General features: G+C 35.0%; 25 protein-coding genes, 2 long non-coding RNA genes and 1 pseudogene across 57 annotated transcripts; 13 read left to right on the forward strand and 15 right to left on the reverse strand.

The window, feature by feature from the left end:
- Window positions 1-1,493: 1,493 nt before the first annotated feature.
- On the forward strand, window positions 1,494-5,056 carry LOC104700092 (serine carboxypeptidase-like 46). The gene is made up of 10 exons (XM_010415547.3): window positions 1,494-1,942; window positions 2,035-2,136; window positions 2,212-2,307; window positions 2,866-2,958; window positions 3,038-3,117; window positions 3,213-3,500; window positions 3,587-3,711; window positions 4,154-4,246; window positions 4,338-4,455; window positions 4,606-5,056. Exons 1-10 carry the CDS (start codon window positions 1,690-1,692, stop codon window positions 4,753-4,755), a joined length of 1,398 nt encoding a protein of 465 aa, XP_010413849.1. The 5' UTR covers window positions 1,494-1,689; the 3' UTR covers window positions 4,756-5,056.
- A 507-nt stretch (window positions 5,057-5,563) lies between these two features.
- LOC109125563 (protein CYSTEINE-RICH TRANSMEMBRANE MODULE 7) lies at window positions 5,564-6,308 on the reverse strand. The gene is made up of 3 exons (XM_019227410.2): window positions 6,264-6,308; window positions 5,946-6,132; window positions 5,564-5,727 (listed from the first exon to the last, which is right to left on the reverse strand). Exons 1-3 carry the CDS (start codon window positions 6,304-6,306, stop codon window positions 5,667-5,669), a joined length of 291 nt encoding a protein of 96 aa, XP_019082955.1. The 5' UTR covers window positions 6,307-6,308; the 3' UTR covers window positions 5,564-5,666.
- Window positions 6,309-21,552: 15,244 nt separating this feature from the next.
- On the reverse strand, window positions 21,553-23,609 carry LOC104700093 (protein CURLY FLAG LEAF 1). The gene is made up of 2 exons (XM_010415548.3): window positions 22,771-23,609; window positions 21,553-22,054 (listed from the first exon to the last, which is right to left on the reverse strand). The coding sequence occupies exons 1-2, from the start codon at window positions 22,978-22,980 to the stop codon at window positions 21,707-21,709; spliced, it is 558 nt and encodes a 185-aa protein (XP_010413850.1). The 5' UTR covers window positions 22,981-23,609; the 3' UTR covers window positions 21,553-21,706.
- A 6,475-nt stretch (window positions 23,610-30,084) lies between these two features.
- On the reverse strand, window positions 30,085-31,057 carry LOC109126358 (uncharacterized). The gene is made up of 2 exons (XM_087458258.1): window positions 30,175-31,057; window positions 30,085-30,101 (listed from the first exon to the last, which is right to left on the reverse strand). The coding sequence occupies exons 1-2, from the start codon at window positions 31,055-31,057 to the stop codon at window positions 30,085-30,087; spliced, it is 900 nt and encodes a 299-aa protein (XP_087314384.1).
- Window positions 31,058-31,149: 92 nt separating this feature from the next.
- On the reverse strand, window positions 31,150-34,240 carry LOC104767743 (uncharacterized). The gene is made up of 3 exons (XM_087458259.1): window positions 33,139-34,240; window positions 31,216-33,054; window positions 31,150-31,166 (listed from the first exon to the last, which is right to left on the reverse strand). Exons 1-3 carry the CDS (start codon window positions 34,238-34,240, stop codon window positions 31,150-31,152), a joined length of 2,958 nt encoding a protein of 985 aa, XP_087314385.1.
- Window positions 34,241-36,038: 1,798 nt separating this feature from the next.
- Window positions 36,039-36,683, forward strand: LOC147940772 (F-box protein At2g35280-like). The gene has a single exon (XM_087458261.1). The coding sequence runs from the start codon at window positions 36,039-36,041 to the stop codon at window positions 36,681-36,683; it is 645 nt and encodes a 214-aa protein (XP_087314387.1).
- A 3,128-nt stretch (window positions 36,684-39,811) lies between these two features.
- On the forward strand, window positions 39,812-40,391 carry LOC147940773 (uncharacterized). The gene is made up of 3 exons (XR_015561618.1): window positions 39,812-39,938; window positions 40,051-40,155; window positions 40,252-40,391. It is a non-coding gene; the product is annotated as an uncharacterized LOC147940773 (long non-coding RNA).
- Window positions 40,392-43,653: 3,262 nt separating this feature from the next.
- On the forward strand, window positions 43,654-46,127 carry LOC104700094 (zinc finger protein CONSTANS-LIKE 14). Of its 2 annotated transcripts, none has more exons than XM_010415550.3 (4): window positions 43,654-44,901; window positions 45,056-45,205; window positions 45,462-45,706; window positions 45,810-46,127. In XM_010415550.3, the coding sequence occupies exons 1-4, from the start codon at window positions 44,137-44,139 to the stop codon at window positions 45,901-45,903; spliced, it is 1,254 nt and encodes a 417-aa protein (XP_010413852.1). In that variant the 5' UTR covers window positions 43,654-44,136; the 3' UTR covers window positions 45,904-46,127. The 2 variants fall into 2 exon arrangements, with proteins under 2 accessions (XP_010413852.1, XP_010413851.1); XM_010415549.3 differs by having other exon boundaries at window positions 43,819-44,901; window positions 45,459-45,706.
- Window positions 46,128-46,224: 97 nt separating this feature from the next.
- Window positions 46,225-50,986, reverse strand: LOC104700095 (uncharacterized protein At2g33490). 2 transcript variants are annotated; one of them, XM_010415551.2, is made up of 11 exons: window positions 50,640-50,986; window positions 50,124-50,196; window positions 49,742-49,816; window positions 49,498-49,559; window positions 49,326-49,394; window positions 49,116-49,144; window positions 48,605-48,812; window positions 48,276-48,515; window positions 47,839-47,892; window positions 46,712-47,650; window positions 46,225-46,542 (listed from the first exon to the last, which is right to left on the reverse strand). In XM_010415551.2, exons 1-11 carry the CDS (start codon window positions 50,748-50,750, stop codon window positions 46,531-46,533), a joined length of 1,872 nt encoding a protein of 623 aa, XP_010413853.2. In that variant the 5' UTR covers window positions 50,751-50,986; the 3' UTR covers window positions 46,225-46,530. The 2 variants fall into 2 exon arrangements, with proteins under 2 accessions (XP_010413853.2, XP_010413854.2); XM_010415552.2 differs by having other exon boundaries at window positions 49,742-49,833; window positions 50,640-50,950.
- Window positions 50,987-52,097: 1,111 nt separating this feature from the next.
- LOC104700096 (NAC domain-containing protein 41) lies at window positions 52,098-53,542 on the reverse strand. Of its 3 annotated transcripts, none has more exons than XM_087458163.1 (3): window positions 53,134-53,542; window positions 52,783-53,036; window positions 52,098-52,642 (listed from the first exon to the last, which is right to left on the reverse strand). In XM_087458163.1, exons 1-3 carry the CDS (start codon window positions 53,318-53,320, stop codon window positions 52,616-52,618), a joined length of 468 nt encoding a protein of 155 aa, XP_087314289.1. In that variant the 5' UTR covers window positions 53,321-53,542; the 3' UTR covers window positions 52,098-52,615. The 3 variants fall into 3 exon arrangements, with proteins under 3 accessions (XP_087314289.1, XP_010413857.1, XP_010413856.1); XM_010415555.3 differs by having other exon boundaries at window positions 52,098-52,665; window positions 53,134-53,509; XM_010415554.3 differs by having other exon boundaries at window positions 52,098-52,671; window positions 53,134-53,509.
- A 5,024-nt stretch (window positions 53,543-58,566) lies between these two features.
- Window positions 58,567-60,535, forward strand: LOC104700097 (glycolipid transfer protein 1). Of its 3 annotated transcripts, none has more exons than XM_010415556.2 (7): window positions 58,567-58,710; window positions 59,150-59,275; window positions 59,366-59,421; window positions 59,638-59,768; window positions 59,863-59,998; window positions 60,082-60,213; window positions 60,309-60,535. In XM_010415556.2, the coding sequence occupies exons 2-7, from the start codon at window positions 59,158-59,160 to the stop codon at window positions 60,342-60,344; spliced, it is 609 nt and encodes a 202-aa protein (XP_010413858.1). In that variant the 5' UTR covers window positions 58,567-58,710; window positions 59,150-59,157; the 3' UTR covers window positions 60,345-60,535. The 3 variants fall into 3 exon arrangements, with proteins under 3 accessions (XP_010413858.1, XP_087314290.1, XP_087314291.1); XM_087458164.1 differs by having other exon boundaries at window positions 58,634-58,788; XM_087458165.1 differs by having other exon boundaries at window positions 58,694-58,710; window positions 60,082-60,535.
- A 331-nt stretch (window positions 60,536-60,866) lies between these two features.
- On the forward strand, window positions 60,867-62,183 carry LOC104700099 (CRIB domain-containing protein RIC1). The gene is made up of 4 exons (XM_010415559.3): window positions 60,867-61,221; window positions 61,317-61,417; window positions 61,508-61,586; window positions 61,661-62,183. The coding sequence occupies exons 1-4, from the start codon at window positions 61,164-61,166 to the stop codon at window positions 62,095-62,097; spliced, it is 675 nt and encodes a 224-aa protein (XP_010413861.1). The 5' UTR covers window positions 60,867-61,163; the 3' UTR covers window positions 62,098-62,183.
- Window positions 62,152-63,211, reverse strand: LOC104700098 (large ribosomal subunit protein bL28c). Its single transcript, XM_010415558.3, has 2 exons — window positions 62,978-63,211; window positions 62,152-62,608 (listed from the first exon to the last, which is right to left on the reverse strand). Exons 1-2 carry the CDS (start codon window positions 63,174-63,176, stop codon window positions 62,376-62,378), a joined length of 432 nt encoding a protein of 143 aa, XP_010413860.2. The 5' UTR covers window positions 63,177-63,211; the 3' UTR covers window positions 62,152-62,375.
- A 176-nt stretch (window positions 63,212-63,387) lies between these two features.
- Window positions 63,388-71,495, reverse strand: LOC104700100 (uncharacterized). Of its 8 annotated transcripts, none has more exons than XR_015561854.1 (11): window positions 71,238-71,495; window positions 67,990-70,489; window positions 67,765-67,902; window positions 66,555-66,630; window positions 65,849-65,920; window positions 65,321-65,362; window positions 65,121-65,210; window positions 64,671-64,781; window positions 64,479-64,568; window positions 64,306-64,385; window positions 63,388-64,212 (listed from the first exon to the last, which is right to left on the reverse strand). XR_015561854.1 is itself a non-coding variant. In XM_010415562.3 (10 exons), the coding sequence occupies exons 2-10, from the start codon at window positions 70,486-70,488 to the stop codon at window positions 63,621-63,623; spliced, it is 3,714 nt and encodes a 1,237-aa protein (XP_010413864.2). In that variant the 5' UTR covers window position 70,489; window positions 71,238-71,492; the 3' UTR covers window positions 63,388-63,620. The 8 variants fall into 8 exon arrangements, 4 of the variants coding, with proteins under 4 accessions (XP_010413864.2, XP_019082959.2, XP_010413862.2 ...); XR_015561856.1 differs by having other exon boundaries at window positions 64,479-64,592; window positions 71,238-71,492; XR_015561853.1 differs by having other exon boundaries at window positions 65,849-65,950; window positions 71,238-71,492.
- A 98-nt stretch (window positions 71,496-71,593) lies between these two features.
- On the reverse strand, window positions 71,594-74,089 carry LOC104700102 (multiple organellar RNA editing factor 2, chloroplastic). Its single transcript, XM_010415564.3, has 4 exons — window positions 73,564-74,089; window positions 73,325-73,422; window positions 73,168-73,233; window positions 71,594-72,070 (listed from the first exon to the last, which is right to left on the reverse strand). The coding sequence occupies exons 1-4, from the start codon at window positions 73,920-73,922 to the stop codon at window positions 71,928-71,930; spliced, it is 666 nt and encodes a 221-aa protein (XP_010413866.1). The 5' UTR covers window positions 73,923-74,089; the 3' UTR covers window positions 71,594-71,927.
- Window positions 74,059-78,094, reverse strand: LOC104700103 (protein unc-13 homolog). Its single transcript, XM_010415566.3, has 6 exons — window positions 77,222-78,094; window positions 76,454-77,124; window positions 76,164-76,377; window positions 75,608-76,063; window positions 75,346-75,532; window positions 74,059-75,267 (listed from the first exon to the last, which is right to left on the reverse strand). The coding sequence occupies exons 1-6, from the start codon at window positions 77,846-77,848 to the stop codon at window positions 74,294-74,296; spliced, it is 3,129 nt and encodes a 1,042-aa protein (XP_010413868.2). The 5' UTR covers window positions 77,849-78,094; the 3' UTR covers window positions 74,059-74,293.
- A 903-nt stretch (window positions 78,095-78,997) lies between these two features.
- Window positions 78,998-80,970, reverse strand: LOC104700104 (heterogeneous nuclear ribonucleoprotein 1). The gene is made up of 2 exons (XM_010415567.3): window positions 80,474-80,970; window positions 78,998-80,306 (listed from the first exon to the last, which is right to left on the reverse strand). Exons 1-2 carry the CDS (start codon window positions 80,693-80,695, stop codon window positions 79,314-79,316), a joined length of 1,215 nt encoding a protein of 404 aa, XP_010413869.2. The 5' UTR covers window positions 80,696-80,970; the 3' UTR covers window positions 78,998-79,313.
- An 8,208-nt stretch (window positions 80,971-89,178) lies between these two features.
- On the forward strand, window positions 89,179-90,567 carry LOC104700106 (uncharacterized). The gene is made up of 3 exons (XM_010415570.3): window positions 89,179-89,405; window positions 89,529-89,626; window positions 89,783-90,567. Exons 1-3 carry the CDS (start codon window positions 89,322-89,324, stop codon window positions 90,411-90,413), a joined length of 813 nt encoding a protein of 270 aa, XP_010413872.2. The 5' UTR covers window positions 89,179-89,321; the 3' UTR covers window positions 90,414-90,567.
- A 40-nt stretch (window positions 90,568-90,607) lies between these two features.
- On the reverse strand, window positions 90,608-93,008 carry LOC104700105 (uncharacterized). Of its 2 annotated transcripts, XM_010415569.3 has the most exons (3): window positions 92,465-93,008; window positions 91,864-92,324; window positions 90,608-91,090 (listed from the first exon to the last, which is right to left on the reverse strand). In XM_010415569.3, the coding sequence occupies exons 2-3, from the start codon at window positions 92,115-92,117 to the stop codon at window positions 91,033-91,035; spliced, it is 312 nt and encodes a 103-aa protein (XP_010413871.1). In that variant the 5' UTR covers window positions 92,118-92,324; window positions 92,465-93,008; the 3' UTR covers window positions 90,608-91,032. The 2 variants fall into 2 exon arrangements, with proteins under 2 accessions (XP_010413871.1, XP_010413870.1); XM_010415568.3 differs by having other exon boundaries at window positions 91,864-92,929.
- A 1,083-nt stretch (window positions 93,009-94,091) lies between these two features.
- Window positions 94,092-96,605, forward strand: LOC104700107 (actin-related protein 2/3 complex subunit 2B). Of its 2 annotated transcripts, none has more exons than XM_010415571.3 (10): window positions 94,092-94,334; window positions 94,617-94,683; window positions 94,772-94,979; window positions 95,056-95,234; window positions 95,329-95,406; window positions 95,499-95,631; window positions 95,738-95,829; window positions 95,923-95,979; window positions 96,085-96,130; window positions 96,222-96,605. In XM_010415571.3, the coding sequence occupies exons 1-10, from the start codon at window positions 94,276-94,278 to the stop codon at window positions 96,440-96,442; spliced, it is 1,140 nt and encodes a 379-aa protein (XP_010413873.2). In that variant the 5' UTR covers window positions 94,092-94,275; the 3' UTR covers window positions 96,443-96,605. The 2 variants fall into 2 exon arrangements, with proteins under 2 accessions (XP_010413873.2, XP_010413874.2); XM_010415572.3 differs by having other exon boundaries at window positions 94,188-94,334; window positions 95,149-95,234.
- An 819-nt stretch (window positions 96,606-97,424) lies between these two features.
- LOC104700108 (putative peroxygenase 3) lies at window positions 97,425-98,979 on the forward strand. Of its 6 annotated transcripts, none has more exons than XM_087458167.1 (6): window positions 97,425-97,620; window positions 97,823-97,972; window positions 98,070-98,155; window positions 98,257-98,351; window positions 98,442-98,567; window positions 98,682-98,979. In XM_087458167.1, exons 1-6 carry the CDS (start codon window positions 97,518-97,520, stop codon window positions 98,839-98,841), a joined length of 720 nt encoding a protein of 239 aa, XP_087314293.1. In that variant the 5' UTR covers window positions 97,425-97,517; the 3' UTR covers window positions 98,842-98,979. The 6 variants fall into 6 exon arrangements, with proteins under 6 accessions (XP_087314293.1, XP_087314296.1, XP_087314298.1 ...); XM_087458170.1 differs by having other exon boundaries at window positions 97,432-97,620; window positions 97,795-97,972; window positions 98,051-98,155; XM_087458172.1 differs by having other exon boundaries at window positions 97,432-97,620; window positions 97,795-97,972; window positions 98,057-98,155.
- Window positions 98,980-99,021: 42 nt separating this feature from the next.
- On the forward strand, window positions 99,022-100,143 carry LOC109125384 (uncharacterized; annotated as a pseudogene).
- Window positions 100,144-100,688: 545 nt separating this feature from the next.
- On the forward strand, window positions 100,689-101,979 carry LOC147940774 (uncharacterized). The gene is made up of 2 exons (XR_015561857.1): window positions 100,689-101,458; window positions 101,551-101,979. It is a non-coding gene; the product is annotated as an uncharacterized LOC147940774 (long non-coding RNA).
- A 1,092-nt stretch (window positions 101,980-103,071) lies between these two features.
- LOC104700110 (uncharacterized) lies at window positions 103,072-104,706 on the reverse strand. Of its 5 annotated transcripts, none has more exons than XR_015561861.1 (3): window positions 104,400-104,706; window positions 103,979-104,083; window positions 103,072-103,527 (listed from the first exon to the last, which is right to left on the reverse strand). XR_015561861.1 is itself a non-coding variant. In XM_010415574.3 (3 exons), the coding sequence occupies exons 1-3, from the start codon at window positions 104,557-104,559 to the stop codon at window positions 103,445-103,447; spliced, it is 369 nt and encodes a 122-aa protein (XP_010413876.1). In that variant the 5' UTR covers window positions 104,560-104,706; the 3' UTR covers window positions 103,072-103,444. The 5 variants fall into 5 exon arrangements, 1 of the variants encoding a protein (XP_010413876.1); XR_753516.3 differs by having other exon boundaries at window positions 103,979-104,100; XR_015561860.1 differs by lacking the exon at window positions 104,400-104,706 and adding an exon at window positions 104,203-104,373 and having other exon boundaries at window positions 103,979-104,100.
- A 1,485-nt stretch (window positions 104,707-106,191) lies between these two features.
- On the forward strand, window positions 106,192-108,961 carry LOC104700111 (putative peroxygenase 3). Of its 2 annotated transcripts, XM_087460216.1 has the most exons (7): window positions 106,192-106,212; window positions 107,202-107,391; window positions 107,609-107,758; window positions 107,883-107,967; window positions 108,066-108,161; window positions 108,247-108,372; window positions 108,497-108,961. In XM_087460216.1, exons 2-7 carry the CDS (start codon window positions 107,289-107,291, stop codon window positions 108,654-108,656), a joined length of 720 nt encoding a protein of 239 aa, XP_087316342.1. In that variant the 5' UTR covers window positions 106,192-106,212; window positions 107,202-107,288; the 3' UTR covers window positions 108,657-108,961. The 2 variants fall into 2 exon arrangements, with proteins under 2 accessions (XP_087316342.1, XP_087316341.1); XM_087460215.1 differs by lacking the exon at window positions 106,192-106,212 and having other exon boundaries at window positions 107,044-107,391.
- A 140-nt stretch (window positions 108,962-109,101) lies between these two features.
- LOC104700112 (large ribosomal subunit protein uL14x/uL14z/uL14y) lies at window positions 109,102-110,274 on the forward strand. Its single transcript, XM_010415579.3, has 4 exons — window positions 109,102-109,245; window positions 109,509-109,793; window positions 109,893-109,934; window positions 110,034-110,274. The coding sequence occupies exons 1-4, from the start codon at window positions 109,233-109,235 to the stop codon at window positions 110,114-110,116; spliced, it is 423 nt and encodes a 140-aa protein (XP_010413881.1). The 5' UTR covers window positions 109,102-109,232; the 3' UTR covers window positions 110,117-110,274.
- A 107-nt stretch (window positions 110,275-110,381) lies between these two features.
- LOC104700113 (uncharacterized) lies at window positions 110,382-113,920 on the reverse strand. Its single transcript, XM_087458173.1, has 3 exons — window positions 113,325-113,920; window positions 110,966-112,693; window positions 110,382-110,856 (listed from the first exon to the last, which is right to left on the reverse strand). The coding sequence occupies exons 2-3, from the start codon at window positions 112,607-112,609 to the stop codon at window positions 110,680-110,682; spliced, it is 1,821 nt and encodes a 606-aa protein (XP_087314299.1). The 5' UTR covers window positions 112,610-112,693; window positions 113,325-113,920; the 3' UTR covers window positions 110,382-110,679.
- An 11,471-nt stretch (window positions 113,921-125,391) lies between these two features.
- Window positions 125,392-128,689, reverse strand: LOC104700114 (uncharacterized). Of its 6 annotated transcripts, none has more exons than XR_015560868.1 (5): window positions 127,179-128,689; window positions 126,348-127,088; window positions 125,993-126,255; window positions 125,788-125,916; window positions 125,392-125,710 (listed from the first exon to the last, which is right to left on the reverse strand). XR_015560868.1 is itself a non-coding variant. In XM_010415582.2 (5 exons), the coding sequence occupies exons 1-5, from the start codon at window positions 128,340-128,342 to the stop codon at window positions 125,603-125,605; spliced, it is 1,224 nt and encodes a 407-aa protein (XP_010413884.2). In that variant the 5' UTR covers window positions 128,343-128,689; the 3' UTR covers window positions 125,392-125,602. The 6 variants fall into 6 exon arrangements, 4 of the variants coding, with proteins under 4 accessions (XP_010413884.2, XP_019083491.2, XP_010413885.2 ...); XR_015560867.1 differs by having other exon boundaries at window positions 128,301-128,687; XM_010415582.2 differs by having other exon boundaries at window positions 125,993-126,196; window positions 128,301-128,689.
- Between the last annotated feature and the right edge of the window lie 2,791 nt (window positions 128,690-131,480).

A 131,480-nucleotide genomic window follows, 5' to 3' on the forward strand; every position in this document is an offset into this window, starting at 1 on the left:
GTTGCAAAAAATTAATGATGAAAACCTAGAAGTAAAATAGAAAAATGAAGGAGAAGGTGGGGATGGGCCAATGACACTCTTTTAGCCAACCTATAAAGGCAAAAGTTGTTCTCAGTTTCAGACCAAACTAAATTTGTGTGTTCTTTTTCTACATCTATTTCACCCTACAAAAAATTGTTACTGTAATAATTTCTTTTAGGAGGAAGAAAGATAATTACGTTTACTTAACTGTGAATGGAGCACGCCGCATATCCAGGTGCAAGACGGGGTGGGTTAATGGTTGGTTATTATCATTGTTTGTCGTCATTCACATATATGATGTTTTGTAGAGTGTATTTAAGAAACAAAACCTACTTGCCAAACATATCAATATGTCATTCTCTCTTATAAAGGTGTTTTCTTCAAAACCAAATCATTGTTTGGTTGGGATTCTTAATTGTTCGCATCCGCATCAATCAACTACTGACGATCCTAGATCAAGTTCGCAGAGAATAAAACCCAAAATCTCACGTTCACTTTATTATGCATGATGTAACCATTAAAACCTTCACTACAAAAAAAATAAGTCTATTATTGTTGTAATTATCTCAAGACCAATATTAATATGAAATCTAAGAAAATATTTAAGGTCAACTGAAAAAAATCTACACATTGTTCACACTTGGGAGAAATAGTTGTGTGGATTGGTCTTGCAATTGGGTGAAGCAAATTTTTACAACCACATCTATAATTTTCTTGGCTTATTTTTACTCGAGTGTCTTTTTCTATACCATGCCTAATTTTTAAAAAAAAAATAGAAACAGGACCACATTCATGTCCTTTTCTAACTTTATTAATATCTTAAAAATCGAAATGAATAAAATATATAATTTAGGAAAATGATAAAAGGATAATGAGATTTTGTTTTTTTTTTTTTTTTGGAGGGGGGGTTTGAGTGAAGTCCAGCCACGCCAAGCTCCTTTTGCTGATCACTCACTGACTTCAAACATGACCAACCGTTTCTTACTTTTCTTCATTGTTTATTCGTGTTTACTGTGCAAAAGTTTATACTAGTAAATATTATTCCTATGAAATAATAAGTTGAATAGAGTCTACCAAAAAAAGAAGAAGCTACCATCACACGAATCAGTCAATGATTCAAAAAGAGTCTTTAGTATCTATCTATAAAAGAAAACCAAACCTTAAACTATGAATGATAGGTAAAACTATTTTAATTGCCTTTTTTTTGCAAAATTAGTGGAAAAGCATAATTCATCAAACATGATCTAAACCTTATTGGTTGAATGATTACTCAAAAACACTGTTTAAATAATTTTTTCTTTTTGATATATTTGTAAGAAATAAGTAAACAATAACTAACTATATATCCAACATTTTTTTTTTTTTTTTTGACATCATAGATGCAACATTTAAAACAATAGATAGCTCTAACTTCAAGACTTTTCAACTCATTGGGATGCCATTATAAAAACAAAAACTTTTACCTGTGAATCACGCGGCTTACGGCTTTTTCAGAGAAGAAAACTAATGACAAAAAAAATAAATACTTCGATATTTACAAAACAAAAAATCAAAAGTGATTTTCTTGATATAAATGCCATATTGCAGAAAAATAAAACAAACCCTCAAAAGTCATATCTCTCTCTTCTCTTCCTTTCTCTATTGACTTGGTGAAGAAGAACTACTACGATGTCTCTCCTGCAATGTCTACCAGTGGCGACTGCGCTAATCCTGCTTCTTCAAACTCTCAGTTTAGTCAGCTCAACTGTTCTGTCCCGGGCCGATCGGATCACCCGTTTACCCGGTCAACCACGGGTCGGGTTTCAGCAGTACTCTGGTTATGTCACTGTTGACGAGAAGCAACAGAGAGCTCTGTTTTACTATTTGGCTGAAGCTGAAACCAAACCCATCTCTAAACCTCTCGTTCTCTGGCTCAATGGAGGTTGAAATATTAGCATGTTTTCATCTTCTTTATTACAACACACTTTGAAACTTCAAAGAATTGTAATCAAATAAAATTGTTGATTCTTACAGGACCTGGGTGTTCATCATTAGGTGTTGGTGCATTCTCTGAGAATGGACCTTTTAGACCAAAAGGATCAGTCTTGGTGAAGAACCAGCATAGCTGGAACCAAGGTAAGTCCTTGGATCATTAAAGTTTTAAATCTTTTTATTCAAACTGATTTTAGATTTTGATTCAAAATTGTGCAGAGGCTAATATGTTGTATCTGGAGACACCTGTTGGAGTTGGATTCTCTTATGCAACTGAGAGCTCCTCTTATGAGGGTGTCAATGATAAGATCACTGGTATTATTTTTAACCTTGAATTTAATTTTCTCTATTTCTTTCCTAGTTATGATTCAAAACCTGTAAATAAAATCTTGTCTCTCTCTCTCTCTCATAGATTAGTGATAGTGTACTGATTTTTATATAATAGGCTTTGTATAAGAAACCCAAATTTTGTGTCTTTTGTCCCCTTTTTCTACTTTTTACTAAAAAGATAGTACCAAAGTAATTGTTATTATGCTTCTAGTTTTTAGATTACATGTTTTGAATTTGAGTTGTTTTTTTTTCATTCTTTAATTTTGTGAGGGGTGATATTGGGGTGCATGCGATCTGTTTCTTGTTTGATCACTTTTAAAAAAATAATAATAATAAATAAAAATTATATGTTTCAGCTTTTATGTGTTGTTGTTCTTTCTCAGTCTGACAAAAAGAGAACAAAAAAAATTAGAACTTTTTGCAGAATTCAGATCACATCTGAGGATTATTCTCTTCTTTTTTTTGTTTCTTTTTGTTTGTCTTCACATATTAAACATTCTAATCTTTGTCTTTTGTGCACATTTTCGAACAAAAATTCTCTAGCAAAAGACAATCTTGTGTTCTTGCAAAAATGGTTCCTCAAGTTCCCTCAATACCTCAATAGAAGTCTCTTCATCACTGGGGAAAGCTACGCTGGTAAAGATTAGCTTCTCTCTTTGTAAAACCATAGTTTTCGTCGCCAAAAATGTATTTGATTAAATTGCAAAATTTTTAGGCCATTATGTTCCTCAGTTGGCTCAGCTTATGATTCAATACAACAAGAAGCACAATTTGTTTAACCTCAAAGGCATTGCTGTGAGTTAATTTCTTTCATATCCTCCTCTACTTTTTCTATATGTCAATGTAATCCGGTTATGTTCTGTTCTTTGATTCAAGACTTGGTTTTGAAGATTGGCAATCCGGTTATGGAGTTTTCGACGGATTTCAATTCACGAGCCGAGTATTTCTGGTCTCATGGTTTGATATCGGATCCAACTTACAAAATGTTCACATCTTATTGTAACTACTCACGATATGTGAGTGAGTACTATAGAGGAACAGTGTCAAGTATGTGCACTAAAGTGATGAGTCAAGTTAGCATCGAAACAAGTAGATTTGTTGACAAATATGATGTTACCCTTGACGTTTGCATTCCCTCTGTGCTATCTCAATCCAAAAGAGTTAACCCTCAACCTCAAGTGAGTTCAGAAACTTTTGTGTTAGTTTTCTAAAAACGTTTTGTGTTAGTTTAATTCTTGTGACTAATTTTCTTTGAATGATGTAGCAAATGGGAGAGGCGGTGGATGTTTGTGTAGAAGATGAGACGGTTAACTATCTGAACCGGAGAGATGTGCAAAAAGCTCTCCATGCTCGGCTTGTCGGAACTCGCAAGTGGTCTGTTTGCAGCAAGTAATATTTCTTTCATAAATTTAAACTGAAATTGTCCATATGTGTTTTTCAGTTTGCTTTTACGATTTTCGGTTCGGTTTTACAATATTTTGGTTCGATACACCGGGTTAGAACCTAAATATGCTTTTCATTTGGTTCGGTTTGGAAAATTTCAGTCCAATTTCGGTCCTATTTAGTTTGGATAATATATAAACAAAAAAAATATAAGTCAAAATAGTTAGTTATACTGCATAGAAAAATGTTATAGTTAAATCTAATTTTAATTTGTACTTGTATTAAACAATTTTTTACTGAATTTTTGGTTATTTCATTCCGGTTTAATTGCACTATATTTGGTTTATTCATTAGATAAACAATGTTACCATTTTTTTTGGAAGTACAGTTCGGTTGGTTAAAGTTCGGTTTGATATTTACAAAAGGGTTCTATCGTGATGATCGACAGTGTGCTGGATTACGAAGTACTTGACGTGGAAGTACCGACGATAAACATAGTAGGAAGGCTTGTTAAAGCTGGAGTTCCAGTTCTTGTGTACAGGTAAATCAATGTTTCTTCTAATGGAGTGGAGTTAATTGTCAAGTTTTATTATACTTGTCTTGATGTGTCTTTTATGTTGCAATAATAACAGCGGCGATCAAGACTCTGTGATTCCGTTAACCGGAAGTAGAACACTAGTGAAGCGACTGGCTGACGAGTTGGGACTGAGAACAACTGTGCCTTATCGAGTTTGGTTTGCAGGACAACAGGTTAGCATCATGACTATGTCTAAAAGGGTGTTTTCATTCATGTTGTTTTATAGGTCTTCGATGTTTCTTGAATCTACTATTGATAGGCTTCGGTTCCGATACGTTTTTTAACATCTAGGAGACGTACTTATTGAGGTTTTGGTGTTACAGGTTGGTGGGTGGACTCAGGTTTATGGGAATATATTGGCATTTGCTACAGTGAGAGGAGCGGCCCATGAGGTACCGTTCTCGCAGCCTGCTAGAGCGCTTGTGTTGTTTAAGGCATTCTTGGGTGGTCGTCCCCTCCCTGAAGAATTCTGATGTTTTTACCATTTATATGAGCTTGTAAGTAAAAACATTACATACCTTTTAGTGAACAATGTTGGATAAACTTCAAGACTTAAGGCCCAAGTTACCTTACAAAGGAGTGTTAAGGACAAAGAAGGGCTTAGGACAATTCTACTAGGATTAGGAGTTATCTAGTTCTAATAGAAGTAGGAATATGAAAGCACTATATATATCTTTGATTGAGTTGTGATCAAAGGTAAGAAAAGAGTGCATACATTGTTTAGTTTTGAGAGGAGATTTTCTAAGCAATAATATAAGAGAGTTATTCTTATAATACAAAGTCTTTTCTATCTTAACATGGTATCAGAGCCCAAGGTTCAAGTTCTGGTGGACCTAGAAAAGTGGATACGGACATGCTTCTTGTTAACTCGAGTAATGGGGGCCCAAGAAGGGGTTTATTATCGGTTCGAGATGGAGTTATCATCTCGAGGAGGCGTGTTAAAATCCCATTTGTGGTCTTTGGTTTGAAGAGGAGATTGTTAGAATACAATCCAAGTCCCACATCTGAAGTTTGATAAAACTATCATTAATATATAAAGAGTTAGAGTCAGGTTTTTAGTTAGAAGCCCAAGATAAGCCCAAATTTAACAAACAATGCCCCACCCCAAAATGGCTTATAGTTGATTCAAGGCGTGAAATGAAAATATTTGAAAATTTGTTTTGTTCTTATAGAAATGTGATGAATTATGTATTTGTTCTTCAATTTATAAGATATTTAAAAGAAAGAGTTAATGGTAATAAATAAATAAAGATCTAGTACAGTCGTCTCCTGCTACTTTTCGAAACCTAATGTTTTTGGTTTTATTAGAACTCCATGTTACATAAACAAAACACGAATTCTAATTTATTCGATACAACACGGACGTAACATTCTCATACAAGAATTAGTAACGACTTCTAAGGCAGCATTGTTCCAAGAACCAGCAACAACATAGCGCCGTCAGACTGCATCATCACCAAAGTAATAGAGATTAATGAAGAAAAAAAAGAGTTTACTTCCATTTTTACCTTGTTTTATCAAATTGAGTTGATTCATAAATTATTCATAGTTTTATTTTTTATTTTATATATTAAAAAAAACCTCTTTAATTTAACACATTCAAAAGGTATAAAAACCTAAGAGAAAGGTAATAAGACATAAGACATTCATAACTAGAATTTACCATCTTCTTAGAAAAGGGAAGCAACCATCATATTCTCCTTCTCCGTAGTATTCATCTGATCTATATGGACGCAGTGGCGGTGGATGCGGCTGACCGTAGCCGCCATAGTAGTCTTGGTACCTCGTTCTGGTTGGTGGATACGGTGGTGGCGGAGCCTCTATTATCGGTTGGTATAGTGGTGAAGGACCTGCCAAATTCATACAAATATATACACATGCATTGGATTAATTTATCTTTTCACCTAGTTGTAACATATATAGAGAGATAAATTTACAAAGAAGATAAAGTAAAATTTTATAAAAACGTTTGGAGAATTGCCTGGTGGTCGATTTGACTCATGAGAAACATGATAAGATGTCATTGTGAAGCTTTAGATTTTTTTTAGTCTTGTGATAGTCTTTACAGATTGAGGATGAAAATACGCATCTGGAGCTAAATTGGTTGAAGACTGATCAGACTAGCAAGCAGATGGAATGAGAGCAGAAAAAGCATCTTGGATCGGCTGATCCTCATTCGGATCAACCAGTCATGTACCTGAAGCAACTTTTCCTTTTTCGTTTTAAACCGACTTTTAGGGTTTTATTTTACTATTTAAGTACGAGGCTCGACCTCTAGAAATACAACTTTTATTCTACGCAGTTTTTGAATACTTGTAAGCTTGGGAGAAGATCTCTAATCCTTTGTATCTCTTTGGAGAAGATTTCTGAACCCTTTTACTTCTCTTTGCAATTCAATTATGATTTCTTCATCCTTGTTTTGCTGTTCTTTTACTTCTATGTCTGAGTAGTCTCTCTGTTGGGTTTCGGGTTTCAAAAAGGGTTTTATGATTCTCTAAATTTAGGTTGTTAGATTTAGGATTGATCTTTTGTGTTCTTCATCTATAGTTGTGATAAATGCTTAAACTAGATTAGCTACCTAGTTTATGATTGTAGGTTTAATTCATCTAGGCATCAAAAGTATTGTTGAATTGCTTGACAAGAACATAGGTGAGCAAGGTGATCCTTAGCCAACGAAAGTTGAAGTTAAGGCACCTTGTGAACAAAATCAAACTTGAACTTATTGCTTGTTAGGATTGCTAGATTCAAACGACGGTTTAGAATTTAATCAATTCCTTGCATAGATAACTAACACTGCGACAGTAGGTTAGTTTTACATTCGTGATTTGAGTTCAAGAACGGTATCTAATGCTTTTCCAATTTATCATCTAAATTCGAGATTGTAATCCCCTAACTGATTCCCTACGCCCAATATCCTTCCTTGATTGCAAAACTCTTATTTATTTTCTGCTTTTAATCGGTTACTTGAAACACAATCTTTCTTTTTGCCTTAGCTAAATTCAAATCTATACAATTTCATAGTGCATCGCTTGGTCTCTACGGATTCGATCCTGAAGTGTTACAACGATACCACTAGATCGTGGTGGAGTACACATTAGGTTATTAATTGACCTTTGATCAATTTGGTGCCGTTGCCGGGGACCAAAACGATTGCCTTTGAAATTTTAGATTCACGTTTAGTCTAAGGTTTATTTTATTTTAGTTTGCTAACTAGTTCTTGCGATCTTATTCCGGGAAAAACAAGGCTAATCCAAAAGAATTCGTGAATGTCATAAACCTTCGAAGCGGCAGGGAGCTTACAGAATAACAACAAAAATAAGGGATTGACCGATCCAATAACAAGAATGGCCAATCTAAAACACAGAATCAGGAAAGCAACCCTGACGAGGTTCCCAACCAGGCTTCTGATGATATTGAAATCCCTGGTTCAGCTACTGCTGGAGGAGAGCAACCCTGCAAACCCAAACAGCCTTATGTACCCAAACTACCTTTCCCTACGCGTCGCAAGTCCAAGATACAGGAGCGAGAATATGAGAAGCTGAAATCAGTGGTAGGAGAGCTTCATGTCAGACTCCCTTTCATCGAAGCAGTAAGGATGGTTTCATCTCTCAAGAAGTACATGAAGGAGATCCTCACTAATAAGCTCAGTTTGGAGAAAGGAGTAATGTATCGCACACAAGAATGCAGTTCAATGCTCCAAAATCGAATGCCGGAAAAATGTGGAGATCCAGAACCGTTTACTCTGCCCTGCACAATAGGAGATCTCAAGTTCAACAAGTGCCTCTGCAATTTAGGAGCGTGAGCCTGATGCCACTCAGCGTTGCAACGCGACTTGGTCTTTACACTTTCAAACCTACCCAAGTCACCCTAGTCCTTGCTGATCGCTCTACCCGACGTCCCGAAGGAGTATTGGAGAACTTACCGGTTCAGATTGGGAACTGCTACATACCCACAGACTTCATTGTTTTGAAACTCGATGAAGAATCCCAAGAACCCATTCTACTTGGAAGACCCTTTTTAGCCACGGCTGGTGCAATGATAAACGTCCGGGAAGGTAAAATTGATCTGCACATGGATGACTTGGTCTTGAGATTTAACCTGGAGAAAGTGGCCAAAAAACTCACAATCGATGGCCAAACCTTCTGGGTTGACACAATAGGGGAAATAGCTGACGAGATATATGAAGAAGTGTGTACAAGTGATCATCTGGCCGTGGCATTGACAAATAAGGAACCTAAGCTGGGATATCTGTCTGAGAAAACTGCGAAAATGGCAAGGACACTCGATGTTGCAGCAATTCTGGAACATGAAGTCCTATTCGTAAATTTGCAAACTGGATTAACTGATCCGGAAACTGGACTGACTGATTTGGCTCCTCCTGTGGAAATGACCGATAAAAGCGATGGAATGACCATTCCAAGCGATGGATCAACCGATCCCGATATCTGCTCTGAGACCAAGGCGAATCAGGAGGACTGGAGCGAACTCAAGGCTCCAAAGTTGGAATTAAAACCACTCCCTGAAGGACTAAGGTACGCTTATCTTGGACCTAACTCCACATATCCGGTAATCATCAATTCTAACCTAAATAATGTTGAAACCGCACTCTTGCTCTGCGAGTTAAGAAAATATAGGAAGGCTTTGGGCTATTCCTTAGATGACATTTCAGGTATATCACCAGAGTTATGCTCACATCGGATTCACCTTGAAGACCCTTCTAAGTCGTCCATTGAACACCAAAGGAGGCTAAATCCAAACCTCAAAGAAGTGGTGAAGAAAGAGATCCTTAAATTATTGGGAGCCGGAGTTATTTTCCCAATCTCTGACAGCACTTGGGTGAGCCCAATCCATTTAGTGCCAAAGAAAGGAGGGGTGATAGTAGTTGCAAATAAGAAGAACGAGTTGATCCCCACCAGGACGGTAACAGGGCATCGAATGTGCATCGACTACTGAAAGCTCAATGCAGCCACCAGGAAGGACCACTTTCCCCTTCCATTCATTGACCAAATGCTTGAGCGCTTAGCAAACCATCCCTATTACTGCTTCCTGGATGGTTACTCCGGTTTCTTTCAAATTCCGATTCACCCGGATGATCAGGAGAAAACTACTTTCACTTGCCCTTATGGCACATTCGCTTATCGACGGATGCCTTTTGGGTTGTGTAATGCCCCGACCACTTTCCAGCGCTGCATGATGTCAATATTTTCCGACCTGATAGATGATATTATGGAGGTATTTATGGATGATTTTTTGGTGTATGGCTCATCTTTCTCTTCGTGCTTGTCTAACTTATGTAGATTTCTTCGACGTTGCGTGGAAAAACACCTTGTTCTGAATTGGGAGAAATGCTATTTCATGGTCACCGATGGGATTGTCCTTGGTCATCGAATTTCTGAGAAGGGGATAGAGGTTGATAAGGCAAAGATTGAGGTGATGTCCAGTCTACAACCGCCTAAAACAGTGAAAGACATACGCAGCTTCCTTGGTCATGCTGGATTTTATCGACTATTCATAAAAGATTTCTTCAAAATAGCCAGACCACTCACCCAGCTGTTATGCAAGGACATCTCCTTTGAATTTACTGCAGACTGCTTAGAGGCTTTCCTCACAATCAAGCAAGCTCTGATATCGGCTCTAATAGTCCAGCCACCAGAATAGAATCTGCCTTTTGAAGTTATGTGTGACGCAAGTGATTTTGCTGTTGGAGCAGTTTTGGGACGCGCAAGGATGGTAAGTTGCATGTTGTTTACTATGCTAGAAGGACACTCGATAGGGCACAAACCAAGTATGCCACGACAGAAAAAGAACTTCTCGCCATAGTTTTTGCGTTTGAAAAATTCAGATCCTATCTGGTTGGCTCCAGGGTCATTGTACACACCGATCACGCTGCACTTCGCTACTTGTTAACAAAAAAAGATGCTAAACCGAGACTGTTACGGTGGATCCTGCTTTTGAAAGAATTCGACCTTGAGATAAGGGACAAGAAAGGAGTAGAGAACGGTGTGGCAGACCACCTTTCTAAGCTGAGAATCGATGAAGTTATCCCCATAGATGACCGCTTACCTGAGGAGAATGTGTATGTGGTCGCAGCTTTCATGGACTGTTATAAGGAGAAGGCTGATGCCAAGGTTCTTCAACAAATAGGTAACGATGCCCCATGGTATGCTGATATTGCAAACTACTTGTGTGCTGCCAAAGAACCCCCAAATTTCACTGGATATGCCAAGAAAAAGTTTTTACGAGATGTGCGACGCTACTTCTGGGATGAACCTTATCTTTACAAGCATTGTGCTGATGGCCTCTACAGAAGATGTGTTCCTGAATCAGAAGTCCAAGGCATCCTTTTTCACTGTCACGGTTCCAACTATGCAGGACACTTCACTACATTCAAAACCGCGACAAAAGTGCTCCAAGCCGGACTTTGGTGGCCCACTTTATTCCGAGATGCACACGATTTTGTCTTCCGATGCGACTCTTGCCAGCGACGAGGAAAAATATGTAAGCGGAATGAGATGCCACAAAACTTTATCTTGGAAATCGAGGTGTTTGACTGTTGGGGAATCGATTTCAAGGGGCCTTTCCCACCTTCTTATGGAAATCTCTACATACTTGTGGCAATAGATTATGTTTCCAAATGAGTTGAAGCTTTAGCAAGTCCTACCAATGATTCGAAAGTGGTCATCAAGATGTTCAAGCACATAATTTTCCCACGGTTTGGTGTTCCTAGAGTGGTTATAAGCGATTAGGGAACTCACTTTATCAACAAGCTTTTTGAAAACCTTTTCCGAAAACATAGCATGACACACAAGGTTGCCACACCTTATCACCCACAAACCAGTGGGCAGGTCGAGATTTCAAATCGGGAAATCAAAAGCATTCTAGAGAAGACGGTCAACCCAACAAGGAAGGACTGGTCCATGAAGCTCGACGATGCATTATGGGCGTATCGGACCGCTTATAAAACACCTATCGGCACTACTCATTTCTGGCTGGTTTATGGGAAATCATGCCACTTACCTGTTGAGTTCGAATACAATTCCTTATGGGCGACTAAGCAAATGAACTTCAATGTCAAGACGGCAGCAGAGAGACGCCTTATTCAGCTGAATGAGCTTGATGCAATTCGCATGGATACTTACGAGAATGCCAAAATATATAAAGAGTGGACCAAGGCCTTACACGACAAGAAGATTATTCCCAAAAACTTTGCTGCAAATGATTTGGTTCTTCTCTTCAACTCACGGCTGAAGATTTTTTCAGGGAAATTGTGTTCTCGCTTATCCGGTCCTTTTCAAATCAAGGAGGTCATGCCTTATGGTGTTGTTGTGCTTTGGGACCAAGGGGGACAAGAATTTACTGTTAATGGTCAACGCCGTAAGCCGTACCTTGCGGATTATGATCCGATGGAGGCTTCCCTCCCTCTGGAGGAACCCCAAGCTGCATAGGCAGCAAGTACAGTCAGGCTCGAGACTCTAAACAAGCGCTAATGGGAGGCAACCCACAGGGTTTGCATTTGCTTACCCTTCCTTTTGGTTTGATTTTTCCTTAGAAATTTGTTATTTTTGTTTACTTTACAGAAACACTCGAGAATCACGTTTGGTAGTGAGCTTTATTTTTCAGGAACAAGTTCGAAACGCAGAAGATGCGAATCCTTTTTACGGAATGTTCCGCAGCCATCAGGATCAGCCAGTCCAATTTTGGATTGGCCGATCCCCATTCAAGGTAAGTAAATCGAGAGAAGAGAGATGCAAGGAGAAGGGAAGGAAGAGAATTGGTATTCTGGTTTTTGGACTTAAATCGAACCGGTTTAAACCCGGTTTCGTGTCCAATTTCCCGATCATAAAACCTAATTTCTTTTTACCTCTTCCTTCTTTCTCTCTCGCCGTCCCCAACTCCGACCTGCTTTTTCTCTCGATTTCTCATTTGCTTTGATTACATTCTGGTTTTCACCACTCGGTTTTTTATCCTTTACCCAACCCATTCGAACAAGGTAAGTCTTTTCCTCTCCCGATATATGTTCGAGTTTCGGCGATTCCCAGGTTTAGACTTACAATTTGTGCTATTCTCTCTTCTTCTTCCCAATTGATGAGTGAATTAGTGGGATTAACTGTCCTAAATGCATATTTGGACTAGATTTAGGCTGTTGTGGCTTGAATTTAGCATAGGCTTGTAACATATGTTGATTAGTTGGGAATTTTCGATTACATTCCCTTTTCTCACATATCAAATATTTTCCTCTTTTGCAGAGAATACCTAAACGACGCCGATGTGGTAAGGAGACTGCCACTCCTTCCGAGGGGCCACCAACAAGGGTTTGGAATGATGAGGATGCTAAGTGGTTGAAGCTACTCACTCAATGCAAGATGGAGCCGACTCGTTTTGTTGATAGAGACCTTTTTGAGAAGATGGGTATGCTAGCAGACTTTGATGAGTTGGTAAAGAACATGGGGTTTGGTACTTTTGCTGAGAAGGCATGGGACTTGCATGAGCGGCTCGCACGGGAGTTTCTCGCCACTATACAAGTGGATTTGCAGAGGGATCTGACACGGTGGCTGAGCATTGTTCGATCAGTTTCTTCTTGCTCAAAAAGCACTATGTCATCTCCGTCTTCGATCTCTGCGACATCTTTGGTTTCCCTAGAAATAAACTATGCAAGATGGATTATGTCTCTCATGGAGCTAGACAATCTCGCATCCGCAACCCAGTCCTTCGGGTCACTGCAAAGTTCCTGAGTAACATCATCTATGCTAGGGCTGAGACTAACACATTGCAGCTACCTGAGTTGTGGATGTTTTTCCATGGTCTTTGCCGGTTCCTCCACGCTCCGGATTCACCTATTTACCAGCAAACTCATGATGTTAATTTTGGATTCCTGCTTTCTAAGGAGTTTGAGCAGGTGCGGAGGAACATGGCTCATGCTAAGAACAAGAGAGTTCTGATCGGCAGCTTGGTGACTCCTATCATTGAGTATTGTGGCATCATTTTGCCACCACATACTTCGGCTTCAACGCGGAAGTTGCTTGATCTCAAGTATATGTTTACCAGTGAGATTTTGGTGCGTCACAACTTCTGCTACCGCTTTCAGGACAAGGTTGGTCACCTTTGCTATATGCTGATCCCTAGGCCTTTTTGCACTTCACTTCGCAAAACTCAGAACATCGACTTTGATCCTCCTGCTGACGCCCTTTGCGATATCGACGACGTTCTTTTAGAAGGAGAACGTGAACCTGCAGCCACCAGATCCCGTAGCGGCACACTCCCTGTGGTTGCATCTACATCTTCACATCCGTCTCATTCCCTTCCACCATTTCCTCCTTTCGATGTGAACCAGTTTGTTGCTGCCACACCTAAGGAGCCGCCTCACTCTGAGTTTGAGAGTTGGGTATACGACACTCAGAGGAAGAACAACCTGTTGCTCACTTGACTGGCTACTTGGCTTCAGGTTCTTGCACCGTCCTGTTTTGCACCACCACCGGCTCCCACCGCTGCCAGTGACGACGAGGACGCAGCTACTGAGCCTCTCAGCTCTGACCATTTTGCGACCTCCTCGCCTTCTCGTCAGTTCTGACTAGTTGTTGTTTCTTTACGGTTTCTTCTTTTTCTTTTCTAAGTTCTTCTATTTTTCTTTTTTTTTTTATTGTCGGAGGTTTCTTTTCCTTAGCTTTGCTTTCACACCGGGACGGTGTGAAGTAAGTCCGGGGGAGGGATGTCTCCAAGTTACTAATGTTGTTTTCTTTTGGTTTTTCTTTTCCTTTTATCTAGTCCTAAAACAAAAAAAAAACAAAAAAAAAAAAAAGGGAAACTATGATCAATTTTAGGAATTTCTGCATTGATCTAACACTCTTATGATTACTTTTGTACCTCCAATTTGGAATGAAGCTTGGAATGAACATGAGCAGTCTCAACACGCCCCAAAAGACATTCGCCAAGGAGAACAATAAGTTGAACCAGAAGTTGTCTCTAGCTGTGACAAGACTTAACTGGATTTAACTTCTTACCTTGGAGCTTGGTATACATCAGACAAGACTCCTCCCTTAAGCCTCACGATACATGCATCTCCTCGCAAAGTATGCTTCCTCTCTCTCTTCCCTTCATTACTCAATAATAATAAAAAAGAATAAAAAGAGAAGAAGAAGAGGATAAAGGTAATAAAGAAGTGAACCGAGGGTTGTGCGTAAACTCGTGCATCCTTCGGAACTCATGGAAACCTGTCCGCAAGAAAAGAGCAAGGGATTGATAAAAAAAAATGATACCCTAGAAAATTAGGGATAAATCAATCCTTTGGAAGTGAGAAAAGGGAGCATATGAAGGAGGTCTTGGGCAATAAGAGGTTGAAGGAGTCAATAAAGTTCTATGATCGATACTTCCATGGTAAAACCGCACCTTTTTACTAATCTGATGTAGAGAGACAACAATGGGGAGACTGAAGGTTCTTTAAGGCTGTGGAGTTCAGAGTAGGGAGTGTTGATCCTAATCATGGACAGAGTACAAAAAGTAGTTCTTGATTTGATGTGATGAAGGGTGCAAAGCAGCGGTTCCCAAGAATATGTGAGTTTTCACTTTCAAACATTTTCTCTGATCCTGAGTTTTTGTCTGTTCTTGCTTAAGGACAAGCAAAGATTCAAGTCCGGGGGAATTGATGTGTCTGTATTTTATAGGATTTTAACCATAGTTTTTACACTTGTTTTGAGTCTTTTGTTAGGTCCTAGTGTGCTTTTAGAGTCTTTTTAGTCTTGTGAGAGTCTTTACAGGTTCTAGGTGACTTTGGAAGAATCTGAGCATTTTGGGATGAAAATATGCATCTGGAGCTAAATTGGTTGAAGACTGATCAAGATAGCAAGCAGATGGAGTGAGAGCAGAAAAAGCATTCTGGATCGGCTGATCCTCATTCGGATCGACCAGTCCCGTACCCGAAGCAACTTTTCCTTTTTCGTTTTAAACCGACTTTTAGGGTTTTATTTTACTATTTAAGCACGAGGCTCGACCTCTGGAAAGACAACTTTTATTCTACGCAGTTTTTGAGTACTTGTAAGCTTGGGAGAAGATTTCTAATCCTTTGTATCTCTTTGAAGAAGATTTCTGAACCCTTTTACTTCTCTTTGCAATTCAATTATGATTTTTTCATCCTTGTTTTGCTGTTCTTTTACTTCTATGTCTAAGTAGTCTCTCTGTTGGGTTTCGGGTTTCAAAAGGGGTTTTATGATTCTCTAAATATAGGTTGTTATATTTAGGATTGATCTTTTGTGTTCTTCATCTATAGTTGTGCTTAATGCTTAAACTAGATTAGCTACCTAGTTTATGATTGTAGGTATAATTCCTCTAGGCATCAAAAGTGTTGTTGAATTGCTTGAAAAGAACATAGGTGAGCAAGGTGATCCTTAGACAACGAAAGTTGAAGTTAAGGCATCTTGTGAACAAAATCAAACTTGAACTTATTGCTTGTTAGGATTGCTAGATTCAAACGACGGTTTAGAATTTAATCAATTCCTTGCATAGATAACTAACACTGCGACAGTAGATTAGTTTTACATTCGTGATTTGAGTTCAAGAACGGTATCTAATGCTTTTCCAATTTATCATCTAAATTCGAGATTGTAATCCCCTAACTGATTCCCTACGCCCAATATCCTTCCTTGATTGCAAAACTCTTATTTATTTTCTGTTTTTAATCGGTTACTTGAAACACAATCTTTCTTTTTTCCTTAGCTAAATTCAAATCTATACAATTTCATAGTGTATCGCTTGGTCTCTGTGGATTCGATCACAAAGTATTACAACGATACCACTAGATCGTGGTGGAGTACATATTAGGTTATTATTTGACCTTTGATCAATAGGTGATAGGTCTAACTCAGATTTTGATCAATTTGGTTTAAGAAATCTTGAAATAGAACTAGAACTTGCTTTGATAGAATCCAATTCAAAAGATGTTGGTTTATGTGAAGAAACTAGTATTATGTCCCGCATAGTAATTTCTTTTATATTGTTAACAATTCATAAACTAGTACATGGCCCGCATAAATTGCTACTGCCCATATATACAGGCCATACCAGTGATGGAAGGCAAAAAGTTCTCTATATAGTTCATCTTCTTAACAGTCATATTATAAAGTATGCAACTTAAAGTGGTCTATCAAGGCTACGCATGGTAGGACATTTGTTGTTTTTCACTTTGCGACTATTCCCAATTATGACACAAACTGTTTTAGAGCAGCAAAGTCATGTATTTGTTATTCAAACATCTCTGTCAACAGAATTACAATAACTTTGCTCCTTTATGAACCGCGGGTTTAGGCTGAGTGGAATCACTAGTTGCCTTGAACCAAAAATTGACATTGGCACAACCGGGGACATGTTTCACACGTCTAATCATTTTCTCTACGAACCCCTACTTTTTTAAAACTAATTAATGACGCATATTTGTTGTATGATAAACATGCACTATTTAAAAACTCACATTTGTAAGTAATGTAATTGGAGTAACATATATTTTTCTAATTTATTATTCTACAATCTAGTGAGATTTAAAAAAGAATTAATTTTTAATGAGATTCGGTTTTGAACAGTTCTATCTATCTACTATTGTATTTCAAAATAGTAATTTAAAATTCTCGAGTTTATTTAAATATTTTTGTGTATGGGTCTCGTACAGTTCAGTTACTATATCAACAAATAAGATGAATATAACAACACACGAGTAACACCTAAGATGAAAACATTTTCGAACGTACTACATTTTAACCCGCGGTATACTGCGGGACAATTTTTTAAAAAATAATAACATTTTTTTTTTTATATATTTAGTTTGTTTTGTTTAATTAAATAATAATTTTGTTTGGATTTTCAATTATTAGAACAATAATAAGGGAAATAAATACATAAATATGTAATTTATAAGCTATTGTCGGATTAAGTCACAATTTTACCAATGATTTAATTGTTTTACAAAATTTTAGTTAAATTACTCTGATTTAATATGTCTAATATTCTTATAATATTAGTGGTATTGACCAAATAATTAAAGAAAGATTTAACCCGTGTTTCAAAACCGAATTAATAATATTTTATATTTCTACTAATGTTATTTTAAACCGTCATGTTAATAACATGTCCCGCTATATAACAACAAACCGTCATATTAGTGGTTTAACCTGTGTTTCAAAACTGCATATTAGTGTTTTTGGTTGTGTGTTGTGTTTTTTTGTGAAGTTGATATTTATACATTGAAAATGCTTGACGAGGAAAGAGTTTATGATCCGTAGCAATAAAAGAGAGATTTTAGTGTTTTCCTATTTGAGTTGATAACATTATCGCATAATAATATTCAGTTTCTTAACACGGTATATTTTATATTAAATGTTTTTCTTGATGCTAAAGTTAAATATACCCGATTATTGAGTTTCTAAAGTTGGGTTCTCGTTTTTATGAACTTTATTAACGTTATAATAATTATTGTGATTGTAATCATTTGTTACTCAAACTCGGTTGTGTCATTTAAATTTAAGAGATCATACAGTCTCTAAAGATCTATTAAAATAGGTTTGTAGAGTTTTATGGGATTAAATATTTAATGCGTAGAGTTGTTTTTGGAAAAATTGAAATGTATAGATGTTGTCAAGCTATTTATGGCAATAAATGTATCAAATTAGGTCGATTTAAATAGTTCCATTAAATGAGTTTCCAGGAATTGTTATTTTAGGAAAATAGTTAGGGGTTAATGTTGTAAATAAAACAAATTAAATAAGCAAAACTTAAAGGGCATAACACAAAATGTACTTCAAAAATCAGATTCTCCTAATTATTATCTAGGATTTAACCCGCGGTACACCGCAGAATAATCTTTTATATATAATATAATTTAGTTTTTATAGTTTTTAGTTTGATATTAAAATTAATATTTTGATTTTGATTTTTTTATTTTTAAATTTGACCTGTAATATATGTGTAATTTAGTAATTTAAACTGTAGTACATGGATTTAATTTATTATATATGTGTAATATATGATTTCAAATTATTAGTGTTTTTAGATTTAATCTATGGTAAATGACTACATGTGTAATTTTTTAAACTCGTAGTACATTGCAAAATAATATTTTATTTATATATATAATAATTTAGTTACCTTTTAATTGTATGATTTAGATGTTTAGTGTTTTGTAGATTAAACATGTGGTACATATGTAATTGAATATATAAAAAGGATAAAAACAAATCTATTTACATCATCGTATATGGAACTAAAGCCAATACTTAGAATGGGCTAATGTCGATTATGATCAGTAAAAATTATTTAAGAATATATGTAGTTATAATTAATAAATAATAATTAATATGATTTTGATATTATGCTAATCAAAATAATTTGTGAAGAGAGAGAGAGAAATAGTAACAATCCAAAAGAAATATATATTAATTGTGATTTAGATTGGTTGATATATTTAGTTCCAATCTTTATTTTAATTCGGAATTTTCACTATGATATGACTGCTGAAAAAAAAAACTTAATTCTATTGATATAATAAGCAAAACTATATACAGTAAAACCTCTATAAATTAATAATGTTAGGAATAAGATATTTTATTAATTTATCTATAAATTAATAATTATTATTTTATAGTGTAAATTAATAATCATTAATTTATAGATATATTTTTAATTGTTTATTTTTTAAAAAATTATGAATTGGAACAACTATAGCAAAATAAGATTAAACTTTCGGATGTTATAAATTTTATGGTTTAGGAATTGAACTTGTAATATTTAGAAAGCACTATTTACAATAAATTACAAATATTATAGACAAATTGACTTATACACATGAGACACATAAATTCAAATCTATGAATAATAATATCAATTCTCCTATTTTAATAATCTGTCAAATTATCAAATTGTAAATGATGCATATCTAAAAATTAAAACTTTAAATTTAATTATTTGTATGACATGTTATAAAATATTTTAGAGATATCATTATAGGTTGAAAATACAACATTACAATTGTTCTATAGAATTGAGCTTTAGGAGAAACATACACTATTATATCAGTATATATATATATATATATATATATATATAAATTTACATAATTATTAATTTATGATATTATTGGGACCATATTTTATAAGGAGATTTTGAAAAAATTATTATCTTATTATCTTATCGAATATTGTTAATTTTTACACTGGCCCGACTTGGGACCAGTAAAATTTATTAATTTATAGTGTTTATTAATTTATAGAGTATTAATTTATAGAGGTTTTACTGTACATCATGATAGAACATGGATTCATCTTTTAAAGATGGGAGTGACTTACTTACAACGAATATTAAATAACATCAAAAGCAAAAGAAAAAAAAATAAAGAAAACACAAAACCGTTTTCATAGATTACTGTAATGTTTACTGAAAAAAAAAAAAAATACTACTGTAAGGTTTCTTTGCTGGTTGTAAGTATGTTTGGTGCATTCTCCTTTAGGTAGTGAAAGATTATTTATAGTGTTTAAATGCATTAGGTGTGATATGGAATTAAGACTAAATTTGTGAGCAAGCAAAAAATTATTTAAAATGTCATGAAGGATCTTTCAAAACGTGAAGGATTTAAGGTATATTTATGGAATATACCATTTATTAGTTTTTTATGTTAAATTTTAAATTTACTTTCCATTTAGTTTTATATATTGATTTTGTGTACCATAGAAATCGGAAATGAATATTGGATTAACATAATTATTATGATAGCATTAAACGATTAAATCTACATTTGAAGTATTAGGAATATTATTCGATTTTAATGGACTGTCGATTTTACATATTTTAGTTTTTATTATTTTAGAAAACTTTTTAGGGATTAACTTTGTAAAATTTAAGTTATGTACTCATTTAAAGAGAGATTTCAGCAATCAATGTTTTACTAAAACAAAGATTTATTCGGTCAATAATTACTTTACAAATAAGATATATAGAAAATTAAATATTTGTCTTGGTGGTGTCATTATGGATGTCTTTGGAAATATGAATTTAATAGGCTGATAATTATGCACTCGACTTTAGTACCATCGAGATTTGAACAGATTGTAGTAATCGAATGTGAAGGATTATGTACTTAAATGGCATAACAATAATAAAATCTAATTTAATATGTCTAATATTCTTATATTGGTTCCATTAATTGAGTTAAGTAGAACTGTTTATTTTAGGAAAATCTGTAGGGGTTAATTAAGTAGAAATATTATTTTAGGAAATTCTGTAGGGGTTAATGTTGTAAAGAAACTTCAAGGGCATAAACCAAAATGTACTTCAAAAATGTTAATATAGATAATAGTAAACAAGTAAGTACTCTCTCCGTTTCAAAATATAGGATGTTTTAACTAAAACATGCAGATTAAAAAGTCTTTACTTTTAACAAGTTCAACCAATCAGAAACAATACTGCATAATATAAAATATTAAACTAATCTAAAAGTTACATAGAAACTTGAAAACATCATATATTATGAAACAAAAAACTTCTCTAAAACATCTTATATTTTGAAACGGATGAAATATATAGTTATGAACAATTGTATAGAATTTATTTTATTTTATATGAAATAGAAATCCTAATTTTTTTTGGTATCAGCAAATATTAATCCTAATTAAGTCTAATCATTATATCTTATTTTAGTTTTATTTTCTTATCTCTTTTATCTATCCCAACATAATTAAATAAAAGAAAAAGGTTTCCAAGAAAATTTAGGGTTTGAATGGTAATTGCGGTCATGGCGGCCAAATCCGTATGCGGTCTAGACCACTCTATTTTTGGGGCGGACTATAGACCGCTGCGGACCAATTCTATTTGTATGCAAAAGTGGTTCGCAATTGGTCTGCATCGGTCTTGTCTCTGCTTTATTTGGACCGCACCACTGCGGACTATATTTGATAAATGATAAATAAAAAGCGATTTAGTCCGCAGATTGATTTGTCCGCCCCAACTGATACAACCATTCACACCCTTAGTTAGAATTTAAAGAAAGAATTCAAAAAAAAAAAAATAAATAAAATAAATAAACATGAAATTGTGGAGTCACATGTTGCATCATTATGATTAGTACCACTAGTCTTTTAAGGCGCGCGATTCCTCAGGGCTCATTTCATTGACCAACTTTAATGCAACAACAACTATATTATTCTTATTAAACATTGTATTCTCTTTCAACTTGAAAAGCATACACACAACTCGTTTATAACTTGCTACCATTCTTGGTTAAAATTCAGACTCACTTTTACTGCCTGAAACATTCTTGCCATTGAAACTCGTGTTAATGCCCCCCACTCACAAGAGAAACCACTAAGTTATAACAATATTATGAAGATTAAAGTAAAGAAAAGATGAAACCTAAACAAATTCTCATCTGAATAAACAAAAGAGATGAGATGTGTTTTACGAAGAAACAGAATGAGGTCGATCAAAGTGAAGTAGCTGTGCTGCACATTTGGGACAGTCCTCGACATGCTTAGGAACCATGAAGTACATGAAACAAGCTTTGCATCCAGCAACCACTAGCACATCCTCTTCTTCTTCATCATCATCTTCCTCATCTTTCTGATTCTCTCTTGATGATGGAGATGACTCTGATGAAGACTCTTCGCTGTCGTAATATGAACTATCTTCTTCTGAGCACACTGTTCCATATGATTCCCCACTGTCAGGATCTGCATTCATCACCTTCCTTGGATCCTCTTTCACTCTCATTCCGTTTTTCCAGTTTATGTAGTAAATCTCTCCTGTCTAAACACACACACACACAAAAACCCACCTCCTTTTGAATCATAAAGTAAGAAACTTCATTAACTCCTTTTGACATAAAAAAAAATTTCTTCTTCTTTTGTCTTACTATATTTGCAAATTGAAATGCACCCAGATTGTGGTTAAGACAAAAAGGAAAAAAGCTTTGGTCCTAGATCTATATATGAGCAAATGACTATGTACTTTATTATATGTATGTTTGTGGTTATTCATCATGACAAATCATTTGAACATGAAAAACAAAACCATTTGTTTGTTTGTTTTGTATCCTTTATGTGAAAAATCATATCTAGGAGATGAAAGATTGGCTGATAAAAAGCATCAAAAAAGCAAAAACGATCTCTGAACTTAGTTACAATATAGTCAAGCATTTAAAAAAAAACAAAAATCTGCTAAAGTTTACCATATAAAGCTAGTCTTTAACAACAAGCCTGAAACCATAAAAAGCCCTATGAGCAAAATATATATATACGGTCTGAGAAGCAATAAATGCATCGCAAGGAAACAAGAAAAGCTTTAAACTAAAATTAAAATCTTTCTCCCCCAATGTACATTTAATGCAATAAAAAAACATGAAAACGACACCAGTTCGAAGTTTCTGTAGTGATTACTTTAACCTAGATAACGAAAAAGGGAAAAAAAAAAAAAAAAAAGATTATAAAGACGAATCTCATTTGTTATTGTAATATGTTTATTACCTTAAGATCAAGACACTGTTCCCAGTGACAAGGAAGAGATAAGTGAGAATTGAGCTCCAATGTTCTATCTGAGATCGGAGTAGTGTGTCCGTTGCTGGACGATCTCCCAAACCCATCTCCGACGACCCTTCTTCTCCGATCATTAAGAGAACAATTCTGCATCGATTTCTCCAGAGACTCAGTTATCGTCTCCATGTTCGGTGCTTTCATCTCGCAGAGGAGAAGAAAGAGGAAACAAAAAAAGAGAGATTATTCTGTTTTGAGATAGATTTTAATAATAAAACCAAAAGGGAGAAAGGAAGAAAACAAAAAACAGAGTGAAAGGGTAAATCCGGGAATTTAGCATAGGGGTTGGTTAAAAGAAGACGCGCGATTAGGAGAAGCGCGTGGGGGTTATTTGGGTAAAAAAGAGAAAGTGGACCTTTAGCTGTCAGAGAGACCAAAGTGACCACAGAGGAGGAGATAGAGGCTCTCTCTCTCTATCAATCTATATCTCTCGCACTTTTGTCTCACGTCCGTGTTACCGTGTTCTTGTGAAACCCGTATGACACATTTACAGTTAGGTGTACACGCGAGAGTTCAGGCGCGTTTGGATTAAGCTTTGCGCATGTTGGTATCGGTTAGTACCCCCGGTTCAAAATATAATAAGAGGAGAGAATAAAAAGGTTCAAATATTGGGAAGAGGTTTGTTTAGACCTGATGATTTGTTTTAGAAACAAGTAAACAAATCTTGTAAATTTAACGTTGCTATCGAAAAGAATGCCGGAACTTTTTTTTTCTTTCATTTTGGTAAAAGAAAAAAAAAGTGTATATTCATCTAAATCTACAAATTCACTCACATAAGCTATTAAGCTTCATATATATATATATATACTAGATTTGAATTCGTGCTAGAGCATGGATTGAAATTCTTTTTAATTATATTATAATTTTAGAATAAAATATAATATATATGATTGTTTTTTAAAAAATTGGATAAAACATTATGCAAATAAAATTTAGTAAGTTTTAATTATGATGGTTTGAAAAAAACACCTATTTTGTAAGTTTTCTATAGTTAATTTTGTAATTTTATGTATGAGAAATGGTTATGTTTGTTGTTTGTTTTTATTTTAATTTTCGAACATGTTTGGTGAAAGTTTTTTAATATGACCGTGCTTAGGTAAGATTTTATTTTCAACTGCAAAATAAAATCTCGGAAATCAAGATTAAGTATGATAAATTGCAAAGATTTTATTTCTTTTTACGGCTAACAATATATTTTTTATGCCTAACAGTATATATTTGATAACAATATATGTAATACTAAAGATTTTATTTTGGAAATTGTATAAATCATTGGAATATTCTCTTTAAGAGGATTCTTTGGGATATTCTTAAGTGTATTTATATAGCCCATAGATTGACCAGTTAATCTATAACCTTTTTTGTAACCAACCTATATTTAATCTATGTAACGTATTTTGTAACCAACTTATAAAAATTATATAGTATACAAAAAAGTTGTGTACTTCCGTTTTATTATATAGGGGATACGTGTATATTACACATTATCACTTTCATCTCATACACATAGTCTCGTTTACATCCAATATACGAATGATCACAGTCTCATGCATCCCCTATATAATAAAACGGAAGTACACAACATTATTTTGTAAACTATATAATTTTAATAAGTTGGTTACAAATAGGTTATAGATTAAGTTTTATATTATTTGTATAGTTTGTAATTATTGTTTCCAAAAATCTTAAAGAGAATATTCTAAAGAATCATTTGATATCATCTAACTTACCATATTAATTTTCTTTATTAAATTATTCATCAAATAAAATCCTTTGATATCTAATTTAACATATTAATTTGTTAATTAATATTATACTTCATCTCTCATTTTTATATAAGAGTCTATTTTGTGAAACAAATAAAATCTCATATTATTTATTATAATTAAAAAATATTTTTATTTCCGGATATACCATAAGTTGAATTTTTAAAAACAAATATAAATGATTCAATCTATAAAATATTCAATTTTTATTAAAATTATTTTTTAAAAATAATATCTATTGAATTAAAATTTTTACTGAGTAACGGGTCAAAATTTGAATATTTAAATTCAATTTCATACTTTTTTGTTGAATTTTATACTTTTATATAACAGTATAAACTTTAAATAATTTATTTTGAAATATTTTTAAAATATTAAAACTTGATATTAAAGTTAGAAACTATAAACACTCTAAATTGGTTTGTTCTAGCAATGTCAATAATATGTCACTATAATATGAAAGAATTTTAAAAACCCAAGTATATTAAAACAAAAAGTATAACAATATATTAAATTACCCATAATATAATAACTCGCTTTTTAAAAACCAAATTCACAAAATTATGTCATATAATGACATTCAAGTCATGAGGTAGAATATACATTGTTGAAATAACTTCACGTACATAAACTAATACAACATATTAAAATTTTGTTTTAAAATAGAAAATATATAAATTTTTGTATAAAATAAAATAGCACAGATACTTATCTAGAATCATTAACAATATAAGACTTACAAAATAAGTGTCTTTTTCATGTCATCATATTTAGCATATGATTTTATTACAAAATATTTTATCCAAAAAAACTTTGAAAAATAATCACATAAATTGTATTTTATAAAAAATTACAATGTAAATAAAATAAATTTTAACATGTGCTTTAGCACGGGTCTTAACCTAGTAACACATTAACCTTCTTGCAAACGACTGTCATTTGGTACATGTTCATGTAATCCATTTATATTCATAATATTTTAAGAGTGAAATGGTTAAAAAAAATAAACTATCCTATAAATCTCTTTGTAAAAAATGTGAGTTCAAATCTAAAAAATAATTATGGAAAACAAAAAAAGCGAAGGCATGAGGTTTGGTGCATACATCAAAAGTCAATAGCAAACAGGATGGTATTTTCCGGGATAGAATGACTATACGACAACAAGTACCAAGCTCGAAAATGAAACGAATCTGGCCGTGAGATGACAATTTTAAATAGCCAAGCCTTTAATTAGGAGTGTCAATCGGGCTGGCCCGGTCAAAAATATTTTCGAGTCTATATTTCAAAGCCCGAATCTGGCCATAACAGGATTACATGGCTTTTCGAGCTTATCTTACCGATCAAAAATTCAAACTTATAAGTTTTAGAAAGTAGTGTTTGAAGGTGTACTATAAAACAAATCAATCAAAAATTTAATAATTCATCTATATTCACTACAACCAACTTAATTTAATAGAAAACGTTTAAAACTAAATAAAATTTCGATACTTTAACCAAATAAACCAATATATAATTCATATAAAACATCATAGATAAAAAAATTTAAAAGTATTAAGTATGGTAATTAAGTAAATATAAAAACTAGAATTAGAGTTTACAACTTTATTTACAATAAATTATTAATCAAATATTGCAATCAAACAAAAATGTTAACAAAAAAGTACAAATAGATTTGTTAAAGGACTTTAATCCTAATTGACATGCCTACCTTTAATAATGCAATATAATTTATGGGTGGAGCAAAATAATTGAAGAATTGAAAGTTTTTTATTGTATATTTTATTTTAGAGAAAGTCAACCAAAATATAAAGAAAGTAAAGGCAAAATGTCAACATTTTAGCTCATTAGACTAAAATATTTTTGCGTGGGCAAAGGCTCGCGACCCTTTTTTTATTTTTTAGCTCCAATTATTAAATTTTTGAAAAAACTTTCACCTCACAAATCTTTTAATTGATAAAGTCAAGAACAATCACGTCACAAATTAATAAATTAAAGTCCAAGACCATCACCATGTTCCGACTTTCATCCTTAGTTGTTCTATGTAACAAACAATACACAAAGGAATGAAAAAAAGAAGAAGAGAAAACTATTCAAGCCTAGCTAGTAGTACCATGTGATATTTACGATATATTATTAGGTACAAACATGAAACATCAGGCATGCTCTATCTATATCTAATATATGTATAGTGTGTGTTAATCAAGATATTAGGTGCATGTTATATTATTGAAGTGGTAAAATAAAATAAAAACCCTTACCATACGTACACACACAACAAACATATGCAAAGAAAGATAAACTACCTAACTAATTACATTTTTCTACTTGGTTGCAAAAATACAAAAAAAGAAGATAGAGAGAAGGAATTGTGATAAACCAATAGATATAGTGGCAATAACATTTCAACACTATACCAATATATTATATAGGGTATATAGGGTTATGTAAGGAATAAGATGTATTGTCTGGAGGAAAATGACGTTTCCGTAAGAAAGAAAGAAAAAAAAATAAAACAAAAAAAAAATAGTGAAAGAGAGAAGTGCAAAGGGGAATCTGTTGGAAGTGTAGAAAGAGAAAGCGACGACCACACCACACCACACCAATCCAGTGTTGTTCTTTTTCTTTCCATGTATACAAGAAGATTTTTGCATTTTTACATATTAACCAAATAATAATATTGCTAGTTAAAACTAAAAAGGGTTTTTGTTTTTTTGGAAGAGTTGTAAAATTGTAATATACAGAAAGAGAGACAATGGGGCCTAAAGAAGGGAATCTCTGAGGAGAGACAGAGATGTTTCAGATCGAAAGAGACGCCAAATTGTGTCTGTCACTCTTGTATATCTATGTGTGTGGGTCTCCTCCTTCTTTATCGAAACCAAAAAATAAAAACACCTCTTTCTTATATTCTTTATTACTCTTATCTTATTCTTATGTACATATATTAACTTTTCTCATTTGTGAAAAATAAACTTTTATGTAATCTTACATTTGATGGTAGAAATAATTATAATTAAGAAATTTTCAATTTTTGATATTTTGACTACAATTTTAATTTTTAAATACATTCAATTTAGTAATTTACATGTTGATATAAACTTTTAATTATATAACACACTTTAATATCTAATTAAATTACTATTATATTTTCCTTTCTATAGATGTTGGAAAAAGAAAGATTATGCGCATTACATATTTAGTTTACATATATATATTGGAAAAGAAGCCGATGAAGGGCTCTTATCTGAATTTTGATGATTGTTGTTGTGTGTGTCATATGTTCAATCAGAGCTCTACCATCTCCAAAACCTGAAAGAGAAAATTTATATTTTCGTTTTCTATCTTATGGGCTTGGGCCCCAAAAAACATTGGTTTGAAAGCCTTGGGCATGAATTTTTTGTTTTAATGATATATGAATTATACACATTGTAACAAGCACAGGTCGGTTAAACGGTTAACGATGACGACGCGTTTTGTATTATACTAGGTGCCGGCCCACGCGACGCGTGGGTTGTGGTGTAGTGTTATTTTTCCTGATTATGTAATATATAGTTTTGAGATAAGGGAATGATGGAGTGGAGTATGAAGTTTAAATTTAAGTAATATAATTTCATATGTAGATATATTTTATAAATGTGACTATACGTTTAGCTTACTACACTATTATATAATATTATAAATGTGACTCCTCTTGTGCATATTAAGTTTAGCATTATGTGGGATGAATGAATGTTGAATTTTAGGATTAGAGTTATATTTATGTTTAATGGGGTTTTAATGCTTTTTGAAGTGAGATTATTTTTATTTAATTACTATATTTGTCTTGTGTTATTAGAAAGGTATTTGAAGAGTTATCTTCGAATTTTTTATTGACATATTGTTTTTTTGTAATTTTAAGCCCAACATGTAGACACAATATTTTGAATACAAAATATTTCTTTTGATGTGTCTTTTAAATTTTTTTTCGTTATATTATTTTATGTACTTCAGTTTGATGGATTTCATAGTAATTAGTTCAGTCACCTTGATGGAAATATTTAATTTGTAAAACATTTTATTTTTATTAATCATCTGATTTTCTTTAAATATTAAATAAGTATGTTTTCGTTCCTACAAATAGGACAACATATATTCTGGTTTAACCATGAAGTTAAGCAATGGAAATGAAACTTGTGATTGCAAGGCAAAATATTGATATTCCTTTCGCCTCTTAGGTTGTCTAGGCATATTATGCAGTCCTCTGTCTCATCAGTGGATGCTTGTGTTTGTGTCCTTGCTAAGTCATCTACCACCACTTCGTAATCCATTCTTGTAAAGGCATTTGTATTGGAATCTTCAATCCGCAGGATGACTTCAAAGGGTGGTGCTATTGTTTCCTCTGATAGGAATACTCCATCGACGAAATTGAGTGTTTGGTTGGTGATTGTATTTGCGGCCTTGTCGTGAAATGTGAGAAAATACTTAAGCAAGTCTTTGAGTCGTGAATTGGACTGGTCGTGGACTTCACGTGTGAAAAAAGGGAATGAGTAGTTGATATTGAACTGGTTTTGTAGTGGTCTGTTGATTTTGAGGCGGAGATGATTGATGGTACTTTGTATTGGGCGAAAGTGGTTTGAAAATCTGATATTTGCCATAGGATTCATTGTGTGGTTTTGTTGTTTCGGTTCTTTCTTGGTCTAGTTCTTTATATATATAATGTTCTCGGAGAGTACTCTTTATATTTTGCATTAATGGGTTTTTATTCTGTATTTTGTCATTTAGTAATAAGTTTTTTTTGGCTGGGGTTTTTACGTTGTGGTCATGTAGAGATATTATTGTACTATTTGAATTTTAGTTAAATTTGTATTTTAATGCTGCATGGTTTATGGAGATAACGTACATTGTTTTGTGTTTCGTATTTTCCTGTGTGTGGGCCTCAATTAGGCCTTCGTTTATATTTTTGTATACGGCACTTTATGTGTTTTTCCTGTTTGTCTGAGTTTTTATGGTCAACAAAGCCGGGACTTGTGTGTTTGGTCATTAATCAATTTTCGGGCTCTGTTGAAATAAGGTTGATGTTTTTTTCCTCCTGGGCCTATCCCGTGACGTTTTAATAGAGTTTCAAACAATAGGTACAGTACAGAATAACTTGAGCAAATGTTAAAGTTTCAATTTTATTGTAATCTGGGGAATTTGGTTTCTTAGCAAAGTACACAGAAAGTAAACGTGGTTTCAGTCCTATTCTGGAGACTTTGCAATTCCATGCCTTGTTTGCAGTTGTGATTTTGTTTGGTGGCCTGAAATGGGGTTCCGTTTCTTTTTTTGTTTACCTGTTACCACCAAAACTTCTTGATTTTAAATCGTGATGAATAACATATAATAAAGAGTATGCTAAAGTGTTGTTTGTTTTGGGGTTTTTAAAAAATTTAAAGAGAGGGATACAGCCTATTTCTTATTACGTACTTTTGCCTTTTGGTAGTGGCCAGGTCTTGTTTCGCATATGTGGCTAAATGTCTTCATGTCCTGCAATTAAAAATATATAAGTTTTGTAGAGGATGATATTTGTTCTGTCGGTAATATTGAAAAGAAGGCTTACTGTTTGTCCATGGTAGACCGTTGAAAATTTCTTTGTAGACTACATTACTGACTGTTGGTTTGGCATGAAGAGGCTTCATGTTGATGACCTTTAGCCCTTGGGCAGAGGTTACTCGTGAGAAGGCGACATACAGTTGCCCATGGCTAAAGACTGGATTCGGAAGATACAAAGCTACCTTTTTGAGGCTTTGACCTTGACTCTTGTTAATTGTCATGGCGTAGCATAAACGTATCGGGAATTGTCTTCTCCTTAGGGTGAATGGATAAATTGTGTCGGTGGGTGACAATATTATCCTTGGAATTATGACAGTCTTCCCAACATGAGTTCCGGTGAGTAGTTCTGCTTCAATGACGCGTTCTCCTAGCCTAGTGACAACCATTCTTGTTCCATTGCAGAGGCCTTCTTTTTGGTTAAGGTTCCGCAGAAGCATTACTGGTGCACCAACCTTTAAAGATAAGACATGATTCGGAAGACCAGAGAACTTAAGTGAATTCAGATACTCTGGGGGGTATATCCCATTCTCGTCCTCCATGTTGCTATCACCAATCGCAACAGAATCTGAGCTATAGTACTCTTTCACTTCACCTGGAATTTGGTCTAGCAAAAATTGATTTACCTCGTCTACAGCGTCATTTTTGGGAGTGAGAATTGCTCTTTCAGTTAAGTATTCTTGTTTGGTGTATGATGTTTGGAGATCCTCATAGCATTCAGCGACGATCGCAGCGATCGGATGTTTCGTATTGCGGAGTAACAACCTTTCGTCCATTAATATTTCTTGGCTTGTGAGGATTTCATTTTCACTTGTCTTTACTTCTTCCGCCACCCCGTCTCCCACATCCAGCAACCATTTTGCGAATTGTTTCTCGTCTGGGTTCAGCCGCATATTCTGCTTTAACTCATATACATGACACGAACTCCAAAGATAGGACCGATTAATTGCAGCCATGATGCTGTCTTGTCTACTCCCTTGTGGTATTACTGGTAAAATCTGCCTGAAATCACCACCTAGAACAACTGTTTTCCCTCCGAAGGGTCTCTCACTTGACATCAGGTCCCGCAGGGTTCGATCTAGGGCCTCAAATGCATGACGATGTGTCATTGGGGCTTCATCCCAGATGATTAATTCAGTTTGGATGATGAGTTCTGCCACAAATGTTCCTTTGTTTATGTTACACATAGTGTCGTCTAGTGCATTGAGAGGAATTTTGAAGCGTGAGTGAGCAGTTCTCCCCCCCGGTAGAAGTAATGCTGCTATGCCAGATGACGCGACGGGTAGCACTATTTTTTTCTCAGACCGTAATCTTGAAATGATAGTTTTGTAGAGAAATGTTTTACCTGTTCCTCCCGGGCCGTAAACAAAGAATAATTTCCCTTTCTTCTCGATAACAGACTCTATCACTGCATCATACACTTCCCTCTGCTCTTTGTTCAGGGTGGCGAAGAGACTGTTATGGTCAGCTAGCTCTTTGGGAACATTATACCGTTTTTCCTCCTGTAGCAGGCTATTTGTCAAAGCTTTTAGTAACTCTTTATCTGGAGTTGGCATGTCAGAGTAATCAGCAAGTGATTTATCACTTTGCAAAAGCAGCTTCTCGATTTCCAAAAGAGTATATTGTTCTAGCTCTGCATCACCCACCTGATAGCTTGGGAAATCAAATTTTCTCCGCAAGGTGTGAAGGATATCATCTGATAAATCATGCCAACAACGTTTCCAAAGTTCTGATGGGGAGCCGACCTCACAATAGATTAAGAGTGTGACAAACAGTCTCCTCAGCTGAGCAGCGGTTGCCCAGTTAGAGGCTTCACCCATGGCATCGCGCCATTCTAAGTCTGAATCTAATAAACCCGCTGCATAGCATGCATCTCTGTATGTCTTGTGAATAAAACCATTGACTGTTCGGATGTCTTCAAAACATGTTGGGCCTCTAACATAGTTTAGCCGAATTCGAAGGTAGTAAAGATCTCCAGAGCTTGGGTGGATGTTGTAAATCCTGCCTATACTATCCCTTTGTTTTCGTTTCGTCCATATTTTCAGGGATGTATTCCACACATAATACTTTGGGAACTCGATGTATGTAAGTTCCCGTGCTTCGCTGTCTGTCTTGTTGGTTTCCATCCATTCTGTGAACATAGTGCTCTCAATCAATGGCCTATCCATAACACTTTCCATATCCCCTGTTTCACTGAACATAACACTCTGCTTTCCTTCCAAATGTAATCTTAGCCGTTGGACAGAAGGTTTTCTGTAGTGTATGTCGTTTCCAAATATTCTCCACATAGCTTCACAGGCTGATAAATAGCGGCATTCTAGATAGTTATGTATCTCATCATATTTTTTCGATACTGTAGTTCCCTCGTTGTTGCTTGTTTCGCCATTCCTCTCCAGGTAAATTGTTGCCTTATCCACCCCTTTAGTTATGTACTTGAAAAGATATTTCACTGCTTTTGATTTAGCACAGACTTCGACGTTGATATGTGCTTTATATTTCTTCAGAATTGCCATGTTGTGGGGAACGACGTAACGATTGTCAAGCAAGGTGCTACCCTTCATAACTGTCTTAGTTGCATCTTCTCGTCGTCTGTAAACAACATACCCTGAGTCATTCACTGATGTAGAGGCGGTGTAGGATCTTGGATATTTTTTGGTGCACACTCCATTCTCCATACATGGTGATGCTGGGCGGTCATTTCCACATGGGCCATGCATCATGTGTTGTTGGACCAAGCTATAGCCTTCAGGATCTTCCTCTTTGTCTGGTATTTCAGCTGAAATCATGTTGTCCACTTCATCCGGTGTTAAACTTTTATATTCTCCCCCAAGCCATAGGAGAATGTGAGCATGAGGCAATCCGCGTTTTTGGAACTCAATAGTGTAGACAACTGAAATTGAAGATGGAGTTTTTGTTAGTTTTGCCTTTCAAGTGGTAAGAAATGAAAGATGTTAATTGTTACTGGAATATATACCTGCTGTCGGAGGGCTGAGTAAGTGGCCTTTATCAATATCGCTTAACAATTGCCCCAGTTTAAGTTTGAAGATTCTGCATTCTGCATCTGGCCTATCATTTGGTGTGTTGTTTCCGGACAACTCTAGAAATTCTGTAATCTCATCCCAATTAGGATTACATGTCATGGTGATGAAGAGATCTGGATTACCATAGGTACTACAAATAGCCATGGCATCGTGATAATTTTCTGCCATATATCTTGGACCCCCTGTGAATGATGATGGGAGAATTACACGTTTACCTAGCTGTTTTGGATCTGTATCACCTTTGTCCACAGCATCACGTATGTTGTTGTAAATGTCAGCTCGTAATTTCTTCTGGTTGTTCCTTAGGAAGCTTAGGCGTTCTTGCTCAATTGCTGTATAAGCGTCGACTGCATACTGATGAAATAATCTCCCACTCTTGGTTAAAGTCATTCCTTCTGTAGGCCGTGTTTGGAACTGATATGCATAAAATTCCCGTAAACTAACAAATGACCTTTTAAGAAACTTCCCGTTGACATCCAAGTTTGGAATTTGATCATGATAACCAATCTCTCCATATAGAAACAACAACGGGTATTGCAAACTCATAAGTCGAGGATGCTTCTCATTGATTATCTGCAAACCATCTGAGTGTGGGTAAACAACAATATCTCGCTCGCATGTGGTAGCTGATAAATCACCGACAATGAGGCCGGCTATTTCTTCAGTAGTTGGTAACTCATATTGTCTGCCGTAGCGGCGTTGCCCAACCATTCGAATCGAAAATTCTGGGACACCACCATCATGTATGTCGCGAATTTTACGGAATGATTTAGCCAGGTGGTTATGTGTATCAACCATTTCAATCAGAGAAGCCATGATAAGGGGATCCAAGTCTTCAGAATTGGGTTTTCTGGTCATAGTATTTAATCGGTTTTGTACCTCATTGGCTGTGTCGAAAATATAAAGCTGCAAATAACGTGGGGGATCCCCTTCCTTTGGAAGCAATGATCCGATTTTGTGGTAGTTCCCGCCATGTATTCGAAATGAGAAAGGGCCAGAGGTATTTGAAATCGAAGTATCCACTTTCCCACCCATAGATGTGAAGGCCAACATTGAATTGTATACTCTTATGTTTCTTCTAAAGTGGTCTGAAGTTGATATCAAATGCTCAATCAAGGGGGGTGGGGCGGATATTGGGGGGAGCTTAACACGGCCACGCTGACAGCAAATGGTGTAGAACAAAGTTCCCGAATATCCATCTTTGACCGTACTTTCTCCACGCCATACTATTGCATGACATTTCGGACATTGGAGCAGTTCGAAAGGATTTTCGGCTGTTGCAGGGTAACAAACTGGGTCAGATTGAGGATATATTATATTTACATATATAGCGGATTGTAAAAAACAGTGCGGATGTGCAATTATTTACCAGCCTGATAATTTATCCTTGTTGGGAAAAACAGTTGGGCAAAATCAGATTAAACGAAGTTGTGAAATCGATTGAAAATCGTGAAACAATGTTGTGAGACTAAGTTGTGAAAACACGGGTGACTTCTGTAGAAGACAAACGAAGTGAAACCTCGTTTTCTAAAGGGGTAAAAGATATACTTTGCTTTGGATAGTAGGTGTTTTATGGGCCTTATTTTGAGTTTGGGCCTAAAGATTTTTAATTTACTCACAAGCTTGAAGAGAATGAGTAATTATAATTTTGGGCCATACATACCTTTTTTACTTTTACGTGATTTTGATGGAGGTTTCGTTTTGGTAGGGGTTCCTCCTGTTGCCTTGCCTGTACGGGTAATTTTTATTTGGCATTGTAATAGTCGTTATTTATTAGAAATAGTTTAAGGAAAACAAAGGTGTATGTGAACTTATAATAGGATACACAATTACTTGGTCTGGGTAACGGTTGAACGGGGCTTGCCGTGCTACTGGATGGTACATCTGCATGTTATTGTATTTAACTTTAGTAAGAAGTGGATCAGCAACAGGAGATTACACCATGTAAGAAACGCTAAACACTACAATGCAATATGTCAATACCTAGTGGGTTAATCTCGGAGACATTGCTGGTTGTACTATGAGATGATGGGAATAGGAGTTGACGGCGACTATTGAGACGTGGGTGCTGGTCTCCTATAGAGTCATCCAGGCGCTGTTTTTTCTGGGGGCTTGGAGTCTCCATCTTGATAATGTGGTAACTTATTACTTGGAATTGGAACTTTATTTATTTTTTTTTTTTAATCTCATATAGGAGTAGTAGTAACTTGGAGTTTTTTGAATTCCGTTTAAACGTTGGAGTAGTTAAAGCCATTTATTGGAGTTTGATTTCTAATAATATTATTAGAACGGGTTGTTTATTTTTTAAATTCAAGCATTGGTTTAGGCTGTGACCTATGGTGATATCTTAGCAGGGGTTTTTATTTTGGCAGGCGTTTTGTAACCCCTATTTATCGTAATTTAATGACCATAAAATACCAACAGCTATATGCCCACAATCATAATGAGAATACACACAATCTTTATTTGCACATAAAATATTTGGGGGGAAAAAAATACAATTACAAATATCCCTTCTTAAAAGCCTCAACGATCACCAAGAACACCCTATAAATATACACACATACATAAAAACATTAGGCAAAAAAAACCTTAAATATTACCAATATTATATTTGACGGCACGAAGAGGGAACCGAAGGTATTTCTTTCTTTCGTTGTTTTTTTTAAAATTTCTTTGTTATTGTTGTTGGATGGTTTACAAACGCCAATGAAATATATTGTAATTGTTTAGTTCTTAACTTTACGTAAATGTTGTTATATGGGTTAAATACCAAATTTTAAATGGTTTAAGTTTTTGTTTTTTTGCATTCATATAGATTTGATCTTGCAAAATGGCACAACCCAAAAGAATCCAACTACGGCTAGAAGATTTACCTATTGAGCTAATCAGTGAAATATTGGCAAAAGTAGGTGAGAGGTCACACCGCGATCTAGGCGCAGCAATTATGAGTGGCCCACTCCTTTACGGAGCGTCAAAATCACCAGAAGTCTTCCAAAAATTACACATACGGCCTATTTTGCGTTTACCACGCCGTGCCTATCAACTTTACCCAAACCTAATTGAAGTCTGCGCTAAACACGGTAATACAGAAGCATTGTATTTTCAAGGGCTGATTGAGTTTTTCCTTCAATCCAACCTAAAATCCGGGTTGGAAAAAATGAAGGAAGCAACACTGACATCAAACGGAGAAGCAACGTATGTGTATGCAATTATGTTGACAGTCAACGGTGAAGTTGAGGAAGCCGTCCAGCAGTTGAAAAAATTAGAGTGGCATAAAAAACCAAACCAGCTGCGCTTATATAGAAACCGTGTCATATGGAAGATAGATGGGATCGGTGTCCAACAATTAGGAAGAATGACTGCTGCAGCAAAAACAGTTCCAATAGGGAAATATTGCATGTGCGAAACAATGGAGGCAGCTTGCACCGAATGTGTTTTCTACAAAGAAATGAATTATTTAGCTTATTTTATGTAACCATCACATAATATTCAAACATGGGATTAGGATGTAATGGGCGCCTGTTATAGATTGAATTTTGTTTCTTCCCGTTGTTTACAAATAACTAATAATGTATGTGCGAGAGGAAAGAGAGGTAGAGAAGCTATTGCCAATACTCTTGCTATTATTTAATTTAAACAAATCAGTTATGGGAAATTATAATGTTTAGAAATCTTTAATTGATTTCGTAGAGTTCGTCTCTCGTTTACATTTTTTTGTGGAGCAAACTAAGGCTACTGCATCAGGCCTTTGTCGGGAATACTTGCTTTAGGGAATGAGATCGTATGGACGTCTACTGCATGCCATGGGAATCTTGTACTCTGTATTATAGTGGTAACGTGATTTAAAATTTGATGAGTGGATATATTATAGAATTATTGGATGGGTTAAACATCATCAGAATTAGAATTTCAAATTATTAAATTATTGGATTAGTATCTCATATGGTGTATGGTAAATCATATATCTATATAGAGCTTTCCAAAACTTGGTTGATCCCTTTGCCTCATAATGAATGAAACATCTCTGTGGTTGTAAAATGCAAAATTTGATTATAAACTCTACAACACTGCATTGTTTGTTGTCTTCTAGCGCAGCGTAAGTTTGGGGGTATGGTTGAAGCTGTCATTTAGTGTTTGGCTAAATACAACGTGGTGGTGTCAAGATGAATTAGGGTGGAGTATATTTAAGGTGAGAAAAAGATTTTGTCCTTTTTTTTTTGTTGATTTTAAACCGTCAGGGTGGAGTATATTTAAACGGATTTGGTGAAATAAATGTATTGTCATTATTGTCATTATTTGATTTTATGCGTTTTGATTTTTATTTTCAAATTGAGAAGTAATTGTGTAAATTTAAGATCTTCATTATTGGTGGTCCTAAAATTATTGCTTAAAAAACGGTAGGAAGTATCTCTAAGATCTATATATCTCTTCAAGACCCCCCATTTTATAGTAAGACTTAAAAGTTTTGTGTGGAAATATGACTAATGTATCTGAGCTTAGGCTAGCTTTCCATATACCAGAGGAGAAGGAATGTTTGTTCAATGATGAAGATGGTGGTCCGAAAGAGTCAATGTTTTTGGCATTGATGAATTTGAATAGGTCGAATTCTTTGAGTAGGACACTCATGTATGCCGAGATTCCAAGTTATTTTATTTGGAATAAGAAAGAGAAAAGGTTTCAGGCAAGGAAAAGAGGTTCCCAAATAGGAAGGTTAGAGGTTGTTCCTCGACACATGGGGGAATTGTATTATTTGAGAATCCTTCTAAATATTGTTAGAGGACCTACATGTGGTGAAGATTTGCGAACTTATGAAGGTATTGTTTATGGAACATACAAAGAAGCATGTTGGGCACGGGGTATAATGGAGTAATAATCCTTTGGTTTATGTTTTCATGAATGTTTTAAATTATGTATGGGAGTTCTTTATTTTCCTTCTCTATCTAATCATATAATAAAACATGGTGTTTGGTTTTCTCCCACCTGATTTGCCATTATTTGACATAATAATATGTAAAGATGCTATAACAATCCACTTTAACCACTGTAAATCAATACTTTATAACTTATTAAATCCAATAAATAACTTTGTTTTAAAATGATGATAGCTCATTCGAATCCAATAATTAATATTGGCATTAACTTTCTTTACAGTATATATTCTATTTGTATAAGTGAAATAGAAATATTAAATCGAATACAATAATTAATACTGACATTTCTATTTTTTGTTAAAAATATATTCAATCTTAAAATATATATATATTCAATCTGTATAAGTAAAATACAAATATTTATAAATTTAAGTGAAGAAGGTTTGCTACATATTTCAAATACCAAACGTCCAATTGGGGATTTGGTTTGTTTTTTGTGTTGGGCAATTTTGTGGCCCACTTATTATATAATCTTTAACTAATTTTGTGTCCCTCTTTTTCTGTAAATCCACTACGTTGGGCAATCTCATCGAACAGCTAGATGATATGAACGGGTCGTCGACTTATTTTTTCACAAAATTGGCCTTAATAGAGTGATTGGGCCTTTTCTGTAGTTTTGAAGCCCAATTAAAATTAGACTGCTCTGTTTAATCTATGAGCAATCTTATTTTTGAAGAGATGTCGACTTATGTATTTTATTATCGGATCTGTATCTTCTTCTTCGTCACTCTCTCTTCTCCTTCATTCCCCTGATTTGATTCTTCACCTTAATTACCCTAATCCCTATTTCTGACATCTATTTCTGTTAGTTCCTTCATAAGAACTCCACAGGCTAAACGGCACCACAAACCCCAACCGGAACTGCTTTGATTGCTCATCTTCGGGATCGGACTGTAGAAGGTATTGAAATTAGGGTTTCAAGGTATTGGGATTCCAGGGAAACTCGAAGAATCAAAGAGGAATTTGAGGGAGATTGAAGAAAGTGTGAAGAGCCATGGAGAGAATTGAGACCTAGATGTGGTAATTAGGGAAGAATTTAGAGGAAGTTAGTAAGAGACGCAATTGGCGGAGGAAAAATCACATTCCCTGTTTCCCTTAACAGGTTTGTTTTTTATTGTTTCTAACATTCCATATTACATTCCATATGGTCTCGTTACCGAAAGCTCTCCGATCCAACTACTCTTAACATTTAGACCATTAAAAACCAATCCAACTACGTAGCCATGTTACTCTTTCTCCTATCAACAGTATACTTATTAGAACCGTAAACTAAAGTTTGTTCAAATCTAATATCGCCTTATATAGAGTTGAAAGTGATGGTAACGAAAAGAAAAGGTGAATTTAACCTGACAAACAATTTAAATGTCCTAATTTTGTGAAATCTGTTACTGACTGAGATACCCTCTTGTACAGGGCTGGTCGTCTGCCTGGATTTGACAATTTTGTATTTGATGAGTGGAAAATGCTGCAATCATATAGAAGCTTAAAGAAACAACGACTGGAGATGAGACTCAAAATAGAAGCGGAGGTAAACAATTCTAGAAAGTGGAAATCATTAATCTTTAAATGAATTTAATTATTTGGAGTTCCCAGTTCGGGCCTTCTTGCTTTCTCTCTCTGCTGGTTCTAGTGGCGAGCCTTGACCACTGATGTCATTACAGTTTGCAGTGGCTGGTTGTTGGACTTCGGTGCAATGCTTCTCTGATGTCTCTGAGGGTTGGTCATGGTCGTCAACTTCGTTAGGACCAGTTGATGTCTGAGGCGGTGGATGCTGGACTTCACTAACAACCCGAGTCACGGTAAATGTCTCATACTTTGATTTGAAGTTGTAGCCTGAAATTTTTAATTCAAACTCGAATGTCCTCCCAGTTAACTCTGCAAGTACTTCAGGCACACCATCCTTCATTGCAGGCTATATAAATGGAGAAGAGAATGATACGTAGAGAAAATAAACATGAGAAAAGGATTAATGCGCAAGTTGTATGCATGGGGGAGAGGTTAGGCTGTTACAAACCTGTGAGTCAATCAACTCTGTAACTCCAATGTGTATCAATTGTGTGGTGGGTTCATCAAGCATAACAAATATTGTTTTGTCTTTACCGTCTGTGACAGCCAGTTCAACCCGATACTTGACCACACCAATAGGCTCACCAGAACAACGTTTGCAAATTAGGGAAGATCCTGATTCCACAAGCTTTAACCCACACTTGCCACATGCAATGTATTTCCACCCTCTGTCAACCACGATCTCTACAATGTAAGCTGTGCATTTGAACTCCTTCTCCTACATTTATAATAGTATGCATGGGTCATGAAAATGAGTTTAGAGTTTGACCGGAAAAAAAAAAAAAAAAAATGAAATGAGTTTAGAGATGGAAACAGTGGAATTAGATTAGGGAATAGACCTGTTCTGTTGAAGTGGATACAAATTTGCGGGCCTCTGCAATTGAAAATGTTTCAATTATTGCAGGAGTTTTACCCCCATTAACAGTTGGTGGTACCCCATCGGGAAGTGAGGAGCTATAATGATAGGAATATATTGTCAAATAAAACATGGTAAGTATTTATATATTGTTAAACAAAACATGGTAAGTATTTGAAAATATGGTAATTTTAAGTGGGGGAGATGTACCTTTTTGGGAAAACTTTGATAGCTTCATAGTTGGCGTCTCTGTAGAAACGGGTTGAGTATGTTGTGCTCAATGACAGATTGCCTGCATTATCATTTATTTAGTAAGTATGTGGTTAGAGAGGGTAAATTGTGTAGATGTAAATATAGTTTGGCTACCTCCATAGGATTTTGGATTGACAGCCGTGATTATTAGTATAGTTGATTTGCCAACAATAGAAGCATATAACTTCCGGAATTCGGCTGCACATCCATCCCATACCATGATGCGGACATTGTTACCACTGCATATATATTGAGAAATTAAGTTCTAGTAGCTGGGGGAATACTTGTCAACGTTAGATGGGATGAATGAGAAACTTACTCGGCTAGTCGCAAATATAAAGTGATTTTGTCCTCTGAGGATGGGTCATCCAAACTGGTCCCTTGAATCTTTGTTAGTTCCCCAACAACATCTGGAATGTGAGTACTTGTTAATGGGATGAGTAGAAAAATATATAAGTAGATAATGATGCTGATAGACATAGATATTTAGGAAGCACTACCAGGTAAATGTTGATTAGTCCCAGCAAGAGTCCACAATTCATTTTGTTGGCGGAACCTAAACATCTCATGTGGAATCACGGATGTGTTTCGTTCTATGGATGTAAGGATGGTCCCATCCAAGAACTTAATTACGTAGGGATGATCTGTTAGTTTGTATTGTGGATAGCTAGTATCCACTTGAAAGTCAGAAATATTGTAGATGCTCCCCTCGTGAAGGTCATCTCTGAAGCGGTAAACTCGGTATTGGGGTATGGAAACTTGAATTAAGGTAGACTGCATTATATATATCTTTGTTAGTAATTAAAATAAAGGGGCTAAGAAGATGTATATAAACATATGGAAGTTGTATACCTGTTCATCAAGTAGGAGGAAATCTAGGCTGATTATTTTCCCATTTTGATGGAAAGCTTTTGCATGCCATTTGCGTAGAACACGGCCACACACCATTTGAGGATCACGCCCTGGCTGTAGGTCCTTCAATGGAATTATAGTCATACTTGGTAATTGGTAATGGTGGTAAGAATCGAATATGGTAATTTGGTTTATATATAGAAAGAGCCGAGTTTGGGTTTTAAGGGAGACAGTAAAGAGGAAGACGTGGCGTATTTATTAAGAGATCGTGGAGGAGATCGTGATTTGAATATAGGATTTTATAACGTAGTCTTAATGTCGTATATATGAGTTACGATTTCCTGTTAATTTTGAGTTAGGATTTTAATCGTTTGTATGGGAATAAAATTGGGAACCTATTAAATACAGTATCAATCAGCCAATTTAAAGCGTTTGTATGGGATTAAACGAAATACCAAACAGCGAATATCGTACGAATTTAAGGTAGATATTTTCGTTTACAAATTTAAGTGAGACATTAAAGGAGGGACATTAAATTTGCTTAAATACAATATCAATCAGGCAATTTAATTCGTTTGTATGGTATGAGTTACGATTAATTTGAAACCTATTAAATACAATATCAATCAGGCAATTTAATTCGTTTGTATGGTATGAGTTACGATTTTCTGTTAATTTTGAGTTAGGATTTTAATCGTTTGTATGGGAATAAAATTGGAAACCTATTAAATACATTATCAATCAGCCAATTTAAGGAAGACATTAAATAAGTCATTAAATTAGAAAACCTAGTAAATATCGAACAGCCAATAAGGAGAGAGTGGAAGTGTACTTTTATATATATGACTAGGTTTTAACCCGCGATACACCGCGTGCATATAGTTTTATTATCATTTATATTTTATATTCTATTCATTTGTTTAATATTGGATATTTTATAAATAGAGAAATAACCTAATTTTCTGACCATTTGTGCGAATAAATGTTTATATTAATTTTTAACCTATAATATACTATATGATCATTTTTTATTATATTTAGTTTGTTTTGTTTAATGTTTGAGATTCTATTTCGATTTTTAATTATTATAACAAAAAAAATAAGAGATCTAAATACATAATAAGTCATTAATATAATGTGATTAAGTCACATTTTCCCTAATGAATTAATTATTTTACACAATCTTAGGTAAAACAAATTGATTTTATATGTCAGATATTATAATATTTATAGTGTTGGCAAATAATAAAATGAGGATTTAACCCGTGTTAGCACATATTTAATAATATTTTATTAATTTAGACATGTTCTTTTTATAACCACATTATATAGTATTATTTTTTTTAATTTTACATATTCATAATATTTTAAATTTTATTAAATTTATATATATATTAATTATAATATTTAAATAATTAGGAATCGAAGTTCTTCTTTCTTACGTTAAGAATCAAAACTCACAGGTTTGGAAAATAAAATGGAAAATATGTCATAGTTTATGACTTTATGTCTTTATATAATATTGATTGCTTTTTTTTTGTTGGAATGAAATGTAAAATATTTAGGAAACAAAATCTGAAATGATATTATTTTTGGAAAGTTTTTAGGGATTAAATTTGTAAATAAATTTTTAAATACATATAACTTCAAGGGTAAAACACCAAATGTACTTTATAGATGTTAATATAGATTTAGGAAACAAAATGTGTCGTGATACTATTTTGAAAATTTTTGAGGGATTAATGTTGTAAATAAAAATTTAAATAAGTAAAACTAAAAGGCTATAACAGAAAATATACTTTAAAAATGTTAATATAGATTTATATCTATAAAACTACTATTAAATTTACGATTTGACAGCAAATTTCACTATTTACGAGTAGAAATTTCGCAGTTTGGATTTGTTGGAAGTGAACCACAGTAGAGCTCATCTGCATCACACACAAACTATATATATATATATATATATATATATATATAAGCTAAAGAAGAAAACGACCTAAAAGGTCATTACTATGTTAGGAAAGGGATTAAGCATTTTTAAAAGTTAAAGATACGCTTTACTCAATCAAACCTTCCATTTCTAAATGTTACGACAAAATTTGGTCTATTATATCATTTTTTTAGTAGATACGCGAATGGTGAATTTGCTAACTCACCAAAACAAAAAAACTAAAGTAGTAAATAACTAATTAGTTGAAACAAAAAACTTCTCTAGAACATTTTATATTTTGAAAAGAGGGAACATCTTATATTTTGATTCGGAATGAGTAATAAATTTGATCAAACAAAACAAAATATCCAAAATGAGAGAGTTACTGTAAAACCGAAAGCTTTGTTGTCTCTGTCATCTTCATCCATCGATTTCGTTCTCGACTGTATCATTTCGGATTGAGAAAAAAGTTTGGATTTTTTTTTTTTTTTTTAATTTAGGGATTCTGGAAGGGTTTTATACTGTCAAACCAACCAAAATGGGTAGTTCAACGGCGGTGGCGTGCGATTTTTGCGGCGAGCGGACGGCGGTTCTGTTCTGCAGAGCCGATTCGGCGAAGCTGTGTTTGCCTTGTGATCAGCACGTTCACTCCGCTAACCTCTTGTCTAAAAAGCACGTGCGTTCTCAGATCTGTGATAACTGCAGCAAAGAGCCGGTCTCCGTACGGTGTTTCACCGATAACCTCGTTTTGTGTCAGGAGTGTGACTGGGATGTTCACGGGAGCTGCTCCTCCGCCTCGGCTCACGAACGCTCCGCCGTCGAGGGGTTTTCGGGTTGTCCTTCCGTTTCGGAGCTCGCTGCTGTGTGGGGGATTGATTTAGAAGGGAAGAAGAAAGATGATGAAGATGGAGAAGGAGAAGAACGATTGACTGATAATTTTGGGATGGCTTTGGATTCGTGGGTTTCTGGATCTAACAACATTGTTCAAGATCTGATCGTTCCCTACGATATGTCTATGAAAAAGCAAAGCTTTAGCTTTGGGAGGTCTAAGCAAGTTGTGTACAGACAGCTTGAGGAGTTGCTCAAGAGAGGTTTTGTCAGCGGAGATGGAGAAGGAGACGGAGACGGCGGAGGAGAGATTATGGTTCGGGAGGGAAACAATGGCGGAGGAAGCATTACTCAGCTGTCTCCAACGACGTCGTTTACTTCTTTGCTTCTCTCAGCAGAGTACCAAAGTTCTTGTGGTAATGCTGCTACGCAATTGTATGCTGCTAATCATACCACTGGCCACAACAACACTCAGGTCACGTTCTTGATTCTGTCAAGTTACCCTTACCTGTATGGAACATTTATAATTCTATCAATAGGCATTATCCACATTTCTTTCCATGAAACTTTTGGCTGTCCGTGTTCTAGTTAGAGATACACTTGTGTTATAATGTCTTGGGTTAATGCAGATATGGGATTTTAACTTGGGCAAGTCCAGGAACCCTGAGGAACCTAGTCAGTTCGAACCAAAAGACTCTACTTTCACTTTCAATAACGTCACTCATATCAAAAACGATCCCCATCCCACCAATCTCAAAGCTTTAAGAGATAGTTACCAGGTACGTCGTAGCAAACTGATTGTGTTTAGGTTTGGAAACATACCCGCTTTATTTAACAGAACATAAGTAGGGTTCTTTCTTCCAAAGCCTCAAAAGTCCCTAATACCATATACCCTAATCTTGCTTCTTCATTTATGTTGCTCTGCCAACTATATACCAATTTACTATACTGTCTTGGATTGAATGAAAACCAGATGTATTTATATCTTTGTCGGTGAATTGTGAGTTTATGATACTTACTGGTAAGATACAGCAGGATGAATCTATCCGCACAAATTCCATTAAGGGACAGGAAACATCAAAGAGCAACAATGTCCCCGCTGCCATTCACTCACATAAAAGTTCTAACGACTCCAGTGACTTGCATTTCACGGAACATCTTGTTATACCTAGTACTAATACCACAAGATTGGTGGTGGCAACAAATGCTGATCTAGAGCGTATGGCACAGAACAGAGATAATGCTATGCAGCGGTACAAAGAAAAGAAGAAAACGCGGAGGTAATGATGTTCTCAGTATATATATATATATATACTTTTTTTAATTTCCGTTTCTGTAAAATGAATGTCTTACCTAAACCTTAATTCTTAATTGCTGGATCAGATACGATAAGACCATAAGATATGAAACAAGGAAAGCAAGAGCTGAGACCAGGTTGCGTGTTAGGGGAAGATTTGTGAAAGCTACAGATCCTTAAGTGTGTGGGTCTCCTCGTTAGGTTTTTACATGTGAAACCATGAGTTAAGAACTTTTGTTTTTTTTTTCTACTTTCACCTACCCCTTGTAAATGCAAATGAATGAATGATCCACCTCGAGCTGTATAATATAGCCAAGCTGTATAATATAAGCCAGCTTCTGTTAAGCTTCTAGAAGCGATGTTGTTTCTTAACTTTTAGTATCATTGAAAGTGTTTTATTAACCTTTTATAGAAGCCATGTTTCTTAACGCAATCAAAAGAAACCAGACCCCCACAGAAGTTTTAACCCGTAAATCTCGGACGTAAAACATATCACATCACTGAACAAAACCAAAAAGCTTCGATGATTTTATAAATGAAGGAAGATCCGGAGAGTACATAAATTTTGACAATTACTATATGATAGAAGAAAAACAAAAATTCCTCGGCAATTATTTATAAACCTGTTCCTCTATTTTTTTCTTTTGTCATCATTCTCAAAACAGGGATTTGCTACCATATGTGATAGGAAACTAAGATCACCGGTGAAACTAAAATGGGCGGATATTTACATATATCTGCAACTACAGGTAATGGCCTTCCTTCCTCCTCCGTAAGTTTTTAGGCAGCTACCAAACATCTTACACCTTAATTCCTCCTCTGCAAAATTCACCAATCAAAACAAATATCAGCACAATCTTGTATTTTACATTTAGCAAACATAACTTCGCGGAAACAGGAGGGGAACTAAAAATCTACTTAAACGACACACAATGATCACTTAAAAACTAATCGGTAGGGAGAAGAAGTATCAGAATTAATGGTTCACCTCTTGTTTGGACATCGTTAGGTGGTCTGCACGCTCGGGAAGACCCTGTGGCGGTGGATGGATCAATGATATTGGGGTTAAAGGAGGTGAGGCAGTGCCTAAATTTTTAGTGCCCAGACTTGTCTTAGACATATCTAAATCTGATGCTCTAAGGTTGCTAGTAGGTATAGAGAAGCTACGAGTAATTGGAGGTGGTATTGGGAGAGGAGAAGCTGAATTTGTAATAAGAGGTTTACTAAGCAATTGACTCTTCGAAACCAAGGGAGCTGAATATCCTAATTCCCTAGAGGACTTAGTATAGCTTCTTGGTGGTGGTCTAGGAAGCTCATGGAGCTCACTTATTTTCGGGGTTGAGACAAAAGTAGGGGAAGCGGTTGGAGATGATGACACTTTTGGTAACTTAGAAACTGGATTCCTTGGGATTGGACCCGAGTATAAGTGAGGTGTTGTCGAGAGAGGCTTATTAGGTAATGGTTTACTAGTCAGTGGGCCAGAGAAGGATCGTCTCTTGAGTGTCCCAAGACGAGAGAACAGGAGTCCATCAGCTAAAGGCGGAGGCAACCGAGAAGACGTGTTCTTGTTACTCTCTCTCAGGACTTGTTCTTTCAAGGCTACCATTGATCTTGAGGAAACCTTTGCAAGTCCACGAGTTTCCAGTGGGGATGAAAACCAAATCTGTTTTGCAATTGCCTTTGCAGGATTAGATGACCCCACGTTTTTGTTAGCTGGACTTGTAGTAGATGAGGGACTTCTTGTTGTTTCCATAGGTGTTGGCAGTGCGTAAGTGTTAAATTTCCGTGTCATAGTTGATCGCATCCGTAACAGTTTCTCTGAAGGAGGAGTTGTGCGGTTCTCGGGAAAAAGCGGTGCTGACTGGCTCACTGCCCTAACATCTCTCCTAAGCGAATGAGATTTCCTGTAGTTTCTTTCCTCATTTTCCTGCTTAAAAAACAAATAGACAAGACTGGTAAGAGAGTTGTGCAAATTGAATAATTTGGGTGGTTTTCCAGTTCCAGGTATTGACAAACAAAATTAAATTCCATGAACTCTAAGCACCCTGAGAATTTTTCTGAGTTATCTGAACGGAAAAGCAGAGAAGATGGGACCATAAGACACAGCTGTGTTACCTGTGCAATATCTGGTACTGCAACTTGTGGAAATGTGATGTCTGAGTGACCCAACTGCATGCATTAGGCGAACATCTATTAAGGAAACAGGTTTAAAAATAAAATAACACCAGATTTAAATAACTCAAGACTCATAATCTAAGCAATTTCAGCAGATTCGATTCTAAAAAGGCATTCGTCATCCCTACCAGGAAGTGTTCCATACAAATAAAGGCTCTACATGACCTTTTTGTTGGTTAAAGATTTCAAAATGCTTCCCGTAACAAGCATTTCCAGTTTATAAACCTCATTTATAGTTTCTTTGTTATAGTGGTCATCTTTAAGAGAAACATTGGCACATGGAGTATCACTATTCTATTTCTATTAGCAATCATCAAAAGCACTAATAAGGATAAACAGGAAATATCATCAGAACCGTATTCATATGAAACATTCACCTCTGAGGAGCCACTGACTGAAGAATCTGCATCTTGGTCCTTGTCATTAACTCTTTCAAAACTCAACTCTCCATCATCATGCATCTCAGAACCATCGGTCTCATTGTTTTCTATTTCATCATCCCCATCATCATCATCTAATCCGCTGAAATGGTAATCAATATGCTGCGACTCGGTTACCATCTGTACATGCGGCTCTACTTCTTCAAGCGAAGTAAGAGCCTTCTTGAAGAAGCTTAACTGCAAAACCACACAAAAAAAAAAAAGTGACATCAACACAGTGCTCTGGTGATCAAAATAGAAAGACGAAAAACCGCCCAAGATGAAACCTGTGCTGCATGGTGCCGTGCTGCCTGAGTCAAAAGACTACGGGTTTGCCCTTGCTTCAGGGATTTTAAACGGAAAACAAATAAAGTCGTCTCGTTTTCATATTCATCATGAGCTTCTTGTACTTGCTGTGTCGAAAAAGTTTCTCCTTTCCCACCCTTTGACCTCCCTCTCTCTCTTTGTCTTGTAAGCATGCCTTCATAAACATTCCTGAAAGGTAAAAAGTTCCATGAATAGAATACCTTTTTCCCACTAACATGTAAGAAAGTTTTGATAGGAGAAGATATTTAATAACACTATAATTGGTATTCCCATCATGAGGATAATAAATATCTGAACCAATCTCAATCACCCACAAAAGTCATGTATCTCTAAAACCTGAACAAAATATAGGCGGTTTCCTTCAACATTAACTTCTTTTTTTCAATTATATTAAGGTAATGAATTTCAGATATTATTTCCTGTCTCACTAATAGGTATTTCGAAGTGAATACGAAGGCAGGCAAGAACAACCTTTTCTCATCACAAAGCCGCTGCATCTCCTGCATAACCATTTAAATACATTACTATTGTCACTTGAAAGGGCTGAAATCAGCAAGCATATCAAACAACGCCTAATATCTCATTCTGTCAACACGGACGCTCATAAACATGTAGCAAGGATGGGCCTTTCATTGACAAAAAAGTAAATAGATATAATAGATTCTAGATGAATAAACAAACCTCAACTATGCGGAGTTCATTAAGAAGTGACTCTGAGGGGATTGTGATTGTTTTGAATATATGAGACCGCTGAATCAACAATATTGATAGTTAATTGATTTTTTATGGCAAGACAAAGGAAAACTCAGTAGGAAAATTTTGAACCAGTTCGTAACAGATTTCAAAAACTCACATATTTGTCAACAAGTTTTTGCAACTCAAACTGCAATTTTCCCAGCATAATTAACACTCTACCTGCATAAGAATCAGAGAAGCAGAATGTTTCTATTTCAGATGCACATTATATAGGTCAAAGCAACAGAAAATATGTAATGTGAAGAAAACTTGGAAAAAAGATAAATGCACAGACTGTCGGTTTCAAATGTTTAAAAATTAGATAATATGATGCATTTAAGGAATCTGTATTACAAACTTACCACTTTCTTCATCATCGTTTAGAGCAGTTTTCTCAAGAAGACAAGCTCCTAGTTCTCGCAAAGATTCAGAAAATTCTGCAAGCAAATGAAATCTGCAAATGATAAGGATATATATTTATTAACAAGAAGATGTTTATCTCTATAAATTGGAATGCAAAAAGCTCACTTGAGAGTTACAAATAAAATTAAGGTCACAACACATTTAAAATCAGAGCCAGCAAAATGATAATGCAACAGGGCAAGAATCAGAGCTAAATTTAATAATCAACCAAACTAACAACAAACACCATTATCCGCCAGCATGATCCATTCAGCATAACAAAGGTATGAAGTTTCTGGTAACATTTTACCAAACCAAAGTAAAAAGATGACAATAGATTACCATATGCACTATTTGCAGTAGCAGCGGCGGCATTGAGCAAGCTATCATAGCAATCTCTCATGTCTTTCACGTCCTGTGAAAATCACAAACAAACTAAGCATTGTGAGACCAGTTACATCAACATGTCAATAAACCTCACTCGTAAAACAGAGAGAGAGAGCACCAAATTGAAAAACTAAGCTTCCTCCACAAATGTAACCCAATCATTTGGTTGTTTCTAGTGAAAGAGAAGAGATCTAATTTAACCAATTAAGAGAACGAAAAGCTAAAGAGCAACTCCAGATCCACCACCAACTATTCTCACAAAATCAATTTCATGAATCCGAAATCTGAACGTTTCCGAAATCGTTGCATCTAAGCTTAAACTGGTAACTAATTCACATAGAGCGACGACGATCCGACGAAGAAAAAGCGAAAATACGATTAAAGAAATCGCGTCATCATCAACAGGAAACAACGAGAGAGACAAATCAAATGAAGACAGTTCCAAATTTCGAATTGGAGAAAGAGAGAAACCTGGGAAGCTTGGGCTAGCTCGTCTTTGAGAACAGGAGGTCGAAGATCTCTCCGGTCCTTAGATTCATGCTTGTGAAGCACACCTCGTAATCGTCGGAGAGAGGTTTTCATGGTCGGCAAAAACGCTACACTTTCTCCGGCGAATCAAGGAAAATCGAAAAAACGACGACCAAGTAAGGTAGAGATGAAGGCTTCGTCGTCTTCTCCAACTACGCCATTTCAATTCAAGAACGTAAAAGAGCCAAAGGAAAAAATCAAAACCAGAGCCAAGCCAAAAAAAATAAAAATTAATTAATTTTTTAATTAAAAGCGTTTGTTTAGAGGAAAAGTTATAACCTTTGATCCTTGACTTCGTCGTCTCTTTGATTCTCTTTCGTCCTTTTTTTTTTTTTTTTTTTTTTTTTTTTTTTTTTAATCAATTTATTTTGATTTTTTTTTTAATAATTCTCGCTTAAAATTACGTCAGCAAGTGTTATAAATGATGCCAGCACATGCTTTATGCTTTTGAATTTTTGGGGTCGAACAATATTTTCAAAATATAGATCCCATCTGCACAAGTAATTTAACTCAAAATTAACCATAACCCTAAAACTATATATAGTTAAATACTTCTATGTTCTATGTCTATGATTAAAACTCGAATAAGAAAGAATTGAACCAAAACAATTGCTAAATTGTGTTTTATAATAAAAGTTTAAAGCATGGGCAACTTCACTTAAGCCATTCATGAACTCCTCCGTCCGAACTATAGGCTTTTTAGATTTGAACACCATCAGCAATGTTCAACCTTGAAATAGTAATTTCTTAATTAATTCAATACTTTAAAGTTGAATCATATTTAATCTCGTGTATGGCATGGGACAAAAATCTACTATATTATATGCATAAAATTATTATAATCGACTGCTGTGTATGTGTTAGTAGTAAAACACCCCCGAAAAAAATATCATTTTATCAGTTTCAACATATGAGTATTTCAGATATATCAATTTTCAATTTGTTTCTATATGTTATATGATTATTAGATCCTCTGCCTAGACTATTACCAATGTTTAATATAGTTTGATCATCTATGTCGAGCTTTTAAGGACGTAACTGAATATAAAACGACTTAATTTCTATCAAAATTAGATTGGTACGTAATCTTAGTCTAGTCAACGAAAGGTAACGTTACAAAAAAGGTTATGAGTTTAAAATGAACCTGAATTTCATGGTTTACTTTGTCATTTAGATTACAAATTAAGTTTTGTAAACTTAAGTGATTAGGTAAAGAGATTAGGGTATTGAGAGAATACTTATCTCTTTTTGGTTACTGGGTTAACCAACAAGCATCCTAAAAAAACGGTTTACCATATCTTTCCCTAGTCTCTCTAGTGTAAATGTTTAACTCTATTGATTGCTTGAACTCAACTTTTTCCGTCTATGCGTGTTCAGGCGCTAGATGGTTGGTCCTTGTCATGGACAAACATATATATGAGATTATATGTGAAAAGTTTTATAAAAATAATACAAATTGTTGTGCCTGACCTACAATAAAGGGTAGCTACCATGAGAAATCACCTTGAATGGTCTAGATCACGTAAATCATTTGGTAATCATGAACAAATTTATTAAAGTTAAATAAAAAGAACTTGTACTCCAAAGTCTTTTAGGTCTAAAGAAACAAACAAAACTTATTTTCCTGACAACTGATCTCTTCATGATAACTATCATTAGAAGATGTCTGAGTTAACGCACTCGAGCAAACAGACGGCGAGGACCCTGAAGAAGACGAACAAAAACAACAACAACAACACGACGTAGCAGGAGTCAAATTCAGATCACAGCATCTTCTTCTTCTTATTTTATTCTTCTTATCTTTTCTCATAAAGTCATAAAAAATGGGACAAGTACTACTCTTCTTCTCCTCCTCACTTTCTTTCTCTGTCTCTTTCTCATTCTCCAACTCGTCTCGTTCCTCTTCTTTCCTTTTATTACTATTGCTTCTCTTCTTTAAGAACACTCTGCACAGAACCCAATTCATGTTCTGTCCCTTTTTTTTAAAACAAAGAAAAAAAGAAAAGAAAAAAAAGACACTTTTAGAATCCTAGCTAGCTTCTTGTTAATAGTATATAACAGATTCGAGTATTTGTGAATATCTTACATGTGATGATTCTTGTTGCGAATCAACAAGACGGTACTCATGAAGAACCCAATTGGTTCTTGTCCCGTTTGGTGGTTTACCTTTGTAGAAAACCAGAGTTTTCTTCATCCCCACGGCAAGCGTCTTCTTCCCGATTTGCTTATCGATACCGGTCGCTTTCCAATAACCCGAACCGGTTGATCGGTTTGACCGGTTTCCGTTCGGGTATTTAGCTTCCTTGGTGCTAAAAAAATACCTCTCTGAATCACAATCACCTGTGATCATCATCATGCATAACATACACACTAAACCATCAAAAACCCGAATTGAACTGAATGAAACCAAATATGGTTTATTTTGTATAGGTTTTACCTGGTAAATCCCATGGATCGGATTTACAAACATCGGTTTCCGGTATTACAGAAGCTGGTAAGGGTAAACCGGTTACTTTCCTACGCAAATATTGAACAACTAACTCTTCATCGGTCGGGTGAAATCGGAAGCCAGGTGGTAATCTAAGTACTCCTCTGTTCTTAATAGTGGTGCTACGCTTCTCCATCGTGTTTTTTGTTTTTAAAAGGTTTGAGGTTTTTGAACCGTAGAAACAGAGACAAAAGAAGATGAGAGATTATTGAAAATGGAGAGGGAAAGTTGCGTTTGTTTTATAGCAATGGAGAGGGGGTTCATATCGTATTTTTGTAATTAAGTACATTTTGAGCCATGTCGTAAGGAATTGAATTTGGTAACCATTACTATTTTAGAGTTTTGGTCTTTTAAACTTAATGAAAAATGTACCAGGAGACCAAAAATTAAATAATGAAAAGAATACTTTAGTTTAAATTTGACTAAAATATTTCAACCACTTTTTTTTTTCACTAAAATATAATAGTGTTACCGTGCTCTGAATGAGGTTAATTTAAACTTAAAAGGCCCACACCCAAAAAAAAAGAAGAAAAACCAAAAAGAAAACCTCACTAATCTTGTCGTGAGACATCAATGTTTGTGAATTGTGAACCAGCGACTTCTACGCTTTGATCCGAACACGTGAAATCACATAGTGGGAGTCTAAGAGTTGGAGATAATTTTCATTCGTACGTTATGTATAAACATTTCATCTCATGACTCTAAATTAATAATGAGTCTTCTGCTAAGGATCATCCTCCCACGTCGACACAGAACCATCACAAGACGCCCCCTCTCGCTTGTTTGCAGAAAATTAAGGGCTATCGTTTGGGAGTGTTAAATGAAATCACAGAATTATTCTTGACCATTTGTTTTGACAACTTCGTTTGTTTTTATTTCCTCATTGCTTATATTTTGTGTATCTGATTTTAATTAACTGTAAAAATAACTATATTCTTCTTGACCAATTGTCATATTTTGCAAGTTTATTTACTCATCAAATATCACGTAATTAAGAATACAATTTTTAAAAATGTATATACGAACGAATACATTAGTAATTTAGTTTTAACGATCATTAATTAACATAAATGTTATTGGGAAATGATGTCAGTTTATAATAGTTATGGCATATTTCGTAAACGATGTGCTACGAGCAAATCGTAGGTAAAGAAAGTTGCGTATGCAACTAAATTTCGATTATTCAATTTAAGGAGATGTGGATTTCATGGGGTCTTTGAAAGTGACAAATGCCCTGAAGATTCCTCTACCCGGATGGTCCAATCATCTTTTCCCAATCCAGATAATAAATTGCATAACCATCTTTCTTTTATAAACACTTTAGCGTATATATGTATTCCATTAAAAAAATAGACATGAGCTTTTCTTTCTTCTTTTTTGTCAACCATTCGTAAGGGTTCCTAAACCAACACGTTATTGAATCTCTAGTCTTACGTATAACGAAAGAAATGAAATTCCAAAACGGTCGGCTTTGTATAACAATTGATAAACTTATAGGAATTAACGTGTTTTCACTAAGTATTTCCATTTTAATATATCATATATTTTGATATTGAATAGTTTTATATGATTTAGAATATGCATGATGACTGTTTGCTGAGTTTGAAGCGAACAAGTGAACACAACAAGGCCAGTACTATTCATTATTTGTAATTGTTTGATTGGTGAATTGATCTGAAAGAAAGAAAAAATGAAACCAGAAAAGTGCTCATGTACTCGCATAACCTTTTTAAGGGATATAATTAATTTCAGGAGCTCAAGCAAGTTGCCAAGTTGCCATAAATTAAAATAACAAAAAGTGGTAATAATGTTGTAGAAAGAACTTAACAATCTAAACAAGTAAAAGATGGAATTAGGTAAATGCGTGATCGCACGGAGAATGGAGAAGTCAAGAAGGCATTTAGTTGCTTCTAAAACGACGTTCGATTGCGTTGTCCCACCGGAGATCTCTCCTCCAGGACCTCCACATTAACTTTCTTTTGTCTCACACAGTCCGTACACACCCTCCTAATCTCACATTCACAAATTACTAAATTGCCTCTAATTAAAATTCAATGGCTTCCAATGAGAAATCTGGAGCAAGTGGTACGTAAGAAAGCGTGATTAGCGGGGAACATACAAAATAAAAGTGTACGAAACCACGACTATAACAAATAGTGGCGAATGTAGAAGAAACTATATTTGATGTGTTCAACATAAAATTGATCAACTATTTAAATATCATAGGCTTAAGAAAAGGGATGTAAACAGTAAGGGATCATGAATATTTTGGAATTATAATTAACATAGATAAGGTCAATAGAGAGTTTTGAACTCGGGTTAATTGGAGCAGTTAATTAAGTGTTAATTTACGTACAAGACAATTGAATCTAAATTATCTTTCATCACAATTTATGTAAATCCGATCCGTGGACTTATATGATTTTATGGGAGGGTCATCGGGTCATGTGACTCCACCCCCTTTTCCGGTTAACGTAGTTGAAGTGTTGAACCGAATAGTATTTTAGTGCATGTACAACTAATATATATGAAGTTTTGTATGTACGTAGATTGTAGAATATACCAATGGGTTAGTTTTGGAAATTAAATGTGGGGTCCAAAGAGGGACAGTGGGAGACTTCAAACAATGCCGGTTGCGTGAGGAGAAGGTAAAGGTCATGTCCCAATCCAAATAATACAATGTGGATTTGTCGTCAACGAAATCCATATGGACTTCTTTTTTTATCCAGGGCCGGTCCGTAGGTAAATGATGCCTAAAGCATAGACAAAAATTGTTGTCCACTGAAATTTTTTTCTACACATAAGATTATCTAAGTATAATATGAAATATATTAAACATATTATAAGAATTTTAAGTGTTTTAAGTGTTTGAAACAAAAAAAAAGAGTACTAAAAAATGTCCAAAACCTCTATGGCAATATGGCATAGTAATGTTTTTGATATATATTTTTTGGTCAAAATGTGTTTATAAGTAACGTGTTAAAATTTTGGATTCAAAGCTTCAAAAGATGGATTCTAAAAAGTACTTGTTTAAATTTTAGAAACCAAGAGAAGAAAGAAAAACTTATAATAGCTAAGAGTAACACGTTAATATGATATAAAATCCAACAACTCTTTTTTTTTTTAGGCTAAAATGTCCACTTTTAACTTAAATAACTAAACTCCAAATATAAAACAAATAAAAGGAAGAGATAATATTAATAGCCCAATACACCCACGTTGTTTTAAAGAACTCGGCGGATTCTAAAAAAAAAGACAATTGAGATCCAGAGGTAGAAGACGATTCAGACGTAAAAACTAAAAATTGATGCCCCTAAAATTACAAAGAAAACATGATGCCTAAAGCTTCTGCTTCACCAGCTTCTGTTTTTATCTTCCATGTTCTTGTGTTGTGGTGGATATACTTGGGTTGGGTTGGGTTGGATTGCACTAGGAAAAATATACTTTGAGTTGTAGAGAAATTTACGAAAAATCAAAAGTATTGTATCATTGTATGCATGCTATAAAGTCGATCAATGATACTCTAGTTGCTTCATACGTTTTATTCAAAGTTTATTTTATTTGTTTGCCATTGACATTTATTGTTTATTTAAAAAAATTAGAAACTAAGATTTATCATATTTAAATTTCCTAAATCACTTCCTAATACATCCCAATTACTATTTTCCAATTTCCTTTCATCTTTATAAGTTTATATGATATTATTTGTTTTTAAAATTTTTTTTTACATAAAACATATGTATAATAAAAATACAAGTTTCTTCGCATATGTTGCAACTTAAATTTTTTTAACTAAACGTATTATTACTCAATTGATTTTTTTGAAAAGTATATGTATAATGTTCCACATCAGGTATAAAATTCTAGATAATTGTGAGGCCATATGCATTGGTGTGAGTTTCTCATCAATATATTATTAATATTTTTAGTGTAAAAAAATTTGAGAACTCCTTCTCAATGTTATGTGTCCATAAACACATTAACTTTCTCATCAATATAATATTCTTATTTAAATATCTATTTTTTTTTTAAATATTTATTTTGTTTTTGTATTTTATCTTAGTATAAAAATTTCTATAAATATATTTCAAACATGTTAAATTACTTATTAAATACATTTATTTTAATAATTAGTTATATTTTATATCATATATCATACTATCAGTAGTAAAATCAAATATATATTTTAAAATTTTTTAAAATCTCAAAATTAGTTTCACAGTATTCATATTTTTTTCAAATATCAGAATTAGTATCACAATATTAATCTTTTTATCAAATAAACTAATACTATTTTAAAATAAAATTAATATATAATTTAAAATATTGTGTAATGGAACTTGTTAGATAGTTGATTTTATTTCATGATTTATAAGAAAATAAAAAATAACAACATATAAACTATTTAAATAAGATATTAAGTTTTTGTGGATTTGATTTATAATTAAACCTAACCACTTAGAAGAAGACATGTGTTACTATGAGGAATCTTGAGAATGGATTCTGGTTTTTTTTGATAAAAAAACAATTACACCTGGTGGTTTTCAAAAAAATTATACCGCTGTTTCACGTGTAAGCAAGTACTGATCTGATGTTGACATCAATTGTATTGTCTGCAAAAGGGCTTCACAAGGAGGAAGTATTCCTCAACATTGATTTTTGTGGCTTCTTGCCTATGAAAAAGTGTGTGAGCAAGGAGTTTCTGTGCATACCGAAGAGCCAGATGTCTAATCAAGGTGGAATATATCTTTCCCTGACTAGAGTTATAGCTGGGGTTTCAAATTCTCCTCCATGTCTCTAAGAACTTTTTTTGTGGTGGGAATGCAAATGTTCCATGCTCTCCAAATCCAAACACTGTGTATAAATCTTTGATGCTCCTGAAAATTCAAATGTTATAGTGGCAAGAAATTCAATAGTTAGATTTTTATAGATGTCACACGAGCGAGATAAAATTGGTCAACCCAATCTTGTCAAAGAACCACATGACATCTTCATGAATTTTCAACATGAAAGCAATGGTAATTGTTTGGAATGTAAAACATGAATTTTCACAATCTTGTTTGGAAACCAGCGAAAGCTCCAAGCGTTGTTGATAGCGATGGAGGATGTTCATAAAAGTTGTTTTATCGAGATAATGAGAAGTTTGAGCATTGAGATCGAAAATATGGAGATTAATTCCAAAATTTTTGGGTGTGTAGCTGTTTCTCAAAAGAAAAGAAAAAAACATTTTTATACAACTCTACTTCCATGTCTGTTGGAGAGATTTGTGATTGACAATTGGAGTTTTAATCAACAATTTTTTTATGAATGTAATTTGCACCAAAAGTGAGATGGATGTAACTGACAAATAATAAATGTTAGGGGGTAAAATCAGAAAATTTCGTAAAGTTTGGATGTATAACAAAATATAATTAAATGTCTAAAACAAGAGAGAATTTTCCTAACTCCAGAGAACGAAGAGAGAGCAATCTCCAGTAGCAGAGAATCGAATCTGATCTCGTTTTTATTTTCAATTCTCACGCAAAGGTACGATTTTTTTTTGCTCCTTCTCCGTTTGAGATCTACCTCAGATTCGTCTTCGTCCGTCGAATCCATAGATCTCGAGTAATCTTCTTGTTTTGTTGCGTCTTCTCACAACGCTGTTATGATGATCGATGGATTTGAAAATTAGATCTCTCTGTCTTTATCAGATTATTCAAAATTTTCCATTTTTATGATGTGGTGCTAAGTTTTACACGTGATTTTGCATATATGGTTAAATCAATTCATAACCTTTTTGATTGAGTTAATGTGTTTGTCAGTGTTGTTTATGTGGTTGCTCAGATCTTCCATTGAACTTTGTTTTTGTGAATTTTGTGTTTCTTTGGGGTTTATTGTATAATTTTGATCACCTTCAATGTTAAGATCATCCACATTGTTCATTGAGTAATTTGTTCCTTGTGTTTGTTCTCTTATGTTCGTTCAGTTGAAAAAATGGAAGGGACTGTGTTCACACCTTGTTTGGAAGGAATGAAGCATGTTAAGTCTGACCAAGGCGAGATGCTTACTAAGCCATTTCTTGAGCTCTGCAAGACCATCTTGCCTGTTATAGGTTTAACAAAAGCCAGAAACTTTCTCTGTTTTTTTTTTTTTTTTTTATGAAAATACATACACCATCGTGTGTTGGTATTTGTTTTTTCAGATAAGTTTGGAGCTGCTATGACTCTCGTGAAATCTGACATTGGAGGCAACATATCGGTAAAGTTCTCTTTTAGTTTCCAAGATTTTGATAAACGTAAGGGCACAAATCCATTTAGCATTCACAGTACTAACCACTGCTAAGAGTGCATTGCCTGGCCCTATTCTCATTCTGCTTACAATAGTAATTTGTACCTCTGATAGCGGAGACATGACCTCTTGTGCATTGGATTATTATCTTACAATATAAAATTCATTGGCCCGTCTCTTGTGTAGAGATTGGAGAAGAACTACTTGTCTGATCCCGATAAGTTCAAGTACCTGTACACCTTTGTTCAAGTCGAAATTGAGTCTAAGACAGCAAAGGCATCATCCAGCTGTACCAACGGTCTTCTCTGGTTAACCAGGTAAGCGATGGCACATGACAGCATTTACGTACCTTTATTTCGAAGAGGGCAGCTTCTCAAAACCATGTATATCACTTATGAGTAAATCTTTCAGAGCAATGGATTTCTTAGTGGAACTGTTCCGCAACTTGGTAGCTCATCAAGATTGGTCAATGCCACAAGCTTGTGGTGACTCATACCAAAAAACACTCAAGAAATGGCACGGATGGCTTGCCAGCTCTACCTTCTCTGTATGTATTTTTACTCGTGCTTTCTCTGTTTGATCAGCATTTTCTGAAATCCAATCTCATTCTGAACTTTTTTTATTTATCAGATGGCTTTAAAGTTAGCTCCAGACAGGAAGAAGTTCATGGATGTCATATCTGGTTCTGGTGACATCTACGCTGACATGGAAAGGTTTTGCGCTGAGTTTGGTCCGTTTCTTCATGACAATCATAAGTTTCTGGTAAGCAAAGACTTAAAAAAACTTGAAATCCTTACAGTTTCTTCCGTTTCATCACAGTCTTTGATTCTTTTTTTGATCTTGTTCATCTTTTGCAGGCTACCGTCGGTATGGATGACATGAAGGCTTCTTAAGTCATCATCATGGTAATCGCCGGTTTCAAATCTTCTTTGCCGGAATCTTTGTCCGTTTTAACTTTTTTACTCCTTCGGATTCTAAAACTTTTAGACCCTCCAAAGAAACAGAATAATGTGTCGGTTTCTATCTGAATGTTCACTTTATCTTATATAAGTTTATATAACATACGAATCAATCTTTATCAAAATCTTCTCTCAAACCATTTTGCTTACGATCGCAAAATCTCTTATCATCTAAGTTATCACATGTTTCAAGTAACTGCAATCTAGTGCAATTTCTCTAAAATAGTCAAAAGAAATATAGTGTTATACGTATCTCTAAAAGATTGCATTATACAATGTGTTAATATAATTGGATTTGGTGTGGTCATGGTCTGTCTCCTTCCTTTCGACCCGGAATCCTGTTGACAAGTTGTTTCCCATGGAGGGTTTGATTATAGCTCTACGTTGCCTCCATTACCATCAACATTCTAAATATAATATAGTTATATTATCTGTTAATTACAACTATGAAAAAGTTTCTTTCTTTTTTTAAAACTTTGTTCTCCTCTGGTAAAAAAAAAAAAAAAGAAGACAAAACTTAGTGCTCTCCCTCTTCTTCTCTTTGGTTGGTCTCAAACCAATAACTTTCTTGGACATCTCTTGACCCTTCTCTCTCTCTCTCTCTCTTCGAAAATTTTCAACCTTTTTTCTCGTCAAGAGAAAATCTCATCCGTTCAAGGTTTACGGTAAGGATCGTCGAATCTTGAACAAAAAAAGGTTGTCTCCGGCGTGTGGATCATACGCCACTAACCGGAACCAACCCTTTATAGATCAATGGCGACGACAATGAAGGGTCTTCTTAAGGGCCTTCGTTATATTACTCAGATTTTTGGTGAGTCTCATCGATTTTTTTCTACCATAAACATGATCTTTGTTGTTTCTTGTGTCACAAGTCCATAATACATGGGGCGATTCATTCTATTGTAGACGAAGAGAAAGAGCAGGAGATGCAGATCGGGTTTCCGACCGATGTAAAGCATGTTGCTCACATTGGCTCCGACGGTCCAGCCACTAATACGCCAAGCTGGGTACGATCATATACATTTGTACATTCACACGTATTTTTTTACATATGTATATACTCATCATCATCATTGCCTTTTTGGGGAAACCCACAGATGAATGACTTCAAACCTCAAGAACATGAGAAAGGTCAAGTCGTTTCCAGGGGAAATTCCAACAAATACAACCCGCAAGGTTAATATGTTTCCTGTGAAGTCCTGAAATTTTCACCTAAAAAGTGTCTAGGCATTGACGTTTTATCTCAACAGGGATGAACCAAGGTGGAGTCGGGCTAAAAGAGTTACTGCCTTCGAGCACCAACGAGAAACCGAAACATAAAACAAGACGGAAACCCGGAGGAGGAGCTAGTCCAAATCCAAACGGGTCTCCGCCTAGAAAAAGCAGCGGAAATGCTGCATCATCAGATGAATCATCGAAGCATTCAAGACATCACCGAAGCAAACACGGGTCAATGGACTCATCGAATGATCAAGAACCTTCAGTTCGTAGAAGGCGTGGTGGTATCCCGGTTCCGGACACGGAAGCATCTAATCATCATCCTATTCCTGATGGTTCAGCACCTCCACGGAAGGCTACATCGCGTCCAAGGAAACTAAAAGGATCAGCAGGAGGAGAAGCATCGATGAAGAAATCATCGAAAGGAAAACCAGAAAATTCAGTTGATACTTGTAACGATATTGTCTGAGAAACATAAAACGAAAACATGAAATGTATTTTTTTGGACCAGACCACCTGCATGTAATGTAAGAGTTTGTTTTCGTTTCTCTCTCATTGAAGTATTTTCTTGACAGCTCGAGAAGGAAACACAAAAAAAAAAACAAAAAAAAACAGTTTCGGATACAACTCAGAGATTACATATGATACTTACCAAATCTAGAAAGGAAATGTAAAGGGTGCAAAAGGAGAAGCAAAGAAAATGTATATAATAAAACTTTGCGGATCATCAACATCGTAATCATTATCTTATTTCTTGCGAAGATCAATGCCGGCTTTCTTGGCAACAGCATCGAGTCCGTTCTTCTCAATAGTCTTCAAGGCCTTAGTCGATAAACGAAGTTTAACAAAACGTTTGCCAGCTACCCACCAAACTCTCTTGTATTGTAAGTTGACGAATTGCAACTTCTTGGTCTTGTGGTTTGAGAAAGAAACTTTGTTTGCTCTGTTTGCTTTCTTCCCAGTAAAAGGGCAGATCCTACCTGACATATAGAAAAACAAAAACAGTTTCAAGAAACAACAAAGAAAGACTCAAAATGTTACAGATGACTAACAGAAACTGCAATCAAAGGTTCAACAAAGACGGTATAAAGACACAGACTTTGTTACAAGACGAGAAACATAAGGCTGCAAAGAATAAAAATTGAGCAACAAGAACCAAACTGACATAGCATCAAAACAAATATAGCAACGTAGCTTGATTAAATTCCCAGAAAAATTCAACTCAACACTAGAGCTAGCTAACCAAAAAATTTCGGAATTCGATATGAATATTTAAGGCGAAAAAGATAAATTAGGAAGGCGAATGCATCAGACTAAACCCTAAGAAAGAAGGGAAATGGGGTAATTACGAGCGACGATTGGTTGAATCCCCGGAAATGAAGGAACGGAGATGCGATTGATGACGTCACTTGGAGAGTGAGAGATTCTGACGCCGCTGAGCTGTGAGGTGAGAAATCCGAGTTCCTTTGAAGTCACGGTTGACTTGGCGACGGACTTCGCTGATGAGGTCATTCGTAGCCAAGCACCTTGCGTCGCCATTGTCGTCATTTTTTAATTCTTGAACAGAGGGAGAGGATTTGGATAACAGAGACGAGGAGATTGGGTTCTTTTATTTTTGAGACCAATGAGACCCTCTTCGTTACCCAGAAGGTTACGTTCTCTGCTGTTACTGTATCAATAATTTTTTATTGGTCAACTTCAGTTCCGAAATTATACCGGTTCAAACAAAACCAAACCATAGCCACCAAAGCAGAAGTACTGTTTTAACTTTTGCTTTAGATTCACGAATGCACAAAAGTATCAACACAGGTGGTGAAAAAAAAAACAACCTGATCAATCCCAACGATTACAAAGAGATTTTAAGGGTTTTCGATTGTAGATCCTATATGTATCTCTGAACTCGGTTTAAACCGGTTATCTGGTCACGTTGGGAAGAATCAGACGTACTGTAAGTAATTTTCTTTTTCTGTTGGAGATGGATCAGGATTATAGTTACCCACTTGGGAACCTGATTTGGTAAAGCTCTTTAGAAACGTATTCCACTTTCACAGTCCGATTATTGTACAGCCTTCCGTGTAATGAATGGGCTGCATCACGTGTAGCTTCTGGTCTTCCGTACTCAATGAAGATACAACCCGGCTCAAACACGTCCTCTGGGTCTTGTTCTTGTTCTTCTTCTTCCTCTATCTTGTCACCAGCATCCCATCTTGTCTTCACGGTACGCGCTGATGCTACTTCTTGTGGATTCTCTGCCTCGTCCTGTGCACTTTCTCCAACAGTCTTTTCACAATGGTGTTGCTCAGTGGAGTTTTGATCTTCATTTGCTTCCGTGTTTGTCTCAGCAGCAGTATCTGAGCAAGGTTCACATAACTTGTCTTCACCTATCAAACTGTCTGGCCTGAAAACCTCTGCAAGATCTACATTGTCTGCTACATCATCCGCTCCCTCGTCTTTCTCGTGGATCACTGGCACATTCATTTCTTTAGAATCAGTTGATTCTAAGTTCAACAACGCGTTTGATTCAGAAGCAGTGATATCTTTGCTCTTGTGTTCCACGATGTTTATCGACTTAATAACCCCAAACCTGCATCACGACAAGACGCAGAGGCCTCTTTTCTTAATTGACTAGATTTTAAAGCTCAATGGACTCATGGAAATAATGATCTCAGAGCTTAACCTGGCACATTCTAACCGCACATCTTCCAAAATTTCTTTCACTTCTTGCTTGGAAAGCGATGTGAGATCTTCCGAGTCAACCTGTCCAACAAGTAAGAATGGAACGTTAGTATAGCCTCACGAAGTATATGTGGGAAAGATTCACAAGAAATAGTATACACCTATTATCCTTACCACATTTTTTAGCTTCAGAATATGCTTAGACTTGCCAAGAAGTGGTTTCGCATGATCAGGTATTCCATAGAATGGTGGATTCTCATTTACCTGCAACACATTATATACACACCACTCTCACAATTAACTAAAGCAATTTCCGTTACAAACAGAACATGAACTAACGAAAGCAAAGTTGGGTAACTGAATTACCGCTACGGATGATGAATCAGGAAATGCACAAACGGCTGTTATTACACTGCCACCTAACTTCATACCATTTAGGCCAGCACAAGCTTTGAGGGTAACAGATCCATCAGTGTACTGAGGTATAAAAAAACAAAAAGTTAGGGACGGTTAGTATGTGGATACTTGGAACAATAGTCACATTCACGGTTACTCTCTAGAATTTATGATAGGTGCGTATTAGCTTATATTAATAATCAACGTTGTTTAATTAATTTCCCAGCTAATATTCTTTATATATCCCCAAAAGAACATCTTCCCATTCTACCCAGAAAATGAACAATCATATGAAACAATCACAAGAGCTACATCATGATGGCAGACTAAGATGGGGGTATCTGCGTTGAAATTCAGAGAGTAAAGAGTGATCGTATAATATTTGCCACAGAGAGGGCCAAAATAAAAGCATCTTCTAACCTCTAGGAAAGCGCATCGTTGACTGAGATCATTGTTGCTCACGAACCGGTATGCTTTCAAGGGCCCAAAGACGCTGACAATCTCCACGAGCTGTAAATACGGTAATGAGGAATCAGACATTTTAGAAGTTGAAAAGATATAAATAAGACCAATAGCTTGAATGTGTCATAAATTTTTTAAAGAATTACTGCTCAGCATACCATATCAGATGAAATTGCTTTTGGAAATCCGCCAATAAAGATCTGCAACGAGTACATTAGTCTCAATATCAAAGCTTGACAGCAAAATTAGTATAGGAAGCAACTAGCATATCCAAAGACAGTGAAGCTTTAAATATTATCAACTATAAAGATGCCCTAGCTGCAGAGAGAATTACACTTCTACTAACAAATTAAAGGGGAAAGGATATAAAAGCTGTCAGCATGAAAAACATGCAGTAAAGTTCCACAATAGGGCCCGCATCATGAATGGAAAGGATCAAGTCAAATTTAGATATACGGATGTTTTGTCCTCTAGAGCAAGAGTTTTCAAATTACAGTGGTATCGAAACTATGGCACGGACTTCAAAACTTGATCTGAACTATAAATCAAGGGTCGCTGACCTATACAGTGACTTTAAAAAGGGAATCTCGTTAAGAGTTATTTAAAAGATGTTCTAAACTCATTTTCAATATAAACTTTTTTTTACCCACTGTCTTAAGAAGCAAATTTACGGCAATAATTTGTACCTTGTTTGATGAGTCCTCCACATTGTCACTTACTGCATTTGTGGCTGGCTCCTTTTTCTCCAGTTCACCGTTCTGCATGAAAATAGCAACCGTCTGAAAAACCTGCTTCATGGATGGTAACCATAACATAGCTCAGAAATCATAGAACAATGCACGGTACTGGTTTACAAGGCCAAATAGAAGGACAGAGTCCACAGCCTTGATAATCAGTCAATTTCATAGACTTTCCTACAACGACTCAGCCGATATCACAGCAGAACTGATCAAACATGAAGGACAAAGATGTAAACTATTTAAGAGGAGGTGGTAAGAGCTTAGGGCATTAATGTAATTCTTAGGACCACTAGCACAAAAGAATAGAGATAACAATCAGCACCAGGTAACTGATCCTGTGAGGAATGAAACACAGTTATAGCCAAACAGATAAAAGAAATAAAGAAAAACAGTATCCTAGGCAGGTCTTTAACTGCCAATGCAAGTTATGCGAGTATTACTACAACCACATTCAGTTCGGAGAAGATCAAAGATAAACAGATTGATATGGTACCATATGATACCAAAACATTTAGACAAAAGGAGCAAAGAACACAAGAACAGTAAACCATAACACACAGGAATCATATGGATGATCTGTACAATTCCTAAAAGCCCAAAAAGAGAAGGAAAATGGAAAGAAACTTGGAACACAACAAACTCGTCACTACACCTGGGAGTCTTCTTATTTAGCGGACAGCTTCATCACCCTCCTGAATGTGAATTATGACATACCCAACATAAACACCCTATTTAAGAGATTCCAACACACGACAGTCAGATAATGGATTGACATGTGGTTTGAAAACAAATTATTTCAAGTGCAGGAATCCATAAACTACAGTGATTCTTAGTGGCGCCTATTGTTGGTATGATAATGGCACGGCAAAAAAAAAAAAAAAAAAAAAGAGAAGCCTTCAAAACCAATTGCAATTAGAGAATAAGATTGAACCTCCATAAATGAAGAAATTTTGCAAATTCCAAATCACTTTGACTTCACAACTAAGCTAGAGAATCATGTGATGAAAACCTTAAGCAATTACAGAGGCAATTCATAAATTCTTTTGCTATAACCATGATAGAATTTATATCACGACGTCCAAATTTCTATTTTCAGAGGGCCATCCTCTGTAAAAATGGCCAAGGTTTAACCTTACTAGTTACTACGCAATCCAAACCATATGTTAACCACAAAATCTGCTTACAGTTGAAAGATCAACAGATATGGTTTATCAACTGTCTTGCAGTTATCAAACTCAAGTTGCAATACATAGTTTATAAACAAGTGGCAAGATGCTTCCATTGAGAGTGCCTTCAAAGATAGGACCATGATCATTTTTTGGGCCCAGCAGAGTAGATTTAAGCAGTGGCACAGTATCACATCTAAGACTGAATCATATATGACTCGATGATAAATAAAGAAATCTCTTAATTTCTCTGATTCTAGAAGACAGCATAGTCAATCAAGATGCTTCAGCAGAAATAGTTATCAGTAAACGGGAACTTGGATTTACAACACCATGCTTATGTGCTCTAAAATATTGGTCCAGATGTTTTGCTAAGTTCCTTATGTCAGTCTACTTTGAACATATCTGGGTCAAAAGAGGACTGATGCTCTCGATTAGTAATAATGTAACAAAAACTTGCACCCAAAAAACGGTCATACATCACAATAAATTCAAGCTTAAATCATTAAAAAGAAGTCAGACAGGTTTAAATAGCATGTGTCAAAGTGGAAATTAAACTTTAATCTTACACCAATGAAATATATGCAGATATCTAAGCTTGCAAAATAAACCAGATGACTATTATTAGAAGACAAAACATATGGGGTAAATGGCAAGAGTTCTAGAGAAAGAGAATGAAGAAATTGTAAATCTTACTGTTATCTCGACATAGTCTTTAGGGCGTCGAATTTTGAGGTTTGAACCCGCAAAGGAGCAACCATCAAGGGAAAGTGCAGCAGAGGCATCCTGTGGCGTAAGAAACTCCACTAGCGCCTGACTTTTTTCCTTGTTTATCTGCATTTAAAGGACATAAACACTTTCAGGAGATATAATCCACAAACATAACAAAGGTGATAAGAAGGTCATAAGACATAAACTTACAATACAGCTAATACATGGTTCACTTCCTTTTATGTGATTGGACCCTGAAGATAGCATATAGCTATTGAAGTATTCAATCAGAGACTTCTCAGAGGCCGAATCCGGCACATTTTCTGCGTAAAGTCTCCTCATACGTCGGGTGGATTCGGTCAGCTGAACAGAATCAAAAGAAGTGGTCTGCCTTGGCGGTGGCATCCTAAAAGGCGCCTCCATAAGTGGCTTCAAAAGCGCCAAGGAAGCCTCACTGATGACAGGATATCCTGTCTTAGTTGCTGCTTGGAGACCAGTAAAAACTGAGCCCGAATATGTGCCAGCAGTTACAGTAGGTGTAAGATCCCATTTAGCACTTTTATTCTCAGAAGAAAGATTAGGTGGAGAATCAGCCTTGGTAGATGCTTCCTCCCTTCTTTTCCGTGGTGAATATCCACCAAGTTCACTTTTGGAAGCATTATACCTTCTAGACTTGTTATTTACAGTGCTTGCCACTTTATTTTCATTATCATTACAATGATGTTTTCCCGATCTATCTTTAACAGCATTTTCTGATCGCCCCTCATGGTTTCTCTTATGACGCGATGTAGCCTTTTCAGCCCTTGGTAAAGGGGATGACCTTTTCTGTTTGTCCTGTCCATGATCTCGACTTCTTGATCTTCTCCGTTTCTCTCTCATGTCGTGTTGATGCGATTTGGGTTGTTCCCTTCTCTCCCATCGCTCTGAAACTTCAACGCCGTGCACTTTTGCTGGATCATGCCTCTTTGACATATCCATCTCCCTATTCTTCTTATGATCTCCATTTTGATTCTTTCTATTGTCTCCATTGTCAGGTTTTATACTAATTTCATCTCGAGAAAGGTCTGCCACCACTAGACTTCGAAGACGCTTCTTACTACCAAGCTCTTCTGTATCTGTCATTGTTTTAATTTCAGTTGCAGGGATTTCTCCTTCACGTTTTCTGTTTGCAGCTAGGTCTTCCTTTTTCATCTTTTTATCTCGTCTCTCCTCCCTACAACTAGAATTAGTTTCTTCTTTCTTTCCTCGTCTATCCTTAGTATCTTCTTCTATTAATTTTGTTTCAGGTCTAGACCTCTCTCCTTCTGCCTTCCTTTTTCTATTTGAAGCAGGCTCGTCCTTTTTTGGTTTTTCTGGTTTTTCTTCTCTAGAACTAGAAACAGCCTCTTCCTTCTTTCTTGAACTTTCCTTAACACGCTCTTCATGCCTCAATTTCTCGGATCTATCATACCCTTTTTCAGACTCATGATAGTCAGAAACCATCTCAACAAGGTCATTACCCAGTAACTTTTCTTCTCTTGAACTAGAAATAGCGTCTTTTTTCTTTCTTGAACTGTCCTTAACACGTTCTTCATGCCTCACTTTCTTTGACCTGTCATGCCCCTTTTCAGACGCATGATGGTCAGAAAACTTCTCAACAAGATCGTTACCTAGTAATTGAGTTGCTCTAACAGGGTCCTCTTTCATTGGTTTATTTACCCTTTCTTCCCTAGAACTAGAAGTGGCGTCTTCTTTCTTTCTCGAGTTGTCCTTAACACGTTCGTCACGCCTTCCTTTTTTCGATCTATCATACCCTCTTTCAGAGACATGATCCTCTTTCATTGATTTTTCTCTCCTCGAACTAGAGGTGGCGTCTTCTTTATTTCTTGAACTGTCCTTAACACGTTCTTCACGCCTCACTTTCTTGGATATATCATGCCCTCTTTCAGACGCATGGTAGTCAGAAACCTTCTCAACAATATCATTACCCAGTAACTGAGCTGCTCCCACATGATCCTCTTCAATTGGTTTTTCTTCCCTAGAACTAGTACTCGTGTCCTGTTTCTTTCTTGAGCTGTCCTTAACATGTTCTTCAAGCCTCACTTTCGTGGATCTATCATGCCCTTTTTCAGACGAATGATAGTCAGAAACCTTCTCAACAAGATAGTTATGCAGTAACTGAGCTTCTTCAATAGGATTATCTTTCATTGGTATATCTAGGCTTTCTTCTTTAGGACTAGAACTAGCCTCTTCTCTCTTTCTTAAGCTGTCCATAACAAGCTCTTCATGCCTCAGTTTCTCGGAGCTATCATACCCTTTTTTAGACTCATGACGGTCAGGAACCTTCTCAACAAGATCTTTACTGGGTAACTGAGCTGCTCCCACAGGGTCCTCTATCATCGTTTTTTCTAGTTTTTCTTCTCTAGTACTAGAAATGGCGTCTTCGTTCTTTCTTGAACTATCCTTAACACGCTCTTCACACCTCAAATTCTTGGATCTAACATGCCTTATCTCAGAGTCATGATTTTCAGAAGCCTTATCAACAAGATCGTTATCGAGTAACTGAGCTGCTTCTACAGTTTCCTCCTTCACATTTTCCAAGGAATCTTTCCTCTTTCTCCTAAGCCTAATCTCCTCAACGCTTGTAGGTCTTGTTCGAGCAGCAGATCCTTCATTTACCAGCTTTTCATGTCCATTAGGATTTTCCTGTTGCTTATCAACTTCGTCCATCCTGCTTGCTCATCAACAAGAAACGGCAGATTATATTATTCCTTTAAATAATGAGTCGAGAGCACAATCATCACCAGACAAAAAATATAAACTATTAGACTCAGAACATAAAACAAGTATAAGGAAATGCACAGCTGAATTCATGATTGGCATTCACAATTCCCTCGCATCTTGCAACATAGATATCATCAAAATGACTAAATACAAAGAGCGAAAATCACAGAAACAGCAACCTACCAATGTGCTAACACAATACTATTTTAGAATTGTCAATCATTTCATAGATCTTCAATCACATTTAACAAGTTCCAAACCACCAAATTAGCAAGTTTACTAAGTGATTGAACATGAAACTATGGTTGCGACTCAAAAAAACCAACACCATTTCCTTAACAGGTTGGCTAGAAACTTCAAGGTGAACGAACAAATTAGAACTATGATTCAATTGAATCTAATCGCATAAAATAGTAATCCACGACCTAAAGAATAAGACGGCGCGAAGTAGAGAAAAATCACCACAACCCAGTTTGACGCCAACTAACTAACCACAGAGGCATTCAATTACTAGCAAGTTCAGCAATCATAAGCTCACACAAACCCTAAAGATTCATCGAAATGAAGAAGCAATCGTGATTCTTTCGCGACTAATTGCAGCTATATACATCCAAAGAGAAGGCATGACAAGCTTGACATGAGAGACGAAATAACAAGAACAGCAAAAAAAAAAAGGGGGAGGAGAAGCGTCGCACCTCCGACAAATGAAATTGCCTCGCCGACGGCGAAAACTAGCGCCTCCGGTAGAGAGATTCGTCAACTTTCTTTCGGGGGCGAGAGATTAAAAAAAAAACACACACAGAAGATTTTTTTAGTCCGCTGGATTTTAAAATCAACTTTTTTACTTTTCAATTTTTCCCCTTATTTATTGGAGAAATCATCAGATCGCCCATTTATATTTTATATTGTTTGTTTTAACCTTCAGTCATGAAAATTAATTTCCTTAGAATGACAAAAAGAGTCCATAATCGGTTTATACTTTATAGGCCGCTTACTGATTGATAATGGAAATAAATTCACTATTTGCGACACTAATAATGGGTACGACGAATTCAAGAACAAAAACATTATTCTTTATACATAGAAAGAAAACTAAATTTTGATACCTAAGTACACCATGTCTTTTCCTAACACAGTGAAACCTCAATTTACATTATTATATAAAAAATGTTACACAGAGAATCAAAACTTAGCATTTCAACAATATCCAAAGTAGGTCCATTAAACTGCAAAGGACTGGAATACGGAGCCCTCTCATGGCAGTAGAGACATCATCATCAACACCACCATTGTCATCATCATCACCACCACCACCATTATCATCATCATCATACTGGTTTTTCTTTGATACGATATGGTGTATGTATACCTTCTTCAGTTACAGTTCATCTTGTGTTCTCTCTGCGGCGGGAGTATCGAGTTCGGTCATTGTATCTCGGTCTATCTTGGGCTCTCTGTGGCTGTGGCTCAACCCGCCTCTGCCTCTCTGGTGATCGTTGGACTATCTCTCCATTAACAAACAACTCAGCTGCAAGTCAACAACACAATATACAAATCAGAATTCAAGAGCACTGTGAATGTCCTTCAGCATTTCTTAAGATTTAATTCGAGAAATGTAAAGCTGATGTATCTCTCATGATTGAATCTATGCTTGCACCATATCAAGAGACAAGAGCACAGCACAAGAAAGAGAGAATCTGGATGTGAGTCCATTAGCATTCAAAACTAGAAATGGATGTGAGTCCACTAGCTTTGCCAAGATGGACTTCTGATCCATGATTATACAAATTATTCTATACTTAAGATGTCCAACAATCTCCATAACGAATTATTACGGTTACATCAATGCTTTATCTCAACCAAGGTAATCATGTTGCTATCCTAAATCCACACAGATAGACCAAGAGAAAAGTCTGATATATAATACTATTAGCATTCAAAGATAATCACTGCCAAAAAGATTTATTAATTTTACCAAGATGGACTATGAGCTAGTTTTTCCATGTTTAGGGGGAGTGACACACTGACACTTAGTGGCTACATATCTATCATCTCTCGACTGGTCTGCACTTAGACATGTCATTAATTCAGTGCGCACACCAGGACAATATATTCACCAGGTACACCAAAATGGACTAACTGAAGCAAGAAACACTGAAGGATTCAAATTATGTTTCATCTACACCGGCCTGCAGGTAGATATTATATTAACTATCTGCGAAAGTAGGCTAAGATAAAAATATTTGATGTCAGTCCATTAGCATTCAAAACTAATCATAGTCCAAAGACTCATTAGCTTTGCCAAGATGGACTTATAATCAATAACATTTGTCTATGTTCCAATTTCCAAGAGAAAAGCACTCAAGAGTTACATGCAATATATGTTTTCGTTTAAACCAGCCTGCAGTTAGATATGTGAATTATCTATCTGCTCAAATAGGCTAAAGAGAAAATAGATGATATAAGTCCATTAGCATTCAAAGCTAATCATAGTCCAAAAGACTCATTAGCTTTGCCAAGATGGACTAATCATATCTTTTATATCATGTTTCAAGAGAGACACGCACTGAGACTCAACAATGTCAATCAAAGATATCCATTTTAGAAAATAAGCAAGAAAATTACCTCCATAATCCTTGTTTTCAGGATCCACATAGGAATCAGGAAGCACAAACAGAACACCGGGTAAACCTGTCGTAAGCAAATCAATACTTTAGACCACTCTCTTCAGTATCTGTAAACACTAGCTAACATAAGACACAAGTGTAAGTACGTAAAATACCTTCAAGCTTAGTAGATGTCTCTTCATCAATCTCACAGCCAAACCCTAAATATCTCTCACACGAAACATTGTAAATCCTCTTCGTCGCCTCTTCCTCACTACCAAAACAAAAACACAGAGTAAATACACAGAGCAAACTATCCTATAACTCCTAAAGCAATCAGAACATTATGCCCTAGATTTTGTTCAATTTCACAAGCAACCAAGACAAAGAACATATGTAATCAGTGAAATTTTACCTTCCAACGACTTTAGCTAAGGTTTGAATGTAACAATCAATCATCTGCTGCTTCGTCGCACCTTCGCCGCCAGGTTTATCCATAACAATAAGCCAGTGCTCGTAATCACATCCCGGAAACAAAGGAGCCATCTCCGTCGGAGGTCGATCGCTAAAGTTAGAGCCAGAGTTAAGCGGCGAGTAAGCAGAGCCTGACCGGTTAGCTCCGCATCGGATTGAGAAGAACCGGGTCGAGCAACCTAACCGAGATCCACCGCAGCGAACAGAGGAAGGAATCCGAGGAGGAGCTAATACTGTTGTTGTATTAGAGAGGAGGAGAGCGCACGTGAGGTGGCTCGTGCCAGACAAAGGCAAGGCCATTGTAGGGCGACTGAGGAAGGTAGCAAGACGAAGCTACTGGAGAGAGGTTTAGAGTAAAGTGGATAGGGTTTTGGTTTTCGACCTGACGGTTTTTATGTATATATTGAGAAAGACAAATATTATATGGGCTTCACACTATTGGGCTCAAGGCCCATAAACAAGACTTTCTATTTATGAACACATCTCTCTAATAATAAAAGAATCAACAAATAATTTCCTCGTAAACAACAAACACAGAAATATTTAAAATTACTAATCAGCTCCAAAACTTGAAAATTACACTTTTAAGCCATTTACACAACGAATCAAGTTCACGTCTCTCACCCACACAAGCGTTTTTTTTTTTTCTTTTGTCTTCATCACTTTCCGATTCACCTCCGTTTAGCCAATTGAAACGATTTTTTCAAGAACTGATTAGCGACACGATCGTTTCTATGACAAAGAACCCTCAAGATCGTGTTAGGATCAGACCTGTTCCATCTTCCAGTAGTTGGAGGCATTGGCAGCTTCTGTCCAGATCCAACCATCCCCATCCCACTTGTCTCGCAAGTCACGATGCTAAAATCTTCCATAAGTTGTTCTGTTGGTTGACTCATTAGCTGAATCACTCCTTCCACTGTCTCTGCCTCTCTGTCCACCACTTCCTCAGGTATCAACCCTTCGCCACAAGTGCAAAACACCCTTTTCAAGTTCTCGAAGTCTTCTTCGATGAGACTGTGATCCGATCTATAGAACACCCGGGAGTATCCACCGGCGAGAAGGACCATCAAGAACGCTTCGAATGATGATTTCATAACCTCCCTCATCGCTAGTGATTGAGCTCGATCCGCGAGAATCGCTGACATCAGTGTTAAGTTCTGTTTCATGATCCGTAACGCCGGTCTGATCCTCGCGTTCGCGACTTCCCCTACGTAAAGACTCTCGTAGAAAACAGAGTTCGAATCGAGGAATATCAAACGGTAAGCCGCGACTTCTGAAACGTGTTGGCAAGCTGATTCGATTCCAGCGTATGTGAAGTCGAAGTAGGAAGATGAGTTGTTGTTTCGATGGCGGTAGCGTTTTCTAGTTGCGGGAAGTACCCTCGGGTTTAAAGAGAGTGTTTTGTTTAAGGAGTGGATATGAGAGCTTAGGAAATGTAACGTGTTGAGACGAATGTATAGACGTTGTGTCCCACGGCTTGTGGACGGGCGTGGATGGTGGCCGTCCGAAATCACAGATGCCGTGTGGTTGAAATCTTCGTTGGGGGTAGTACACGGTGTAGCTCTCTTCCATAGTTTAACGAATCTTGAATCTCGGTTACATCTTGTAAGAGGAGGTAATGTAGGAATGTAACTCTGTCTTGATCCTGAAAAATTCAAGAATTAGTTATAACAAATTCGATTCTTGCAAATAGATGGATTTTGAATTTTTTTTGCTTGCGTACCGCAAGATGCAACAAATGTGGTGTATTCCTGAAAGAGTTGTTCCAATCCTTCAGCGATATCATGAACTAGATCTTCTGTAATCCCGATAGGTATTTCGAAGAACTCATCGATGGTATCCTTCGCTAGCTTCATCAGCTCTCCCGCGGACTGTGCGTAAGGTTCTGATTTGGATTTCGGGTTCCACGTCTACAAAGAAAGTAAGCAAACATAAGATAAAAGTAATGTTTCTTGGAATGCAAGTAAAAAAATATCTAAACTTACTTCAGTTTCCTTTGCTCTAAATAAACACTCTTGAACTCTCTTGAGCTTCTCTTCTATCCATTGTCTCAAAAGGCGCAGTATAATTGAATCAACTTCATAGGGAACCATCTCTCGTACAAGTCCTTTTCCACCGTCATCGCATTCTTCTGTATCTTCAGCCACCATCTGCACCAAGACCTTCTCAAGCTTCCCTGCCGTTTGCAAAACCTCAACAGTATCTCTCGAGATAAACGATCTTCCAGCTAAATATTGCATCAAGATTGAGCCATAACACTGGTGAAGTGACACTGAGGCAACACCAGCAGCAACCGAGTGCCATCTCTTGAGTATCGGGCTGAAACATTCGCGTTCCCTTAACGCTAGCTCCTCTGTTTCCTTAGCTAGCTGCAACAATGTTCCAGCCGCTTCTTCTCCTTCATCTGTAGCTGCGATCTTAGCTTGCGTGTTTTCTATCACCTGTAAAAAAGTTATTTAGAACGCTCAAAACAGAGATGAAATAAAAACATAACTATAGATTTTGACCCAAAAAAAAAAACTATAGATTTTGTTTTTTTACCTTAGAAAATGCGTTTTTAATGGAAGATCTTATGTAATAATCGACGCGATCTCCTGAATGATCCACTAATTTCACATCACCTTTCTCTTGTCCTTTCCCTTGAGAAATCGTCACATCTTCTCCCAAGATCCTCGACGATGATAATGCCAATGGCAGAAGATTTTCTATCAATCCCACGTTACCTCTTTGGAAATAATCATGGTAGCTCAATAACCTAAAGAACAACAATCACATTCAAATTCAAATATTTTGTAATTATGTGTTTTTGGCTTAGCAAGAATGTTCAATACCTTTTCTCGGTCCATCCTTGCATAGAGGCCAGTGTCGAGTTTAATAGTTTCACATAGAGGGCTTCGCGATCAGGCTTCTTAGCGTCATTGGCAACTTCAGCCAACATAGCATGAGAAGCGCCGAGCAAGTCTGGTTCCATTTGTGACGTTACAACGTACTGATGAAACAAAACCCATGTGAAACACAGATTATGTATTGGTCGTGTGATCCCTAGTGTTGACCAAGTCTTCTTCATTAGCTCAAGAAGCTCATCGATCTCATCGAGTACTAACGTCTCGTCTCTGACATCAAATATTGACTGCAACAGAGCAACATAAAGATGAATGTTGAGAGGGTAGCCGTCAGCCCAGTGACAAACATCAGTTGGATTTCCATTAGTGCCACGCCAAGATAAAGACACGACGACGTTGGTGAGTGTTCTCATTGTGTCTGAGGCTTTGCTTGTGTCAATGGTTTTTGTCTCGCTTTGTCTGATAATTTCTCTTAGACGCATTGCAAAGTTGTTGGTTTTGTCCAGAGGAATTGATGGATGAAGAAGAAGACCAGCTTCAAGGACTTTAAGTTGCCGTCGTTGCCAGAGTTGGTACTCGTGTACATCACCAAACTCTGACGTTTTCAAGTGTCGGAGAAGCTCTAACGGTAAGATTATCGTCTCTGCTCGTCTACCCGTCTACAGATTATTAAAAAACACACAACTTTTAATGTATTGTGTCATGGCATTTCATCAACGTTTACATTAACTTGTAGAAGAAGTAAGGTTAACTTACTTGGCCAACAAGCGTTCTCAACAGGGTTTTTCGAAGCCGACTGTCACTTTGTTCTGTCACCTTCATTTGCTGCCTCATGATCTCCGCCGAGGTCAAGGGTCTTCTAGGTCGAGAAGGCGGGACCGTCAAGAACCCGGCTCCAGGACTAATATGTCCCGAACTACTGTTCATTCCGCCACCGGGGGATAGAGAAGTTCCAGCTCCACCAGCGGCACCTATGGTGGACATTCGCCTAGACGGAGAACGTTTAAGCATCTTCAAGCCTAAAGCCCGTTTCACCCGGCTTGTCGGGGTCGTGACCACCTCTTTCCTCCCTGAAGACCCAAAACCAAACCCAGAGCCAGCACCAGATGAGCCACCGGATCCTATTCCTCCTCCTCCATCTCCATGATTGTCGTTGCTATTGTGGTTAGAGTAAAACGTGAGAGCAGTCCTACCTCCAAACCCCGGTGAGGAACGGCAAGCCGTGAAGAAGATCTCATAAGCCGTCTCACGAATATCATCTCGATCAAGCCCTTCAAGCTTCCCAAATGGCCAAAGAAGGTCGGTATTAGGACAAAGCACAACGGAACCTCCCATGTTAGAGGTGGTTACCGAGAAGGACTCTCGCCGGTGATGATGAGTCATGGCGGAGGAGGGGAGAGGGTGTGGTAGGGAAAACTTTATGGGATTTTTATGAAATTAGATTACTCAATATGAGAGGAAAGAGGAAAGGAAAAGACATTTCTTGTGTTATTATAAGGCAGACGTAAAATTAAAAATAAAACAAAAGAAACAAGAGAAACTGAGGAGGTGGAGGAGGAAGGCGACAAGTTGGAAAAAGGTAATCTACAGCAAATTTTTCTGTATTGAGAAATCAGAGAGGATGCGAGTAAAATTAGGATAACTCACCAAAACAAAATATACTAGAATTAGCAAATTTCCTGTTTTTAGTAAAGTTTTGTCCATCCAAATCTCCTCTGTAAAATCATTTATTTGTACCACTAGATCGTTGCCAGCTCAATTCTTACCATTTTTGTTAATATTTCTTTATAGATTAGATGCTACTAAATCTTCTTTATTTATTTTTTTCCCTATACCACCACTACGTTTAATTCTTGTAAATAATAACGAAAAAGACAACTTTTTCACTGGTGATTTCCTCTATCGATCTTGAATGAATTTAGTGAGATCATGAAACGAAACAAAAAAAAAAAGTGTACAATTAGACCAGCGATATTTTCAAAATTTACTAAACCATATTGCAAGTCATGTCCAAACTATCTCTTACCAAACAGCAGGACTTGTAAAATTGTAATGAATCAGAGTAGATAATAATTCTTATGAACAAGGGGTGGGAGAGAATGGGATTCGCAGACAGGCTAAAGAAGAAGTAAGTGGCTTGGATATGAAACATCGCTGGTCACCCTAGGATCTCTTTCTAGTTAAATCGTTTTCAGTTTAAAGGAAGAAGAAAAAAGATGCTAAAGAGACAAACATTGATCCCTACTTCTCATGGAACTTTCCACAAGTTTGAACAGCGACCAAACAGACCAGTTTAGTCAGGTCTTGTCGGTCAAAAAACTATAAAGGATCTAGGGACTGTTAAGTTTCCTTTACTGGCCAACACGACCTTCTTGTAACAACGCAAACGCAGACATCGAAGTGGTCAATTACAGTCTTGTTCTACCAAACACCTTTCTTAGATCCCATTGTGAACACCAAGCAAAAAAATTTAACCTAAACAGAGGAGAGATGCAAAAGCAAGAATATGGAATGGAATATTAAAAAAATGAATGAACCAAAGGAAGGTGAATAATGGTAGTCTGGAGGATGTATTGTCAACAAACACTAGAGAGGATAGAGAAAGAAAACCATTTCAAAGCCGACAAATATAAATAAGCACGCAAACTTGAAAACTACAACTTCATAGGAAATACTAGCAGTATCCGGAATTGCCTGAAAACAACTTATTGAAAAACTAACAAAAGAGATAGTCCAGCGTAGGTCGACCTCCTGATCAAACCGGCCCCAAATGTGACATCATTAAGGCGGAAAGAGGAGGTTTCAAGGTCAGCGATAAAACCACATTGTAGTAGTCTTTCTTCTTCAATCACTGTTGTTGAGCTTGCCTACCGTTTCCATAACCTCCACCATACCCAGCTTGCCCGTTGATCCCTTGGTGATTCCCATAACCTCCAGAGACATCTGAAGCATCCGCATAGCCTCCAGCCCCAAGGCTGTTAGGCATATTTCCAGATCGCCCACCTACTGCACCATAGGCAGATGGAGTCCCATATGAGGAATCATTTCCACCGTAGCCATAACCTTGACTGCCATAACCAGCAGATGCACCAGCTTGACCCATAACTGCTGAACCGGGACCAGAACCACCCCAGGGAGCTGCATTCCCATAACCCACATTACCATAACCCGATGGTGCTTGAGCGCCCCATGAACTTCTTGGACCACTTCCAAACCCAGCTCCAGGGACACTCCCATAAGGCGCAGCAGCTGGATTACCATACCCACCAAAACCTCCGTAACCCACACCATTGCTTCCATAACCATAACCAGTACCATACCCAGAAGCACCGTAAGGAGGATAACCACCTGCAGTGTTTTGAGGCTGCATAAATCTATTGGAATCCACACGACCCTCATATCCACTTCCAGCAGAACCACCATAGCCCGGAAACCCTCCAACTCCGGCACTGCCACGACCACCACCACCACCACCGGTGGCGACTCCAGGGTTAGCATCTTTAGGAAGAGCACGTTTAACTTCTACTTGTTTACCATTCAAATCGTGGAAAGTCTTATGCAAAACAAGGTCAACAGAATCTTCAGAATCAAAAGAAACAAAGCCAAAACCTCTAGGACGTTGCGTAGTCTGATCAATCATAATGACTGCATCAGTCACAGGACCGTAAGTTTCAAAGTAAGCCCGAAATTCATCTGATGTTAATGCAGGAGGCAAACCTCCCACGAATATCTTCTTAGTACGAACGTTAGCTCCGCTATCAAAATTCCTAGAAGCATTAAAATTCCCTGATCTCCCAGCAGGACTCTGCTCTTCTCTAGACATTGCTCTCTTTACATCAACCTAATATACTTGAAAAAATCCATCAAACATGAAAAGAAAAAGAAAAAAAAAACCTCAAGATTCCAAAGGATCAGTTTTTACAGCCGAATTAATCAGGACAAGACTGGGATTTACTAAAAGATTCAAAATTAGAGAAACCCATTTGAGAAAAAAATCAAAACGCTTACATCTCTATTATCGATATGGTGCTTGTCCTGAAGAACCCTATCAATAACAGCAGGATCCGAGAATGCGACGAAGCCGAATCCTCGAGGACGACCAGTAACTTTCTCACGCATGACAGTGACCTGCAAAACCTCACCGAAATTGCTGAAGTACTCTCTCAGAAGATTCTCGTCGGTATCCCATGAAATCCCGCCGATGAAGAGCTTTCCCTGATCTGATTCCATTGTTTAGGCTTTAAACCCGCCGTTAAAAAACCCTAGATTCAACACCGACAAATCTCCCCGGTGAAGAAAGAGGAACGAAAGAAGCTGTAAAAATTTCAGTGTCCCGATAAAATTAGGGTTTCGGGTTTGTGAAATTGGGTGAGAGAGAGAGAGAAGAGACGAGAAAGGATTAAAAAAAAAAAAAAAAAAAAAAACAGACTTTGGAATAATAATAACATAAATAATAATAATAAAAAAGAGTAGAGACTTTTCAATATTAGTAACTTTCGTTTATTACATTTTTTTTTCTTTTCTTGTCATAATGTACGATTTTAAAATTGTAAATTTTTTATTATTATCGTTAATATAGAAAAAATAGTTTTCAAGTTTAAAGGAGATAAATAATTAAGCAAGAATATTGGACAGTGTACGGTTATTTGGTGGTCAATATCGGACGGTCAGTATCTCATGCTGTATATATATATATATAAGGTTCAAACTTTAAGATAAATAGTACTCCTCTGTTCATAAAAGAATGAAAGTTTAATCGGAGTAGTTTTTTCACTGGTGAGCTCAATTAGAATAATTTTTACAATTTACAGTAAAAAAATAATGATTATTAGTTTTAAGTACATTATTTTATATCATCAAAATGTTATTATTTAATCACGGACCAACAACTATTTTAATATTCAAATATTTTTAATAATTATATTTTGAAGTTTACAAATTATTAACATTAACTAGTTAATTAAAAATGAATAGAAAATCAATTTTTGTAGAAAAAAAACTCAAAAACATTTTGTATGGACATATATTATTACACCGGTTGTACAAATGATTTTACTAAAAATGTAAATATGTTCAATATATATATATGGAAGAAGGATAAGTGACCTTATTATTTAAGAAGAAAAAATGTTACATCATTATGTAGCTAATGATTTGGTGATAAATTATTAGAATTCTTGTATCCAATCATTGTCGTTATAGTTGTATAAAAATAATAAAATTTCATTTACTAAAAAAAATTGTATATCAAGACTCAAATTATGGTCATCAAAGCAATTTTCAACATGCTTATATTTAATTTTTGAAATTTCTCAAACGCCTAAAAAATAGATGAAGTTTCTAACGGTCTCAGTACTACATATTGATTTTACACACAAAAGAAAATGACATTTAATATGTTAAAAATATATACATATATCATAGATTAACCATGTAAAATCATAAAATCAATGAAAATTAAAGTCGGGTGAAGCCTAGGAGTCGAGTATTAGCGTGTGTGGTGTTAATTAAAAAACAATATATATACCCAATTGAAGGGTATAATGTATCAATCAATTGATCATAATATTATTTTTTATGTATTAGTACTCCAATTTTGGACTTTGTTAACATTATTTTCAAATGTTATATTTTCTTCCCCTTATCTATTTCCTAAGTTTTTGTCTCCGATACCAGTTTTTCAGTCATCCCTAAATCAATGAACATAAAAAGATTACTACCTTCATAAAGAAAAGACGCACTAATGATGCATTTTTAACAAAGAGTAACTTACCTTGAAGATTTTCAGCCTTATCAAGATTTTCATGTGATTTATTACGAACAGATTACACATTAAATTGTTCCTTGTCATGTAGAGTGAAAAATATCAGAACATAATACAGACTTTTTAATTCTAAGTTAATGTGATTTTAATTCTAACACTTTCGCGAAGATCAAGCCAATTTTTTGTGTTGCGGTAATCTGTCCATTCCTTGACTTTTTCAACTATTTTTTCATGCTTATCGCATCATGTGTGATCTTCGATATTCGTTGCTCAAGATGCTCCACGTCGTCCCATGTGGCAGATTGTGAACCTGGCACCAAGTGGGTATTCTTATATGTTTCTTCTAGCTCGGCCCTTTTCGCCAGAACAAGTTCATTAGTGTTTAGCTTCAGTAATTCTAATCGGAAAACTTCTTTCTCAACCTGTATATACTATATAGCAACATAAATGATGTTATGGTTTATAATAGATATAGATATCAAAATTTTACCCCTTAAGTTATAAAGCTTGATCAGTGTAACAACCAAAAAAGTTCTCCACAACTTACCTCTTTAAGGCTGGTTTGAGAGAGAGTACAAACTTAAGTTATATCATGTTGTGGTGCAGCTAGCTTGGAGATAATACTTTGATACCCTTGTTGATCTTCTCTGGGTGTTTTCAACAAAACACACAGCTCAGACATGGTTCTTCCCAACTCTTTTAACTTTTATCAAACTCAATAGGAGGGAATATGAGAAACAACGGCAAATCAAATTCAACATAACTCATCAAAGTAAAATTTTTTTTGTCAACAACTCATCAAAGTAATTAATCAATAGCAATTTTTTTTTTAAAAAAAAAATAGGCTTGAATAAAGAATCTATTAAACATAATACTATTTTTGTATGAATTAGTACTTCAATTTTGGACTTTGTTAATAAAAAAAATTGGACTTTGTTTACAAGATTTTTAGATGTGGTATTTGTAAACATGTTTTAGTGTTAATTTAGGGTATTTCTTGATTTTTATTTACGTGTATTTTTTATTTTGTAAAGATTGAGATTTTGGAACAATTATTTGGGAACAAATTTTTATTTTATTTTTTTTACCTCGGGAACAAATATAATATATAATTGTAGAGAATAAGAAGGAATATAATTCAGAGATATGGAAAGGAGTGAGATTCCTAATTGGCACTGGAACGAATGTAAACATATGGCTGGATCCTTGGCTTCCAACCCATCCGCCAAGAGCTGCGAGACGTCTAGAAGGGGTGGATACTAATCTGATAACGGTTAATGAATTGATGATAGATGGTCAGGGTAGATGGAACCAAACTACATTGAGAGATCTGATAGAAGAAGAAGATGTTCAAATTATTAATACCATCAGATTGTGCCCAACAGCGGAACCAGATCTTCTAGGATGGCACTACAATGATAATGGTCAATATACAGTTCGATCAGGCTATTGGCTAGCAACCAACTTACCAGAAAATATACCGATAATAAGACCACCACATGGAGCCTTACACTTCAAAAAAGCAATTTGGAGGATGAAAACAGCACCAAAACTGCAACATTTCCTCTGGAGACTCTTATCGAAAGCTATGGCCACTGGTGCTGAATTAGTCAGACGACAAATCATCTCTGATGGCACATGTAAGATCACTTGTTTTTCAACTGCAGTTACGCACAAAACATCTGGAGTGGTAACAGGGCCATTGGAAACATCATATGTAACCCTGAAAGTTCTTTTGAAGATAAATTTCAGAGTATCATTGACTGCTACAACAATAGGCTTCTCACACACCTGGATCGACATCTTCCCATTTGGATATTATGGAGAATCTGGAAAAGTCGAAATCAGTTCATATTCCAAAACAAGATAAGGATGTGGCAGGCAGATTTACTAGATGCCATATCGGAAACAAAAGAATGGCTCACTGTTTGCACTGAAGGAGGATTAAGTTTGATCAGTGCGAACAATCTCCAAGTCCTATTCAACATTCCCGATGGACAACACCAAGAGCAGGATTGATTAAGTGTAACTATGATAGTAAATATTTACAGAGGAATTCAAGTACACAAGCAGGTTGGATTTTACGGGATTCACAAGGTACATTTCTTCGGGCAGGTCGAAGCAAAGGAGTTCAGTGCCAATCAAGCCTAGAAGCTGAATTACAGGGTTTGCTTATTGCGATGCAGCAAGTATGGAATCAAGGCTATACAAAAGTCATTTTTGAAGGAGATAACAAGCAGGTTGCAAATCTGGTTAATGGAGAAACAAACAATTTCAAACTCCATAATTGGATAAGAGAAGTTCATCATTGGAGGAACAAGTTCTCAGACGTCACCTTTGTCTGGACCAGAAGAAATAATAATAAAGCAGCGGATCGACTAGCAAAAGAAGATTTTGTCCATCCAAGAAACTTTATGTCTTACTATTATGTTCCTCCTTATCTTGTATCAATCCTCCATGAGGATCACATTGCACATCATTAATAAAAGCAGCTGTTAAAAAAAAAAAAAAAATCAGAGATATGGAAATGGAGTTCATTAAGATCCGGTGCAAATATGTTCAAATACATCCGATTTGAAAGTTCCAAATATTTTATTAAACAGAGTAGTTACTGGTCAAAAGCATATTATTGTATCTAATGGGCCTTGAGGCTCACAACATAAATCATTGAGAGTCTGGATTTTAAATTTTGAAAAACACAAATAAATATTTTTTAAAATTTTATACTTACAGTATTTTTTATATATATACTTACAGTAATTAAAATGGGATATTCAACTGATATTTTAGATGATTCTAGAGTATTCTTAACATCACTTGTTATTCAATTGATTATTTTAAAAAATCTATTAAAATCTTTTGTTATTCAAATTGGATTTATGTAAAATCATTTAAAATAATCCAAAATATACTGTTATTCAAAATATCACAACTTTTAAAAAATTGAGATTTTGAATGATTCTATAAGACTTTTCTTTGTTTTCTAGTTAGAAAATATCATCTCAAAATCATACCAAGCAATGAAAGTCTACCACAGCAAGCAGTGCACATGGTATTACAAGGACATCGCCGTTTTGATCTTTCACGACTTCCTGAAAAATTCTATGTCGTGAAAAATTCTTCCTTTGGTTAATGAAACAAAGAGTGATTTCTCAACAAGTTTGGTGTAAATTGCAGCTAATTATTCAATGGTCAACTGGGTTTTTTTGTGCTGGTACTATGTTAACTCCGAAGAAACCAGTTAATGCTCAAAGACATGCCAAAACTTTCTTCCATTAGTTATGCGATTTAACCGAAGCAAAATTTCTCTATCAGGGAATCAGTACATATGACTACATAGTTGCACTTAGAGATCAAGAGCAAGAACTAAAAGCTGGAGGTGGTGAAGAGGTTCATCCTTGGGCTGCGGTTGTGAACGCGTCTACTGCTGTCGTTATGAATGTGGTTGCTGCTATTGTGACTGTTGTTGCTGCGTTTGTGACTGTGTTGTTGCTGCTTTTGTGACTGTGTTGTTGCTGTTGCTGCGGTGGAGGCAGCGATTGGTGAGAAGATTCAACAACCAAAGGTGAACCTGAAAAATCAAAAATAATTTGTGACTATTGTTGCTGCGGTGGAGGCTGCCTTTTCCAGTTAAAGAACATTGGACATATCTTCAGAATCTTGATCCGGTTAATGAATATATATGTGTTGTTACGTTCTTAAGAAGATGCAAATGTTGTTATATTTTTAAGAAACAAAAATATATATTTGAGATATAAAATATGTTAAAATCACCTAAAAAGTTTTACAATCAAATCTCATAGAATCACATTTCATTTCCTTTTTAAAAATATAAAAACTCTAAAACACAATGAAATCTCCTAAAAACTCACATAAATCTTCCAAAATCTTAAAATGTTAAAATCCTACCAAATCTTTTTAAATCTAAGTTGAAAACCCTCTAAATTTAAGTCACTTCATTTTATTCTTTTACAACTAGTCACTTTCATAAAAAAATAACAAGTTTGCATTTTGTTATGCTCTCTTATATTCACTAGGTATGGAACCCCCGCAATATCGCGGGGAACTCATTTTAGTAAAATATTTATTACAAAAAAAAATTAATTAAATTTATTTATTAAACTATTGGGATTCCTAAACTATTTAATAAAAATTTCAAAAACATACAAATTGTTGAAACATTCTTTATATCTTTATTGAAAAATATTCTTTAAAAAATAATCTTACCTTCACATATGATTAAATAAATAATTATCAATGCTACACAAATCAAATTAAACAACTTTTTACGATTAACTGCCATGAGATAACATTGTAGTCGTGTTATTTCGTTTGCTTTATTCGTCGTAACCTTTCGTTCGCATCTTTTCAATGTAACTTTTTATCTGTGTCTTTACAGTCATATTTTTGTATATTTTATGAACCGTTACAACTTATTCTCTTGTTGTCAAATATGATATGTAAATGATTATATTTTTAAATTTATTTTTTTTGTTTTTTGTTTTAAATGATAAAATTATGAATACATTGTATAAGACACTATAAATCTCTAAAATAATCATATAATAAATTACAAATATTAAAAATATTAATTGAGGACCATTCTTAAAATGACATAATGATTTGTTTAAATTCATTTCTATTACTTATTTTAATCCTTTTTAGCATAACTCAAACATATTTCTATTTCCAAAATTGATTTTTACTTCATAAAAAATAAATATAAAAATTACTATTTAGTCAATCAGTAAGAAAATTATCAATCCTCTCAAATTTGAATATAACTAAACAGAAAATTATTTATTTGAATCAAAACTCAGTTATATATTCATATAAAAAAGAATACATCTATTTTCATAAAAGCAATATTGTAAATGAATATATAATACAAACAACTATCGTTTTATAGATGAAATATATTTTTATATAAAACAACCTATAGTCATTAAACATTTTGGCAATTATAATAGATTATATATATATGGTTAATTCAATATTCAATGTACTTATTACTTATTTTTCTCTGCGTAAGATGCTTGTTAATTATCCCGAGTCACACATAAATAAATAATATAATAAATATTAGAGGGGAAGAATAATAGTTAGAACTTCTAACAATAATATTTAGGTGTATGATATAGCATCACAATGTGCGCATCTAAGGAAGATGGTCGGCCAAGGACGGCCAGTTCATTGCTCTCACACGCTCCTCTTTTTTTTGGCAGTCAGAATCCAAAACCTTTTCAAACTTTTATAATATTTCATATTCGGTATCTTTTGTTGTTAATATTTCAATTTGAGTGTATTATGACTAGAATTAAATATACAAATTCCCTTAACCTATATGAAGTTGTAGATAAGTCTTTGTCGTCAAGATAGTTTATTGGACAATCATCTCAACCGTCAATCTTTCTGTTGATCACCGGTTTTTTATCTCCCAATAAATTGAATATTCCCAACTGTAGAAAATATAATAGAACGAACTGTGATATTTTATTTTTATTTTTACCTTGATATTTCATAATCAGATTTTTTTTTTAAATAGAAATAAAGAAATCCATATTGTTTTCTATAATACAATTAGTTTTTTAATCAAAAAAGCATGGAGTAGACGAATATATATATATATATATATATAGATACTTGTGACAAAAAAATAAACAAACATATACGAGCCAATATGCTCTCATTTTCTGAAAAACCAACTTGAACCACATTTTTTAACAGCTAAAAACAAAATTTTCGGTTTGGATTCATACCAATAGAATGATAACCCTCGATGAATAGATGGTTGTATACCTAGAGACTGAATATAATTAAATATTAGAATGATTAACAAAATATATCAAACTACAATAAATTTTTCACAGTGATGAGACGTCATATCTAACAAATTTTCTTTTAACTAATACAAATATAAAAAAAATTTGAATACAATGATGAGAAGTTATTTATATATAGATTTCTAAAGATGTAAACATTTGAATAGACACAACTGTTTGTAAAAGACACAACTATATATTCAACAGACGCAACTTTTTAAAGAGACGCAACTGTAAAAATTTTCTGTCAAAAATATAAAATAAAAAAAATTTGAATACAATGATAAGAAGTCACTTGTATATAAATTTATAAAGATGCGAACATTTGAATATACACAACTGTTTGTAAGAGACACAACTCTACATTTAACAGACGCAACTTTTGAGAGAGATGCAACCGTTGAAATTTTCTGTCAAAAAGACGCAACTTTTTAGATATATAAATATATATTTTACGAAAAGGTACTACGAAAAATCGCAACTATTGTTGGTATTTTTTCAGATTGTTATTATTATATTTGAATACAATGATGAGAAGTTATTTATATATAGATTTCTAAAAATGCGAACATTTGAATAGACACAACTGTTTGTAAAAGACACAACTCTATATTCAACAGACGCAACTTTCTAGAGAAACGCAACTGTAAAAAAATTCTGTCAAAAATATAAAATAAAGAAAATTTGAATACAATGATGAGAAGTCACTTATATATCAATTTATAAAAGATGTGAACATTTGAATAGACACAACTGTTTGTAAGATACACAACTCTACATATAACAGACGCAACTTTTTAGAGAAATGCAATCGTTGAAATTTTCTGTCAAAAATCTATATTTATATATATTTTACGAAAAGGTACGACAAAAAATCGCGACGGTTGTTGGCATTTTTTCAGATTGTTATTATTATATAGATTTGTTTTGGATATGCATAGAAAAGTAACAAATAAAATGCTTTTAATTTGGCACAATGAAAAAAAATTTACTTGGCACAAACTGAAAAATAAAAGAGGAATCCAATAATTGTGTTTGTCTCTTCTTCTTGAAAGAACCAACCAAATAAAAATAAAAATAAAAATGAAATTACAGCATAAACTCCGTGAGCCCACCGTCACTTTCATCCGTTTGAAATCCCAACGTTCCTATTTCTATTTCAAAGACACCACTCAACAGAGGCCAAAACTAAAGCATCTCTCTCTCTCTCTCTTCTTCCTCTCAACAATCAAAACCCCAACAGAGGAAACATCACCAAAACAAAACAAAAATGGGATGTTTTATGGGTTGTTTCGGTCTCTCTTCCAACAAAAAACGCAGAAGCTCCATCAGGAAGATCCTTCCTCGAGATCAAGTAAGCTTCTTTTTTTTTTTTTTCATTTCTCCAATGGCAATAAGTAAAAGAACACTCTTTCTTTCATAAAAGGTTAGGTTTTTTTCATTACTCTGATTTAGAACCCTGACTTTTTTCTTGCAGAGAATCTGTAGCTACGAGCCTCTACTACATTCTTCAGATCCGACAGATTTCAGTACTTTTGTTGATAACCCTCAAAAGATCTCGAATTCGAACCTCAGGTCAGTGTTCTTAAGGACTTTGGATTTACTTAAAAACTGAAACTTTTTTAATTTTTGATCTGAAAATCACCAATCTGATAACCGGTTATGAAAAGCCAAAATCAGAACCGGTTTTAGCAGTTTTTAAAATGGGATGTTTTATGTTTGGTGTGTCAGGGGTGAGGTGGAGGAGGATGAGGAGAAGAAGAAGATGACCAAGAAGACGAGGAAGAGAGTCAGATTTGATTTGAATGTACAAACCTATGAACCTATTGTACCACCAACATTTGAGAATGATTGCAGTGATAATGAAGAAGGAGAAAGAATCAAGGGGTCCTCAGTTATCGATAAGAAACCAGAGGATCTAAGCTGTAGACCAGTGTATCCTTCAAACTATCGGTACCACAATTGCGTGACTAGTTTTGAAGATGAAGATGATGAAATGGGTTATGGAGAGAGTGATTTGGAGGATGAAGACTATTACACAGATGATGAAACCGACTATGAAGATGATGCTGATGATGAAGAAGAAGAAGAAGAGAAGGACCAGGATGTGACTCCTCTTTTGAATCCTGTGGAGAATCTTGCTCAGTGGAAAGCGGTTAAAGCAAGGCCGGTGAAACTTAAACGAGAAATGAAAGAGAATGTTGAAGCGGATAAGGATCATCATCAAGCAACCCCGCTACTGAAGGAGATAATCGTCAATGCTAGCCTTTCCAATTGGATAGCCTCACCAAAGAGTTATCATGGGAATGGTTCATCAAAGAGATCCCCAATTGTGGATATCACCAACATGGAGAACAGGTGATTCAGAAGAAGAAACGAAAAAGTGTGTTTTGTTGTTCTGTCTTTTGTACCATTTCTGATTCTTTTTGTTTGCATCAGTTTCCTCATTTCGGGTTTATTTTTACCACTTGTTTCTGCAACTATATATCTTGAAAAAGTTGTGACCTTTCAAAGTTTTTGCATCTGCTTATGAGTAAGGATTACAAATACTAGAAGAAGAGGAAAAAATATCAATTTGCTGCATATATGTACTTACAACTTAACATGTGTGTATGTTGCAGAAAGACATACATAGTTTACTATCAAAAACCTGTCAAATCAAACAGCACTCAAAGATCTTCGATTTGAAGATCAGCCTCTATTGAACAATAGAGCAGTAAATAATAATCTATATACTCACACTCCTGTCACGGAGATGAGACGATCGGATATATATAGCTTATGAGTCTACATCCCTTGTTTTTGTCTGGCTTCTTGTCACAAGTCCTGAGCACAAAATCAGACAGTTACATGATTGTGATGTCACTCGCTTAAGTTGGTTCGTCTTTCCTCACAAAAATGATTTCTGAAAAGAGGTCAGATACAAGGACGAGCTCATTGTTAACTCCATGTTAAATGGTGGTTGATAGCGGATTTGAGGACTACATAATTGTGCAGATGCATGAATCTGATTCATCATCATCTGTATCGCTAACTTCGCTGCAACCAAAAAAATGGAGACAGACGTAAGATATATAGTTGTTTTCAGTTACCAAGGAAACAAACAACAATGTAAGAACGTAAGTTCTTAAACAGAAGATAGCTACTCTATTGGAGCTATAATAGAGGGACTACCAATATGGAACATCAAAGAGATGCTAACAACAATCTGACTTCTACAATCTTTCCCAGTAGTATTTGTTATTGTTCCTAGACCGGTCAAATGAAAAAGGTGTAGTAAGTACGTTTGTGTTCAGGGTTCTTTACCAAAATTCAGATCTCACAATCCCAACAAAAATAAAGTGAATGACAGGGTAACAGGTTTGTTTCGGCTGAAGGGACGTGCAGTAAATTGTTACCACAGATAGGTGCACAAACGCTAAAGAAATTTGCAATCAGCTACATTACAAAGGCAAGCCTAACGGTTTCTCATAGGCTAATCAACAAGAATACTCAGCTAAACGAGTTGCAGGTCAGTGCTGACAAATGATGAGAAACGACTTTAGCAATAACAATAAGAAGTTTTCTATTGAAACCATTCCTAAACAAAAAGGCCACCAGTCAAAATTTAAAGAAGCACACTACTAACTCCTAAGGTTTACAATATGGATCCTGCATTTACAATATCATTAACATCTAAGCACCAAACCTAGAGCAACCAAGCGAAAACAGAATCCCAATGAGTTCAAAATAAGGTGGAAAACAAAAAAAAAAACTTGAGATAACAGAAGAATCCAACAGAGATATAGTTTGTAAGGGATGATCATATGTACCTTGGTTCATAAACTAAAACCTCAGCAAGATTGTCTCCTTTGTTGTCATTCCACTGCACAGTCCTCTTAATCTTATCAGTGCTTCTCGACATCATCCCTCCTTTCCTCGGAGGCAATAAACATTGTGACTCACTACTTTCTTCTTCTTCTTCCTCAGAAATCTGATCTTCAATCTCACTGTTATCTAGACTAACAACAATAGCCTTATTCTCACACCCATTAGCTTCTTTACCCTCTCCACGAACCGTATCCATAGCAAATCTTTTTCTTAAAAAACCAATCTATGGAAACTAGACCACCCCAAGTTGTACCAATCTGGAGAAGACAAAAGAGAGATCTTTGTTTCCTAATTCATCTCATTCCATAAACCCTAGCCATTGACCCTCAATTTCGCTCGAAAACTCTGGATCCCACCCCACAATCAAGTATAAAAATTGATTCAAAAGGTTTTGAGTTTGATCCTGTTACACAAAAACAGAATGCAAAAATTATGAATCTTAAAAACAAACCCTAACCACCAAATCCAAAGAAGTCAACGCTTTGGATTCGAGATCCGAAACTAAAATCATAAAACTTTGAAATGAGAAAGCTTTTAACTTACGTCGTAAAAAAAAATTCAGAGTTTTTGCTTTTTTTTTTTAATTCAGATTGACGAAACGGAAAAAAAAAAAAAACTCGAATTTTCTTTCTCGGGGCAAAGAGATGGAAACTTTAGCATCAACAGCAAATACCCATATCGAATTCAAAATCCAACAATCCAGAAAACCTCGAAATTCCCAGTTTTTTTTTTTTATTCTTCCTGATCCGATAACGAGAAAAAAAAAATAAGGAAGAGAAAAGAAAACAAAAAGGGAAAGTGAAGGATTGAAATCTGAGAGACGCGTTTCTCTCTCAGCTGAGTTGTGATTGGGTCTGCTCTGCTCTGACAAACAAATTGATAAATACAATTTCGTTAAACAGTAATTAACGGTTTAGATTTTTTAACTTGAGATATTTGTAGATTGATTTGAGGATTAAGCTTTTTTTTTTTTTTTTTTGGCGCACGGTAGGTAATCTCGTTATGAGTTCATACACTTTGGTTGCCGTTGACTAAATATATTTTAATTGACAAATTTGCATTTTTTTTTTGGTAATAACAAATTTGCGTTATTTTAATTACTTGTTGAACTTTTTATATGTTTTAATTTAATATGCTTTGAATTTTTCGTATATGTTGACAAATTCAGAATATACACCTATAGAAAGTATAATCAAAAACAAATTGAATAGACGTCTTACTATATAATATATCTTAGCATCTGTATATTTTTTATTTGACTATGATTTTTTTTATTTTTTGTGCAAAATGTGACTATGATTAATTTATCTGGTTTTAAATTATTAAAAAAAAAAGAGTCGGGGTTAAAGAGTTCAATGGGTTATCTTACAAGTTGTATTATCAACATCAATTTTAGTATTGATGGTCATGATCATATAAACAAAGATAAATTATTTTTATAATTAGAAAAAGTAGTGCACTAATCTACTATATATATAAGAAAGACACTAATCTACATTGACCATTCTTTTACGCCTAAGTAAACCTCACCTAGGAATAAAGATGGATGGTGAGGAGTTAAATTACGTACGGGTGGGGAGATATATGTTGGTAAAGTCAAAAGCTTGTGGTTCGTGTGAAACCGACGCTTAATGTTCATTGGATTAGCTTGGCTTACATTTCAAGTATTGCTCTTTTAATGATAAGGTCCACATAAGAAGAAAGAGGAAACCACTCAATTGATGTTTTTTTTTTCTAACACTAGAAGTTTTGACTTTGAGGTTGAAATACACATTATTATTTCTATAAGTCAAGAAACAAAGATCAGTGAGAAAAATATTTGACTCTAGTTACGATATAAAAATTAACATGGTTTAATTATTTAAGATGTAATCTAAGTTTCTGACAGGAAAAAATAAAAAAAACTCAGTTCAGTTTAGCCTATTTGTTAGATTCTGTTTTCCAATCCCGATAATAATAATAAAAAAAAGAACATCAGATTCTTTCTTTGTCACTATGCGACCGTGTGAATCGACGTCCATCAAATCCCACAGCTTTAATCCAACGGCTGACATACCGTTAAGACTCTTTATCAACGAGGCCAATGTGTTTAGATTGGACTGACACACAGTACATCCAGAACTACAGTATTGGATTTTAATGGCAGGTATAATAGCTAAATGTTTTGCTTAGAAACAAGATGAAAATGATTGCAAATTAAAACTGACAATTTACTCAACCTCCAATAAATTCACCAACACACATACAAACAAGAGAAAAAAAAAATCCCCAATTAGTCTCACCCACACACAGAATGAACCTATAAATAATAATTGTACCGTCAAGTTTCTTCGGAGAGCTGTTTCATTCCAAGTATGGCATATCTTGAAAGAGCATCTCCAACGTTAAAAGAAACACTCCTCAAGATATATCGGTAAGCCACTCTCTATGGTCCAAATTAATTTCTCGTTTTATTTACTAGATAACAATCTTTTTTTCGGTTTAGCTTCATTCAAAATGATTTGATCTTTCATCTTGTTGGTAAAAGTTTTAGTAAACTTGGATTTTCAACTCCAAATCAATTGATAGAAGTGGGATAGATAAATATAATTTATAAATTGTTGTTAGACTCATATCTACGTCCAGTGACATCATAACATAATTAAAATCCATTAAAAAGTAATATAATGTGTCATTGTCCTTGAATCCATGGCAGTGCTGAAAAACCTATCGAGGTCGATCAACATTTCCACGAGTTTGGTTCGATTCAATATCACATCAAGGTATATATTTTTGCGTCTCCCTTTTTTTGTTTGCTTATTGGACTATATTTACTGTAACAAATATGAAATATATGATTTGGGCATCCAGTACTCGGTTTCGGATCCAGATATTGTGCATGTATCGACCTCGACGTTGCTTGAGACACAAGGAGCAGTAACGTTGAAGGAGATTTCAAGTCACACTTATGAGGTGATTACAAATATTGCAGTTGGTGTGATTGATATTGTTGATCCACCAAGGTTAGGGTTTCAATTGACCCTTGCGCTTCACCTTGACAATATACCACGTGGCAAAGGTAATTAGCTTGTAGTATTGTAATTAAAATTTTCTTAAATTAAAAGTTTTCTTCATTTTTACTCTTTCAACTTCAGAAGCGATCAAAATCATAACAAGGATTTCCGAAATACAAGCGTTAATATTAAGTAGCCAACTTAAAGAGATGCTGAGAAAATTAAATTTTCAAGGTGATTCACAAGCGATGAACAACAACAACAACAGGCCCATCAGGATTGTTTATCACCCAAGTGAACCTTTCTACGTCTTTAAACAGGTTTATTTGAGTTACATATATCCAACTAAATAATATGATCGACGTCAAAATTTTCTCGAATAAAATTTAAACTATCTTGAATTATTTTTTTCAGCCGGAGAAAATTACAGCCGTGTTTCCAATGAATTTTAAAGATAACTCGGATGTGGTCATTGCCACATCGTTCTTCCAGGTAAATTACAATGAATGCATCATACACGTTGGAGAAATATGCATTAAGACATTAGTTAATGTTGAAAACATTAAATTTTGGACAATGAAAAGGAGTTAGTGGAAGTGGGAAGTCAAAAGGAAATGGGAAAGGCACCACAATGTAGTTGGTCACCAATACCTCCTCTCCAACTTAGAGGAGAACCGGTCCAAGACTTAACCACCAATTCTGGTTTTGTATCTTTTGGTACATTTAATTTGTTTCTTTTTTTTTTATCTGTTTGATTATCAAACTCATCTAACTTCTTTTAGTATTATATGCACGATTTTCAACCAATTGTTCTTATTGGCAGATATTACTTCACGGCACGTTGAAGGAAAGAGACTAGACAAAACGGTTTGGAATTTGCTAAATTTCTACGCATACGTTAAATATCATATTAAGGTACATTAGTGATAAATTCTTGTCAGAAAAAAACATTCGATAATTTGTATTCTTGTAACTGAAAATTCTCAACCATATTTATTGGTTAAATAGTGTTCGAGAGGATACATACAGAGAAGAATGAGAAAAAGAATGGACAGTTTAGTTAAGGTATGTTAATAAATAATATTACACACACACGAAATTACAACAATAGTAGACATTTCATATACCTTAAGATAACTTATTTTTGTAAAATTTACATTATATACGCAGCTGCTAGATAACACAAGCTTAGAAGAAGAAGCTGATCATCAAAAGGGTATCCTTTTTTTTTTGTTCCAAACCATCTAATATTTAGGTTTTTGTAACAATATTTTAAGTTTATATTTTTCATTGCCTTTAATTTGTAGAAAACGGAAGATGCAATTACGTAAAGGAGTTTGTGAAGGTACCAAAAGGCAAATTGATGATGAAACAACGATGCAAGGAGATGACAAGGAGAGTGAAGATAAGTAAGTTCCGGATCAAAATCAACGGTTGTGCTCGATTTCGATTCAATCAACGGTGGATATTTCTTCCCAAATTCTCTTCGAAACCCTCAAATAAATCATCATACACAAAACTCGACTAAGTAATCTCTTAACTCTCGATTTGTCTTTCTTGTGATCACACGCTTCAAACTTGACTTTGCGGAGCAATGCATTGATGAAGTATAGTTTTCTGACGATAATACTAAATTTATATATGTTAATTAAAAACAACCAAAATAAATCAAATCAAGAGTTGGCATTGAATGCTGCAAGTTCTTACGTAACAGTTACTATACATTTACAGTATGTACAAGTACCAATGTACCATACAGTATTCACTCTTTTAAATGACTTATAATTTTATGAATTTTTGAAGAGAATCTTAGTTATTTTGTTATGAAATATTATTTGCGCATCATACTAATTAAAAAGATACTTATTCAACCTCACACGGCAGCACACATAAATCAACAATCGTTCCAGCAACGTGCATGGGGACCATATGTGGGTCACTTTACTCCTCATTTTTTCTCTTGCAAACAATAATTTCAATCCCATAACTTTCAGGCATGTCAGCATCTTTGATTCTACCTTCTAACCCCATATTGATCAAGAAGTTCAAATTTGGTGATTTGCTACTCACTGCAATATATCAATATTGATTAACCGCTTATGGTTATATTAATTAATTTAGGTAATTTTTAATCACTCAAGATTTTTGTGAAGGACGAGTAGTGGTTTTTGTCCAAAAGAAGCTGTAAAATATTTGCTTTGATGGACGTCCCATTCAAGTACTGTGTTCCACAGAATTAGATGAAGTCAACAATTTTATATATTTCTCTTCAATTCCTGAATTACGATGAAATAGATAACACATCGAATAAGCACGTTGTTGTTTTTTTTTCCACCGATCTCCTCATGATTTAAAACTGTATTATATTTTCAGCAAAATGAAAATATCCACGTGGATGGGCCATATTATATGATCATATTGCTTGTCGTCTTTGTTTTCTCTTAACCACAAAGTCATGACACGTGTCATTTTTACATATCGTCCTTCTTTACATATAAAGAACCCATGGCCATACCAAAGTATCAATGTGTACGTCATTTACCTAAGAAGAAACTGAGAGCATCTTCAATTATTCACACTTGCGAGAGTAAGAAAAAGAGAGAATGGGAGGGGAGGCAGAGTCTTTGGCCACGACGGCGCCTTTAGCTCCGGTAACCGCTCAGCGAAAAGTACGGAACGATTTGGAGGAAACATTACCAAAACCTTGTAAGTGTGATTTACGCGAACAAAAAAAATCACATCATACTAATGAGTAATAAACATGATAATATCAATTTTTTCATACGTTATTGTGAGTTAACGAGCATTCTGATATTAATACTTTCAAGTTTTTTTTAGATTATTAATAAACAAATGTTTGTATGTTTTTGTTGTTGTTAGTTAATTATAACTGATAATTGAAAAACAGATATGGCAAGAGCATTAGCAGCTCCAGATACAGAGCATCCGAATGGAACAGAAGGTCACGACAGCAAAGGAATGAGTGTTATGCAACAGCATGCTGCTTTCTTCGACCAAAACGGCGACGGAATCGTTTATCCTTGGGAGACTTATAAGGGTAAATTAATTAACCTTTTTTGATCTTCAGAAAAGAATGTAACTCTTTCATTATAACAACAAGGTAATTATTTTAAAGAAAAAGGAAAAATTTGTAGGATTTCGTGACCTCGGTTTCAACCCAATCTCCTCTCTCTTTTGGGGCATACTCATAAACCTAGCGTTTAGCTACGTTACACTTCCGGTATGGAAAACAAATTCTAAGACCCTTCCAATTTCATTTTAATCATAACAATATCATTTCTATGATCTATATATTAAACGTTGTCAACTTTATATAATTAGAGTTGGTTGCCATCACCATTATTGCCTATTTATATCGACAACATACACAAAGCCAAACATGGGAGTGATTCAAGCACCTATGACACCGAAGGAAGGTAACATTTAAACATACACACAAAATACTTAATAACTTCTAATGTGGAATTTTCAAGATACCCAATCCGTAAAATTGCTATTAACTGTAGGTATGTCCCGGTTAATCTCGAGAATATATTTAGCAAATACGCGCAAACGGTTAAGGATAAGTTATCATTTAAAGAGGTTTGGAACTTAACTGAGGGAAATCGAATGGCAATGGATCCTTTTGGATGGTAAGTACCAAAAACATTCTTTTGGTTCTTTGTTGGATGATACATGCATGGACGGTAACGGGTATAAAACCAAACTAAATCGGCCGGTTTTAATTGTGTTGGTTGTGGCTGCAGGCTTACAAATAAAGTTGAATGGATACTACTCTATGTTCTTGCTAAGGACGACGAAGGTTTCCTTTCTAAAGAAGCAGCGAGAGGTTGCTTCGATGGAAGTTTATTTGAATATTGTGCTAAAAAGAATAAAGAGAGAGCCAATTCTCGCAAACAAGACTAGAAATTTGTAAAGCTTTTTGAATAGAAGCATTGTGTAATTAGCTTCGTCTTGTTACTCAATTTATGGATTTGTATAATACGTTTCTAATCTATGTATCAAATTATAAATAAGAAAATACGTTAGAAAAAAAATTAAAAATTTGTTTAGTAATGTTTACCTTGTTTTGGGTCGGTATAAAATATTGTTATTTTAGATAAGTAGATGTAAATTAATTTTAGAATATAGTCGTGAGAAATTTGTTGAAATTAAGAATTTGTTTAATATTTTGACTGAAATGCTTCATGGGAGAAACCTTCTAACCGGAGAATTTCTGGAAAATGGAGAATGTCACCTCTGGTAGCTGGGTATGGAAGAGCATATGCTAGCTATGTCCTCTGGCTAGACAGTTTATAGTGTGCAGGTTGGGCACAAGTATCACTTGCAACTTCTGGAGTGATAACTGGACGGGTCTGGGGCCACTACTAGAGTTAGTAGGAGAGAGGGCATCGGCGGTTACGGGCCTTCCTAAGAATGTAACTGTGGCAGATTCAGTCAGAAATGGTAATTGGTGGATTTGCGGAAGTCGTAGCAGGAATCCTTTAATTTTGTTGGTAAAGGCATGCCTTCCGGATCCATCTGTGGTGAACATGGAGGTGGATGGGGAGGATGATCAGTTTCTGTGGAAAGTGGGTGATGCAGAGGCCTCAGACAAGTTCTCTACAGCGAGAGTTTGGGAGTATTTACATCCCCCAGGGCAAAGGGTGGATTGGTATAAGTCTGTGTGGTTCAAGGGAAGGATTCCAAAAAATGCCTTCATCACTCTGATTGTGGCAAGGCATTGACTTCATACGAGGGATCGGCTTATAGGATGGGGATTGGCAGTCCCATCTTTGTGTTTATTGTGTGCTCAACAGGATGAAAGTAGGCAGCATTTATTTTTTGATTGCAAGTTCTCAGGAGAAGTTTGGAGATATTTTTACTCAAGGGCTGGGGTTTCTCCTCCCATATTGTTTCAGGAGGGACTAATATGGTTGAAGAATCCTTGTGCAGATCAGAATGTGGTATTGATATTACGATTGGCCTTTCAAGCAATCGTTTATTTACTCTGGAAGGAGAGGAATTCAAGGTTACACAATGCGGTTTCCCGGCCCTCGGGCGTGTTGATTAACGAGACCAAGGTTATAATCCGAAGTCGCTTGGAACCTTTCTCAAGATCTCAGGTCCCAGGTTTCATTTCTCCGGGAGATACAACCTTAGTTACTTGGTTTCGGTTGTTTCAAGACTAACGTGCTCTGGAGGTGATCATTTGTTCATTTGCTTTTCTCTCTTTTTGCTGTAGGTGTTACTCATATAGGAGGCACTGCTGTATGTTCCGATATCCCTTTCAAGGAAAGTAAGGTATGAAATGAAATTTAGAAAAGAAAAAAAAATGCTTCATAGGCTATGATAAACCTTAAAAGGCCTTTAGTTGAGGTTTGGGGTTTAAACCCTAATATCCCTTCTTCTCCTTCACTTTTGCTTGAATCACTCCCATGTTTTTGGCCTTTTGGGTGAATATGTGACGGCAATACGTTTTTTATATTTAAGATCCTTTTGTTGTGTTATAATTTTATGAATTTTTGAAGAGAATCTTAGTTAATTATCTTGGTATGAAATCCTACTATATTAATTGAGAAATACAAATATAAAACTAACTTTAAAATGTGTAAAAAATTGGACAATTGACAAAAATAGCACACATTTAAGTTTTTGTTCCAAAACTAGCACACATGTTCAAATATTCCAATTTTAGCACAAATTTTATAAAAATAAATATTTTTAATTTTGAGAAAAATCTAAAACATATCTTCGATCTATTATCGATGTAGTGTTCTCTTAGCTGAAGACTCTTTCCTCCAATCCTCTCAAAGTCATTGAAATCTAACAAAACTCGTGACACCCGTTAAAGATCCAAGCAGAAGCTGCTGCTCCCACCTCACTCTTCAACGAGATTAATGAGATTTTAGGTTCAGATGTTGTCAAACCAGATGAGACTACGCGGCTCAGATCCCATGAGTCAGGACCAGTTTCTTGCACGCAAGGTGTTTGTGACTGCAACGGGATTTTCAGGCGAGAATAAAGAAGAGGCTAAGAAATTTGTTGTTGAAGAAGCTTATTACTTCATTTCATTGCTTATTACTGCATTACCATCACCGTTCCATCATTTATTCGCATCTTCGTGAGCCACGCTAAACCCAAGTCAAAGCGAACCAAAATCGGTAATCGTTGCTTATGTCGCTATTGCATAGGGGTTATTGTTTGGTTGCTTATCAATTGTACGCTCGAAGGAATCGAAGAGTTTTGCTGCTTTGATACGATGTCTTTACTGATGGCGGGAGTTCCAGGACCCGAGTTTATATGTTTGGTTACCGGGTTGAATCGGAAAACCGGTGTTTGATTTTGGAGAGGAGAGTTACGCTAGTTTGAAGTTGAGTCTTGGATTGTCTGTGTAAGGTGATAATCTGAAGGAAGTGAATGATTCGGTGACGTGGAATTTGCTAAATGGAGAGTTTTAAAGAGGGAAACGTTTGAGTCATTGAACTTATCTGATAACACTTTTAAAAGTATCAAGGAGATGGGTTTCCAACCCTTGACTCAGGTTACAAATTTGTATGTGATGATGATTATCTCTTTTTTTTTTAAGAACAGTGACGATGATTCAAATTTGTATAATTTCAACATTTTTTGCAGATACAAGCTAAAGCAATTCTACCATTGATGAAGAGGAAAAATGTGCTTGGAGCTGCTAGGACTGGTTCTGGTAAAACCTTAGCTTTTCTTATTCCTGCGGTTGAGTTTCTTTACCATGTCCGCTTTACTCCTCGCAACGGTACAGGAAAGATCCCACAAAAATCTTGGATTGTATCCTAGATTTCCTTGAAAATTTAGGAAGGATCCCACAAAATATCAGGAAAGCTTCTATTAAATTCAGGACGAGCTTCATAAAAAGTTAGGATTTCATGAGGACACTAAAAGATTTTTTGGCTTTATAGTTTTTTCTTCCTTTGTTGTACGTTCGTGTGTAGCTTGCAACCACATATACTATATTTCTTTGTATGTTATTCAATTTTTTTTTGTAATAATGCTGAGCTTTTTATATTGAATGTTTTCTTGTTTTATGAATTCAATTTTTTTTTCATAAAATCATTATTCATAGATGCTTCTTTACACAATTCAAACTTTTGTTGATAACTCTTAGAATATTTTCTCATGTTCTTGCAACTTCAAAAACCAGCACCTAGCACTCTTTGAAAATTCACAAAGGAATCCATGACATTCAGGAAAGGGTACTAGAATTTCTGGATGACCTTCATAAAAAGTATTGGAGTTCATGATGAATTTAAGGAAGACCTTCATAAAAAAATATGGACATTGGTAAACATCAGACAAATGAAATTTTTACCCTTCACTGATAGAGTAATCTTTGTCATATTGGGATTTCATAAATGAAAATTTATTCATGAAAGATTGAGTGATGTTTAGGAATGATTCTTTTGAATTTAGGACGACTTTCATAAAAAAATGAGCTCTGACATTACGAAAGGTATAATAGAGTGTAACCGGTAAGCAAAGCTGTTCATTTGCAGAAAATATAACAATAAACATTAATATAGGTTCACACCAAGCTGGATGCAAACAAAATTATTTTAGGAAGGATTGAATGATGTTTAGGAAGGATCCTTTAAAATTCATGATAGCTTTCATAAAAAAAAATTTAAAAGGCATGGGCATGATTGCACAACCAAAATTGATGGTCGCATGGGCATGGGCATGATTGCACAACCAAAATTCATGATAGCTTTCATTAAAAAAAAAATTAAAAGGCATGGGCATGATTGCACAACCAATATTCATTGCAATTCAGAAGGATCTTCATGAAAATAATGTCTCAATATATTATAAGAAAATTAAATATTTAAAGTGTTTTCTAAATTAATTTCAGAATGATTGAAAACAATTAAGAAATGATTCACTTGTATTCTTGAGGGATTCAATAATATTGGCCCATATATTGTCATATATAATGTTTTAGGAAGTATTCAATAATATTCATGAAGGGTTTTTTAAATTGAGGAAGACCTTCATAAAAAAGCTGAATCTATCTCTAGAACCATCAACGACCTTCTTTTTCTATTTCATATTGAGACAACAAACATTGATCCACAATTACAACCTGAATAAAAGACACACACGTATACACTAGTAAAGAAATTGAAACAAAAATATTCCAATTTCATTAAGATCTAACCGAGAACAAAAACACACAAAAAAAACTAAGAAATAACAAGTACCCACAAAGCCAAATCGTTGGAGACAATATAGAAACATACACACATTACACAGTGTGAGATCATAAGATGTGAATGGGCAAACATTTCTTTTATCGATTTCTCATTTACTAACTTGACATTCTCTGTGGCTGCCACCCACTTCCTCGTTGTCGTTGTTTCTCACTGAACACATTGGAACCCGCAAGATTAGAAGCCTGAATCTAATGTCATCTGGTCTTACTACTCTTGCAAGACCTTCGATTGCTAATATTTAGGAAGACCTTCTTTACTTTCAGGAAGATATTCCTAAAAATTCAGAAATCCCAAAAATGGTGATTACTAGGACCAGAAGATTCTCCACCAATGTACTCCACCTCATCAACACTACTAGCCGACTCTGAAAAGTAACACGACAAATATTAATTTGACCATTCAAACCTGGATACACACATTCAGCTCTGAGAATCTTCTTTCATATCATCATGGCATAAAAAATAGGATTTCATCATGAAACAAAGGGAGTGGGTTAAATCAGACTCATTGTTGAGATGGACGAGTTTCAAAGCTAACTAATACACAACCACGAAGTGCTAAATCCAAGACATCGACTTTGAAGTAAGCAAGAAATAGATGAAAAGGGGCATACTAGAGGAGTTCATGTTGGCATATCACATCATTACTTTATCGTTTTAGAGACACTATTTCTCTTAGCATTGTTGCAAGCTCCTACAGTAAAACACAAGGAATGTAACAATAATCTTCTAAGAAAGACATTGTAAAAAAAACTGAATCTTAATTCCATGATGCTCAAGATGCGTAGAGGCTTGTCTATAGCCTATAAAGAGTACCTTCTTTGCTGAAGTTAGATTCAACCAACAAGCCAACTAAATCTTCCTCTTGAATCTCATCATCATGCCCCTTAGCGACACTCTCCTCAAAATCATGAACCACATCTTCTAAAACAAGACACCTAGCTAGCATTACAATCATACCCAAATACAACACAATTGAGAGTATGTATACGTTCAGTCTAATTCCATCAAAAGCTTAGTAGCATTTCTAAACTAGGTACCGTTATGATTTCTTTCTTGTTTAGCGAATTTAATAACATGAACATCAAATTAAGCTAGAATTCTCTCTCTAAATTCTTAAAACAATCCAACAACGCTTCATATTTGCTATTGCATCTCATCTCCATTGATTCAAATTCAGAACCGATAAGCACCCATCCTTCACTTTATCCGATGAACTGTGGCTCAAAATCGTCACCTATGTTTTCAACGTCGTCACGAACTATCGATCTAGAATGCTCTATGTTCCTCCCTCCGCCGCAGTTATAAACCGAGACCACAAAATCACATCTGATTTGACCTGGACATGAAACAAAAACGGAGCTATGAATCTGAATTCGATTGGTAATGAACTCCATGAATCTATGATGAAATCATTTGATTGAAGCTGCAATCGATGAATTTATCACTTAATTGAAAGATCTGAGATTGGAAATGAAGATCTCATATTGGAACAAGCTTCACCGGAGAAAGCTAAAAGAGATCGTGAGTTTGATTTTTTTAATAATAAATTTTGTTATTTTAGTTAAATATTTAATATTCACAAATGCTAGATTTGGAATAAATAAGGTGTGCTAACTTTAGAAAAAAAACCTAAAAATATAATATTTTAGGGTATTTTTCTAAAAATTATATTCAATTGTCATTAGAAAATTTTAATTAAGCTTAGTTAATTATTTAAATAAAGATAATTAATTAAAAAATAAAAAATGATGACAGACCAAATATAAAAATCTAGAAAAAAAATTATCTTTCTAATAAATTATGGACGAAATTACTAAATATATTTAAATATATAAACTAATCAGAACTTCAAAAACTATGGTTTTATATCCAAGTACACAATATAATTATTTTTAATAATTAAATTTCAAAGATTTTGTTAAGATTTCAAATATGATTCTCCTATCATCTTTATTTCTTTTATTTACAAATTGTTTGGAATTTTCATATAATACTAATAATTAATAAAATGCATATCTTTTTCTGCATGTGTTGTGATTTGAATTTTTTAAAACGAACATATATTACTCAATCTATAAAAAATGTGTGTTTTAATTTCCACATTGGTGGGTTGATAAAACTAAATTTATATAGATGACAAATTATTAATTTTTATTTGTTCACAATTATAGTATTCAAATTACTACTTCATATTTCACAAAATAATGATGCAAATTCAACAAACAAACAATATAAAACTGTAATATACGTCAAAAATAAAATACTATAATATTCTAAAATAATTATTATTCAAAAAAACTAATAGATTTACAGAATAATTAAAATAAATATTATTTCAAACAAAATAATTTTTCAAAATAATTATAATTTTTATTATTATATTAGAAATATTTTTAAAAATGTTGACTCGTGTTTAAAGCACAAAATATCTCCTAATACTGTATCATTTTGCCTATCACATACCAAATTTTTTACTTATTCCTATGGGTGGGCGTTCGGTTTTTCGGTTTGGTTTCGGTTCAATTTTTTCGGTTTACGGTTTTTTTGGTTTTATAAAAATTGAACCATATAGAAACCATATCTAATTCGGTTTGTTTACGGTTCGGCTTTTTTGGTTTATGGTTTTTTCGGTTTTATCAAAAATGAAACCATATAAAAACAATATGTATAACGGTTTGGTTTGGTTTCGGTTTGGTCCCGGTTTTTAACGGTTATTCCATACTTTAAAAAATAGATAGTTGATACATAACTAAAAAATAAGCATAAAAGTAAAACCCAAACATAATTCAAAAAAATAGAATCCAAATATAGTTTTGTAAACCCAAATTCTTAATTGAAATTTAAACTTTTTAAAAGTAAAGACTATTCAAAAAAGAAAACCAGAAAAAAAAAACCAAAAAAAAACTTTGAGATCAATAACTATAAGCCCAATAATGAAAAAAATTACTGATATTGTTATACAATATAAATTTATAAGTTGAAAAAACTAATTATATATAATTATCCTAAATTTTTTATAAAAAACCACAAAAATCATTCGGTTTTACGGTTTTTAACCAGACCAAACCTAAACCAAATGATTAATTAAAATAAAAACCAAACGGATTTTTAGACTTAACCATAACCAAACCAAACCATTTATTTCGATTTAGTTCGGTTTGGTTTTTCGGCTTTTTTGCCCACCCCTTTATTCCACCCTCTCACACGGCAGCACACATAAATCAGCAAATCGTTCCAGCAACGTGCATGGGGACCATATCTGGGTCACTTTACCCGTCCTTTTTTTTCTCTTGCAAACTATAATTTCAATCCCATAACTTTCAGGCATGTCGGCACCTTTGGTCCTAACTCCTAACACCATATTGATCAACAAGTTCAAATTTCGTGATTTGCTAATCACTGCAATATATAAATATACGATATTGATCAACCGCTTATGGTTCTATTAATTAATTAATTGGGTAATATAATCACTCAAGATTTTTGTGAAGGACGAGTAATGGTTTTTCTGTCCAAAGAAGCTGTAATATATTTCTTTGCTTTGATGGAAGCCCCATTCATGATGTGTTCCATAGAATAAGATGAATTCAATTCCCGCAGACAAGACTACGAATATGATTTTATATGTATTTCGCTTCCTGAATTGCGATGAAATAGATTTACACATCGAATAAGCACGCGCGTTGCTTTTTATTCCACCGATCTCCTCGTGATTGTTAAATTCAGCAAGATGAAAATATCCACGTGGATCGGTGGATGCACCATATTATATGATCATCTTGCTTGTCGTCTTTGTTTTCTCTAAACCACAACGTCATGACACGTATCGTCCTTCTTTACTTATAAAAGAACCCATGGCCATACCAAAATATCAATGTGTACTTTTTTTTTTTTTTGAAAATATGTGAATTTCATTAAACATAATGTTTGCTGAAGTTACAAAAGCGGGATACAAGCATCGTCCCTTGCTCAAAAAAATAAAAACAAAAAAGGAGCAAAATGGGCCAGTCTTAACAAAAAATCATTCGGTTTTACGGTCTTTTGCCTAAGAAGAAACTGAGAGCATCTTCAATTATTCATATAACACTTATACCCAAGAGAGAGAGACAGGAAAAAAGAGAGAATGGGAGGGGAGGCAGAGTTTTTGGCCACGACGGCGCCGTTAGCTCCGGTAACCAGTCAGCGAAATGTACGGAACGATTTGGAGGAAACATTACCAAAACCTTGTAAGAGTGGTTGTCCATATTAATTAAGTAAAAACCAAAAATATCACACCGTACTAATATACTCGTTTAAAATATTAACTTTAGATACTTTTTTTCCTACGTTATTGTGAGAACATGAGCATTTTCAAATTAAGTACCTTTCAAAGTTCTAAAATAATAAACAAAGGTTAGTGCCTGTGTTTTGTTGTTGACTGTTATAACTAAATATGAAAATCAGATATGGCAAGAGCGTTAGCAGCTCCAGATACAGATCATCCGAATGGAACAGAAGGTCGCGATAGCAAAGGAATAAGTGTTATGCAACAACATGCTGCTTTCTTCGACCAAAACGGCGACGGTATCGTCTATCCTTGGGAGACTTATAGGGGTACATTAATCAACCTTATATATATTTTCTTTAATCTTCAGAGAAGATAAAAAAAAAATCAAATGTTTAATCATAAAATGTAACTCTTTCATTATATTAAAATAATTACAAAAAAATATTGTAGGATTTCGTGACCTCGGTTTCAATCCAATCTCCTCTCTATTTTGGTGCATATTCATAAACTTAGCGTTTAGCTACGTTACACTTCCGTTATGGAAAACAAAATTCTAAGACCCTTCCAATTTAATTTTAATTAATAGCTATTATTTTTGTATGATTAATATAGTAATAAAACTTTATGTAACTAGAGTTGGTTGCCATCACCGTTATTGCCTGTTTATATCGACAACATACACAAAGCCAAACATGGGAGTGATTCAAGCACCTATGACACCGAAGGAAGGTAACATTCAAACATCTATAAAAGATACTAGATAACTTCAAATGTAATAATTCATGGAACTCAATCCGTAAAATTGTGATTGTAGGTATGTCCCGGCTAATCTTGAGAATATATTTAGCAAATACGCCCGAACGGTCAAGGATAAGTTGTCATTCAAAGAGGTTTGGAACCTAACCGAGGGAAATCGAATGGCAATGGATCCTTTTGGATGGTTAGTATAAAAAAAAGGCTTTATTTGATTCTTAGTTGATGATACATGGACGTACGGTAACTGGTATAAACCAAAACTAAATATATCGGCCGGATTTTGTTGTGTTGGTTGTGGCTGCATGCAGGCTTTCAAATAAAGTTGAATGGATACTACTCTATATTCTTGCAAAGGACGAGGAAGGTTTCATTTCTAAAGAAGTTGTGAGAGGTTGTTTTGATGGAAGCTTTTTTGAGTATTGTGCTAAAAAGAATAAAGAGAGAGCCAATTCTCGCAAACAAGACTAAGAATTTGTTAAGCTTTTTGAAGAGAAGCATTGTGTTATTTAGCTTCGTCTTGTTACTCAATGTATGGATTTGTATAATGTGTTTGTAATCAAAGTTATAAATAAGAGAAGATGTTAAAAAAAAAAAAACTAATTAGAGAATTTGTTTAATTAATATTAAGTTTTTGGCTTAAGTAGAACTTCTTCATTATTTAGTTTCGTCTTGTTACTCAATTTATGGATTTGTATAATGTTTTTTTAATCTATGTATCAAAGTTCTATAAAATTTTAAAAAAAATGAAATTAAGAATTTATTTAGACGTTTAATAATGTTTACCTTGTTTTGGCTCTGTATACAAATGTTGTCATTTTGGATAAGTAGATGTAAATTAGTTTTAGAATATGGTCGTCAGAAATTTGCTGAAATTAAGAATTTGTTTAGTAATAATGTTTCATGATTGAAACGCTTCATGGGCTATTATGGGCCTTAAAAGGCCCTTAGTTCAGGTTTGGGGTTTAAACCCTAATCCCTTCTTCTCCTTCATTTTTTGCTTCTTCGATCAGTCACCAGTAACCCTAGAGCTCGGAGCCGTCGAAAATGTCGAAGCGAGGTTTGTCTTTTCAATTCCAAGCCTTCCTCTTTCGTATTTTGTTACATTTTTTAGTTTCAGTTTTGAAATTGTTCGAAAGTTTGAACCTTTTATCTCGATTTCTTCTCAATTGAAATCTACACAGATCTGATCTATTCATCTACACAGCTCATTTACAACATATGACATCAAAAGTAGTGAATTTTGATAATACTCATAAGATGATGTTTCCTGGAAAACAAAACTGGTAAAATGATTTTGAGTGGTTGTTTTGATTTGATTAGGACGTGGAGGAACGTCTGGTAACAAATTCAGGATGTCACTTGGTCTGCCAGTTGCAGCCACAGTGAACTGTGCAGACAACACTGGTGCTAAGAACCTTTACATCATCTCGGTTAAAGGTATCAAAGGTCGTCTCAATCGGTTACCTTCTGCTTGTGTTGGTGACATGGTTATGGCCACTGTCAAGAAAGGTAAGCCAGACCTCAGGAAAAAGGTTCTTCCTGCTGTCATTGTTAGGCAACGTAAGCCATGGCGCCGAAAGGACGGTGTTTTCATGTACTTTGAAGGTAACTTTTGCATTCACAATCTCTTGTGTTGAATTAAAACATGAGTTTCTTATGGTCATAAGATTGATACTGATTTCGATTCTTTGGATGGTATGGTAGATAATGCGGGCGTGATTGTGAACCCTAAGGGAGAAATGAAAGGTACTAGTTTGTTTATTTGATCAGTGCACTGTCAAAACACATATTGTCATTACTACATTGTTTCCTGAAACATGTGTTGGGTTTTTTTTTGTATCTAAGGTTCTGCGATTACTGGACCCATTGGGAAAGAGTGTGCTGATCTCTGGCCAAGGATTGCTAGTGCTGCTAACGCCATTGTCTAAAGATCGTATCATCACTTTTGCTGGTTATGTTATCTGTCTTCAACGAAACTCGAAGTAGTTGATGTTTTTTTGGGTGTTTTAAGTAGAGACAAGAATCTTTTGTGAGCTTCAGACATATTTAAGTCCTGGTTTCTAAGAGATTTTTCTTAGTTTTTCCACTTTTCTTGTTTTACTTATATGAAATCATTTGATCTGCTTTGACAAGGTCATGATTAAAATGGGTTTGAAAGTTTATAAGTTCAAGGTAAATTGGCAGAATAAACTCTATACAAAACCAGATTATCATAATTCTCAAAACCAGAAGTCAGAATTTACAATTCACACACCCCTTTTAAAAACAATACCAAAAGCCCACATATGATTCCAGTAAAGAAGAGAGGCACTGATTTACTTTCTATAAAAAATAGGTTTAAACAGAAAGCCAAAAATAAACACAAAAAAATAATAATCATAATTAAATAACTACTTCTTTTGTAGAATTGTAGATATTATCAACTCAAGAACTCACTAAAACTATGAAGGCTGAGTTTTGCCTATCTTTGTGCAATCCTTTCTTTTGCTACTTAAGCTTTTGTACACTTCTTTGACGACCATGGCCGGAGTCTCTGGCTTTGGCTATGAATGTATGCTAAAGCAATGGAAAAAGATTGCAAAACAGATATCTTCGCTTGATATTGAACGAAGTAGAGACCGTCTCGAACATTCATGATCCTTAATCCAGGACTTCCCTCCATCAATCCCTGATACAAATAACACAATAAATTGAGTCAACATGACCAAGATTGAGTTTCCCTCTTGTTAATCTATGATGTATGGTTGAGAAAATGGTATATGGATCTTGAATGTTACCTCTGCGAAGAGCTCAAAAAGATTGCACTGGCCTTCATTTTGGTCTTTTCGTGTTTGGCCTTTAAGGACACTTATGGGGCAACCCACATCCCATCCAGAGCAATCACAGTATCCACCGGACTTCCATCTCTGAATCAAGCTCGACGGACCACCGTTTCTATTTCTCGGCCCTCCGTGAATCCCTGAAGGAATCACAACATCTATGCTTGTCGAATGCTTCACATTTTTAGAAGCATCCATGGTTCGAGCTAAGGGTGTTTTCTTGAGAAACTTCATGCCCCAGCCTCCAACTTTTTCGACTACTCCTTCTTCTTCTTGTTCTTCTTCTTCCACGAGAAACTGTTCTCTCACAACAACAGCTGAGGTTTCAAGATTTGGTGGAAGATCGTTATCTAGCAAACTTACAGGTTCAAGATCGTGGTCTGGTTCCTGAATTGGCTCCCAAGAACAAAAATCCGGTGTGGAGCTTGTTCTACTGAATCTAGAGATGCTTCTTTGCCTTGAAGTGCGTGTGGTGTTTTTTATCGCATCAACTACTTTCTTAGGCAATCCTCTGCTTTTCCTAATACCATTGTGGCACGGTATCTGCGGATTCCCACCACTGTTGAATAGAACAAACTGTCTCTCTACAGTTTTTTCATTTGTGGACGAGACAGAAATCAAAGTAGATACATTTAGTTTACCAACCAAATGTTTCTGTTCAGATCCGCGGCCTTTCTTCATATGGATCAAATACGAATAGTCTAGCGAACTACGGTCGAACCCTGACCCAACACTACTAGTGCTTAAGCTAGCTACATAGACCTCTTTCTGATCATCCAATGAGAAAACAAAATGAGGCGTCTTGTTGTCTTTCATAGTGAACTGAAGTGCTCCTTGAGAAACTGTTGAAGACGGAGACCAACAGGAAGAAGATTGATCCGAAGAAGATGAGCTCATTGAGTTTGTGCTGGACAAAGAGACCGTCTTTTTGGGCATGTAACCAGATTGATAACTCTGAAACTGCGAATCCAGGGCGTCTTTTACCTCTATCTTCCTCACAACATCATATGAAACCAACTTGTTTTCACCATTATTGTCTTGACTTGTCCTGCTACTCATATCATCACCATCTAATGCTTCAAGATCGTGTAACAAAGGCTTAGTAACCATATGTGTAACCCTCCTGCAACCTATGATTGCACGGCTAATCACTGGGCTGCCTGAATCATCTACCAACGGAAGATCAAACACAAGACGAGCAGCATTTTCTTTGGGGATGACAGGTGAATCGAAGTGACTTGAAGAAAACCTCATCTTTGGTCCTACAAGATTCAAAGAAAGGCTGCAACTGGCTGACTTAAACGCACTGATGTGAATCAACTCGAGGCATCGTCGGAGATACTTCTCGTCTAATGACACCAGATGCCTTGGGATCTTGTAATCGAAGAAACTAGTGGCACGAGTAAACGAACCTTTGGGACCGTTTTTAACAATCTGCAACCACTTGCCACTATTCGAAACTACACTACATTGCTGCCTTTTCTGGCTCAACAAGGTTCCTGACTTCAATAAACCATTTTCACCAGGCGGATTCTCATCAATGCTCAGTGAATCTTCAAGCTCAGAATCATCCTTCTGAGAATCAGGACCAACACTCCCCATTGCTCTTAAAACAGAAGCCGAGAAAATAAATCTTAATTCCCCATTCTATTAAACGAAGTACACGCAAGAACACTTCCAAAATATCTGAAAGACAAACATGAACAAGAGTAGATGAGAGAATATAACACAATATTCGCAACAAGATTTTAGCTTAACATACCAACTCTGGTGGACACAAGACATATGTTTGGTACTACTATTGAAACTATGCAGGATACCAAAATGTACTATGAATCTGCACTGTTTCAAACAAAAAGCCGAATTTGAGACTCTTAATGCTACAAAGCTAAATTTGCTGAAAAGTCAAGAGTTTTGTTTCTTTTAAATTATACCTAATCTCTTACCTAAAAGCAACAAAAAGCTAATAGAAAAAAAAACGAAGAACCCTACACAAATTGATAATCAAATAAAAGCTTGAATTTTTAGATGTGCCCCATTAAATTGAATCAGAGGAAAAAAAAGCTAAAACTTTGATTGGAGTTTCCACGTTTGAAAGATACACTCGAGGATTAAGCCACCTAACTCAAGTAAACAGAGTAAATTTTTCACTCAGGATTGGACCTAGAAACTAAAATTCTCTCTGTATCACTTCCTCTACCAAAGCCAAATTCAGAGTTCATGGAGTGTTGATGCTGATATAGGTAGTAAATTATACAAAAACACCAAGAACAGATTCTAAAAATAAAATAAAAAAACAAATCTTTAAATCTTGTACCTGGATAGAAGAAGAAGAAGAAGAAGTTATTGGATCGAAGAGTAATCTCTCCAATGGGTTCCAAAAGCAATATCCTCCGCCAATTCTGGATAGTTGCGATCTTCTGTATCTATTTAAGAGGAAACAGAGAAGAAGAAAAAAAGCAAAATTTATCCTTCTTATAAGCAATTATGAGTTGTGGGGGAATAAGAAGAAAGTGGGAAAAGCTTGGAGGAAGCAAGAGTTTTTTTTTTTTTTTTTCTGGGTTTCTAACGAGAGAGAGAGGAAAGAGTTGGGGTGGTGGTTGAAAACGCAAGAGCTATTGATATGTATGAAAATTGATGCACAAAGCTGAGTCACAAACTAAGACAGGGTTCTTCAAAATAAAACTTCTTTATTAGATAATCTGTTTAGTAAAATTACAAGTTTCACTCAATCAATTATCTAATCTCTCATGTTCATGGATCTATACCCAATCCAAGAATCTCTCAAGACAAACCCCTTAGTCCCCTTAAGCGTTATGCTTTCTTACAAGAACCCACATAACCTTAATGTCTAAGAATTCTCTTGCTCTTTTGTGCTCTCTTCTACAAAGTCTTAGTCCCCTATTTATACACAATAGGTCGTGGCCATACAAGCTTAAATTTCTATTCTAATCCTAATAGGAATTGCCAAATCTCTTTGCAAATTTCCTTTTCTTTTATGGAATAGGAAATTCTTCATCATGTTTCCTTTTCTACTAAAAAAGAATCTCTTCATGCTTCTAGACTCTTTTCCAAGCTTCTAGTCTTCATAAACTTCATAGTTTGAATGTTAATCGCCTTAGCTGCTAACCTTCTTTCAGCTCCATGTTATCTGCTTCGTTGAACTACTTCTTGTAGTACTCTGAACTAGTGCAGCGACTACATCAACATCTTCATCTTCATCTATGCCTTTCATAAATGTCTTTTTTTTTTTCATCTTGTTGTAAAACTCAGTTAAGAATACATCAACAATCTCTCCCTTTCTTATTGAGTTTTACAATCCAAGCTTCACACTACTACTTTGATGATCTCCAAACTCTCCCTTAATCTCCAAGTAAATATCTCTACAGCATCTAAAACTCAATCTTCATAACACCAACAATCTCCCCTTTGATGATTGAGTTTTAGAACCAAAACACATACTTAATGCTCAGATGAAAATGTCATTCTTTGTTTTACATCTCCCCCTTTTTAACTTTGTGTGTCTCTCAAACTCAATATAATTCCAGCAAAGAACTGAACATCAAAAACCATCTTCTTCTCCTCCTGTTTTTTTATTTTCTGGGCTTTGATTTTGATAATGCAAACAATATATTCTCTTCTTATATCTTCTCCCCCATGGATGTAGCGCTCTCTAATAACCAGCAGAGACAAACTTTGGATCTGATTTTGAAATATTTCCTTTAAATCCAAGACCATATCGATCAGTTTTGCCAATGTTCAGAATATGATCCAACTGTTTTGTGCCATTATTAAGCATTCTCAAATTCTTTTGAGTTTCTTTAAGTTGTATTCTAACTTGTAATGCTTCTTCTTCTTTCTCTACAGCATATTTTTGTATTTCTGCAACCTTAGCCTCTAACTTGAGTCTCTCCCTTGTCAACACTGAATTCTCCTCAGCTAGTTTAAGCCATTTATTATACAACATTGTGTAGTTGACACTTTTTACCTTGCTGCAATCTTCTGTTGCAGGTTCTGTTGTAGTTGTAAGTTCAATAACCGTTTCAGTCTTAGCTGCAGTTTCCGTCGCAGTTGCATTCTTTGTAGCAATTACAGTTGCAGTCTCTGTTGCAATTGCATTTTCTGATGCAGAATTAGGATTTTCTACACATTCACGTTCTGTTGCAGTTTCAGAGTCAGTTTCAGGTTTCTTCTTTTGCTTGAGAATGATTCCAATGATTCCTTCTCTTTTCTTAACACTTTGTAGATTGCTCCAGGTTTCTGTCATATGACGTGAACTCTCATCATCAATAATCTGATGTTCCTTTCTCTTACACATACTTGATGCCATCTCATACAGATCAGACTTCTTTACCCATATTTGATTATGAAATCCACTCCACATAAATTTTCCTTGATGTTTGAGTCTACTTACTCTTTCTTTGAATCTGTAGCAATTTGCTTTTATGTGCCCATTCTTTCCACAAAAATAACAACCAGATTTGCATTGATTTGGTAGAGAAACACCTTCAGCTACAAACTTGATTTGCCCTGTTTGAAATCCTTCTTTTCCAGTATATCCCAAACCTCTGTTAAATTTTTCTGTTCTAGTAGAGACTATCTGCTTGTCCTTCATTAATGTCACACTTTCTTGACTGATTTTCTTTGTATCCCTCAATTCAATCTACATTGACTTAATAAGTGCACCAAGACGACGCTTCTCTTTTAATAAGGTCTGATTTTCCTTTCCAATCTTAATCAGTGTTTCACGCACCTCCTTGTAACATTCTGTAAATTCATCTACATGTTCCCCTTCAGATTCAGATTCTGAAACTTCCTCTCCTTTAGTAAATGTAGTGACTCCCAAGAATGCACCAAGCTTATTTAGTTCTATTCCATTATCATTATCTTCCTTTGTATCATCTTCAACTCTCAGTTTAGATTTTTCTTTTCTAAGTTTCCGATCATTACCACATTCTAGCTGAGTATGTCCAAAACCTTTGCACATAAAACATTTAATTTCTCTTCTTTTGATTGTAGGACAATTATTCTTATAGTGTCCATATCCTCTGCACTCATGACATTGCATGTATGTCTTCTTGACAGCTTCATCTTTCTCTGGATTATTTTTGATCGAGCTGAACCTCCTCTGACCTAGTTCTTGTTCTGCTTCTTTCAACACTCGACTAAATTTTTGGGCCAGCAAACCAATCGAATCTTCTTCTTCTACTTCGTGATTCTCTCTTTCAAGAGCAAAAATATCTCGTCTATTCGCACCTTCCAGTTCCATCTCATGAGCTTGAAGCATACCAACAACTTCTCCAAAACTAAGATTTTCCGTGTTATGAGACACACTCAAAGCAGTCTTGTACGCCATGAACCTTGTAGGCAGACATCTTAGAAATTTTTTCACCAATTTCTTGTCTTTATATTTTTTCCCAAGAGTCAATGCTTCCTGAGCTAAAGAACTTATCTTGGAACTAAAATCAGATATTGACTCATAGCTTTCCATCTTTAGATTTTCAAATCTTGAAGCTAACATGTCTTTTCTTAAACTTTTCACCTTAGTGGTTCCTTCAAAGTGAGTTTGCAAGATATCCCATGCTTCTTTTGCTGTTTCACATCTCTGAATCAGTTCAAACTGGTTTCTTCCAACATTATTGTGAATAGCGGAGAGTGCTCTGGCGTTATATTTTGATTTCTTCAATTCGTCGTTAGTCCAGTCCTTCTCTGGCTTAGCAACTTCCACTCCTGATTCATCCTTGATTTTTGGTTCTTCCCACTTTTCCAATATGGCTTTCCAAGCATATACATCAATGCCTCCTATAACCGCCTTCATCTTTGATTTCCAAAAACCATAGTTTCCATCACCTAATATTACTCTTGAACCGAACTCAAGTCCATGATAGCTCTCCATCTTCTCCACAGGATCTCACCTGTATGTAATCTCACAAGTGCCGCTCTGATACCAATTGAAAACGCAAGAGCTATTGATATGTATGGAAACTGATGCACAAAGCTGAGTCACAAACTAAGACAGGGGTTCTTCAAAATAAAACTTCTTTATTAGATAATCTGTTTAGTAAAATTACAAGTTTCACTCAATCAATTATCTAATCTCTCATGTTCATGGATCTATACCCAATCCAAGAACCTCTCAAGACAAACCCCTTAGTCCCCTTAAGCGTTATGCTTTCCTACAAGAACCCACATAACCTTAATGTCTAAGAATTCTCTTGCTCTTTTGTGCTCTCCTCTACAAAGGCTTAGCCCCCTATTTATACACAATAGGTCGTGACCATACAAGCTTAAATTCCTATTCTAATCCTAATAGGAATTGCCAAATCTCTTTGCAAATTTCCTTTTCTTTTATGGAATAGGAAATTCTTCATCATGTTTCCTTTTCTACTAAAAAGGAATCTCTTCATGCTTCTAGACTCTTCTCCAAGCTTCTAGTCTTCATAAACTTCATGGTTTGAATGTTAATCGCCTTAGCTGCTAACCTTCTTTCAGCTCCATGTTATCTGCTTCGTTGAACTACTTCTTGTAGTACTCTGAACTAGTGCAGCGACTACATCAACATCTTCATCTTCATCTATGCCTTTCATAAATATCTTTTTCTTTTTTTTTTCATCTTATTGTAAAACTCAGTTAAGAATACATCAACAGTGGTGTCACAAAGGCACGTTAATGTCAGACTAGTAAGTAAGTACCAAATGGAAACGAAGAGAAAAAAGAAAGTCTTTTCTTTTGTGTGTGTGGTGACTTGACTATGGCCACTACTAAGGAAGGGGGCTTACGGACCCACTTCTTTGTGTTGTGTGTGTGTGTTTTTTTTTCTCTTCCGTCCTCCAAAACTCGAGAGATTAGGGTTTTTGTTTAAAGTGTGGGGATTAAGGGTGAGTGAGCTGGTGGGCACGATCGAGAGAGTGAATCAAAAGGAAGATGGTGATGGCTACTTGTTTGGGCAATAAAGCAGGGAGAGAACTTATTGTTTCAGAAATAGTGCCCACATTTTCTTCTATTCCCTTTTCTATTTGCACTATATTCTTCTTCCTTTTTCTCTATTATTTCTTTTTTTCATCAAAAAAAAACAAATATTCGATAATAACTTTATTTGAATTTATTTTTTCAAATTATTGATTTTTTTTTTGTAATATTTATCATATGGATAATATAGTGGATCAAAACAAATTAGTCCACCGATTATTCATTCATACGATTAGGTTAGGTTTTGATTTTGACGTTTTATATGTAGTGTGGGAAATTTACTAACAAGATTTAGCCGGATCTTTTGAAAATTTTGGGTGTCTAATGTTTTGAATATTAAAAGAAATTTCGATTATTTTACAACTAGTCCACGGTTATTTACTTATTTACCAAGACGTGATCGAGTTAACCTCATCATTCGTATATTGTTCTTTACAAAAAACCATTCTAGCTTTCTATTTATTTTGTATTGTTAATATTTTCTTTCCTATATAGTTATATATTTTAATTATTAGGTATATTTTCTTTCCTATATAATTATATTTTAATTATTAGTTATATTGTCTTTCCTATTTTAGATATAGTTATAAAAGGACAGAAATTTAGTTGCGCATCAAAATCTGAAATTTATTAAATTTCAAGCATAGTACAGTAAAACCTCTATAAATTAATAAGGTCGGGACCATGAAATTTTATTAATTTATAGAAGTTTTAATTTATCGATAAATTAATAAAGAGATTTTTAATTTCATAATTTTGAAATTTATCTTACAAAATAAGATACTTCTGTTATCATTCATATTTTTAAAGAATTTTCTTAATTTATAATCTTGTCTATCGTAATTGCTAACTTTAAAGTTTAGGTAAAAATGATAAATGTTAGATGTTTAGAGTTTAGAAGAAATTGCTACTAGTATCATTCATGGTAATGATGAAATCGAAGAAGATATTGCGGTAATTTTAAACCAATTACATGTAAAAAAGTAAGTATTGCATTTAGGACTCTCCATAATTTTTGGATGTGATTTGAGAAGACAAGAATGAAAAAGATTAGAGATGAGCTCCAATAAGAATGCAAATTCAAGAATATGCAAACAACAATAGAGTCATATTTCACTAGATTTTCTTAGATATATATATATATATATATATATCTTAATATTATTTAATTATTCATTTATGATATTGATTGGACCATATTTTTACATAATATTTCTAAAAATTTTATTATCTTATTAATTTATCGAAATGTGTCATTTTTTACACCGGCCCAACTTGGGATCGGAATAATTTATTAATTTATAGCGAGTATTAATTTAAAGAGTATTAATTTATAGAGGTTCTACTCTATATGAATTTCAACAAAGTTCCAAAATTCTGTAGTTAGTTTTGTAATTTGAGTATTGTAAAATTTTGAGAAATAAGTACTATAAATAGGTAAGAACAACATCATTGAGAAAATAAGAGGTTTCTGAATTGTATGCTTGCGTGATAAAAACGGTAGTCGTTAGAAAATTAGTTTCTGAGTGACTTATCAGAAAATGGTCGACTTCCAGTATAGGTATACAATAATGGGAATATTATACCATCATATTTTTTGAAATTTATAAAACAAACCCTACGATACATATTTTGCCTTTTTTTATAAATGATTAAACAATTGGAAATTTGGAGGCTTTAGAAACATATATTGATATTTTTATGTACGAATAGTGAGAATCTAATGGACCAACCAACAAAATTACAAAACTAGTTTGTCTCATTCCAGACCGTGAGCTTGCTGCACATGATTGACTCGACCATTTTGTTGCATCTTCACTTGCATTTTGCGTATTTTATTTAAATTTCAAAATTCAAATACGTGAAATCCTGATATAATAATGTAGTCAAGTTTAGTTCCACTACATATATATATGTGTGTATTATTCCTCTTGAAGATCGTAAATGTCAGTTCAATTATTCATCTAGAAGATTACTGTATATGTTAATAACTATGACTTTAATTATTCGTTTTAATTCAGTCGACCTACCGACTATCGTATTAAAAAACTGATGCTTCTTGTACAAACTAGGATTCTCCTCCACCAAATCCGGTCCTTATGTTTTTTGCACTAGCCGTGTTAATCTGTTAAAAAAAGAATGTGAAGCATCAAACATATATAGTTTATGTTTTTTCATGCATGTGTGATTTAGTCTTATTTCTTGGATTTATATAGTTCGTAAGTTTGTCTGGTCTTAAATCATACTTATTGACATTATTATTAATTTGTAACACACGTGTAGATGTCCTGGAATATAAGTTAGAAAACAGATTGGAAGTTGATAAGATTGTGTCGTGATCAAGCATGTGTAAGTCTATTTTCGATAGATCAAGATCGGATGTTAATTATCAAAAGACTAATTATTGGAGTCGTGAATTTTATAATTCATTGGACTATTAGGATCAATTAAACGATAAATTAAGGAACCAAAACAGTAGTGAAATCACTTTGTTTTCACACACAGATAAATACATTTTATGGCCGTAATTTTAGAAAACTGTATTTATCGTGTTTATAAGTCAAATGGCATAGTTTCAAGTTTCAACTCTTCAATATATGGTGGCCTTTCATAGAATAAAAATCACAGAATTCATAGATTTTGATAGTGGCCTGTCAAAGAGGTCAATGTCATAATTCACCTCTAAAGTCAAAATCACTATATTTTAATCTTTGCCTTTTAGACGTTTGGTTCGAAATTATTGACTTAGAAATTTTAACAGTCTTCGGTTAAAACTTAGAAGTTTTTTTTTTTTTTTTTTAACATCTAATACTTACAAATTGTCCTGGGCGTTCGGAAAAAACGGGTTATACGGGTCGGGTTGTTCGGTTGGTGTAAAATTCGGATTTCAGAAATTTTAGCCAATTAGAACAGAAATTAAATTTGGTTCGGTTCAAACGGTAGACGGGTTATTTGGGTCGGTTATCAAGTTTTAAAAATCTTCCGAGAACAATTGTGGACATGCAGAATTCGGTTTATTTATACCGAATTCACATGTTTTTCACCTGATACAACATGAACATAAACATAGTACAAAAACAACAAAATAGAAGACAAATGTTATTGCCTTACATAGCATTACAGAGGATAAGCTAGTTTTTGATCGAGTTTTACATCTAGCAACCATTACAGACCCAGAAGCTAATAAGCTAGCATATTATCATGTTTTAGCTAGCATATCATCAATGTTTAAGCTAGCTATTACATGAAGAAGAGGCTACAAAACCATCCAAAAGTTAGCAACTCTTACCAGTTACCAGAGTTGTTTGTTGTTACAAAAGCATGCTAGTCCGCATCAAAAAATAGACAAAAGAGCAGCTTCAAAAGTCAGTACTATCCCCTGTTATCTCCAATAGTTAACGCTGCAAAGGTGCATCAAAAAGGACAAAAGTGCAGCTTCCTACCTACTTGTCCCATGCAAACGAAACAATGTCTATATGTAAATCAAAACAAATACTACTTATACTCTTAAGCTTAATAGGCAGAAACTTAACTAATAAGTAGACATACCTCCCATATTATGAGAGTAATCATGGAGGAGGAGCTAGAGCATTCCTTGAATCTACAAAAGAAAACAGTTAGACATTTACATTTAAACAAACTAAAGAACACAGTCCAAAGAAGACACATTAAAACTAACTTACCAAGAGATTCAAAAAACTCTACTTCTTCCAACATTTGCACCAAGGTAGCCACATCTTCTTCTGTTTTGAATGAACACCTCAACCACTGTTGGGTGCATACCAAAACCTCCACCATGTAAGGAGTTAGAGAACTCCTATACGGATCCAACACTCGGCCGCTTGTACTAAAAGCTGACTCAGAAGCAACATATGAGGCTTGCGATGCTAAAACATCTCTAGCAAATTCAGAGCAGATTGGGAACTTGGAGTTGTTACACCTCCACCAACTTAGAACATCATAAGGCATCCCTAGCCTATTCTCAACTATGACCTCAGGTTTCTCTGCCAGATAGCGTTGCAACTCATTGCCACTATCGTCATTTACCCCAAAATGAACCATCCTGCTGTAAAGAGTCTCGATCCTCTCACAATCATCTTCTTCATCAGAAAACTCATCCACGCCAATCTGTTGCTCCGCCTCTGCATTAGCTTGAATGTCAACTGGATTGGTCAGCCTTGAAGAATATTCTTCATACAACTTCTTCATTGCACTTGAAACTATAACAGAAAGATGCCTACTCTCGATTGTATCTTTGCCATACAACTGATCAAAGGAAAGGGAAGCAAACTGCATCTTGTTGCGAGGATCAAAAACACTAGCTATGATGACAAGTGGATTCATGTTGTTCAATCCATCCCAGTACTTCTCAAAATTGTCCCTCATGACATGAGCTTGCTTTTTGGTCTCCTCATCCGGACTGGCACACTTGGCGATCAGAGCCCTCTCAATGTTCACAATTTCTTTGTAACATACAGAAGACGACACCGACTTTGAAGCAGAGAATACCAAAGTTGCCTTATAGAATATCTTGAGGAATTTAACTAACCTTGACACTTCTTCCCAATCTGAATCAGTCGGTGGACCAACTCTCTTGACCTTTGTCTTCTCATCCTCTTCCAAGAAGTAATCACAGTACAACGTGTCCTCCATCATCATCTTCTCAAATGCAACAAGCAGCTTCAAAGCAGAACTCAACATAAGGTAAGTAGAATTCCATCTTGTGACAACATCCAATGGCAAGTCGCCTCTGCATAGCTTCCCATTGTCACACCTCATCGCAAAAGACCTTAGCCGAGTGAAAGAAGATCGGACATACTTGACTGCATTCCGAACAGCCACAATATTTGCTTTTACCTTCTTCAACCCATCACCAACAATCAGATTCAGGATGTGGGCACAACAACGCATGTGCAAGAACTCACCATCTCTAACCAAGGAGACTTCCCCTCTCAGCCTTAACTCATCTTTAAAAACATTCAATGCCTTGTCATTGTTCCTTGCATTATCCACTGTCACTGTAAAAACCTTCGAGATTCCCCAATCTTCTATGCAGTCCAGCAACTGTCTAGCAATGGTGTCTCCTTTGTGATTTGTGATGACCTTAAAGCTAAGGATTCTCTTCTGCATTTCCCAGTTAGCATTAATCCAATGCCCAGTGATCACCATGTAGTTGTAGGAGGTTGTCGGAGATGTCCATATATATGTTGTTAAAGAGACCCTTTGTTTCTCAACAGCGAACATGTTCTTCAAGGCAGCTTTCTGTTGCAGGTAGATCCCAACAATGTCTTTAGTGCACGTTCTCCTAGAGAAAGACTTGTACATAGGGAAGACATTGAAACAAAACCTTTTCCAACCCTCAGATTCTACAAATGAGAATGGTAACTCATTGACTACCACCATCTCAGTAACTGACCTCCTAAACAGATGTGGATCATACTGAATCACCTTCAAGTTCCCTTTGTTATCACCACTAAGAACCTGTTGCTTTTCCTTTTCTACCCAATCCTTGTACTGCTTACATATACGAATGTGACCTATCATAGGACTAGTGCCTACAGTCTTCGAATCACACGCTATCTCTACACCACAGTACTTACAGTAGCTCTTAGTGAGATCTCCATCTCTTTGCAGAAAGTGTTCCCAGCAAGGTGCTCTTTTAGCATACTTCTTCCGTGCTTTCGGTGGCTTATCAGCTCCAGAAGCAGGTGCCTTACGCTTATTCTCAGCTTGAGTTTGTTCTGCTTCTGTCACTTGCGATTCAAGTGGAGGTTCCATGTCGATGTGCTCTTCAGACATCTACAATACACACAAAGAAGAAAAGAGATTACTATTTGTTAATCTCAAAACATTAAAACAAAACACCTAAATCTCAGAGACAATCGAAGTTTTAAAATAAACACTAAACCATATATGACCCAAATTAATACAAATACACATGTTATGACCATAAACAAACAGTAGGACAACAAAAAAACAAACCGTATAATACTATAATTGTTTATGAAGAAATCTCCAAATTGATTTTAACACCCTAACCCTAAATAACCCCAATCAATACCATAACACAAGTTATGACCATAAACAAACTGCAACACAACAATTAAACAAGACCACAATCGTTTATGATGAAAGCCCCAAATTGATTTTAAAACCCTAACCCTAATTGACCCAAATCATATCATAACACAAGTTATGACCATAAACAAACCGCAAGACAACAATTAAACAAGACCATAAGCATTTATGATAAAAACCCCAAATTGATTTTAAAACCCTAACCCTAAATCCCCAAATCGATACCATAAACATAATGAAAACCTAGAATAACATACAGAGAATGGCAATTAATCGAAGGAAGAAACGATTAGGAGAAAGAAGAAGAAGAAAAGCTTACGTTGCGGATTAGGGTTTGAACCCCAGACAAAGACGAGAGGCGAGATGATGAAGATGATGTCGAAGATGATGAAGCTTAATCGGAGATGGAGAAGAGAAGATTTGATTGAGTGAAAGATCAGAGAAGATGAACGGAGATGTTTGATTGTTTTCTCTCTTTTTTGCGGTATCGCGAAGGAGAGGAGACAGACAACTCGAAGAAAAAAAAGAGAGAAATGAGCTTAGGGTTTAGATAAAATTATATATATATATATGTATATGGCTGCCAATTTTCGGTTTAGGTAAAACCGATCGGTTCCGATTACCGAACCGACCCGAAACCAAATCCGAATTCTGATTAGAATTGTCCCGAACGGTTTGCTCCTCACAAATCCCCAATTGCCGATAACCGAAAATATCGGGTTCCTCGGTTCAGTTTGTCCAGTTTTCACCGATCTTTCAGGGCGACTTATAAGTCTATTTTAGCATATGGTTTCCTTTTCAGAAATCGAAAAAAAAAAAACAACCATTGGGAAACTATGGCACGATCGTCATTTATGCGATCATTTAAGAATCAACCATTGGGAAACTACAAACATGCACATGCGCATAAATGGTGGTGTATCAAACGATTGGGAAACTATGGCACGATCGTCAATCGTTTGAGCTTTTACACCTATTCTTAAATGGTGGTGTAGCTACAAAGGAGGCCTTAATTAAATAATTGATCTTTAACACTGTTGTTGGTCCAGTTCAACATATCGTGGAAAACAAAGCCCAATAACTGCATCCTTAAATATGACATCAAACATGCACATATATCGTGCTTATACAATCAAGAATGAGTTTAGGTCTAAATATGACAATATGTACGTAGAATGTGAAAGGAGCAAGAGAATAACTCAACTGATTATATATAGTGTTCACAGGTGATCAAAATACAAGACATCATATATCATATTATATATGTGTAACATACTGTATCTAGAAAATTTTGGAAAATTCTATGTTACATTATTAAAACCTTACTCTCGCTACTGTTTTATTTAACCAAACCTGCCTAAAACCCATTTATTCATTATCTTCATTTGATTTTGCTTAGATTGTTTTTTTTTTTTTTTATTTGACAGAGGGGCATCACAAAACTAAATAGACAAGTTATAACTCTATAGAATTACGATTTATATAACTATATAAGACTATAAGATTCATGTTTATAAACATGAATCTTTTTGGTGTGGCTCTTGGAGCTCAAATCCAAGATTGAATTGAGTAGTTGAACTTGAAGGAGTTGGCTCCACTAATGTGTGCAAAAATGTCTGAAGAATCTACAAATTGTTCCTCATCCTTCACTCCCATCTGTAAACCAAAATCTGTTTTGTTAGACCCGACCTAAATTCATATAAATCGAGTTAAAATAACTTGGTTTTACTTACATCGTCTTCATCTTCATCATCATGATGGCTTGAAGAAGCTTGTCTACTTGGTTCACCAAACTCATCATTCTTTGCAAATCTTCCTCTAACTCTTGGTCGACTATCTGCCAATGTTTTCCTACATGCATACTACAAACAAAAACAAAAATCATTGAAAACAACATAACCAACGGTTTAATCCGGTTTGGTTTGATAAAAATCGAACCTTAATTTTCTTGTTAAAATTCCGTTCGTTCCTCTTCTTCATATACCTACGAATCTTCTCTTTCTTTTGCTCAGGGGAGAGTTTTCCAACTTTGCTCAACGTTGAATCTTCTAAAGCATTATTAATCTCAACCGGTCCTAATGCTGAATTACTTTGAGGCGCCATCAAGTGGCTCTGGCTCTCGACGCCACCAACACCAAGTGCCTTCTTTAACAAAAGTAAACTGGTTAGCATAACATCAAAATACCAAACCGGTCATGTGCCTTCATAACCAAACCAGAAGAAATCTTATTAGCTCCTTGAAGATAAACCAAACGTAAACCGGATAATATTTGTAACAAAAAAAACCCAATACCTGGAGATCTTCTGGATTAAAGATACGTTTGATGGAATCAGGACAGAATAAACCACCATTATCAGCTTGAAAGTCCATGAATGGATCATGTGGCTTATTGATTTCGGATCCCACATGATTATTCCCGGGAAATAAACCAAGATTACTTTCAGCAGATAATAAACCGGTGCTCATATACGCCGGTAAACCGGAGGTACGGAAGAAAGAGTAAGAAGGGTTCAAGCCAGGATTGTAACTTGGGACTGAAGAAAGACAATCTTCTTCGAAAACCCCTGATTGTAAAGGAGGAGGAGCTAGAGAGGAAACAGCTGGTAGAGACAGAGGGTCTCCAGAGAATGAAATGTTAGGAGGCTGGTGAGTAACTTGGAGTCCTGAAGAGAAATCAAACTGGTCTTGGCTCGTTGTCGTAAGGAGTTGATCGATGACTGGATATTGCAGTGAAGATGATGAGAAATCGATTGAAGCCGTTATGTCGTTTTCGAAATCTTCTTGTGAGTCAAAGATTATGGAAAGATCCGTGTTGTTGTTGTCATCTTCTTCGTCTTGAAGTTCTGTGTTCTTGCTGTTGTTGTTACTGTTCTCAGTTGTTGTGGTTGTGTTAGTGTTTGAATGGAAGCTTCCGGATTTCTCAAGAATGTTTGAAGTAGAGGTGACTTCAGAGGTTTGATTGAAGGTTTCTTGAAAGAGTTGTGGATCGCAGAAATCGAAGATTTGAGCACTAAGAGGGCTCGTGATATCATCCTGATGATATATAGAACAAAGAAACGTTAATTAGATCTAAAGATTATATCGAGCAGAGAAAGTATAGTAAATGATCAAGAAAGACATTACTTTAAAGCCAAGCATCAAAAGAAGAGAACAGAGGTTAAATTTGCTTGAGTCACAAGAAAAAGTAACGGGTGAGATCCTTAAGTAGTTACAAGGTTGGTTTTTAAGGCATATTTATAAATATGCTCAAGTAAATCTGTTTTTCTCGTGGCTTAATTGTCTAGACAGAATCTATAAGATGTTTTTATTCTGTTTTTAGACATCAAAACACTCCAAGATTTTCGTGTCTCGATCAAATCCAATGTTTTTTTTTTCTCTTTGGTTTCTAATTTCTGTTTAGGAGAGCATAAATGTTGGTAAAGAGAGATTAAATGCATCTGTTCTTTCTCATGTGACATGTTAACAAGAAGTTGGAATAGCTAAAAAAGAAAAAGTAAAGAAGAGTGGTTTCTATAAAAGGAAAGTTTTCTGATTCTGGTATTTCTTTTTCGTATTGACAAGAAAAATTGAAATTGCCTGGTATGAACCAACATCTAGATTTTTATCCCACAAAGAAAAAGTAAAGGGCACTTCATTAAATATCAGAACATGTAAAAAACCTTCATCATGATCATCATCATATAACACATCACAATGCTCCTAGTGAAAATTCACATAATGTGTCCTTCTATTTGCATCAAACAATACAAAATATATCCCAAGGTGACCAGAGTTTTACGTTTGATGAAAATTAAATCTACACTCAGATAGGAAAGAAATAGTGAAATGATTACTGTTGCTTTGTAGAACACTTTTCAAGATCATGCATGTGACGATTTTCTATTGGCTTATAAGTACCAATCGTAGGCGAAGAATGAGAACTATATATATGATAATGATAATGTTCAAAAACTGGATTCGAAAGATAAACTTTAGTGTGTAGAGAATCACACCAAAAAATAAGAAAAGCTAAAAGGGAATGAAGCAATTTAAAAAGAGATCAAATGGAATATAAGGAGAAGAAAATGACGTTTCATAAAAAGAAAAAAGAATAAAAAAACTAACTAATTGAAATTGTATATGATTGTCCAAAGCAAAGACCTAATAAAATTACACAGTTTATAAGATTAGACTCGAGTTTTATATGATCTACACAACGCATGCATGCATATAAATGAATAAAACCAAGAATGAGAAGAAAATTACGATGGAAAGCTGATCGTGAGACGAGATCACGTCTTGCAACATGTTTAATGCGAAGTTTTTTTGGGAAAAATAAAAGAAAATTCCCCAGAAAAATCGAATTATAGCAAGAAAATTAAAGAACGAGGAGGCTTCACGGATATTGCTTTGTGGAACAATGTTGGTATGACTGATGATGTATGAACAAGAAACTGATCCATCGAAGATATTCAAAATATTGGAAAAAAGAAAAAGAAAGAAATCAACAAAAACCGAAAAAAAACAAACAGAGAGATGATCATTGAATTAAAACAGAACAGTAAGGTTCTTCTGTTTGGACAGAGAAGAAATGAAAATTTCTTAATTACAGTTTTTCTGGAGAACGAAAAGAAAAAACAAAAAGAAGAGGTTATGGGAGTTTCACGTAACCATCATATATATATATACTTTTGCTTAATGTGTATGTATGTATACATTTGTATATATCTACACAGAACATATATATATATATATATATATATATATATATATATATATAAACTTATGCACTGGAATGTTACATGCGATGACCTCGAATTCTCCACTTCTAGTGACATGGCACTGCCACGTAGATATAATGGTGCTGATGTGGACAATTGCTTTCACATTAGGAGTGACCGGTCAATGAGTTTGACCCAGTTCTTGTTGCGTGGATTTTGACGTGTTTGACTGATTTTTTTTTTCTTAATTAAGCCCCTATATTCGTGGAATTAGTTTTCTATTTTTTTTCTTTTAGATATATACTATTTTTTTTTATCTTGTATTTTCGTTTGCTAATTTTATTGACTTCTCTCGTGATTTTTGCGCAAAGGAGTGGAAAAGATTTCGACCAGGTCAGTCAAATATCGGAAAAATATGAGTGGAAATTAAATATATAAAGTAAAAGATAAAATGTCTTTGGACAATAAGCATATATATTTGCCGGAAGAGAAAAAAATATTTAGACAAATCAGATAAAATTCGAAAACAATGTTTAACCAACTTCGAATTCTTTTCCATGTGAAAATGAATTCATCTACGAAAAATTCTGTGATTGTGACATTTTGAGCATAGGGGTCAATGCTTGGTACCTTTAAGATATATATATAAGTCATTCCCTCTCATCCTTTGAGATTTCACTTTCCTACACTTTTGTTATTCTAGTAACCATAAGGTCCATAACAGAATAAAATATGAGAAGACATTTATATCTAGAGGCTATATATATCCACGATCTTATTTATCGGTACCATTTAAAATATGAATTGTGTTATCCATCAACACTATACATTACGTACGAGTGTTTTATTTCACATCTGTAATTGTGTTGCCGATTCAACCAAAACATCATTTTAGTGTCGTCTTTGAGAGTGTTCAAGGATTTTTACCTATACTATTCTAGATTTTTGCATTTTACTTTGTGAACATGTTATTTATAACAAGAAAAATATATATCTTATCTTTTATTTGTTCTAATCATGAGACATCAACATCGTCTATCAGTATCTTATTTTGGTCACAAAAGTCTTTCTAGCATTTAAAAATAATTATCTTGAGTCTATCTAGTTACTCTCAAGTCGTCTGCACAAATTTAACGTTGTCATATATGCGATATTAACGGAATGTTATGAGCTTAAACTACACAACTATACATGTACGTATGAGCGGTTAAGACAAATTTAAGGAATATCTGTGTACAAATTTGTCTAATTTGGGATCACGAGAATCACAATAATTAAACTTTTTTCTGAATTTTTTATATATATAGAGAAGTAAACGAAGAGAAGATAAAAAAAGGAACAGCTTACGATCAAAGCTGATTTGATGAATAATGAATTGATACTTTGAAGATATGACCATCTTCGTCTAAAGTCTGATCCAACATATGCACACGCATTATCCAAATAGAAAGCGACCACCACTTCTACAAGAAAGATATCAGCTAGGCTAGCTATGTTAAGTATATCATCTCAAATGTTTTTACGTACGTATAACTTAACATTATAAGCAAAACGAAAACGTCATACGTATTTGAACTATAGTATATATGTCATTATTACTTCAAACTACTTTGATTTTGATTTTATATGATTATTTAGAAAAATAAAATGAAGAATTTTGGATTCCAACAGGGTTTGAATATGTATAATACATTTTCTTCATAAATCTTATATCTTTTTTTTTTTTTTTTTGTGTGGGAATTGTATGTGTATGAGAGTTCGCTTTCATCTTTGGATCCTAAGAATAAAACTTTTATGCAAATAGAAAGGACACATCTATCGTTCTCAAAATGGTACCCGCATCGTCCTATCTTTAGACATCGAAACTAAATTCATATACAAAATGGAAAAAAGTACTTTTTTGTTTTTTTTTTACCTTTAAGTATATTTTTATGCTTAGCTTGCTTTACATTATATGTATATATGTCTAGTCCGTGGATGTGGAGGTACCGAGGTAACATTTGAATTCATAGCAATATACACCAAACCGATCAACCATATATATCTCTTATTGTCAATGAAATGTACAAACATATATATATATATATCCCTTATTGTTCGTAACATATATTTTTATATACGACCTATTTATCAGATATTTGAGTTTTATTTGTAGTAATAAAAAGTTGTTATTGGTGAATATATTGTATATATAGTATGTTGGTAGATATAAATAAGATACGAGATATGGCTGCTAAAAACGAAAAAACTGAACTTATCCTCATTGATCAATTTTTATGCTCGTTCAGGTTCTTCCGACTAGCAGCTTGAAACTCTCGTAGTGACATGATCACGACAAAAATGAGTTTGTTTCGTAACCACACATTACTCCTAAAAGCTCTATATTATAAAAATGATATTTTCTACTAATTAGAAGATAGTTTCTAACAAATTTCTCTCTAATAATTAACTCTTGATAAAGTTAATATCACTTAAAATGGGATAAAGCTAGAGAATAGTGCATATCAATATAGTGTGTGATTCGTCCACCACACTCATACTCGCACCTTTTAGTGGGTTTAGTACTTAGTAATGCTTCTTTTCCTTATTATTATAATTTGGTTTTGCTATGCTTTATTTTGTAAATCAATTAGTATTTTGACAATGGTTTTGTTTTTCTTTTTGATTTCGTATATATTTTCTCATGACGTAAATGACAGAATCATCTTTTAAAAATATAATAATC

Source organism: Camelina sativa, chromosome 7, assembly GCF_030686135.1.
Source record: "Camelina sativa cultivar CO46 ecotype springtype chromosome 7, ASM3068613v1".
NCBI classification, from domain to species: Eukaryota; Viridiplantae; Streptophyta; class Magnoliopsida; order Brassicales; family Brassicaceae; genus Camelina; species Camelina sativa.

Coding starts and splice junctions, on each gene's coding strand:
- LOC104700103 (XM_010415566.3), bottom strand. CDS start 77,848: ATGACTCATCATCACCGGCGAGAGTCCTTCTCGGTAACCACCTCTAAC. Junction 76,378..76,453: donor CAAGGATGGACCGAGAAAAG/GTATTGAACATT, acceptor GTTGTTCTTTAG/GTTATTGAGCTACCATGATT. Junction 75,533..75,607: donor TTAGAGCAAAGGAAACTGAA/GTAAGTTTAGAT, acceptor CTTTCTTTGTAG/ACGTGGAACCCGAAATCCAA.
- LOC104767743 (XM_087458259.1), bottom strand. CDS start 34,240: ATGGGTGGGAAAGTGGATACTTCGATTTCAAATACCTCTGGCCCTTTC. Junction 33,055..33,138: donor ACTCAGCCCTCCGACAGCAG/GTATATATTCCA, acceptor CTTCAATTTCAG/TTGTCTACACTATTGAGTTC.
- LOC104700112 (XM_010415579.3), top strand. Junction 109,794..109,892: donor TGTTTTCATGTACTTTGAAG/GTAACTTTTGCA, acceptor ATGGTATGGTAG/ATAATGCGGGCGTGATTGTG. Junction 109,935..110,033: donor CCCTAAGGGAGAAATGAAAG/GTACTAGTTTGT, acceptor TTTGTATCTAAG/GTTCTGCGATTACTGGACCC.
- LOC104700105 (XM_010415569.3), bottom strand. CDS start 92,117: ATGGATACGGTTCGTGGAGAGGGTAAAGAAGCTAATGGGTGTGAGAAT. Junction 91,091..91,863: donor GTTTTAGTTTATGAACCAAG/GTACATATGATC, acceptor TTTTGGTTGCAG/CGAAGTTAGCGATACAGATG.
- LOC109126358 (XM_087458258.1), bottom strand. CDS start 31,057: ATGCGGCTGAACCCAGACGAGAAACAATTCGCAAAATGGTTGCTGGAT.
- LOC104700104 (XM_010415567.3), bottom strand. CDS start 80,695: ATGGAATCAGATCAGGGAAAGCTCTTCATCGGCGGGATTTCATGGGAT. Junction 80,307..80,473: donor ACCATATCGATAATAGAGAT/GTAAGCGTTTTG, acceptor CAAGTATATTAG/GTTGATGTAAAGAGAGCAAT.
- LOC104700092 (XM_010415547.3), top strand. CDS start 1,690: ATGTCTCTCCTGCAATGTCTACCAGTGGCGACTGCGCTAATCCTGCTT. Junction 2,959..3,037: donor CACTGGGGAAAGCTACGCTG/GTAAAGATTAGC, acceptor CAAAATTTTTAG/GCCATTATGTTCCTCAGTTG. Junction 4,247..4,337: donor GTTCCAGTTCTTGTGTACAG/GTAAATCAATGT, acceptor CAATAATAACAG/CGGCGATCAAGACTCTGTGA.
- LOC104700098 (XM_010415558.3), bottom strand. CDS start 63,176: ATGACGACAATGGCGACGCAAGGTGCTTGGCTACGAATGACCTCATCA. Junction 62,609..62,977: donor GATTCAACCAATCGTCGCTC/GTAATTACCCCA, acceptor TCTATATGTCAG/GTAGGATCTGCCCTTTTACT.
- LOC104700096 (XM_010415554.3), bottom strand. CDS start 53,320: ATGGAGAAGCGTAGCACCACTATTAAGAACAGAGGAGTACTTAGATTA. Junction 53,037..53,133: donor CGATCCATGGGATTTACCAG/GTAAAACCTATA, acceptor TGATGATCACAG/GTGATTGTGATTCAGAGAGG. Junction 52,672..52,782: donor CGCAACAAGAATCATCACAT/GTAAGATATTCA, acceptor TTTAAAAAAAAG/GGACAGAACATGAATTGGGT.
- LOC104700097 (XM_087458165.1), top strand. CDS start 59,158: ATGGAAGGGACTGTGTTCACACCTTGTTTGGAAGGAATGAAGCATGTT. Junction 59,422..59,637: donor ACATTGGAGGCAACATATCG/GTAAAGTTCTCT, acceptor TCTCTTGTGTAG/AGATTGGAGAAGAACTACTT. Junction 59,769..59,862: donor GGTCTTCTCTGGTTAACCAG/GTAAGCGATGGC, acceptor TAAATCTTTCAG/AGCAATGGATTTCTTAGTGG.
- LOC104700102 (XM_010415564.3), bottom strand. CDS start 73,922: ATGGCCTTGCCTTTGTCTGGCACGAGCCACCTCACGTGCGCTCTCCTC. Junction 73,234..73,324: donor GACATCTACTAAGCTTGAAG/GTATTTTACGTA, acceptor TGCTTACGACAG/GTTTACCCGGTGTTCTGTTT. Junction 72,071..73,167: donor TGAAAACAAGGATTATGGAG/GTAATTTTCTTG, acceptor GTTGACTTGCAG/CTGAGTTGTTTGTTAATGGA.
- LOC104700113 (XM_087458173.1), bottom strand. CDS start 112,609: ATGGGGAGTGTTGGTCCTGATTCTCAGAAGGATGATTCTGAGCTTGAA. Junction 110,857..110,965: donor TTTTTGAGCTCTTCGCAGAG/GTAACATTCAAG, acceptor TATTTGTATCAG/GGATTGATGGAGGGAAGTCC.
- LOC104700111 (XM_087460216.1), top strand. CDS start 107,289: ATGGGAGGGGAGGCAGAGTTTTTGGCCACGACGGCGCCGTTAGCTCCG. Junction 107,968..108,065: donor TTTAGCTACGTTACACTTCC/GTTATGGAAAAC, acceptor TTTATGTAACTA/GAGTTGGTTGCCATCACCGT. Junction 108,162..108,246: donor ACCTATGACACCGAAGGAAG/GTAACATTCAAA, acceptor TTGTGATTGTAG/GTATGTCCCGGCTAATCTTG.
- LOC104700106 (XM_010415570.3), top strand. CDS start 89,322: ATGGGATGTTTTATGGGTTGTTTCGGTCTCTCTTCCAACAAAAAACGC. Junction 89,406..89,528: donor AGATCCTTCCTCGAGATCAA/GTAAGCTTCTTT, acceptor TTTTTCTTGCAG/AGAATCTGTAGCTACGAGCC. Junction 89,627..89,782: donor ATCTCGAATTCGAACCTCAG/GTCAGTGTTCTT, acceptor TTGGTGTGTCAG/GGGTGAGGTGGAGGAGGATG.
- LOC104700107 (XM_010415571.3), top strand. CDS start 94,276: ATGGCATATCTTGAAAGAGCATCTCCAACGTTAAAAGAAACACTCCTC. Junction 95,632..95,737: donor TTCTGGTTTTGTATCTTTTG/GTACATTTAATT, acceptor TCTTATTGGCAG/ATATTACTTCACGGCACGTT. Junction 95,980..96,084: donor GAATGGACAGTTTAGTTAAG/GTATGTTAATAA, acceptor TTATATACGCAG/CTGCTAGATAACACAAGCTT.
- LOC104700100 (XM_019227411.2), bottom strand. CDS start 70,488: ATGGACGAAGTTGATAAGCAACAGGAAAATCCTAATGGACATGAAAAG. Junction 65,211..65,320: donor AAGCAATTTCATCTGATATG/GTATGCTGAGCA, acceptor CCGTATTTACAG/CTCGTGGAGATTGTCAGCGT. Junction 64,213..64,305: donor GTGCGGTTAGAATGTGCCAG/GTTAAGCTCTGA, acceptor GTCGTGATGCAG/GTTTGGGGTTATTAAGTCGA.
- LOC104700114 (XM_010415581.2), bottom strand. CDS start 128,342: ATGTTGCAAGACGTGATCTCGTCTCACGATCAGCTTTCCATC. Junction 125,917..125,992: donor ATTTTAACAAGAAAATTAAG/GTTCGATTTTTA, acceptor TTTTGTTTGTAG/TATGCATGTAGGAAAACATT. Junction 125,711..125,787: donor ATGATGAAGATGAAGACGAT/GTAAGTAAAACC, acceptor TTTGGTTTACAG/ATGGGAGTGAAGGATGAGGA.
- LOC104700094 (XM_010415549.3), top strand. CDS start 44,137: ATGGGTAGTTCAACGGCGGTGGCGTGCGATTTTTGCGGCGAGCGGACG. Junction 45,206..45,458: donor CTTTAAGAGATAGTTACCAG/GTACGTCGTAGC, acceptor GGTAAGATACAG/CAGGATGAATCTATCCGCAC. Junction 45,707..45,809: donor GAAAAGAAGAAAACGCGGAG/GTAATGATGTTC, acceptor TTGCTGGATCAG/ATACGATAAGACCATAAGAT.
- LOC147940772 (XM_087458261.1), top strand. CDS start 36,039: ATGGCACAACCCAAAAGAATCCAACTACGGCTAGAAGATTTACCTATT.
- LOC104700108 (XM_087458167.1), top strand. CDS start 97,518: ATGGGAGGGGAGGCAGAGTCTTTGGCCACGACGGCGCCTTTAGCTCCG. Junction 97,621..97,822: donor GGAAACATTACCAAAACCTT/GTAAGTGTGATT, acceptor ATTGAAAAACAG/ATATGGCAAGAGCATTAGCA. Junction 97,973..98,069: donor TCCTTGGGAGACTTATAAGG/GTAAATTAATTA, acceptor AAAAATTTGTAG/GATTTCGTGACCTCGGTTTC.
- LOC109125563 (XM_019227410.2), bottom strand. CDS start 6,306: ATGACATCTTATCATGTTTCTCATGAGTCAAATCGACCACCAG. Junction 6,133..6,263: donor TGAGTCAAATCGACCACCAG/GCAATTCTCCAA, acceptor TGAATTTGGCAG/GTCCTTCACCACTATACCAA. Junction 5,728..5,945: donor TTCCCTTTTCTAAGAAGATG/GTAAATTCTAGT, acceptor GTGATGATGCAG/TCTGACGGCGCTATGTTGTT.
- LOC104700099 (XM_010415559.3), top strand. CDS start 61,164: ATGGCGACGACAATGAAGGGTCTTCTTAAGGGCCTTCGTTATATTACT. Junction 61,222..61,316: donor TTATATTACTCAGATTTTTG/GTGAGTCTCATC, acceptor ATTCTATTGTAG/ACGAAGAGAAAGAGCAGGAG. Junction 61,587..61,660: donor CAACAAATACAACCCGCAAG/GTTAATATGTTT, acceptor TTATCTCAACAG/GGATGAACCAAGGTGGAGTC.
- LOC104700095 (XM_010415551.2), bottom strand. CDS start 50,750: ATGAAAACCTCTCTCCGACGATTACGAGGTGTGCTTCACAAGCATGAA. Junction 49,560..49,741: donor AAACGATGATGAAGAAAGTG/GTAAGTTTGTAA, acceptor ATTCTTATGCAG/GTAGAGTGTTAATTATGCTG. Junction 49,145..49,325: donor ATGAACTCCGCATAGTTGAG/GTTTGTTTATTC, acceptor ATGGTTATGCAG/GAGATGCAGCGGCTTTGTGA.
- LOC104700110 (XM_010415574.3), bottom strand. CDS start 104,559: ATGGAGTTCATTACCAATCGAATTCAGATTCATAGCTCCGTTTTTGTT. Junction 104,105..104,399: donor TGACGACGTTGAAAACATAG/GTGACGATTTTG, acceptor TTGTAATGCTAG/CTAGGTGTCTTGTTTTAGAA. Junction 103,528..103,978: donor ATCTAACTTCAGCAAAGAAG/GTACTCTTTATA, acceptor GTTACTTTTCAG/AGTCGGCTAGTAGTGTTGAT.
- LOC104700093 (XM_010415548.3), bottom strand. CDS start 22,980: ATGAAAGCACCGAACATGGAGACGATAACTGAGTCTCTGGAGAAATCG. Junction 22,055..22,770: donor AACAGTGTCTTGATCTTAAG/GTAATAAACATA, acceptor GTGTGTGTTTAG/ACAGGAGAGATTTACTACAT.